Source organism: Lissotriton helveticus, chromosome 3_1 (genome assembly GCF_964261635.1).
Source record: "Lissotriton helveticus chromosome 3_1, aLisHel1.1, whole genome shotgun sequence".
Classification (NCBI taxonomy): Eukaryota; Metazoa; Chordata; class Amphibia; order Caudata; family Salamandridae; genus Lissotriton; species Lissotriton helveticus.
The window spans coordinates 1,433,604,256-1,433,748,434 of NC_136061.1; the positions used below are offsets into that span (position 1 = coordinate 1,433,604,256).

The 144,179-nt window shown below is 43.3% G+C and overlaps 1 long non-coding RNA gene across 1 annotated transcript; it reads right to left on the reverse strand.

The window, feature by feature from the left end:
- Window positions 1-4,595: 4,595 nt before the first annotated feature.
- LOC144824994 (uncharacterized) lies at window positions 4,596-94,452 on the reverse strand. The gene is made up of 5 exons (XR_013609229.1): window positions 94,338-94,452; window positions 7,547-7,609; window positions 7,291-7,435; window positions 6,890-6,953; window positions 4,596-5,460 (listed from the first exon to the last, which is right to left on the reverse strand). It is a non-coding gene; the product is annotated as an uncharacterized LOC144824994 (long non-coding RNA).
- Between the last annotated feature and the right edge of the window lie 49,727 nt (window positions 94,453-144,179).

Here is a 144,179-nt window from a genome sequence, read left to right on the forward strand (position 1 = left end):
CGCAGTAGCAAGCCGTACCATTTCTCTCACTCACTCGTACTTGACCTGGGATCAGGGAGTGAGCTGAGAAATACGCATGCAAGAGAATCGGCAAGATGATGAAATCTTGTAACATTCCAGAGTCAGTGCTGAACAGAATTGAAGAGTATGGTAGAAGCTCAATGATGCTTGATCTGTTGAAGACCCACTCAAGAATGGTTCCTGAAGTACTGAGGTCTTCTAGAATCAGTACTAAAGTGGGACAAGGCACTGGTATTTCCTTTGTTCGAGTCCTGGATGAACCTCATTTGGATCATAGGACATTGGTTGGTAGTTCACCTGTCCTGCTGAATTGGGGTTTTGTTTCTTCATGTGCGGCTTTATGTAGGACGTCCTAAGTTCATTTCGAAAGATGTCTGATATTCATGTCCAAATTAGAATGGGTCAATTTTCTGCACTTCAAACGTACAAAATTAAAATTTAGCGAAACCTAAAGCTTTATAAATTCCATGTTTTCCAGACAGTGCTGTATGTTGTACACATTTCAGCATGTTTGTCATCACGGCTTTCCCCTTTTAGATGGCAAAGAATAATGTTGTTATTTCTAAAATTCATTTTTGACCCACATACTTATAAATATTCCACTGACTCAGGTATATTCTGAGTATGCAGGCTTCTCTCTTATACATAGTTTCAATGTGACCAATATATGCCTTAGGGGAATGCCTCAGATTCACAGTTTCGAAGCCTCTGATTTATTCACAGTTTGCAGCTTCTGATATATGCACAAGTTAGAGGCTTCGAGTATTTTCATGGTATGGAAGCCTCTGATGTATGCACAGTACGCAGGCTTCTAATGTGTGGGTGGTACTTACTCTTATAACATTTTCTTTTACTAACTTTCTGAAGTTTCTAACACCTGTAAATAAAAGTGATTACTATTATCTAATTTATTTAGAATACTCAATTTGGGAACTTCAGAAAGCTTGAAATAGAAGTATTGTAGTATGTGTTGGCCCTTAGTGGTATTTGAGCTTGTGGCTTGCACATCCCAACAGTTGTCAGGGATAGGAATTATCTCACATTACATACATTTATGTCTGACCAATGTGTCTTATAAGGTAACACACTCTCTAGCAATTCACCAGGGCAGAATATCAGATGGAACTAAAAATACAATAATAGTTGATGCTTTGGTTGTGCTTTGAACACAGCTTGCTTAGAAAAATGTTTCTAAAACATTCCTACAGCTTGAAGTCCCTGGTCTACATTTGGCTATGAACCCTTTTATTTATGTTATTACTAGGGGACCATGCCCCCCAAAACCCCTATTTTCCTGCCTACGGCCCTACACACCGACACACAAACACACACACACACGTGCACACACACACACACACACATATATATATATATATATATATATATATATATATATATATATATATTTATATGTCCACAACCAACTCCAGGACACCAGCTCGTTATGCCAGAAAATGACACAGCAGTCAGAGGCTTCTGTTAATTCATTTATTAATTCAAATTTGGGCTATGACACGTTTGGGCAGAGTCCCCTGCCTTGATCACATGCTGAGCCAAAGCACAATTCGAGTTTTTAAACACACTGTTATCATCACGTAATAACATGGAAATAGACAACATACTACACAATCAGGGAAAGTTCACTTTCTATAAGCTCATACAATCAAAACAATTAATTGTTGCATTTACATCTTTATATATTTTTTGTATTTAAATTTGTTTTCTTATCTTATTTCAGTTTTTTAATTGGCTCTCCATTTCCAGTTTTCGTACGAACTTTATTGTACCACATTTGCATGCCCATTATGAGTGTGAGTCCTCCATGAAGGCACTGCATAATAATTCAGCTCAAATAAGTTAGCATCCCACAGCGTGATCAAAGCATTTTGGATCAGGTATGGCATCACTTTCAAATCCATTAGAGTGGGATAGATTGAAGGTCAGTGAATGAGCAATTCAATATTGAAAGTGCGAGTTCAGATTATTATGCTTTCCACATCAGGAGAGCATGTGCAAATGTTGCATTGTAAATATTTCGACAATAAGGTGCAAATGCAGGTGTCATGCATTCTGCTTATAAAACGCAAGTGCTTTAGATTAATACATGTCAAATTTGATGAACATTGATGTTACATTATTAACCAATTGACATTAAAGTGCAAGCACAGATTGTGCTCGTAAAGTGCAAGTGCTATAGTCTCCTAAATGCCAGATTAAATAGAACCAATTATTTTTCATATACAACCTTTTTGCCAATATAGTCTCCTCTAGGCCTTTCATACCTTTAATAAATGTCTCACAGTGGGTATATAACTATTACTATCAATGTTAAAACCATTTAAATACTTGTTTTCAAACTTCCCAAGTTTGCTACAAAAAGTGGTACTGCATTAGTGCAAATTACTGCTTTAAAGTGCATTTTTAGACAATACCTTCAGAATAGCAGCAACAGTTGAAGAACAGCAGCATACATAGTTCTCTGATAGATATATGTGCAAAATTGCATTTCAGATTCCATACACAATAAAGTGCATGTGCTCCAGTGCAAACTCTTCCATAACTGTCTATGTGCAAAACTTGGGACTCATGCTGTTAAAAACACAATATCAGACATAGTGACTCACATATAAAAATGTCAAATATCTTGGTACACCAAATTCCTTAATACACTCATTGAGGACTGACTCTTTAGTAAAAAACGGCATCTTAGGGTAGGCTCTTCTATCCAATTGGTACAAAAAGATGTCTATTCACAATATACATAATGTTAAAAAAAACATAAAAAATGAACCACAGACAAAATTTAGTTAATATCTTACCTTGTTCTAACTATTCTAATGTACCTCTTTAGCATGGAAGATGGGTTTATGGTTTCAGCACAATCTTTTGTCATTTAATCCAAATGGACATACACATCTTCATCAGAATTCAGGCCATTTGGAGTCTTGCAGTCAAACATTAATATATATCGAGACTCCAATTGCCTCAACCTGCCTTCACGATTCCCGCTCGGTCTTGTTTTGGAGAATGTACATCATTGATGTGGCGAGCAACTGGGTATGATTGATCTTTATTTCTCACTGGCCTGAGGTGCTAAAGGATCCTGGCATGGGCCATATGGATTGTGATGCCCACATATATCATAGTCAGAGGGAGCACAAGGGAACCCTACTCACTAAGGAACCAGGGTACATGCTACATATAGAAAACAATGGTTCCAGTTGTGCAATAAATGTATACTCAATAAACAATTTATAACATAATAGACAATAGCTGATGTGAAAGTATGTGGGATGTAGGAGGGAGACACAAGGCTCATGACACAACATTTCTACCATCATAATTTTGTATTGTTTCAGAAAAAATCAACATGAATATATACATTGTTCACATAGTGTTATATATAAAAGTGGAAGCGTGTCCCAAGTGTATCGTGAGAACCTAACAATTGTGCAGTGAATTAACAAGAAGTGCAAATTATGTACACGGTTTCTACAAGGGATAATATACAGGGGAAGGAAAACGACCATTAAAGCAATTAATGATAACAATGGTGTATGATCATTGAAAAGCCATTTTGTGATTGCATCCATCAGCTCGCATCTGTCTGAGGCAATTCTGAAAACATACCGTAGGTCTGTCTGTGAGAGATATTTCTTTCACGCTGCTTCTCCTCACATCAGCAGGTAATTTACTGTCTTCCAACATCACCAACATTCCCTCAACAACCTTCTTGGGCCAGCAAGTCTCCCTCTGCGAAGCAGCTCCTTGTCCACCATCCCCGTTCACCCCCACGAACAAATGTTACAGGAAAGATTTAAATATTGAGCCTAACAAATGGGCTGGTGTTGTAGTTTTTTTTAAAAGATACTTGTGAAGTTAGACAAATAAGTAAGGGTGGGCGTAGTTCGCGAAGTAGCGCTACGCGAAGCTACGCGAAGTGCACTTTGCACTACGCGAACTTTTCGTAGCACTACGCGAGCTGCGTAGTAGCATGTTCGCCCTGTGCAAGATGCGTTTTCAATGATTGCACAGTGCGGACAAGCATCCGACACTGTGCAAGCATTGAAAACGGCATCTTGCACAGTGCGAGCTATAGTTTTCTGCTGCTCGAGTAGATTATTACTCAAGCGGCAGCTTTCTCAACGCGAACAGGTAGTTTCTCATTGAGAGCAGTCGCGAGCATGCGCAATCACTCACAATGAAAAACCTGACCTCCTCGCGTGGAGAATCTCGCCGGGATGTCATTTTGCTTGCTCGCGGTCACGAACATGAGGTTCAGGACCGCGAACAAGCAAAAAATGACCGCTGCACTACGTTACGCTGCACAATGCATGTTCGCACTGTGCTACGTGCAGCTCGCGTAGTGCGAAGTTGCGAAAACTTCGCAAACTCCGCGAGCGTAGCGTAGTGCTTCGCCCAGGGTTACAAATAAGAATCTTAGTCATGTATGGATTTACATATAAAATATTTTATTAAAACAAAACTACAACAAATAAAACTATGTGTGTAAAACTTTTTATTAAAACAAAACAACAACAAATAAAACTATGTACAACGATGACACTGTTTAAAACTCAATTTGGATAAAACCGAAGTAGTTACCTTCGGCAATCTACAGCCAAAATTGGATGGGCTATGGTGGCCGGCTGTACTGGGACAGACTCCTGAACTAGTGATAAAGGCAACCTCGGAGTTCTGATAGATAACGGTCTCACTTATGCACATCAAATTAACGCTATAGTTTCAGCCTCCTTCTGTCTGCTGAAGAAACTTAAAAAGGTCTAACCATGTATTCCTCAGGATCTTAGAAAAACAGTGGTGACCACCTTGGTGTTGCCTAAGTTGGACTATTGTAACGGCTTATACCTTGGATTACAGAAACAATATCTAAAGAAGCTCCAGATGGTGCAGAATGCTGCAGCCAGGCTCCTACTGAAAATCCCTAAGTACCAATCGATTAAAGAAGAGATACGGAATCTCCACTGGTTGCCTGTGGTGCAACGTTCTAAGTTTAAGGCACTCTGCCTTGCCCATAAATCATTGAATGGGGCAGGACAGGTACCTTTGAAACATCTCTCCTCATGGTACCACCCAGGCAGTCAGTTAAGATCGACAAACGCCAGATAAATGCTGGTTCCTAAGATCCGAACTGCTAGCTGGGGAGGTCGGAGGACAGCCTTTTGTGTAGCAAAACTATGGAATGCTCTCCCTGCATCTTTGGGAGGAATGAACTCCCTCCCCTCCTTCAGAAAACAATTAAAAACCTGGCTATTCTCAAACTAGTCGCTTTGTTTCTTTTGTCGTCTTCAGGTACTACTCTGGTCCAGCTGCAAGACACCTCAGGGTATTCACGTGCTTTATAAGTTTCACTAACATTAACATAAACAACATTAACAAAGATGGCGTGTCACCCCTCGATAATTTGTGAATCACAGCCTGCAAGACAAAAAGTAAGATGAGGTGGTGCATCATGCGTCCAACAAAGGAGAGACAAAAAGAGGGAAAGAGAGGAAGAGTGAGATACAAGGGAGATAGAAAGAGAAAAACAGTGTGAGAGAGGAAAATAGAGAAAGAAAGAGTAAGATAGAGAAAGAGTGAGTGAGATACAAGGAGGGAGATACAAGGAAGAGAGAAAGAGTTTGAGAGAGAAAAGAGAGGGAGAAAGAGTGAGAGAGGAAGAGAGAGAGAGAGAGAAAGAGTGAGAGAGAGGAAGAGAGAGAGAGGAAGGGAGACAGAGTGAACTCGTGTGAGAGAGGAAGAGAGAGTTAGAGATGGAGAAAGAGTGAGAGAGAGGAAGAGAGAGAGAGAAAGAGTGAGAGAGGAAGGGAGAGAAAGAGAAAGTGAGCGAAAGAAAGAAAGAAGGAAAGAAAGAAAGAAAGAGTGAGATACAAGGAAGAGAAAAAGAGAGAAACAGTGTGAGAGCGGAAAAGAGAGAGAAACAGTGTGAGAGAGAGGAGAAGAGAGAAAGAGCAAGTGAGAGAAAGAAAGAATGAGAGCAAGAGGGAGAGACAGAGGGGCATATCATCAACAAAGTGGTGAAGAGAGGCATTAGCCATCTTGGCTTAACGGCTCTCTGCGCCACTTCGGAAACGCTAGGCTGCACCATATTACCAAGGATATGGTGCAGGCTAGCGTTTCTCCTTACGATGGCGATAAGTTTTGACAAGTTACTGCCAGCGCAGGTGTTTGCGAGAAGGGAAGGTTTGTTTATGTAGAAGAAGGAGTGCCTTCCTGCAAACACACCTTAAATGCCATTTTGTAACTTACATGTGTGCTGCATCATGCAGTACACATGTAACTTACAAATTGGCATTTTTAAAAAGAGGTTTGTTTATGTATAGGAAGGGGCATTTTCCAGTACATAAAGACACCCTGGGATTTTGCTTTTTCCATGTGTGCTGCATAAGGCAGCACACATGGAAAAAGCAAAAACGAGGAGAAATGAAGCCTTTCTCCTCGTTTCACCACCTTAAGACCAGGATGTCTCTGGTCTTAAGTTTGGCGCTGCCACCTATTATCGCCAAGCTTGATAATAGGTGTCAGCATCGAAGTGAATGGGTGTTGCGGTGTACGCCCACTGCAACACCCACTGCACGCCCCTTTCAGGATAGGTTTATAGTGAAAGGAGCCCTATTACCAAGGCAACGCTAAGGCAATTAACATGGCTTAAAGCCACATTAATTACCTTAGCGCTGCCTTGATAATAGAGCGATGCACTTATTGCCGCGTTCTCAGAAGAAAAGTGCTGATAAGGCGGCGATAAGGGGCTTGATAATATGCCCCAGAAAGAAAGAGAAAGTGTGAGAGAGAGAAAGGAAGAGATGGAGAGTGAGTGTTGACACTGGAAAAAATCTTCACAGCTTACCTTTCTGCCATTGGTGTGTGTCCAACCAGGTGCCGAGTCATAGTGTACCCTCAAGTTTAGTGATCTGAAAGATAGTATAGAATTAGTAATTGCAGAGTACATGCAACTGCACATGTGTAATTCTCGGTTTCGCGTCTGCACACCCAGGCTGCTGCACCCCATCCACTCCCACTGCACAAAGGTGTATGTGCGCTCTTTTGCGCTCAGGGTGCTGTAGCCCATTCACTCCTACTGCCCAGTGGTGACTTTCCATTCCTGCGCACCCAGACTGTTGTACCCCATTCACTCCCAATGCCCAGAGGGGTTTGCCTGCTCTTGTGCAGCCAGGCTGTTGCACACTATGCACTCTCAGTGCCCAGAGGTGACTCCTCGCTGCTGTGGAAAGAAGCCTCGCTGCTCACCTTCCGCCACCGGCGTGTGCGTATGAGGGTCCACCACATGCCAAAGCAACCTTCTCAGGTGTTGAGGATGGCCACACATCATCGCTGATTCAACAAGCATTGAGCTCTGGTGGTGTTGGGGGGATGCCAATTCATGAAACACAGCCTGTTAGAGAAAGAGGAAGATAAGATTGTGAGTCATGCATCCATCAAAGGATAGAGGAAGAGAGAGCAAGAATGAGTGAGAGTGACACTGGAGAAAATCTTTGCAGCTCACCTTTCTGTCACTGGTGGGTCTCCAACCATGTGCAGGGACATAGTGCACCCTCAAGGTCCACATCTGAAAGATAGTGGAGAATTAGTAATTGTAGGAAAGTCCAGTATGCAGGAATGAAAAGGAAGAGACGGTAATTCTCTTGATGTGGATTGATCCTCAGAACAAGTCTTTTTCGCAGCAAGTATAAAGGAAGAATGAGTGAACCCCATTAACTTCTACGTCCCAACCTTCTCACATTTAAAACATAACATTCCCAAAGCACCGCGAGGGAGCCACGAGCTGTGAGAGGAATGTCACGCTTGTGTCTGCATGCTTCGATGCTCATAACACGCCGTACCTTCTTATAAGAAAAGAGAGAAATGAAATGTTGTCAAAATGTGATGGTAAATGTAAGGGTACAAAGTATGAAAAAATATATAATCAACCACTTTGCTACAGATGTGGGACCGACTCTATAAACTGTCCTGCTATTGGACTTTTTTTTTCAAAATGCAATAAGACAGGGTCAAGCCAGGGTATATACGACTGTGTAAGCCTAAATCGCTGTGACACTTTTTTTATCCAAGCTGCTGCACCCCATCCACTCCCGCTGTCCAGAGGTATCTGCCCGCCGCTGCGCACCCTGGCCTCACTGATCACCTTTTTGCAGACTGGGCACCCTCCTCATCATGCAGCCTCGCTCTGCAAGCCAGAAGTCTCACAATTGATGCTGAGTCTTGATATCGCCATGGCAGAGGACATACTCATGCACCCATCATCACCGCAGGTTGCTCACCCGCTCAGTGCTTTCGGTGCCACTAACTCAGTGACTAGTTAGGGCATGCTCGTGGTGGTATGACTCCCTTGTGCATGACTCAGGCTTACACTGCGGTCGAGCAGGGCACAAAATGGATGAGGTGTACGGACCACCGGGACAGGCCATCACCGCAGGCTCCATACCCGCTGAGCCCTTACAATGCTCTTACCTCAGTGGACCAAAATTCAGTTTTGTGGCTGTGTGCCTGTGCCGACCCCAGTGCATCCGCTGCGAGAAACTCTAAAATGGCGTAGAGCACGTGCACCCGGTCTTTTTTATTGGCAGGGTCACGTGTCCTGTGATGCCTGTGCTGGATGGGTGTGATGGGGTATATGGCAGCCGTTAGGGAGTGGCAGTGACGTGCTGACACCTAGACCTGTGACCAGCAGATCACTATAATGAAAATGTGGGCCATGTGGTTTTGTTGTCCTTTCTTGTAAGCATAAGCGGAGTGGGCTGGCGTGGCATTTGCCAGTGCTGCGCGAGACTGTGAAGAATGACTGCAGAGCTATGGACGTGGCTTCGTCTTGAGGTATAAGAGGAATTAACTGATGCTGGTGTCAGTGTTGTAGTGCTGCCGTCAACCAGATCGAAAGCACAAATGTGTCATTCTGTGAGTGAAGTCTCACAACATGGCCAACATGGAAGGTACGGGTAATTACTAACCCTACATTCATCTATAGTTCCACACATAAAAAATGGTGGACATGACGCATTTTTGTAGACATGAATGTTTATTGCACATTCACTGGAGTGTTGTAGCTGTAGCAATACAGGGCCATAGAAAGTTCAGGTTGCAGTTTTTGGGACATGGAGGGCAGCCAATTAGAGTGAAGCTCGTGCTCGGAGTTAGACTGTACCAACATATGTACTTATGTGGTCCGTCGGCTAGACTGCCGACCTTGGTGCTGGAAAGCAGGGTTCGAGCCTTGCGGTTGTGTACACATCCTGTGATTGTAGAAAAATCACGTATTCTCTGCGTGCTTCAATGTGTAATGTTAATACAGTGCTCATGTAAAGCGCTCCAGTACCTTCGGGTGGAGTTTGCACTATATAAATATGCAACAAAAAAAAGAAAACTCTGCCAATCCCCACACACTTTTAAATTGACTATACACTCTCCTTGCAGTAATCTAATGATCCAGTCTCTACGTACATTCTATCATAAAGGGTCCATGAGTTGTGGTGCACTGAGGTAGGGGCATCAGAAGCAATCAGCGTGTACGGAGCCAGCGATGGTCCGGGCTGGCCACACTGGGAGCAATGTCTTTTGCGTGCTGGACTGCATCATCTGCAATTGCGACTCGAACAAGAGATGAAACATCGATGGAATACATTGTCGAAACATGTGGGTTTTAGAAACGTTATATTTCAAATTGTGAGCTGTGCTGTCCACCGTGTAGAGTGCCATTCAGTGTTCGTTTGGACTTGCAAGATGAATTTGGTTATTGTACTAAAGCTAGATATGATGTAAAATAAGTTCTTGAAGCAAGGATACTGAAAGGATAGTTTGTAGGTTTTGAGGGACGTTATACTTAGTTGTGTACTGCACTTTCAATTAATGAATCAAGAGTCAATTTAATTGTGAGCTCTGATGACCGCAGTGTAGGCAGGAGGAAGCGATCAGCAAGGACCCAGAGGCACGTGGCATTGAGTACAAGTGAAACACACAAGATAATGGACGGAATGTTGCACAGTGGCAATACATTAACCCCCAGTCACAGATCGGGGTTTAATCCATCATTATTTTGCTCACCAAGCCACCACAGTTCAGACATGGTCATATGCAAATCAGTCTTGACCCTTTGCCTCATGGGAATAGGTCCAGACCGAACTGCCAAGCCATGTCTTCCCTGGACTGGAATCAAGCATCTTAGGACTGGTTTCTGGCTATCAACCTTCATCAGCCAGGATAGCTTGACTCCAGTGGCGTAGTGAGCATGGGACCCACATCTGGGCATACGCTTCCCACTTAGGGTGAACAGCAAAACACACAAGATGATGGACAGAATGTTGCAAAATGGCAAAACATTAAGCCCCAGTCACAGATCTGGGTTTAATCCATCATTATTTTGCTCACCAAGCCACCAGGGTCAGACTGGCCGTAGCGGGCACTGAGGAATCCCCTGGTGCACCCCATGGCTGGGGGGCTGGTTTGGGGCCCCTGGGGGCCGCTTTTGTTACAGGGCCGTTGCTCCAAAATCGGCCCTGTAACAAAATCGGTCCAAAACCGGCCTCTACAAAGAGCTCAGCGGTACCCACAACCCCCGGGAGGGCGGAGGAGCACTTTGCCAGGGCCGGTTTTGGTTCCCAGTTCGGCCTGCAAGCCACCCCGGTTCAGACATGGCCATATGCAAATCAGTCTTGACCCTGTGCCTCATGGGAACAGTCCAGACCGAACTGCCAAGCCATGTCTTCCCTGGACCGGAATCAAGCATCCTAGGACCGGTTTCTGGCTATCAGCCAGGATAGCTTGACTCCAGTGGCGTGGTGAGCATGGGACCCACGTCTGGGCATACCCGTCCCACTTAGGGTGAACAGCAAAACACACAAGATGATGGACAGAATGTTGCACAATGGCAAAACATTCACCCCCAGTCACAGATTGGGTTTAATCCATCATGATTTTGCTCACCAAGCCACCAGGGTCGGACTGGCCGTAGCGGGCACCGGGCAATCCCCTGGTGCGCCGCACGGGTGGGGCGCCGGTTTGGGGCCCCTGGGGGCTGTTTTTGTTACAGGACCTTTGCTGCAAAATTGTCCCTGTAATAGAATCGGCCAAAAAACGGCCTCGGCTAAGAGCTCGGCAGCACCCACAATCCCCGGGAGGGGGCGGCCGAGCACTTTGCCAGGGCCGGTTTTGGTTCCCAGTCTGGCCTGCAAGCCACCACAGTTCAGACATGGCCATATGCAAATCAGTCTTGACCCTGTGCCTCATGGGAACAGTCCAGACCTAACTGTCAAGCCATGTCTTCCCTGGACCGGAATCAAGCATCCTAGGACCAGTTTCTGGCTATCAGCCTGCAGCAGCCAGGATAGCTTGACTCCAGTGGCGTAGTGAGCACGGGACCCACGTCTGGGCATACTCTTCCCACTTAGGGTGAACAGCAAAACACACAAGATGATGGACGGAATGTTTCCCAAAGGCAAAACATTCACCCCCTGTCACAGATCTGGGTTTAATCCATCATTATTTTGCTCACCAAGCCACCCTAGTTCAGACATGGCCTTATGCAAATCAGCCTTGACCCTGTGCCTCATGGGAACAGTCCAGACCGAACTGCCAAGCCATGTCTTCCTTGGACTAGAATCAAGCATCCTAGGACCGTTTCCTGGCTATCAGCCTTCATCAGCCAGGATAGCTTGACTCCAGTGGAATAGTGAGCACGGGACCCACGTCTGGGCATACCCTTCCCACTTAGGGTGAACAGCAAAACACACAAGATGATGGATGGAATGTTGCACAATGGCAAAACAATCACCCCCGGTCACAGGTCTGGGTTTAATCCATCGTTATTTTGCTCACGAAGCCACCCCAGTTCAGACATGGCCATATGCAAATCAGTCTTGACCCTGTGCCTCATGGGAACAGTCCAGACCGAACTGCCAAGCCGTGTCTTCCCTGGACCCGAATCAAGCATCCTAGGCCCCGTTTCTGGCTATCAGGCTTCATCAGCCAGGATAGCTTGACTCCAGTGGCATAGTGAGCACGGGACCCACGTCTGGACATACCCTTCCGACTTAGGGTGAACAGCAAAACTCACAAGTTGAGTAAGGGTGCACAGGCATTAGCAATTTAGTGTGTGTGTAGCCAGCGATGAAAAGTGGTGCACTGAGTTAGTGGCACGTGAAGGAACCAGCTTGTTTGGAGCCTGCGATGATGCGTGGTGCCATCAGGCTGCACTGGTAGCAATGTCTTTTGCCTACTGAATTCTGCCTTATTAAGTCCACATGGTGATGACTTATGGTGCACTGAGTTAGTGGTACCTCTGGCGCGCAACCTGTGCACACTCTGCGATGATGCGAGATCAGAGGGGGTCGCACTGGTAGCAATGTCTTTTGTATAATGAATTGTGCCTTATTAAGTCCACCTGGCATTGACTTGTGGTGCACTGAATTAGTGGTACCTCTGGTACTCAGCATGTTCACCCTCTGCGATGATGCATAGTCCGAGGGGGCTGCACTGGTAGCAATATCTTTTATCTAATGAGTTCTGCCTTATTAGGTCCACGTGGCATTGACTTGTGGTGCACTGACTTAGTGGTACCTCTGGTGCTCAGCGTGTAATAATGATAATGATAAGTGGAAGGAAGTTTCAACTTATTTGTTGGTAGAGAATTTCTTTAATTTGGGTTCTGATCAGCGTATTTGTAAATATTGTTATAACAAATTAGACGATAATAAAATGCTTGCTAGAGCTGTCCATAATAATCCAGAGTTGGTAACTATTCCTCCAGAACTGATAGATTTAAACACATCTATTCTGATTTAATGTGCGCACCCATTTCAAGCTATTGTTCGTATGGAGCCTAAAACTGGTAAATTGCCTCCTACAGATTTACAGAGAGGATTAAAAGGAAGAGTTGTATGTTTACCTCTAGATTCAAAGAAAAATATTGAAACAATTGGTGTAGAGAATGTAGAAAGTGAACCACTAGTTATTCTAGTTAATGTTGTTCCTACTAAAAGTAAGAAAATCTGTCAGGAATTAGTGGATGTCAGGAAAGTGCAAAAGGCAATGTTATATCTTATAAAAAAACAATGATTACTACAAAAATGTGTAACTGGAAGAAAAAGAAATACTTTTAAGAGATGATAGTGAAACGTCATGTGGTCAAATTGAAAAAGTGGACATGTCCAAAAGTGAAGAAATTTATAAACATTATAGTGTACATCCACTTTATTCGAAAGAATTGTTGGGGAATAATATTGAATTATTCCAAATGAAGAAAGCAAAGGGGACTCCCATGAGTGTGTGGGAAAAAAGTTTGGAAGCTTGTTGTTTTCCACAGCTGTTCCCAAATGGAAAAGGTGGACGATATGACAAAAGATCAGTGCAGATTCCTGCATCAGAATATCGGACAACAAGATTGTATGCAGAAGATCAAAGATTTATACAATGTATCCCATATATATTTCATCTTTTGTTTGAGAGTGACATATCTGGACTTTCATTTGCAGTCAACCACATGTTAAAAAACAGGAGTACATCTACAAAATGTTTCTGCAAAGGAATTCATGGATAAAGTACATCAGAGAGATGATCATTTAGAATATCAACTGATTATTTGATGGCATGTCAGTGTGGTACTAATGAGTATTGGTATCATCGTTATGGAGAACTTAAATGCATGCTAAGGAACTTAGGAACTCCTACATGGTTTGTTACCCTAACCTGTGCTGAATACGCTTGGGATGATTTACTTGAATTTCTTCGAGAAGCAAATTCAAATATAAATAATATTGAATGCAAGACATCTGGAGAATTTGGCTCTTTGGATCCTGTAAATGTATGCAGATATTTCAATCATACGTTTAAAAGTATGATGTCTTTTATCTGAAATGAAAAGAATTCTCCTCTTAGAGAAGTTGTTAATTTCTTTTGGAGAAAGGAATACCAAGCTAGAGGTGCTCCTCATATACATATACTTTTATGGATCAAGGATGCACCCACATTTGGAACTCATTCGGATGACGCTGTTTTATCTTTTATTGAAGTATATGTCACATGTGCTATACCAAAAAGAACAGAAGAAAATACCTTAAGGCAACAAGTGTTACGATTCCAAAGTCATCGATGTGGCAAATACTGTTGACTAAAGTACAAGTCTAAGGAAAAGTTTTATACCAAATGTCATTTTGGATTTCCACGTCCTGTAATATCCAAAGGAAAAGTAAACCGTTTTATGTCAGTTGTGAGACCTACCATCACTAGAAAATCTCCCAAAAATACATACAATTTGAAAAGAAGTGAAGAATCAAAATATATCAATGAATATAATCCAGTTATTCTCTCAATGTGGAATGCTAATATGGATATCCAGTATGTTGCGGATAACTCCATTGCTGTTGCCCGGTATGTGACATCTTACATAACAAAATCAGAAAAGACGGAGTTGAAAGAAATGTGGGAAGAAATTTCCCATGAGTAGAGTCTTAGTAAGAAATTGTACAGTTTCAGTTTGAAGAAGTTATCCCATCGAAAGATTGGAGCGTACAAATGCTTGGATAGGTTGTCGTCTGCAAGTTTATACTCAAAGTCTAGAAGAATCATTTGGGTGAGCCTAGGTCTTGCTACAACATAAAATCAAGTACTTAAATCTATACAAGAAACCGAATATTTAGCAGTAAGTTAACAGGAAAGTAGAGATATTGTCAAAATGAACATGTTGGACGCATACTATCCAAATAGAAGTCGTCATCTTGAAAACATTTGTCTCTATGAAGTGCTGCAATATTACACTTTTAAGAGGAATACTACAGAAAACATAAATATAGGAAAAGATGCAGTGATTGGTTCAGAAGGTTGTTTGGTTAAACAAAGCAAAGGAAATCTGATTAATCACAGAAAACTGGGTTGTGATACTCCTGATAGAAGAGAATTTTACTAATTAGCACTTTTGCAACTCTTCAAGCCTTGACGTACAGAATTGGAATTACTTGGAGATTTTCAGTGCTATTAAGATTCTTTCAATGCTTGTAAAGATATCATTGAATGCACAGTTTTTGTAACTTATTTCCAAATGTTGAATGAAGAAATTGATCAAGACGCTACTATTGCAACTGAGATTGCTAGAGACAGTTCTCAAGATAGTCAAAGTCCTGTTCCACTGAGTCAAGATCCACTAGGAGAACCAATCCTTGAAAATGAAGCAGCAATCGCCGTGAGTGAAGTGGAAACAGCAATGCACCAAGCTCAAGAAGATAATATGGAGTTAGGAAACTTGGAAGAGCAACTAAATGTTCAACAGATAGAAATATATCAGCAAGTGAGACAACAGATCGACCATGGTTTTCTTCATGAAAAGAAGGAATGCACATGGACATCATTTCAACCTATCCGAATGTATGTCAGTGGTCAAGCAGGTACAGGAAAAAGGTTCAAGTTTTGACCAGTTATCTACAGAAAACAACTGATTCACATTTGTTTTATATTGTAACTGCTCTAACTGGATTGGCAGCACACAACATTAAAGGAATTACATTACATTGTTTACTAATGCTACCTGTAGAGCATGAAAACAAATTGGAATATCACAAGCTATCTGGAGAAGCTTGTTATGAAGTTTCAAGAGTGCTAAAGAAAATTAAACTTCCGAATATTGATGAGGTGAGCATGGTCTCAAACTTAATCCTTGCCTTTGTGCATTTAAGAATGCAGTAAATTCTAAAAACAGAATACGATGTCTTATTTTGAGGAAAACATGTGATAGTTTTTGGAGATCTACTACAACTCATAAGCCATTGATAAAATAGAGCATGAAGGAATCACTATTATTTTGACGGGAAAATTTAAAACAAAATTGGATTCTTTAGAAAAATCTATATCTAAAACTGCTGATTTAGAAAAGAATTTATATCTATGTGTAAACTGTCAGGTAATTTTTGGAAGTGGAAAAAGGTTTAGTAAATGAAGCAATGGGTAAAGTTCTTGATTATGTTAATTATCAAAATAGAGATGGAATTGAATTTTTGAAAATCAAATTTTATCAAATTGAAGAAGTAAAACAAATTGGTCGTTGTTCGGTTCATTTTTTGCGTGTTAAAGATTTATATGTTCGTAGAAAACATTTCCTTCTTTCTCTGGCTGATGCGGTGACTATTCAAAAATCTCAAGGTTTAAGTGTACACAGTGCTTTGGTAAATATTGTAAGTACAGTATTTAAAGAGGGTATGGCATATGTTGCTTTGTCCCGAGTCAGAACTTTATCTGGATTGGATTTTGATTGATTTTGACGAGAGAAAGTTTAGTGCAGATGTAAATTGTGTAAGAGAGTATAATCGGTTAAGAAGATTGTATGCTCCCAATTTAGGTGAATACCCTATATATGAAAAGCATGTAGTAGGTTGAAAAAAAAGATATGAGAATATCTGTAGTGAAGTCAAAGAGAAGGAAAAATATCAAGATAATGTTGAGATTGCAAGTAAAAAGAAAAAGGCCACTATTGAAGAGATTGTAGGATATCAGTTAGAAAATAGTTCAGGTATGAACTGCTATGCTAATGTAGTGGTAAATGTTTTTTTTTCTTCTAGAAAGTCTGCAACAGCAAATTATGGAGAATCGGGAAAAAAGATTTTGTTCCTTGTTGCATTCTATTTATGAAAAATTGAGAACTGACGAAAGTAAAATACAAAGTGTTTCTGATATTCGTAATCTTCTGGATATATGTTCTGGTTCTACGCAATTTATGCAGAATGTCCAACAAGATGCTCAGGAATGTTTAGTGTATATGCTTGCAGTATTGGAAAATGAAGGAATAGAAATTGAAAATCTTTTTGGACTTCGTTATAAATGGCAACATGAATGTGAAAATTGTATGTTTACTTCTACCACTAACATAGACAATGAAAGATTCATATATTTGACAATACCAGACTGTAAAACATTGTCTTTCAACAAACTAGTTAAAGCAGCAAATCAAAACATGGAGTGTAGCCAATGCAAATCAGAAATGTTATCAACATTATTTATACAAAGATTTGGGCAATATATAATTTTAATGATACAACGTTTTACAGCTGATGGAAGAAAATTGGAAACTTTAATTAAACATTTTGTAGCAAGTCAACTATCAATATCTGGAAGAACTTTTGTAGAAGTAGCAATTATTTTCCATGATGGTCCTTCTATAACATCCGGACATTACTCTAGCTATTTAAAATGCAATAAAGGGTGGACATATTGTAATGATGCTCATTTGGTTTTTAGACATTGTTTGCCTTACGAATTACCACATTCCTAACTAATATTTTTGCCGCTCGTAGCCGCGGATTTCTGCTGGGGGTATCACGGACACAGGACACGGACTGCAAGGCCCAGGAAGCCCTCAACACTCCTCACCTGCGCCTCCTTGCCCCGCCTCCACGTGCCAGATAACGACTGGCGGCCTCCGCTTCGCGGGAGCCGCTTGTAGCCACGGATTTCTGCTGGGGGTATCACAGACACAGGACACGGACTGCAAGGTCCAGGAGGCCCTCAACACTCCTCACCTGCGCTTCCTTGCCCCGCCTCCATGCCCCAGATAACGGAGCCCGTTGGAGACCGGCGGAGGCTGGGCTGGGCCCCCTCCAACAACCCTTGTCCTCAAGAATCTGTCCCAAAATCAATGCTGAAGTAAGTGCCTTAGTGATTTAAGATTTGTTATATTTGTTTGCAAAGATGCCCGCCCAGGAGAAAAGGGGGAGGAAGGCTACAGGTGCTGGATATGTGGCCGGCACGCTGGATCAATTTATCACGAGAGCCTCATCCGTCTAAGAACATGAGATCGCTATAACTTAAAGGCGCCTCTCTAAGGACCCAATTTTTGACAAACAATCTTCCCTGGGGGGCTTAGCGAGTGCACCAACTCCCTTGAAATGTATGCAACTGGCTTCCATCATTCCGTCACCTACAATAAGTCACGATGATCGGCACATTGTGAATACTGAAACTGATTTGGGTGGGGTCCAGGTCCAGACTGCTTTATTTCCTAATGTCATAATATCGGAACCGCTTAGATGCCCTGCCACACGTGCAATGGATTCCCACAGAAACCGACTGCCACCCCCTGATCAGACGGTGAGAGCAATTCCTAAGAGGAAGCGCAGTGGCACACATCAGAAGGGGAGAAAGCCAAAAGTTCATAAGCCGAACAAAAGCAGTAATGCCACTATGTTGGACTCTTCTGTTATCCAAATAACTCAGGATAGCAGCGTAGATGATGGAACATGTAAAGAGGCGGCTCCAGCCATTAGTCTATTACACCTATTAAACCCAGAGTGCCCCAACTGGCAAAGAATTGGTGATCTCATTGCCTCGTCTTTGAAACCGTTGATAGAAAGACTTATACAAATTGAAAACAAACTGTCTAAAATTGAAGGAACAATGTTGTCTAGCATGGATACCATCAGGAACACCATAACAAACCTTGGCAGATCACATGTTGCATCGAATGAGGGACTAAGGGGCAGTAGGGGGTCTGATATAGCTAATTGTAATAAGAATGTGCAAGCAATGACCCCAAGTGCTGAGAGAGATGAAGTACGTGGAATGAATAATACATCGGAAGCTGAGCCCCCAAGTGTTGGCCATCGCGAGCGGGTTGGCGAAAATATATCCCCTGGAGCCTAAAGACCACAAAGAAAGTCTATTGCTAGCCAGGGAACTAATAGTGGGATGGCTGTAAAGAATATCCATCCTCACTTGGACCTACCTCCATACTGTGCGCCGTATGTCGTAATATTGACTGGGGCCCCAGAATTGGAACATGGGAAGATCGAAACACATGATCAACTTAAAAATAAAATGATACACTGGCTAAATATTAATAGACCCCTTCCGGGAGAAGTCCATGGCCAGATATTGTGTGTGAGGAGAGTGAGCTGAGTGGGAAATTGGCCTAAAAACCAAGTGGGGGACTGTATTGTTGTAAAGTTTAAGGACCCGAGAGCTGTGAGCTATGTATGTGTGCGGCCAACGAGACCCACAGGCACCACCATTAGGGCCCACAACCTTAGCAACTTCTACTGCCCCCTAGACCAAACGGCCAACTATGATCAACATGAGGGGAATAGGGCTAGTTATTGCAGCCCACAATTCTCTGTCCTACTCAGCAATAGATATAGTGGCCTTGATTTGGTAGACTGACTGACCCCCATGTGTACCAATGGGAATGTCTCGCCAAGACAAAGACTAATATCTAGTAAGGCTTTGGGAGGGGGGATTACCCCCCAAACTATCCTAAATGTTGAGGAGGGGTTAGTAAAGGATGACTTAATATTGTTGCCCGATCCAGTTGGGGTGGGGGAGAACTCCACTGGTATTAATGTGCACAACTGTGAATATTTTGCATGGGACCAAGGTTCTATGGGAAATAGGGAAATTTTTATCCACGGACCAGCTGAGATACATGGGATAAATTGTCAATGGGAAAAAAGCATAGATACTGGAGGTCTAAGAATTCTATCCTGGAAGATCGCAGGTTTGGTGCCCAAAATGGACCAACCCGATTGGGGGGCTTTCATTGAGGGACACGAGATCTGCCTATTCCAGGAAACGTGGGCAACTGATCCTCAACATAGAGTAGGGTTTGTGGCGTACTGTGAAGCAGCTTCTATGGGGTCTAGGGGTAGACCATCGGGAGGTCTCTGTATATGGGTGGGTACCCATCTGGGATGCAAGATAAAGCGTGTAGTCACACATTCTCCTGATATTATGTGCATCGTTTTGTCACACAGTAACCTCCCTAGATTAGCTGTCATCAATGTCTACTCCAGGCCTGCACAGTATGGTGCCACCTCCCCTACCATAGACTCCCTGGCAAACTTCCTTGGTACATTTGAGGGGGGTACCTACTTTATCATTGGGGGGGACTTCAATTGTCACTACGAGCCCCTTAGTGGTATGGCACAAGCCATAAGCAGTGATGAGGATACAGTATGGTCAATTCCCACTGCTAATATTTACCCGACCAGGGGTTGGACACCGCTGGTTTTGCAGTTAACAACTTTAACATTGACTTATTCCTTAAGGGCATGTAATGGGAGGTTTACTGGAGATAGCCCGGGTAATCCCACCTCTAAGTCAGGTGATGTAGCATCAACAATTGATTACCTAAAGCTCAGTTTGGACATCTGGCACAATGTGGTTGGCTTCAGAGTTAATCTATGCCCTGAAAGCGACCAACACCCACTTATTATGAATCTGGACTTCCAGCTGGGGGGAGTGGGTACCCATGGAGAGTCTGTGCAACGTAACAACTTGGAAGTTGCCCAAGGGGGCAGACGTATTAGATGGGCAAAAGTTAACCAGTCCCCGGAAATTTTGGCCAAGCTTTATACAAGCATTATTCCACTGCTGGAGAAGGTTAGCAGCTCAATCGAGAATGGACGGAATTTAGGCCCCACTATTAAATTTGGGGACAATACATCTGGAAATGGTCCAGATTTTAGGTGAGTTTTTTTCAGATAGCAGCACACAAAAACAGAAACCTAGTATTGACAAAAAATCCTGGTATGGTAGGGATTGCAGGGCAGCTAAAAAAGCTCTGCTGTTTGCACTCAAGGGGAACAATAAGGATTGCATTAGGGAAGCAAGGGCTGATTTTAGAAAAATAACCAAACAAGCTAAACTAGACTGGGAGGAAGACAGATGGCAGGGCATTACGACTGCTTTAGATTCCAATAATAGTAGATCTTTCTGGAAGCGCTGAGAGAAGGACCACTATTGATCCCAATATTGATGAACAATCCTGGTACCTATATTTTAAAGAATTGTATTCTGGTGCGTCTTCTCCCACGAATGATAGCAATGCATCCCGATATTGTTTTAATTTGGAATTGATACAGGAAATACCTCCATTTTCAATTGGTGAGGTATTAACCGCTCTAGCAAAGCTGCAGCCAAATAAGGCCGCCGGTTTGGATAAGAACCCAGGGGATTTGTTCAAAAACGAACAGACAATATGGGCGCCATATTTATTACTGCTTTTTAACGAGATACTCTATGGCCTTCCAGCACCGCCGACACGGGCAGGGGCGGAGATTGTCCCCATGTTTAAAAAAGGGTCACCGATTGAGCCTGCAAATTACAGGCCAATCAGTCGTATTGATGTCACGCAGAAAATCTATGGAAGGCTATTACTAGGCAGATTACAGGAGTGCATCGAAGACCGAGACATACTAACCCCACTACAAGCAGGTTTTAGATCTAAAATTTTGACTACAGATCAATTGTTCAGACTCCAGTTAATTTACTGGAAGCATGTAGTCTTGGAAGGGGGGAGTTTGTACCTTACATTTGTGGAGCTGAAGTCGGCGTTCGATATGGTGGATCGTGACCAGATGTGGAACATCCTGCTGGACATGGGAGCTCCACCATATCTTTGCCAGCAACTTAAACGCCTTCATGAAAATACATATGCAAGGGTAAGATACGGTAACAACGGTCTATTAACAGTGCCCTTCCCCGTTGGAAAGGGGGTCAGGCAAGGCTGTCTACTAGCCCGACCCTCTTTTCTTTATTTTTAAATGGTCTAATAGATCATCTGCTTGCCGTTAAGGACCTGGACACCCTGAGAATCTCATCATCAAAATTTCCCGCGCTAATGTTCGCGGACAACACCCTCCTCCTCTGTAAGTTGTCAATAGGGATGCAGAGGGTGTTGAATGAGTTTGCCCAGTTCTGTAAGAAGCGAAAATTGGTAGTCAATATCAATAAAATAAAACATATGGTCTTTAATGCCACTACCACTAACTGCCCACATCCTCTGGTGGATGATAGACCATTAGAGCAGGTTAAATTATTTGATTATCTGGGTTTGTCATTAACGATAAGATGGGATGGGGCCCCCAAATTGGGAAGGCCAATTTAAAATTAACCCAGGCTGTAGGGGGCCTAATGAAAGTCCACAAGTCTTGTGCGGCAAAGACTATAAGCCTGTTTCTTGAGACCTATAAAGTCCAAGCTAGGTCAGCCGCCTTATATGGGGCAGAGCTGTGGGGACATTGTTCCCCCCAAAGCCTAAAAAACGACAGAAAATAAGCTTTTTAGAAATATTTTAACTTTACCAGTAAGTACGCCCTTGGTCCCATTAAGAATGGATTTGGGTATTCTCCCAAAAGAGGACTTATCTTCCGCAAGACCGATGTTATATTGGCGGCGGGTGTGGAGTACACCCGAGTTGAGACACTACACAGATGAATTGAAAGTGGTACTGTCAATACTGGGGGCTGTAGGCCGCATACCCTGGCTGACTTTCGTCAGGGACTCCTTTCGCGTTATGGGTAGGGAGGACCCATGGACTACCCCTGAGGAATCATGCCCAGTTATTCCCAAAAGTCAACTAGCTAAGGCTGTGAAAGCCTACAAACTCACTAGCTTAATCCAGGGAGTAGCAACGACTAGGCTAACATATGGGTTTTCTGATTTTAAGTCGCACTATCAATTCGAATTGGTCTTAGATCAGATCCAGCCGCCCCTAGCAAGGAAGCTGTATCTGCAATTCAGATACGGGACACTCCCGCTCTATGCAGTAACTGATAAGTGGGCTGGGGTAAAAAGTCCTTATGCCCAGGATGCATGGTTGAGGAGGAAACAGTGACCCATGTAATGTTATTCTGCCCAGCGTATAAGTTGACTAGGGCAAAATGGATCATTCAACTGTGCAGAAATATGGGCATTTAAAAGGCAATAAAGGGTGGACATATTGTAATGATATTTATATATATATATATATATATTCATATATTTTAAAGAACATAATTTAGAGTATATGGAAATTATAAAGAATAGTTGACTGAATTATTGGCTTGGTTCTTTCATATTGTAGTAACAAAATTCTCTTAGAAAGAGGCATTTTATATATTTGAGATTTGCATTATATGCTATGTTATTGTTTTTATGGAATGTGCAGAAATAGTTGACTATATTGAAAATATTGTTTACACAGATTTTTTTTTTTTAAACAATCCTATTCATTGATTTTTTTTTTGCCCGCTGTTATGTGATGATTAACATTGAAATCACTATTTATAGTGAAATTCAATATATTCTGAGAACAGCAAAAAAAGCAAACTTAATATTTAATAATATCATTAAATTATGTTGTGTTTATAAAATTATAATATTATACATTATAACTGTATTTTTTCTTCTCTTTTACAGATCATAATTCTAAAGTTCGAAATTTTTAAACATTTAAATTATAAAAAACAACTGCAAAAAGGTAAGATTAAGTAATCCAAACACTATCCATGTACTACTACATTCAGCTGTGCTGTATCTATATAAACATCTGCCAGGCTACTTAGTAAGTTACTACCCATGCAGTCTAGTAATCCTCCTGTCTGTCCCATGTACTTTTCCAATCACCCATCCAGCAGTATCTACTTATCCGATTACTCAACCAATACCAAAGCACTAATAAAATCACCTTGCAGTCTGTATGCAGCACTGTAATCTTTCCAATTACTAGAGATGTACTTATGGAATGTCCTAGGTACTAAGAGAAGTATACATACAACATTCTACACACTATGCATGCAGCCTTCTAACAACATACATACTATTGGTACAGTCTAGTAAATACTAAGGTAGTACCCATGCTGTCTAGGGATTCTCTTGTCAGCCTCATGTACTTCTCTAATCACCCATCCAGCATTATGTACTTATATAACACCTTTGACAATGTCTATCCACTTATAAATTCACCAGACACCCTGTTTATAGCATTGTAATCATTCCACTTATTAGTCATGTATTTATGAAATGGCCTAGCTACTAAGACAAATATACCTACAATATTCTGTGCAGAATGTTTGTAGATGTCTAAATACAAATATATTATTGCTCCACTGCACTAAATACCCAAGTAGTACGTATGTACCCTAGGAATCTTCCTGCAAATCTCATGAACTTCTCCAATCACCCATCCAGGACGATCTACTTATCTTATGATTCCATCAATACGTAACCACTTATAAATTGAGCATAAACTCTGTTTGCAGTACTGTAATCATTCTAGTTACTAGTCATGTACTTAAGGAATGGCCTAGCCAGTAACACTAGTACAACTACAATATGCTAAGCACTATGCATGCAGACTTATAACCAGCTACATACTATTCATACACTCTTCTAAATACCCAGTTAGTACCCATGCAGTGTAGAAATCTTCCCATCAGTCTCATGCACTTTTCGAATCAGTCATCCAGCACTATCTTCTTATCCTATCACTCTTCAAATACCTAAGCACTTAAAAATTCACTATACACTCTGTTTGCAGTACTGTAATTATTCCAGTTACTAGTCATAAACGTATGGAATGGCCTAGCTAGTAACAAAAGTACAGCTACAATATTTTGTGCACTATCCAAGCAGACCTCTAACTAGCTACATATTATTGATACACTCTTCTAAATAACCAGTTAGTACTCATACAGTCTAGGAACTGTCCAGTCTGTCCAATGCACTTCTTTAATCACTTATCTACCACTACCTACTTATCCTATTGCTCTGCCAATACCTAAGGACTTTGGATATTGTTGCTGATAGAGGGACTCAAGACACTGACCTATCGCAACCATTGCCCAGTATTGGATTGAGCAGACCTATGACTGCAGACATTGATATAATTCCTGATGTAGGGTTGGAAACTTTGCCAATACCTCCCTCACCCCAAAAATCTAATCCTAAACTACCGCAGCAACAGGAGAAAGGGGGGCGAACAACTAAGAAATGTCAGAGAAAGACTAAAAATGTGTTGCCCCATTCTAGTCCCATTGAAGACACAACACTTAACAAACTGAGTTCGAAAATGGAGGAAATGTTTACTTCCATGTTAGAACCTGCCTTGGTGGCAACGGCAAAGGATATAATAGATACTTTAAATACTTGTGTTGCAGGGCTATTAAAAAGATGTGAGGCTATTGATGTCTTCATACAAGAGTATCGTGGGGCGTTTGGGACAGGGACACCACCTCTCTTAAATAATGTGGGGCAGATTCGTAGTAAGGGCCCTATAGTTACTCCAAGTAATTCACATGTTAGTGCTGTCTTACAACCCACCACAGATACTCCGGAGGTAAGACCTAAGTCTCCTGTTTACCTGGCCAATCTCGTAGTTAAAGCAAACTCGCAAATGGCGGGTTATACTGCCAAACTTAGTCATAACCGGGATTATGGTTCATGTCCTACTAAGTTAAATCTCCCTCCTAGCGCAGCTCCTCTCGTGACGGTACTAACAGGGGTTCCGCCGCTGGGGGCTGAAAAAAGGGAGACCACACAAGAGCTGATGGACAAATCTAAAAAATGGTGTAGAGAGTATTCTAGTGGGGGCACAGATATATCAAAAAACATCATCATGGCACGAAGAGTAGGATGGGTAGGCATGTCCCATAAGAACTTGGAAGGGGACTGTATTGTCCCAAATTTTGATAAAAATAACCTGGCGGACTACCTTTTATGGGATGACTTGGATTTAAAAAACTCAGGCATCAGACCACTCCCGCTGGGATATTTCTACCCTCCCCAAACTGAAAATCAATGGCATCTTGTTGTGCGGCCAAAGAAACCGTACACGCAAGGAAGAAATGTTTCCCTGCACCAACAGAGCTCCTCTGGGGTGCAGTCCACACCGCCGTTGCCTGACAGACAACTTGATCAAGCCCTGCCATTGGTCAATCGATATAGTCCTTTAACAACAATGGAGGAGAATGACTGACTAGTACATAACTCAGGGACTGATGTTCAGCCCCCGCACCCTACTTGTAGGATCATGACCTGGAACATCGCTGGCATCAAGGCTAAAGCAGGAAATGAAATGTGGATCAACTCATTAAAAACTTTTGATATCATAGCCCTCCAAGAGACTTGGGACCTGATAAACAGCTTCTCCCTGGATTGTTATAGACATTTTTGTATCCCAGCAACCACTAGTATGGCAGGTAGAGCCAAAGGAGGTTTACTTAGTTTATTTAAACTTGACTTGAAGGGTATGCTAACCCAGTGCAACTCAGGATGCCCAAACTGCCTAATAGTGGAACTATCCTCCCCCAATACTTCCAAAATTTTATTTATCAATTTCTATAATTCGTGTGGCAATGAGAGCACTAATTTTAATCTGGATTTATTGGAGAAATTTTTGTCAGTGTATAGTACTACTGTAAATGCCTTTGAAATAATATTTATGGGGGACTTTAACATTCACCCTTGCAAACAACCATGTGCCAATATAGAAGAGGAGGGCCCCCTATATTCTCTACCCATACATCTTGAACACTCAAAACGGGGGAGACCCTTGAAAACTTTTTGGCGACATGGAATCTCTATGAGTCAGGTTGCGGCGAATGTGGTTCTAGGACCCCCACATTTAAAGGAACAGACGACGGTACAATTATTGATTATATTTTTTTGTCTTCTTTTATTTTATCCATGGTTTTATGGTATAAGACTGAGGTCTCGGTTTTTAGTGACCAAAATCCTGTTCTAATAGAGATGATAATCAACAACAAAATGGATTCAGGGAGGGTCCAAGGGATATAAGGTTTAAAGACCCGTACCTGGTTATTATCCCCAGCAACTTCTATATGTATAACACAGACAACACAGAGGGTCTATCAGCTTAATTATATAGCTGGACTGTCAGTCCGAATCACCAGGATCTCGGGGTGTATAAATCACATGAAGACAGCATAATTCAATATACGGTGAACACCATGTGTATAGGAAAAGCCAACACAGCGCAGATTATTCATACATGGCTGACAAATCCAGAACAATTAGTAAAGGGTTTCCATCAAATAGACTCAGTGATCAGTCCTATCATTTGGCCAAACCCAAGTGCATGTCAGTCTGGTCCCCTGATCATTGGGACAGCAAACACCGCACCATCTGCGCTGTGTTGGCTTTTCCTATACACATGGTGTTCACCGTATATTGAATTATGCTGTCTTCATGTGATTTATACACCCCGAGATCCTGGTGACTCGGACTGACAGTCCAGCTAAATAATTAAGCTGATAGACCCTCTGTGTTTTCTGTACTAATAGAGATGATGTCTGGGGACCTGTTGAGCTTCAAAACTGTGATACATAAGGGCGGCTTGAATGTGATTGTTAAAGATCAAGGACGTAGGCTAAAATGGTCAAAAATAGTCCCTGAAACTTTCTTGCAGGAAGTACTAAACAGGGTTGAAGATGATGTGGCCATATGCCTATAGAAGCAAGCTCAAAGTAAACATGTGGTTATTGCTTTTGATAACATTTGTAGACAAATAAACCATAGTCTACTTGTAGGAACCAGACAGACTAGATATAATGGTAAGAGATGGTTCAATAAAAGTCGTTCAAGGGCACACGCAGCTTTATTCAAAGCCCTGAAGGCCACGCCAAAAGATCGAGCACTAATAGCTAGCACAAGAATTGCTTATAAAAAAGCCATTGAAGAAAGGAAAAAAGAGCTGAAAGAAGAGGCCTGGACACAATTACTTGCCCCTGAGGTTTTAAAAAACAGTGGTCAGTTCTGGAAAATTATAAATCAACCACAGTTCTCGGCTGATGAGAATGCGTCCCTCAAGTCCAATATACCAGATGAGAGTTGGATAGCGCTTTTTGGGAAAATATATTGCACCCCAGGCTCTGAGAATCACACGACTATTGATCTTCCCAGAATTGAGGGTTCCCCTGCGACCTTTGAGGTCATAGAAGTAGAAAGAGCGATAGAACAGACTTTAAAAAATAAGGCACCAGGCCCGATGGGGTCCCTGACGATATATTTAAATGCGCACCGAAATTCTGGTCCAAGATCCTGTGTAGTGTTTTTAATGCTTTGAACCAAAATAACATACCGTTATCCTGGAAGAAATCCATTATAATCCCGGTCTGTAAAAAGGGAGATAGGCAGGACCCCTCCTGTTATAGGCCTATCTCCCTAATAGACTCATCGGTCAAAATCCTGGGACGGGTTATTCTGCACAAAATAAAGGATTGGCTTGACGATAGAGGGGTCCTGTCGAATGTACAATATGGCTTTAGATCCAAAAGGAGCACACTAGACCAATGCCTTAACCTACAATTACTACTAGATAAATACACCAAGGCAAAGGAGGGGTCAATGTACCTGGGGTTCATGGACCTCTCCTCGGCATTTGATCTTGTAAATCAGACAAAGTTATGGCAAATCCTGTTAAATATGGGTTTTGACCAGGCTCTGGTTAACCTCTTGGTGGATTTACATTCTGGCCTACTGGCTTCGGTACGGGTCACTGCTGAGGGGCGCTGTTCCAGTCATTTTAACACAACACCCGCTCCATCCACAGACACGCCATCGAACTTTGGAACCTGCTCGACACAACCTCACCAGACGTCGCCTTCCTCACAGAAACCTGGATGAACGCCTCCTCAGCACCCGACATCGCCATCGCCATCCCAGACGGATACAAGATCATCCGGAGAGACCGCGTCAACCAGACTGGAGGAGGCATCCTCATCACGACCGACTCCAACGACACCTTTGCGCCGCCGAGTATCTCCACTTCCAGATACACACCGACCCAAAGACGACCCTCAGAGGCACCCTCGTCTACAGACCCCCGGGACCACGTACTCAATTCAGCGAAGACATCACGGACTTCATCAGCCCGCACGCCCTCCGCTCCGCTGACTACATCCTCCTAGGGGACCTCAACTTCCACCTGGAGAACAACAAGGACCGCAACACCGCCGCCCTGCTGGACAACCTCGCCAACCTCGGACTCAAGCAACTGGTCAACACCCCCGCCCACTACGCCGGCCACACACTTGACCCTGTCTTCTCAGCCAGCAAGCACATCACCTTCAGCCACTCAACCAGACTTCACTGGACTGACCACAGCTGCGTCCACTTCAGCTTCAGAAGAACCACGACCCACCGCCACACGCAACAGGCTCCTTTGCAGGAGCTGGAGCAAGATCACCGCTGAGCAGCTCACCACCTCCCTCAGCCAGAACCCGCCCGCCAGCACAACGAACCCCAACGAAGCAGCACGCAACCTCACGCAGTGGCTGACCGCCTGCGCCGACGACCTCGCGCCACTAAAGAACCCTCCCAGCAGACCCAGAAGCAAGAAAGCCTCCTGGTTCACCGACGAACTCAAGGACTCCAAGAAGAACTGCCGCACCCTTGAGAAAGCCTGGCTCCTCGACCAGACCACAGACAACATGACCGCCCTCAAAGATGCCACCCGCAAGCACCACCAGCTCATCCGCACCACCAAGAAGAAATCACTGAAGGAACGACTGGACAACAATGCCCACAACAGCAAGGAACTCTTCAGCATCGTCAAGGAGTTCTCCAACCCCAGCACCGGCAACAATGACATCACTCCTTCACAAGATCTCTGCGACTCTCTCGCCACGTACTTCCACCGCAAGGTCGCCGACATCCACAACAGCTTCGGCGCACCATCCACGCACCCAACCGTCGAACCAACGCCCCCCACCGCCACCCTCCGCACCTGGACCACGATGACCACCGAAGACACAGCCCGCACGATGAACACCATCCACTCCGGATCTCCAACCGACCCCGGCCCCCACCACGTCTTCAACAAGGCCGACTCCATCATTGCACCCCAACTCCGGAACGTCATCAACTCCTCCTTCAACACCGCCACCTTCCCGGAGAGCTGGAAGCATGCCGAGCTTAACGCCCTACTGAAGAAACCAACAGCGGACCCCACCGACCTCAAGAACTTCCGCCCCATCTCGCTCCTCCCTTTTCCTACCAAAGTCATCGAGAAGACTGTCAATAGACAGCTTGCAGCCTTCTTTGAGACGAACGGATCCCTCAACCCCTCGCAGTCCGGCTTCCGAGCCAACCACAGCACCGAGACCGCCCTCATCGCAGCCACCGACGACATCCGAGCCCTGCTTGACAACGGGGAAACAGCGGCCCTCATCCTCCTGGACCTCTCTGCAGCGTTCGACACCGTCTGCCACCGCACCCTAGTTCAACGCCTCAGCAACACCGGTATCCAAGAAAAGGCACTGGAGTGGATCATCTCGTTCCTCGCCGGAAGAACACAAAGAGTCCGCCTCCCCCCGTTCCGATCCGAGGCCACCGAAGTCATCTGCGGCGTACCGCAAGGATCATCACTCAGCCCCACCCTCTTCAACGTCTACATGAGACCTCTTGCAGCCATCGCACGCCAACACAACCTCAACATCATCTCCTACGCCGACGACACCCAACTGATCCTCTCCCTCACCAGAGACCCCGCCACCGCCAGAACAAGCCTACACGAAGGGATGAAAGACGTCGCCGAGTGGATGAAGAACAGCCGCCTGAAACTGAACTCAGACAAGACGGAAGTCCTCATCCTGGGACCATCGCCCTCCGCCTGGGACGACTCCTGGTGGCCTCCCACCCTGGGCACCGCTCCCAAGCCAACAGACCACGCACGCAACCTAGGCTTCATCCTGGACTCTTCCCTCTCGATGACCAGACAAGTCAACGCCGTCTCCTCATCGTGCTTCAACACTCTGCGTATGCTCTGAAAGATCTTCCGATGGATCCCGACCGAAACCAGGAAGACGGTCACCCAGGCACTCGTCACCAGCCGACTGGACTACGGGAACACCCTCTACGCGGGAACCACAGCCAAACTACAGAAAAGACTCCAGCGCATACAGAACGCCTCCGCCCGACTCATCTTGGACATCCCCCGACACAGCCACATCTCCGGCCATCTGAGGGACCTGCACTGGCTCCCCGTCAGCAAAAGGATCACATTCAGGCTCCTTACCCACGCACACAAGTCTCTCCATGACTTGGGCCCCAAGTACCTCAACGACCGCCTAACCTTCTACACGCCCACCTGCCAGCTACGTTCTACGAGCCTCGCCGCCGTACCACGCATCCGAAGAGCCACCGCCGGAGGAAGATCCTTCTCCTACCTGGCAGCCAAGACATGGGACTCCCTCCCCATCCACCTCCGGCTGACACAGGAACATCTCGCCTTCAGGAAACAACCCAAGACCTGGCTGTTCGAGCAGTAGCGGAACCCTCCCCCAAGCGCCTTGAGACCCTTCCGGGTGAGTAGCGCGCTATTCAAATGCTATGATTGATTGATTGATTGAGAGAGGGGTCAGGCAAGGGTGCATCCTGGCCCCCCTCCTTTTTACGGTATATATCAATGCCTTGGAGTCGGCGCTGAAGGAGGTAACACACGACACACCGCGTATAGGGGAACTGGGTATTCCAGTTCTCCTTTACGCGCACGATGCTGTTCTTCTTTCACGTACGGGGGTTGGATTACAACGGCTGCTAGATGCCTTTGGGAATTTTATGAGGTCCCTGGATCTTAAAATTAACGCAAAAAAGTCACAAATTATGATCATGGGGAGGAGTTCCAGGAAGAAACAAGTTAAAACCTTTTTTTGTTGCGAGGAAGAACTTAGCAGAGTGCCCACATTTCCATATTTGGGGATTATCTTTGACGAGAGAGGGAACTGGGGCCCGCAACTTAAAAAAAGAAATATGGCTTTTGCACGAACAACTTCGGCACTTCTGGGCTTCACAAAAAAACTAGGGGAAGGCCAATAGAGGCCATAATGAAGATGTACAAAGCCAAATGCCTTGCAGTCACCACATATGGTAGTTCAATATGGGGCTACAGTGCCCTAGATCGTATGCAGGTGACCGAGAATATATTTATGAGATCTATCCTAACAGTGCCACAGTCCACTCCCACATACACCATCCATTCTGAGTTGGGGGTAGGCTTCATTTCTGACATGATAAAATGGCTCCTTTAATATTCTGGATGAAGACCTGGTTGAATCAGGAAATCTCCTTGAACCACATTATCATGAAAGATTGTCTCCTATTAGAAAATGTTAGTAAGATCCGGTTGCTGACATATATTAAAAATAGTTTTTATAAACTAGGGAGACCGGAGCTTTTCTCCTCACCAGAGTTAATAACACCTAATGATATTACACAAATTAAGGGTGCTATGTCACAGATGTTGGCACTGGAGAGAGAGGACTTAGAACTAAGAAAACCCACTGTAAGGGCTAACCTCATTGTAGTTAACTCATCAGGATCCGAACTTTACCGTAATATGGTGAATCGTCCCTATCATAGGCATCTCTTAACACGCTTTCGTCTTAATTTTATCCACCTGAACCTAGGCTACTTCCCTAATTGGAGTACCCCGGAAAATGCTATGCCATGTAACTGTGACAGCTTTTCCATTCAGAACACAAAGCATTTTCTGATGTTCTGTGGACATTATACGGAATTAAGGATGACATTTTTGGTTCCTATACATAAAGAGGCAGGCTTCCTGCAAGTTAAGCCTGCTCTCTTGTACTTACAATTACAAAATAGCCACCGTATTATTTTTCATGTTGCCAGTTTCTTAGTGGGTGCTGCCTGGATCAGGAAAAGGATTAATTGTACCTAAATGAATTTGGATGTTGTTAATTAGAATGATGTTATTTCACCCTGTAAAACTGATAGCGAAGGTAACTAAATGGGTTGATGGTTTTTTTATACTCTGTTTTTATGAAATTTTATGAAATTTTTAGAAAATTTTTAATGTTTACAAATTTTCTATCCTATTCGTGTAAATAATGTGTATTTTGTATTGTACCGTTGCCTTTTTATGATATTGATTTATCGAAATAAAGTATTTTGACTGATTGACTGACTAAGGACTTATAAATTAACTGTGCACTCTGTTTGCAGCACTGTCATCATTCTAGTTAATAGTGATGTGCTCATAGAATGACCCAGGCACCAACACAAGTAGACGTACAATATTCTGTGCACAATCCCTACAAACCTCTAAGCAGATACATACTATTGGTACACTCCACTCCACTAAATACTTAAGTAGTACTCATGCATCCTGTCAGTCCCATCCAGTTCGTCATTCACCCATCCAGCACTATGTTCTTATTGTATCACTCTTCCAATACCTAAGCACTTATGGGGCAGATTTACAAGCCCCCTGCGCCACCTGTACATCATTTTTTGTAACGTAGTGATGGCGTTCAAACGCAGCACTTTGTGTTCGAAGGTGTGTTCCATGGGTGTTGCTGTGTCTGTTCCCACACAAGACCCATGGAATAACACATCTCAAGGTTTACGAAAAAGTGTAAATCTGTAGATACGTGTGAATGGTGCGACACCCTAGAGGTGGTGTAGCTAGGCACAACAAGGAGAAATGTTTTTATTTCTCCTCGTTTTTTCCTCTTTCCCTGCATGTTGCATTCCACAGCACACATTAAAGGAGGAAAATGCCTTTAGTGATTGTTTTTGTGCAGGAAGGTGTCCCTTCCTGCAAAAAAAAATCTCCCCATGACACAGATATCCTTGCACCATGGTGCAAGGGTGCCTGCATCACTGCATCGTTGCAGTTTGAGTGCTAGTGCAGAGGGAAGCACAGAATTGCGACATATTCATGTAAATATGTCACATCCCTCTGCTTCGGTAGTGCTGCAGCAATGTGCAGCCAAAGGACTTGCAATGTCACGTTGCAGCACTTCCTCGTAGAGCTGCCCCTATAAATTCACCATACAGTACTAATGCATTCTTTCAGTCAATAATGCTCTACACATAACTTCAACCAAACTTTCCGACATTACCATGCAATTATAGTTCTTTTTTTAACCAGATACTGTAGTTCTGATAAGAACTTTTTTTTCCTTCTTTTTTGTTTTCTATTTTTTTGTAGTTTCTTAAACACTTTTGTGCTTTTTTTGGTGTTTTTTAAAAAGTAAACAACAAAGGAACTAAGTAAACAGTTGGCTTTTGGAATTCAACATCATTCTGAAAACATAAAAATGAAAAAAATTAGCATTTGTGGTTCCGTTGAGCTGCACAAATAGCATCCACTGACTGTTCACCATAACAGATAATGGTTTTGCACTTAGTGCAGTGCTGCTGCAGAAAAGCAAATTCTGGGCGAATGTCTACTGGTGGTGCTGAAGTGGACGCTCCGGAGGTTCTAGCAATGGCTGGTGGTGGATTTTTTGCTGCACGCCTCATTTCTTCTCGTGCCAGATTCTTCTGGTGAATTGTCTGCAGATGTTTATACATGCAGATAATCAATTGTAGAGGGAGAAGGAAAGCGTGATCCATTTAGCTTCCTTGTTTATCAGGATCAAATAATCAAAATGAGGATGATCACTTGTCCTGCTTTAACCTGGGTATGCAGGTAGCGTACTGATATGTCCCAATTAAAAAACCCTTATGCACGTGTCAGATCTAAGATGGGAGCGGTATATCTTGATTCTCCACTTCTTAGGCACGTGTGTGCATAATCATCGGGTTAGTGGGTATGCATCCTCCAGCCGGAAGGTTACCCCTGGTTACCGCAGTAGTGATCAGTGAAGGGTTGGGTATGTCAAGATGTTTAAAATAGGCTTGTACAACCAGATAAGTGTATTTTAATAAGTCTGGGTTCGAGTCTTGTTTTAAAAAATAGAGGCGTATGTACTGAGATGAATAAAGTATGTCACACACTGATGATCATTATTTAAAAAAAGAAGAGGTCGACATGTTTCAGACCTTGTTCGCTTGGTAGGGTTGGATGGGCTTCCTTCAGGACCAAGTGAAGTGAGTGTAGAGACCAAGGGCGTCTCTGTGCATGTGAATTCCTTCCAACAGGACTGTGTGTTCGTGTGAAGGAATGAGAGAATGAATATGTTAATACTCAGTGATGTCATGAGTGATGTCACTGACCATGTCATGAGTGATGTAATATGTGACGTCATCAGCAGTGCATTGCACGCGCAAGTTATAGTGAGTCCAACTAACTATCACGTGGGAATTTCATTGGTTTTATGCGAGTAAAATGTCCAGCTAACTGTAACTGGTGTCAAACCTATGGTTTTTTCAGTGAATTTTATAGGTTTTTTAAATGCTAATTCCTAACTATAACTGGTGTGAAACCTATGGTTTTTTCAGTGAATTTCATAGGTTTTTTAATAGCAAATCTCTATAGGTATGAAATGTAATATTTTTTATAATGAATTTTATATTTTATAATTATGTAATACTATATTTTTTTATGTTTATTTATTCATTTATTTTTTTGCCCTGGAGCGCTCCCAGGGCGCGTACCGATGCGCTCACCGGTGAGCGCATTGTTACGGCGTGCCCCGGGGCGCGTACCGGTGAGCGTCCCGTTAGCGCTATTGCCGCGAACGAAAACAACATCGTGACGTATCGCGTAGCCGCGTGATGCTCATATGACGCACGGCGTAAGCGCACCCGAAAGCACCCAAGCGCATACGATCGCGCAACGTAAGCGCCGCCGGGCGCGCCCCCGGGCACGAACCGGGGCGCGTAGCGTAAGGGCGTCCGGTCATGTGATCTGAAAATAACACTTTTCATTAGTTCAGATCAGTTTTGGTTTCCAAATGATGCAAGCCCGGATCATGTGACTTGAAAATAACACTTTTCATTGGTTCAGAACAGTTTTGTTTTCCAAATGATGAAAGCCCCCACCTTTTTTCCTCATTCTCACTTTGTTATTTGAGTGAGGAAGACCTGCTTTTTCCTTACAGAGATGGCTAAAGTCATATCAGCAGCTGGAGCATCTGCCCCACCACCACCACCACCACCATCAAAAGGACCACCAGAAGATCACATTGGTGGTCAAGAAGAAGAGGAGGAGGAGGAGGAAGAGAGAAGGCAGTTCCTGCCAGAAGATAATCCCCCATACAAACCAAAAGAGCCCTTCATATGGGAGTTTTACAAAATCCCAAGGGGTTTCAAAAAAGTTAATGCTGCAAAGGTGACTTGTCTCATCTGTGGTGCTGTGCTATCCAATGGGAACCCTAAAAAAACATATTCCTTTGGGAATCATACTATGATTTGGCACATGATGCGTTTGCACCCTAACAACTATTCTGCAGCAGAGGTAAGGGACCTCTGCAGAAACCTACCCCAATCATCATCCAGACCCTCAACATCTAAAGAACCCACTCCATCGGGCCAGAGGCAAGTGAGGTGATTCCAAATATACAAACAAAGTTTGGGGGATACAAAATTTTTGTATATATTGTAACAAAACAATTAGTTATGGTCAGCAAAGCATTATACTAATTAATGTTGCTATGGATAACCACAAATGCCGGAGGAAACCATCATTTTTCCAGATTTTTTTGTGCTCCAGTTGAGCTGTTTTCAATTCCTTGTTTTTGTTTCTCCCCATAAAAAATACAAAAGAAATATAAAACTGTTCAGAAAAGCCCAAAAAAGTAAAAATAATTCAAAAAAACAATAAAAAAATATAAAACAACAAAAAGAATAAAAAACAGTTCTTTTTAGAACTACCTCTAATTTATTTTAAAAAAAACATTTTTAAAAAACTGTCATTCTTTTTTCTCCAGGGTACGCGTACCGGTACGTGCACCGGGGCGCGTACCGTTGCGCGCACCAAAAAAAAAAGAAAAAAAAAGAATGAAGGAGTGAGCATGAGGGAAAGGGACAGAGAGAGTGATGTTAAGAGAAAGAGAGCTAGAGGGAGCAACACAAAGGGACTGTGTATTAGATAGTAAAACAATGAGGGAGGATTAGAAAAAAGCAGTGACTGTAAGTAAAGAGGGATGAAAGACGGTGGATAAAAATGAATAAGGGTAAGACATGGGGAGTGAGAGAGAGAAAGGAGAGAGAGAGTAAAGGAAGGAGTGACTGAAAGGGAGTGAGTGAAGCAGCAAAGAAAGGTAAGTGAAGGAGTGTGGGTGAGTTGTAGGGAGTGAGCATGACGAAAGAGTACTGACAGAATGAGGGGACAAAGACAGCGACGGTAAGAGAGACAGACTGAGGGAACGTAAGTGAGGAACTGTGAGGACAGACGGATTAAGAGAAGGAGAGACAGGAGTGAAGTAAATGATTAAGGGAAAGGGAATGAGTGAGGGAGCAAAGGAAGGGAACAGAGGTTAAGGGAAGTAAAGAAGGGGGACTGAAAGAAGTTGAATGTGGAAGGGGACTTAGGGAAAGGGGAGTAAACATGGAGGATAAGAATAAGTGAAGGAAGCAGAGTAAGAAAACAGGAGTGAGGTAGGCTGAGAGAATAATAGTTTGGTTAAAGCAAAGGGTGATGACAAACTACATTTTTTTAGTCACACTTACCATATAATTAATGTAACTTTAATTAAATTTTTTTAATACACTTTGTATATGTGAAAGAGAGAAGAAATAATAAGTTATAATTAGTAAAATATATATTTTAAAATAAAAGATACAAATGAAGAGGTTAAAAATCATAACAGTGTATTAAGAAATAAAGTACGAGTGAAAGACACAGAAAGGGAAATAAAGTGATGTAGAAGGACAAAAAGAGGGTAAAAGAAATAGAAGGAGAGGAAATTACTAAGAGTAAGGCATATAGATTCACTGACAGAGAGGACGATAAGAAGAGAGAAATGAACTGAAGGTAAGAAATATACTAAAAGAATGTGAGTTAGCAAAAGTAAATCAGGAAACAGGAGTAAGTAAAAAGACAATGACTGAGAGGGAAAGGAGTCTAATTAAGGATGCATTTAGAAGAATGAGGAATGGAAGATAAATGAGAGTAAGTGAAGCAGAGTCATAGAGTGAAGGGATGAAGGGAGAGAGGATAATATAGAAGGATTGAGGGAAAAGGAGTGAGGAATTTAGTACACAGAGAGACTAGGGGAAGGACTGAGTGAAGTGGAGTACAATGAGTGAAGAAAGGAAAATGAGTAAGGGAGCAAAAGAAAGAAAGAGAGGAGAAGAAGACTAAAGCAGTGGTACTGAGAGAAAGTGATTGGATGATGAAAGTAAAGAGAAGAACATTGAAAGATAGGAAATGAGGGGTAGTAATGGAACTGGACTAAAAGAAATGGGGTGAAGAACAATGAGAGAGGAGCAGTGAAGTTGTTTTTAAGAGAAATGATAGAAGGTAGATAAACACAAGTGAACATAACACAAGGAGAGTGAGGGACTGAGGACATAGAGGTAGCGAACGGAAAATAGAGAGAAGAGGTAAAAAAAAAGGAGCAAACAAAGATAAGCGAGGGAGAGTGGGTGAGTTATAGTGACAGAGTGTGACAATACTGTTGAGTGAGTAAAGAGGAATTACTAAAAGAGCAAAAGAGGAAAAGACGGAAAAGGGAAGTAAAACAGAGAGACTGAAATCTGAAAAGTGGTGCAAGGGAGAGAGGGGATGCAGACAGTTGAAATGGAAATGAGGGGTTGTTGTGAAAGAAGTTGAGTAAATGAATGGGTGTGAAACAGAATGAGAGAAAGGCAGTGTGAGTGAGTAAAGAGAGCTGAAAGAGAGAGGAAAAAGGAAAATGAGTGTGAGACAATGGGAATACAATATAAATTACACAATACAAACTATAGAATAATTTGTACAACATGTTAGATAGTTTATTTTTGCTGTTCTGAGAACATATTGAATTTCACTAAAAACAGTGAGTTCAAACTATTCATCATATAACAGCGGGGAAAAAAAACACAATCAAAAAGATTGTGTTTAAAAAAAAAACTTATAAACTTACATATCACATATGTACACTAATCTTTGATTCACTTACTTTTCCTTTAGGCCAAATAGTACATCATGAAGGTCCTTTTCGTTGTAAGGTACTCTGCTGTTCTCTAAAAATTCCATTTCATTGACTCTCTAGAAGAAAAGCTCCAAGAACATCTGAAATATGTTTCAATGTTTTCATATACTCCTTGTGTTCAGTCATGACTCTTTGCTCATTCCTTCACCTTTCCTTAAGGCCAAATAGTGTCAGATGTATCTGTATATTTTCAAATTACTTAAAACGAACTCTTAAATTACCGTTTTCCCGACGTTCTGAAAGAAATGCTCAAACAACATTTTCACAATATTTAAATATTCATAATTCCATATCTGGCTCTCTCATGTTGAACATTTCCTATAATACTGATATCACTTAGTATGCGATCCACTTACCATACCTATATGAGAACTATAATTTTTATATTATCTTCATCACTTTTACTCACAATATAATTTTAAACAGCAGACTAACTTTTATTAACTGCTCCCGTCTTCATAAGCCAATTACCTTTACTTAAATTTTGGTTGTAAAAACACTAGGTATGAATTTTTTAAGTCAAAAGGCAAACGTTGTTTGAAAGTCAAATGAGTATCATTACAGTTAGTCCAACCTTTTCGACATTTTAAATAGCATGTGTAATGCCCTGATGTTGTTGATGGACCGTCATGATAAATAATAGCTACAGTTGCAAAAGTTCTTCCTGAAATTGATAACTGAGAAGCCCCGAAATTTTTAATAGAAGTTGTCAATTTAGTTCCATCAGGTCTACATCGTTGGAACATTAAAATGACATACTGACCATAATTTTGTATAAATAATGTGGACAGCATTGCAGACTTACATTGGGTACACACCATATTGTGATCCGCTGCTTTAACTAGATTATTAAAAGGCACTGATTTGCAGTCTGGTAAAGTCAAATATATAAATCTTTCGGTGTCTATTGTAGTACTACTTGATAAACTACAGTTGTCACAGTCATGCTGCCATTGATAAGAAAGGCTAAAAAGATTTTTTATATCTACACCTTCATCTTCCAATACATCAAACATATACATTAAAAATTCCTGACAATCGTGCTGAATATTCTGTGAAAATTGATTTTGACCAGAACATATGTCTAGAAGATTTCGAATTTCTGAAACACTTTCTATTTTTCCTCTATCAATGCTACATTTCTCAAACACAGAATTCAATAAACAGCAGAATGTTGTATCCTGATTTTCAACAATCTGTTCTTGTAAATTTTGAAGAAAAAAAACAACATTAACCACTACATTAGCATAGCAGTTGACACCAGAACTGTTTTCAAACTGAAATCCAACAACATCTTCAGCAGAATCCTTTTTCTTTCTGCTTACAATTACAGTTTCATCTACTTTTTGTCTTTTTGCTACTTCCTCACTGCAATTATTCTCATTACTTCTTTTTCTGCCTACCACACGATTTTCAAACAGAGGATATTGAGGCAAACGTGGAGCATACTCTCTTCTTAACCTATTGTATTCTTTAACACAATCTAGATCAGCACAAATCTTTGTTTCATCACACTCAATCAAATACAATCCTGATAAAGTTCTGACTCGTGATAATGCCACATATGCCATACCCTCTTTAAACACAGAACTTCCAATGTTCACCAAAGCACTATCTACACTTAAACCTTGAGATTTATGAATTGTCACCGCATATGCCAAACAAACAGGAAACTGTTTTCGGCGAACATATAAGTCTTTCACAAGCAAAAATCTAGCTGAACAACGACAAATTTTTTCTATTTCTTCAATGCCATCAAATTTGATTTTAAAAATTTCAATTCCATCTCTATTTTTGTAAATGTCAAAATCAACAACATGACCCATTGCTCCATTTACCAGACCTCTTTCAAAATTTAAATTCCTTCTCAAAATGATACGACAATTTAAAAATACATTCAGAGTCTTTTCAAAACCAGCAGTTTTAGATATACTCTTCCCTAATGAATACAATTTTTATTTCAAATTTTCAGACAAAATAATTGTTGCTCCCATATGCTCTATTTTATCTATAGCTTCCAGTTTCACAATCTCTTCATTTTCTAACTTTAACATTTTGTGGTTGAAGATGGAACATTCTTGCAGAGTTGGCATCAAACATATCCCAGATTTGGTCTCAGTAATTTTCTTAAAAATATTCTCTGGAAGAATGTTTTCCTTTGGATACAAATTTGAAATTAATCGTGCATGTAATGCTTCTTTCCCATGCTCACTTACTTTTCCGATTCTTACATCTTGTAGAATATTTTTATAATCTTCATCCTTTGCCTGTCGCATATTTTGAAGCAGTTCTGCATATTTGAAATGTAACTATATATTAATGTTTCCAATGCTTCCTAGGCACTTCCTGGTATCTTCATGCGTGAGCATTTTAAACACTGGTTGTCCTTTCACTGGAGTCAACTGCAGTAGATCTCCAAAAACAATAATGTGTTTTCCTCCTAATAAGACATCATAGTCTGTTCTAAGAATTTCTTGCATTCTCAAATGCGCAAAAGCAAGCATTAGATTTGAGACCATGCTTACGTCATCAATGATAAGAAGTTTCATTTTCTTCAGGACTCTGGAAATTTCAGAACAAGCATCTCCAGATAGCTTGTGGTATTGTAATTTGTTATCATGCTCAACTGGTAGCATCAGTAAACGATGTAAAGTAATCCCTTTAACATTATGTGCTGCCAGCCCAGTTGGAGCGGTAACAACACAGGACAGCGGTGACTCCGTCCTTTTCTGCAGGTAAGTTGCAATTGCTTTAATCAGAAAACTTTTTCTAGTTCCCGCTTCTCCACTCACGTACAGTCGCACAGGCTTAAATTATGTACATGAGCACTCTTTTTTCTCATGACTGAATCCATGTTCAACCTGTTCTGTGACTTCGTCATATATCTGTTTCTGCTCAAGGTTTAGTTGTTTCACCAAATCTTCTAAGTTAACTACATCATCTTGAGCTTGTTCCATGGCTCTTTCCAACTCATCCATGGCAGTGGCAGCTTCATTTTGGATAATTGGTCCTCCTAGTGGATCCTGACTCAATGAAGCAGAACTCTGACTGTCTTGAGAACTGTCTCTAGCAATCTCTGCAGCAATTGTGGCTTCTTGTTCTATTTCTTCGTTCAACATTTGCAGATAATTTGGAAAATCAGGACATTCTATGGTATCCTTGGTTTCATTAAAAGAATCTTCGTAACAGAGAAAATCTCCAAGTAGTTCCTCTTCTGTACGCCATGGCTTAAAGAGTTGCAAAAGAGCTAAATAGTAAAATTCCCTTTTCTCTGGATTTTTGCAACTCAATTTTCGATGATTAATCAAATGGCCTTTTCTCTGCTTCACTAGACATCCTTCACACCCAATGATAGCATATATTCCATTATTGATATCTTCTCTGATGGTCCTCTTATAAATATAGTTTTGCAGAACTTCATACAAACAACTGGTCTCAAGATGACTACTTCTATTTGGATAGTATGTATCCAACATGTTTGTCTTCAAAATATCTGTACTGTTTGGTTCTTTCTCCGCCAAATACTCAATTTCTTGTACAGATTTCAAAACTCGGTTTCGTGTTGCAGCAAGACCTAGACTCACCCAAATAATTTTTCTAGACTTGGCGTAGAGACTTGCTGATGATAACCGATCAGAACATTCATATGCTCCAATTTCTCGATGCGACAACATCTTCAAACTGAAACTGTATAATTTTTTACTTATACTCTTTTCATGTGAAATGTCCTCCCACATTTCCTTCAGTTCTGTCTTTTCTTTTTTTGTGATGTAAGACGTCACATATCGAGCCACAGCAATAGAGTTGTCAGCAACGAACTGAATATCCATGTTAGCATTCCACATGGACAAAATCACTGGGTTGTAGTTGTTGATGTACTTGGACTCTTCGTTTCTTTTTAAATTGTATGTATTTTTTGGTGATTTCCTGGTAACAGTATGTCGCAGAGAAGACATCAAATTATTTACTCTTCCTTTAGAAATCACTGGTCGTGGAAATGTGAAACAACATTTTGTGTAGAACTTGTCCTTGTTTCTGAATTTTCGATGACAGTACTTTCCACAACGATGTGATTGAAAGCGTAAAACTTGTTGCCTTAAACTGTTTTCTTCGGTAGTTTTCAGAACAGCACATGTTGAATACTCTTCAATGAAACTCATCACTGTGTCATCCGAATCTGTTCCAAATTTGGATGCATCTTTAATCCATAACAACATATGTATGTGAGGAGCACCTCTCGCTTGATACTCCTTTCTCCAAAAGAAATCCAAAACCTCTCCAAGGGGAGGATTTTTTTTGTTGGTAATGAAAGACATCATAGCTTCAAATCTATGATTGAAATATCTGCATACATTCACTGGATCCAAAGAACACAGTTCTCCAGGTGTTTTGAATTCTATATTTTGAATGTTTGCATTTGCCTCTCGTAGAAATTGAAGTAAGTCGTCCCATGCATACTCAGCACAGCTAAGAGTGAGGAACCATGTAGGAGTTCCTAAGTTTCTTAGCATACATTTCAATTCTCCATGACGACGGTACCAATACTCGTTTGTACCACGCTGACATGCCATGAGATTGATTAGATGAGATTCCAAAATATTGTCTTGCAGATTGACTTTCTCCATAAAGTCCCTCGCCGAAACATTTTGCAGATGTGCTCCACTTTTCAGTATATGGTTTACTGCATAAGAAAGCCCAGACAAGTCACTTTCATACAGTAGATGAAACAAATATGGGATGCATTGACGAAACCTTGGATCTTCAGCATATAATCTTAAAGTCCGGTATTCAGATGCTGGAATTTGAAGTGGTCGATCGTCATATCATCCACCTCTACCTGTTGGAAATAGCTGTGGAAAACAACAAGCTTCCAAACTTTCTTCCCATACACTAATGGGACTTCCTTTTGCTGCTTTCATTTGAAACAAGTCAATTGCATTCCCCATTACTTCTTTGGAATGCAAAGGATGAACAGTATAATGTTCATATATTTCTTCACTTCTAGACACATCAACTTTTTCAATTTGGCAGGCTGAACAATCACTGTCTTCTTCTGCAGCTGTTTCGTCTGCTCCAACACATACATCTTTGTAGTACTCATTATTTTTGACCAAATACAACGTTGCCTTTTTGACTTTCCTAACATCCACTAAATCTTGCCAGATTTTCTTACTCTTTGTCGGAACCCCATTAACTAGAACAACTAGAGGTTCCTCTTCCACTTTCTCTACACCAATTGTATCAATATTTTTCTTGAAATCTAGAGGCAAATAAACAACTCTTCCCTTTAATCCTCTCTGTAAATCCGAAGAAGTCAATTTCCCTATCTTAGGCTCCATGCGAACAATAGCCTGAAAAGGATGGACACATTGAATCAGAATAGATTCATATGTATTAAAATCCATCAATTCAGGAGGAATGTCTACAACTCAAGATTATTGTGAACAGCTCTAGCAGGCATTCTGTTTTCATTTAATTTATTATAACAATATTTACAAATACGTTGATCAGAACTCAAATCAAAAGAATTCTCCACCAACAAAAAAGTTGCAAAATTCTTCCATTCAGTATTATTTTCCATTTCACTTTCTGCATATAAATCAACTAACCTAGTCTGAATCTTATAATGAGTTCATCGACAACACACACAAGTAAAATTAGGCCTTTCACTTGATTTCACCTTAAACTTGGTGATTTCCTGGTCAAACTTTTCTGTACTTGAAATGTGTACATTGTCTTCCACATTACCTTCTATTACTGTGTCAATTTCTACACTGTCCTCTTTTTCACCAAAGTAACAAATCTCAATATCTTCACAAATCTTCTTCACCTCTCATTCAGTTCCATGCAAAAGAGCACTGTTTAACTGTTTAAGCTTAAGTGCTGGACTTTTTGCATAATATAACATTCTCACTAATTTCCTCATTTTGTTATGATGCACTGCTAACATCCTAAAATTATGAAAAACACTCTGACATACTTTTCTAGAAAGACAAGCCAGTGAATGCACTTGCAAACCTGTGTTTTCTCTCACTCTGCAAGGATCTAAGTCTTGCAACATCTTCATTTTCTGTTTTAGACTTTTCTAACTATATGTACGTAAGAAATTACGAAGCAAATCGATTGATTCCTGTCGCACACTACAAATACTACTACACTTCCAAGTGTACACTGGACCCTTAGTACGTCTCCCTAAAACGTCATCAGTTAACACCTCTTCTGCATTTCTAGACACAAGTTTCTCTTTTTCAATCGGACAACCGTCTTTCACCTCATATGCTCGACCACTGGTGTCAACTGCATGCACCAAATCATTCTACTGGAAGTAACTCCCCTCATTAAAAAATTGCTCACAACTTGAACTATGCATCCATTCTCCAGAAAAACTTTACAAAAATTAGTCCGATTAATTACTCTTTTGCATCTACTCTTTGATTTGAAAACATCAATTGTCTTGTTAAGTGTCCTAATTCTATTGATTACTAAAATAAATAATTTTTTCTTAAGTTCAAAAGCCTGATCAACAATCTTCTCTACACTTTTCTTTTTCTTATAAAAAGCAGCTCTCTGTTTACCTTTTTAAATATTTTTTAACAAATTTAAAATCACCCTATTGCGAAACATTAGTTTACGAATGTCCCTAAATTGGTTTTGCCGTCTATTCCTATATATATTATTCTCTTCTGCTCCAGTAGTAACATTTTTGGGGGGGCCTCTCCTTGCTTTTCAAATTTGCTCTCTCCTTCTGTATATTCCGATCCTCATCAACATTTATTTTTGATCTACATATGTTCCAAAAGAAAGACTTAGTTGTCTTACCAGGAGCTATTTTCCTGTTTTTTGAAGTATTTGTTGTAGACGAGTGCTTTAATTCCGTTGCTGTTTTTGATTTTTTCCGCTTGGCATCTTTCCTTCTCCTCTGCCTTGACGGCAGATTTCCTTACTATTGAAATCTTGTTTTCAATCTGTGGTAAACAAAAAAAATAAAACACATTATACACCACTATTACCAAACAACAAAGCAATGACAAAAAGCAAATGATATAAATACTAGTTTACAACATATCTAAGTTTATACCACAGCAACTATGTAACTAGGAGTAAGATAGAGAAAAAGAGCTAGAGGGTGTAACACAAAGAGACAGAGAGAGTCAGACAAAGAAACAAGTAGAGGGTATAAAACATAGAGAAGGAGTAAGACAGAGAGAGTGTATAATATGTTGTAAGACAGAGAAAGGATGTAATAGGGAGAGGGAGTAAGTCAAAGAAAGGGAGAAAGGGAGTAAGTCAGAAAAGGGATGTAACAGGGTGGAAGATAGGGAAAGGGTGTAAGAGGATGTAAGACAAAGAGAGGGTATTAGAACGGGAGAGGATATAAAAGAGACTAAAACACAGAGAGGCTGTAAAAGGGAGAGAGAGATAGTAACTTTGAGAGAGGGTGTAAGAGGAAGTAAATCAGAGAGAGGATGTCACAAGGAGTAAATCAGACAGAGGGTGTAACACAAAGAGAGGAAGAGGATAAAAAAGTCATAAAGAGGGAGAGAGGGTATAAAACAGACAAAAGGTGTAATAGGGAGTAAGTCTGGGAGAGAATGTTACAAAGAGAAAGGTTGTAAGACGGAGTAAATCAGGAAGAGGATGTAAGAGAAAGTATGACTTACAAATTGCTGTAAAAAAGAGAGAGAGGGAATAAATTAGAGACAGGGTGTAAGAGAAAGTAAGTCAAAGAAAGAGTGTAAGAGAGTGTAACACAGAGTCAGGATGTAATAAGGAATAAGGTGTTAGAAGGGGACAGGTGGAAAAATAGAGTAAGTCAGGAAGAGAATATAATAGAGACTAATACATTGTTGATAATGCTTGGTAAAGAAATGTTGGTGCATAAAGTAATTGTATTTTGTAAATGAGTGAGATTTCAGTAGTGTAATGCTTATACATATGACCTGTGCTCTAATTTGTAAATGTTATTTAAAAAAAGATTTCGGGCACATGAATTGGTTTTACATTATTGACAAGGAATAGATAGTATCTGCATGATTAAAAAAATATATTAGCACATTTCACAATCATGTCACCTGTGTTTCCTCAGATTAGTAAACAGATTGTGCAGATGAGGTGAGGCCTGTCCAAGGGTGCAGAGGAGATAAGTCCTGTGTCCAACAGTGCTGTGGACAGGACTTACCTCCTCTGCACCCTGGACAAGCCTCACCTCATCTGCACAATATGCTTACAAATCGAATGCTTGTACATAGGACGAGCGCTCTGTTTCTTGAATGTTATTGGAAAAACGATTTTGGGGCAAATGAATAGCTTTTACATTTTTGAGAAGGAATAAATAGTGTCCGCAAGATTAAGTAGATATATTTGAACCTTTCACAATCATGTCACCTGTGTTTTCTCAGATTAGTAAGTACATTGTGCACATGAGGTGAGGCCTGACCAGGGGTGCAGAGGAGGTAAGGCCTGTGTCGAAGAGTGCATTGGACAGGACTCACCTCCTCTGACCCTTGAACAATCCTCACCTCCTCCGTGCACCCTGGACAGGCCTCAATGTATTGGGTATAATTGATGGTAACAGGATGCAGATAAGGTGAGGCCTAAGCAGGAGTGCAGATGAGGTGAAGCCTGTCCAGGGGAGCAGAGGTGTTGAGGCCTGTGTCTAAGAGGGCAGTGGAATGGACTTCATGAAGCCTCTTCCCCACTGCACTCTTAGACACAGGCCTCACCTCCTTTGCACCCCTGGACAGGCTTCTCTCCCACTACACTCTTGAACACAGGCCTCACCTCCTCTGCACCCCTGGACAATCCTCACCTGATCTGCAACCCTGAACAAACTTCACCTCATCTGCACCCCTAGACAGGCCTCAGCTTATCTATACCCCTGGACACGCCTCACCTCATCTGCACCCTGTTACCATCAATTATACCCAATACATTGAGGCCTGTCCAAGGGGCACAGAGGAGATGAGTCTTGTCCAAGAGTCAGAGTAATGATGTCCAGGCTGGTTCCGCAGGAGCGTCAGGAATCCGAAGAATATTCCACAGCCTTCCCCTACGGCCTTACGACTCTATCAAACACTAGAGTACGAATGGCTCGCCAGGGGAAAACAGGGAGACAAAACAAGGAAAGGTAGGGGACAAAAGACAAGATCTTGATGGGGTTCTTCAGAATGGATGGATGGCAACTCAGAATGGACACTTGGCAACAGATGGGCTGTAAGAAAAGGAAACATACAATCTCTCTAGATTGAACACAATCCTTACATATACCCTGTCTATTTATGTGTACGACTACTACATACCACTTTTGTTTTGTCTATGTCGTAGAACTGGTATGTGAGAAAATGGTAGGATTTCGTCTTGAGCTGTTACAAAGAAAATAACAATAAGCACGGTTTTTCTCTCTTCTTACACATAAACATATAATATCTGACTTGTTGACTTCTCACTTTGTATATGGTAGAAGACTACTGGACAACATCCCCTATTCTGTTAACACCGAGCTGCTGCCAACACCAATGAACGTTGCCTGAAGATCTACGAGATAAAACATACACTTAGATTTTCTATTGTACTCATAACATTGATCAATATATATATATGTAGGCAGCGCAGAGCGCTGTTACCGTGATTCTACGTCATGAAGGTTGTAATCTGCGCCCCACTCTGGTCCACGCAAGAACCCCAGAACACATGTGAGGCTTGTCAAAGAATAAGAAAAAATGATGATGTGCTCGAATGGGGTATTGGCATAGCGTGAAGGAATGCCAAGTAGGGAAATGTGGTGCCCAGCCGAATGGCGGAGAACAGGCCCGGCCACCGGGCGGAGCACATAGATTAAGGAGGACGGATCCGGAGCAGGGAGGAACTCTAACTAACTAAGTGGTCCCAGTGTATCCCGCCGGACGGGGGAGACCAGGCCCGGCCATTGGGCGGAACAACTCAGGAAGGAAGAAAGGACGGAGCAGTGAGCCCGGCCGGGCGGCGGAGACCAAGCCCGGCCGCCGGGCGGAGCCACTATGGAATGAAGAAGGAACGGAGTGATGAGCCCGGCCGAGCGGCGGAGACCAAGCCCGACCGCCGGGCGGAGCAACAAGGGGGGACAAGGACAGAAGTTGAGCCCAGCCGGATGGCGGGGAAAGACCCGGCCGCCGGGCGGGACTATACAAATCGGTGAGCAATCTCGTGGTTAGGCAAAAGCAACGAGACACCCGAGGACTCCTGGGAAATGGACTTCAGGAATCTCCGTGAAACAGAGGGGGGAGATGAAGACCGGAGCTCGCACAAGAGCGCGAGGGCTGGAGAATCTCCTACCCAGTAACCGGAAACAGAACTGCTAAACAGGAAGACAGGCAACTGGATACAGGACGGAACACTGGAAACCAAGGAGCTAGACGCAAGAACGTAAAGCATCGCTCCAGAAGTGAGGAGGTCTTAAATAGTGTTCACAATTAAAGGGGCAGTGTGTGGATAACCTCGAGGCATGACACAGAGGACGTGAGTCCTCTACACTGCACTCATGGACACAGGCCTCATCTCCTTTGCACCCCTGCACATGCCTCACCTCATCTGCACAATCTACTTCCTAATCTGAGAAAACACAGGTGACATGATTGTGAAAGGTTCAAATATATCTATTTAATCTTGCAGACACTATTTATTCCTTCTCAAAAATGTAAAAGCCATTCATTTGCCCCCAAATCGTTTTTTAAATAAAATTTTAGAAACAAAGCGCAGGTCATATGTACAAGCATTCCAGGTCACTACAGAAACTTCACTATTTCACAAAATACATTTCCTCTCTCTTGCAAAGATTCCTAGCAAGCATTATCAAAAAACATGACACAAAACAACAGCAAAGAAGCTCAATGTGCTTCCTAATCTGAGGTAACACAGGTGACATGATTGTGAAAGGTTCAAATATATTTATTTAATCATGCAGACACTATTTATTCCTTCTCAAAAATGTAAAAGCCATTCATTTGCCCCAAAATCGTTTTTTAAATAACATTTAAGAAACAGTGCGCAGATCCTATGTACAAGCATTCATTTTCACTAGTGAAACCTCACTATTTCACAAAATACAAATCCTCTATCTTGCAAATGTTAATACCAAGCATTATAAAAAAACATGACACAAACCAACAGCAAAAAAGCTCAACGTGCTTCCTAATCTGAGGTAACACAGGTGACATGATTTTGAATGGTTCAAATATATTTATTTAATCATGCAGACACTATTTATTCCTTCTCAAAAATGTAAAAGCCATTCATTTGCCCCAAAATCGTTTTTTAAATAACATTTAAGAAACAGTGCGCAGATCCTATGTACAAGCATTAATTTTCTCTAGTGAAACCTCACTATTTCACAAAATACAAATCCTCTATCTTGCAAATGTTGATACGAAGCATTATCAAAAAACAGGACACAAACCAACAGCAAAGAAGCTCAACCTGCTTCCTAATCTGAGGTAACACAGGTGACATGATTGTGAATGGTTCAAATATATTTATTTAATCATGCAGACACTATTTATTCCTTCTCAAAAATGTAAAAGCCATTCATTTGCCCCAAAATCGTTTTTTAAATAACATTTTAGAAACAAAGCGCATGTCATATGTACAAGCATTCCAGGTCACTACTGAAACTTCACATTTTTACAAAATACAATTCCTCTTTCCAGCAACAACTTTTTATCAAGCATGTTCAAAAAACATGAAGAAAGTCACATTAAAAAACACATTTTGCTTCCAAATCTTCTCCATAGAGTATACAAGTCTCTATCTATATTAAATGAATCATTACTCACCTTTACAAATGCTTTGGGAGATTGAGAACAGTGTCAGACACACACACCAATATTTCTTTAACAGAGCAAACGGTATGTACTCCAGGCACTGCAACCATGAATGGCACCGAAAACCTCTAATTCTACACATATATCCCTCATGTTAACCAATTAAAACTCTTCCCTCTCTATTTTCAAACCAACACCCTTCCCCCCCTCAGCCCTTTCTACCTGTTACCATAGCAACTCCCTCCTCACTGAGCTCTCAGGTTTAAAAGTTTATTCTACAATGTTGGAAATGAACACAGCAAGGATGTTTGACCTCTCAATACACCAGCTTATCCGGTGCTATGTTTCTTTAAATGACTTTTTCTTAACCATTTAAATTACTTCTTTCACAGAACAGAAGCATGCACCCTAACTTTCAGTTCTCAACTATCTGAATCCACCAATCATTGCTTGTGATTCAAGAGCACTGAAACTCCACAGTTTTTTTTTGTGCAAACTCCTACTGTTCCAACTGCCATTTCATTCCTACACTTCATCTGACTGCACCAGAACCTCCTCTCACCATGTATTCTGTCTGGATTATTGGACATAGCTACATCCACTGGGCTCAAAGTTATGCAGCTATCAGAAATTTTCACAACCTTGATTTACCAAATGTAGACATCAAGTGGATTGGCCAGAGATGATTGAAATGTTCTCAATTGATACCATTGGTGAAAACCTTTTACCATCTGCCACACCCTGACCTCATAATTTTGCACTGTGGTGGAAATGACCTAGGCACTTTGACTGGGGTAGGTCTGGAAATGCTTTTAAAGGACACCTTTGGGCAATTGATGACACTTTTTCCACAAACTGCCTTGGTATATTCCAATATATGCCAAAGACAGAAATGGAAGTGGTCCAACCAATTTTGTCCACAATTTGAGAAAGCACGGAAACATGTGAATAAATCTGTTTCTGCTTACATGAGAGACTATGGAATGGGTTCAATATACAACAATAACTTGCGTTAAAACATGCAAGATATCTACAGAGGAGATGGTGTGCACTTCTCAGATGAGGGGACTAGAATATTCCTCCTGAATTTAAGACTGTGCATTGGAACCTACTTGTAGGTACCTAAATCATCCACAGAACCCAAAAGCTCTTTTCAGGGCTACCCTACCTCTGATCACTCAAAATGATTATTTTACTCTAAATTTTTTCACTGTTTTTCACCAAAGTACGCTCCCCGGTACGCTCCCCGGTACGCGAACCAGGCGCTCCCCCCGCGAAAAATTATTATTTTTTTTTTTGTGGCCTATATGGGCTTCCTAAGCCCCCCTCAGAAAACCTAGGGGGACAGGGGCTGTCTACCGTGCCCCCTTTTACCTATTCCCAACGTTGTTTGTCCTCCATCTTGTGTCTCAAATCTACCGAAACACAAGATGGAGGACTCTCGTAGCGCTGCAGGTACGCGTACCGGGGCGCGCACCGGTGAGCACTCCCACAATTTTTTAAAAGTTAATTTACATAAAAACCACTGGAGAGATTTTCACCAAATATAGAATAGGCCCTACTACATACCAGTCCCTACCATTTTCCCAAATTTGATGAAATACCATTGAGCCATTTGGGCTGTGGCCCTGTCTAAATATCCTGAGGTAAATTACATGACAAAAACACATATGAAGTGTTAGAATTTACAACCAATTAAAATGTTACTTTCATTTTCTACTTTTATTTCCTGACATTTGATTGGTTATGTACATGAATATAAATGAAAAATGAGAGGGAAACACAGCCATTTTGACTACAACTACCTGAGGTACATCTTTAAAGGATTTTCCCATTTATCTTCATCACCTTTATATAAGGTAAGTTGTTAATTTGTAAGGGGCACTTTAAGTTAATTTGTAAAAACGTTTTCCGATAGTTATTTACTGTCCCTCTGTTATAGTTATAGATTAAGATAGACTTCTCTGTTATAGTTATAGATTAAGTTAGGCTTCTCTGGTATAATTATGAATTTACTTAGGCTTCCTCACATAGACTTTTTTATATTTCTACTTCCTGCCTGATACCATACACTGCCCAAAGATAACTTCACTGTTAAAAACTCAGAAGTACCTCTCTGAACTTAAACCCAACAGTGCCCTAACTCTACTGATATAGTTATTTTTTATGCAATTTACAGCAAGAAAATGGAAGGAGAACAAGAAATCATCAATATTTCTTTCGAAATTAGCGATGAGGAGATTGTTCAAGAAGATTTTGTTGACGAGGATTTTATGGATGAGTCTCTGGACCAACAATTTATTGACTGTTTACAAGATATTGAATCATGCAATTTTGAAGAGATTCCAGATCATCTGATGCTGGAAGTTTTATTAAACTATGAAAATTCAACCAATACATTTTTATTTAATAATTAAAAATTGTTTGAGACATTATTCATTTTTATATGTAATTCATGAAGTAGTACCAAAATGATTATAATATAAAGTCAGACTTACAGTATACTGTGCAACTTTTTTGTGTTACATAGTAAGTTTACTCATAGTTACTTCCTTTCTCCCACTATATTATCTCCAATGTGTATTTGACATCTCTTTTTCATCTCCTGCCTCCTTTCTCTCACTGTCTGTCTCTAATGCACCATATCACCGCCAATTTTGTGTAGATTCAGAAGAGAGTAAAATGTAATACTTGAAAACATCACAAGGGAGCAGGGTAGACTACCCATGATCCCCTAGGCCTTCTCAGGGAGTGCTTAAGGGATCTGTTTCTGCTTTCCTGACAGACTATGGTATGGATTCCATATACCACAATAACTTCTGTAACAACATGCAAGATATCTACAGAGGAGACGGTGTACATTGAATTTAAGACTCTGCATGGGTACCTACATGTTGGTACTTAAATCACCCACACAACACAACAACTCTATTCAGAGCTACCCTACCTCTAAGCACTTTAAATTATTATTTTACTGTTTCATTTGGTTGTCCCCATGGTACGTCCCCGATACGCTCCCCGGTGCGCGTACTGGGCGCTGCCCCCGCGAAAATCGAATTTTTTTTTTAAAAATGTTGCCCCGCTGGGCCCTTTTATGGCCCCACATCAAACCTAGGGGGTCAGGGGGGGTCTACCCTGCCCCCTTTTGGTCATTTCCCCCTTTGTTTTTGCCACCTCTTGTGTCTCGATCCTACCGAGACACAAGATGGCAGCCGCTCTGGACTGTTTGGAATGTTGACAGACACCCGAGAGCCAATCAGCTTTCCGCTCGCGAACTCGCGTTACGCGCCGGGTGCGCTCCCTGGTGCGCGTACCGGGGCGCGCTTATAGATATATATATTTTTTTAACCTAAATTACTCACAATCCACTGGAGCACATATCTTGAGACAGAGCAAAGGCACATTGGGCTACCAGTCCCTACAATTTTGCCAAGTTTGGTGGAAATCCATTCAGCCGTTCGGGCTAAAAGTGAGCCCAACCGCCCTGGGAAATTAACATGGAGAAAACACGTTTTGGGACCCCCTTTTATCTCGGCCCCCGCTTGACGAATCCCCCCCAGCCTTTCAGGGAAGGAGCAGAGCGGAGCGGGCCATCTTCTTTGAGAAATTTGCGAAGATTCGTCTACCGGCGCCAAAGTTATTCCCAATAGAATGTTGCGGATTTCCTATGGAAAACAATCCTAACTATAACTACCTACTGGCGACCGCCAGTAGGTTAAATATATATATATATATATATATATATATATATATATATATATATATATATATATATATATATATATATATATATATATATATATATATATATATATCCAAGACAAGCTCCACAACACCTCCGGCAAGCATCCAGCAAAACCAGCGAGAAAGGAGATGGACCGCAGGATCAGGTGCAAAGATTTATTCAGCACAGGAAAAACAGCTACGCGTTTCAGGCTACACGAGCCCTTGTTCACGCTGTAAGTCATTAACGTTTTTGTTGCTTTTTTTATATATGTGTGTGCGAGTGCTCGCCCTGGACAGTGACATCACATATCACGTGGTCATGAAAAGAGAAAACATACTGATCACAGTGTGTTTTCACATATATTAGTCGTCAGTCATGATAACAAAATTATAACAGCGTAAATGCGCAATGTGGTACATATAAATGAATTAACAATAGTATAATATTACTGGATAAATCCATATATACACACATAAGATATACAGTTCCAACATATTTGTATAGGTGCAAGATATTTCCACAAAAATGCAGAATCTGATGCAAGTATTAAGATCGCTGGTAACGTGATGTTGATGGATAAATACAATCAATCGTCTCATGATCACAATATATCAATGTACATGCAACATAGATTTCTTCAACACCTGGTTGCTAGGGATCTTAACTGACAGTATATTTTTTACATGACCACGATAAAATGTAAACATTTAAAGTGCAAAGCAGCAAAAATTTTAAAGTGCAGATAGTTGTGCAAAGTTAGAGTGCGAAGAAGGCATTTGTATATAAAGTGCAAGTGTCTGATTGATATAAGAAGCGTATCAATATTGTTAACACAAATCCGTTACAGAGCCCTGTAACGTATGTTATATTCATATAAATTACCTTCTAAAATTCATCAATACAGAAAAAATCATACTTGAGGAAATAAATAAGGAAATATTGGCTGAAAGAAACTGAGGGAAACAAAAAATGGGAATATAACAACATTAAATGCATATATACTAATAACATTATAATTTATTTTTCTGGTGATGTTTCTTAAAATTAATTCATAAAAATATATACGTTTTTTCTCTCTTCTCTTCTTTCACATGATAAGACAAAGATGATGTATCGATTTAATACTACATATACATTAATTGATGTCAATTAAATGTATCAAAAAAGTACCAGAATAGTATAAAAATAATAACCTCAGATTTCCAAGTTCATATTGAGCAATATAGATACATAATTAAGTATAGGAAATGCTGCTAGTGTGTTACCCTGTATAATCCTCCCATTGTGTAAACTCCAATATTAGGGAACCTATGTATTAAAGATTTTTTTATATAGTCTAGTATAAATGGGGGATGCAATAAATAACCTGATATATAGAATATATAAAAGACAGGCTACTAGCATAGCTCAAGGGTTTATATAAAGCTGTGCATTTGCTCAATATTGTTCAATCCATTGGGCCACTTACTGTCGAACTCTAAAATCATCTTAGTTTCTAATTGTCTCAGTAAGCGCTCACGATTGCCTCCTCTTTTAAGTTTTGGAATGGCTCCCACCACATAATATCTGAGACAGTCCAAGTCCTGATTTTGGACATCTTTGAAGTGGCGAGCCACCGGGTAGGCCTGATCATTGTGGAGTATTGCCCTTAGGTGTTGCAGTATTCTCACGTGCACGTGTAGCTTTGTACTTCCTAGATAATTTAAGCCACAGGTGCACGTGAGAACATATACCGCAAATTCTGTTTTGCAATTGAAATTGCCTCTAATGGGCTTTTCATTTGCACCAAATGGAGAGGAGTAAGTAGCTTTATTGATGCCAAACTTACACGCACGACAGCTAGTGCATTTCTTAAAACCCCTATTAGATTGTAGCCAGGACAATTTTTGTTTTGTTTCCGGTGCTGCCTTGTCCAAGGTAGACCGCATATTTCTGGCTCGTCTGAAAGTGATATTAGGAGTGTTCGGACGTTTGCCACTAAGGACTGTGTCAGTTAACACAATCGGCCAATTGTTATTAATAATGGCTCTTAGTTTCCTATCCTCACTGCTAAACGTTGTAATGATTCGTGGACATATGTTGGTATTGGCTGTTGTTAGTGTTGCTACAGAGGTCACATTGCTAAATTGTGTTTCCACATTATTTACAAGGGTCTTTTTAAATAAACTTTCCCTGGGTCTTAATCTAGCTTTTTGAATAGCTTTTTGCAGAATAGAATCAGTGTACCCACGTATTTTAAAACATTTGATCATTTCTTCCACACATCGATCAAAATCATAAGGTGAACTACAAATTCTTTTCAGTCTCAAAATTTCGCCGTAAGGGATGCTAGATATTAGGTGTCTCGGGTGCATGCTGGAGGCATGCAGCGTAGCGTTCCAGGCGGTGGATTTTCTATGTAGAGTCGATTTAATGGTCTCATTCTCTATGTATGTTTCAACATCCAAAAATTCTATTTTACTCTAATTTATATGGAATGTGAAATGTAAGTTTAAGGAGTTTAGGTTGATGTCTTCTACAAACTTGATGGCCTGCTGCTCATCACCCTTCCACAAGGTAAATACATCATCTATGTAACGTAAGTAACAGCAGATACGGTTATCAACCCAATGTTTGTGTTCCATCAATAGGACCTGTTTCTCCCACCAGCCAACGTGTAACTACGCATAACTGGGGGAGAAACAGGACCCCATTGCTACTCCTCTAAGTTGTCTAAATAGATCAGAACCAAATGCAAAGAAATTGTTGTTCAGGCACCAGTCAATTAAAAGAATAATCATTTTGTTATGCTCATAGTATTAAATACTCCTGCTAGATAGATAGTATTTGATAGCTTCTAGCCCTTGTGAGTGATTGATACTCATATAGAGTGATTCCAAGTCTAACGTTATTAACAACATATTAGTACTCCACGGTAAAGTTTGGAATTTAACTTAAAAAATCACTCGTGTCGCGTACATAAATAGGCAAACTTTTGACAAAGTCCTGTAGGAAACAATCTATATATTGTCCTACGTGCTCTCCCATGCTGTTGATGGCAGAGATGATTGGTCTGCCTGGGACAGGATTTGTAAGCTTATAAACCTTAGGAATTAAGTATAGGGAAGGCAATACAGGAAATTCGATATTCATACATTTATACTCTTCCAGAGAGATTAGACCTTCCCTGCGCCATTGACCCAGCATTTTTTGCAATTTTTCTTTGGCTCTTGTATATTCCTTTTGGTTAGTCTTTTCGTAGCAGTAAGTATCACTCAGTTGTCTGTTAGCCTCCAAAATGTCTATATATAATAGAGTTTACACTTACCTGTAAAATGCTTATATTTTCAAACTTTACTTTAGTCACGCACATGCCTTTACCAATTATGCTATTACAAAAAAATTTGTTGTAAAGGCATGCGCTGTAAAGGCATATGGGGTAAAAGTTTGAGATGTAATGGTAACGCATTGTAACAGCACTTGCGTTATTATGACTGCGTTGTAATGGCATGCATTGTGGTGTCATATATTCGCCATGGACCCTTGCTCTATACCTATGAGGGTGGCACAGGTACCTCTGAGGCAGTATCACCACAGACATATGTCATGGTACACTAACACATCCAATATCTTAATGTCCATCTTATGATTCAAAAACACATGAACAAACAGACTTGTAGGCATGTCATTGGTAAAAACATTATTAATGAAGATGTAGGTCTGTCACATAAGGCATATGCTGCAACTGTCATACTCTATTGTGTTTACATGGTGATTGCAACCTGGGTACCACTGACATACATGTTAATATTTTATAGCATTTGTTTTGTCACACTTCTACATGGATCTGTTTTCTGGGAACATATAGACTGGCATTTATGGGAGTTTGGCTAAGGGAGGGCAGGAAGGCAACTTGCTCTGCTACTTTACAACAAAGTGAAAGGGCAGGAATGCACTGTATCCATGATATACAGTGAATTCCTGTACTTTCATCATGTCCTGGTGCCATTTTGACAGCCTTGTGACAACATAGACACTCTTGCAGCATAGTCTCATGGTGCCTCTGTTGTATGCAGGATTGTTTTTGTGCATGAAGGGACACCTTCCTGCACAGAAATAATCCTAAGTGGCATTTTCCTCTTTCTATGTGTGCTACAGGATTCAGCATACATAGAAAGCAAAAACAAACGAGGACAAAAAATACATTTCTCCTTGTTCTGCCTCACCTTGGGAGATTTGGTGCTTCCCCAGGTTTATATGATTTAGTAAACAAAGGGCAGCATCAAAATCCATGCATGTTGCATAGAAAAACAGACTGCAACACCCATGGAGACCCTCCCGGGCACAGATTAAGGTGATTCAGCTAATTGTGCTGTGTTGCCTTACTAAACATTTATGAGATCACACAAAACTACACTGGATGGCTTTGCATGGCTTCAGAAAGTTAATTAAGAACCCTGTGTCACCCAGGTGCCACTTTACATGGTACAAACGTGACTCTGGGATATCAAAACATAATCCCCATAGTGTGTAACAGAGCAGGTATGTTTGACAGCCATCTTGGTCAGTGAAACTTATATATGTCATCTAGAGATCCCAAAAACCTGCTGCATGTCTGCACTTTTGAGGTTGATTTTAGTAAGGACTTATGCTTAGGATCACAATGCGTGTGAATCTGACTCCAATAGACTTCCCCGCACATACTTTTTAACAATGGTTGTGGGGAATAAATACACATCATCTGGCCCAGCTTCCTGCACTATTTGGGACTTTAGAAACTGATCCCTTCACAGACATGCTAAGCAAAACATATTTCACGGTACCATGACATACTTTGGTTCAGTATCTTATAGTTTGTGCTAATTGTTCTTCCAGGTAATGTGTCTGTATGGAACACCTGCAGTGCATGTGCCAGATGATGCTCACTTTGCCCAAAGCTACATGACTGTAGATGTGCTACTCTAGGTGCATCTTAAAAGTTGTGTACTTACTGTGGGTCTGCATCCAGTCTCAAAATTCTTTGACCATGAGCAGTCCTAAACAAACTTTGGGCCGGATCTGTACATAATCACAGACTGACAGCTCAATGTTGGTAGGTGAGTGTTAACTCCCACCGTACATCACAATTGGTCAGTTCCCCAAAGATCATACACAGGCAACAAAATGGTACATACATTTACTCATCCCTCATACTGGTAGCATTGGGGTCCGGGAAAGTTTGTACCTCTCCCCATGAGAATGGAAGATGGACACCTAGGAGACATGTAAGCAGCAATTGCATTGTATACATAGCTTTTACACAAGTTAACTTTTTCATTGACTAAACTATAGTATCTCTGTACACAGCCACACTAAAACACATGGCAATATGTCCAGCTCATTGCACGTATCTAACCAGTTTGCAGCCCTGAGCAGGTTGGATGGCGGAATTTGTGTGTCAAGGATGTGATTTATTGTGTGATGGGGATGTGCAAATACCTTATGACTCCCCAGGGGTAGCACACATAGAAGAAATGCCTTGATTTCTCTTCATTGTATCCTCCGTCCATATGTGCTGCATTCCACAGCACACAAAGTGAGAGGAGAAAGGTTCACAGGATAGTGTTTGTGCATGTGGTTGCCCCTTCTAGCACAAACACAATTCTGCATGCAACCGAGGCACCCTTGCACCATGGTGGAAGGGTACCTAAACTGGCACCATGTTGCCAAAACAGCACAAGCATAGGAAGAGATGACAGGAATTCACTATATTGTATAAATACAGTGCATTCCTGCACTTTCACATTGACTGCTCAGACCCTATGCCAAAGTCCCATAAATGAGGGTCTAATATCCCTTATTTTACATGATCCCCTCATATATTTTTTTAATGTGATACATATAGCACATCCCAATATAATAGTAACACACAAGTGAAGCACAAATCATGTTTATGTTTAGCATTCCGGTTGAAGTTACACCACAATATACAGAAAGAACATAAATACATTGCAAGCACAATAAGTTGATGGATGGACCGCTGATACTTTTCAGACACTCACCTCCAGTCACTTTTAGATCTGGGTTGAATCCATCATTGTTATTTTGCTCATTTCATCACCCCAGTTCAGACCCAGCCATATGCAAATCAGTCTTGACCCTGTTCCTCATGGGAACTGTCCAGCCCAAACTGCAAAGCCATGTCTTACCTGGATCCAAAACTAATCTTCTGGAACCAGTATCAGAACAACAACCCTCATCAGCCAGGCTAGCTTGAATCCAGTAGCAAAGTGAGCAAGAGACCAAGGTCTGGGCATACTCTGCCAACTTAGGGCGACCAACGCAAGCACAATAAGATGATGGATGGAGCTCTGAAACTTTTCAGACACTCACCCCCAATCAATATTTTTTCTGGGTTAAATCCATCATCATTCTTAAGCTCACTTCACCACCCCAGTACATGCATACCGACAGCTCCACCGATCTTCAGTCCCAGATAGTCAATGACATCAGTCTCCCTTGAAAAAACATCAGCCCATCTGTGCTTCAATTGGTGGATTGTGCGCCCAACCTTGAAAGACTGCTTATGGTATCAGTGTACCTGCCCCGTTGGTCCTTCTTGTCTTTAGTTGGGTACCCTTGTCTCACCTGGCCACCAGCCGCAAGAATCGAGGGAGGCTGTGTAATATGAGCCAAATCAGGCCTCCCAGCTGTGGCTCTGTAAAATTATGCCCCCTCCCAGACATGATTTCACGCCTACCAAAAAAAGCTAACTTACCCACCTAAATACTAGCCCCCTACTTACTATACCTACTCCAAAAGATAAAACCCAACTAGACGTACACCAGACAGTACAATGACAAAAGATAAGATAAAAAGATGACACAGGACAATACGTGATTGGGACAGGAACAATAATGGACAAAACACACACTCACACTAGCAAAACTCACAGTATGCTGTCAGACACTCAAAACAACCTCTTACACCAAGCACAGACTAATAGAGAGTAAGTGTGAGTGAAAGTAACTTTGCACTTTCTAGTCTGCAGCCTGCTGCACACAATGCATAATTTCCTGCTTGTATCCCACCTGTTAAAGACGTATCTGTACTAAAATAGCCAATGTGTGAATAATGCACAACTCATTAGTCACAAAGCTTATTGAACACATTAAAGCGGTGTACAGCTTACTATCCATGCAACAGGGGCAATTGAATGTGCAAATGGATCAATGCTTGGGTTATAAACTACACAACTGGCCTATTATCTGCAATACACTGTAGTTAATTGTGCAATGCAGGTAAAGACATCTTGGCTCACTTTCCTTGCACTTCTTCTCTTACCTGACAGCTTTGATATCTTTGGATGTCTACATTTTCAGTGGTAAAAGTGCACCTATGTGAGATGATTATCCTTCATTGTGGTGAAATAATCAGTGACAATATATTGATCAGGATTACACATACATATAGTGATATTTAGACACATTCATACGTTCTTATTCCTTTTTTCAGTTTGCAGTATGCTTGGGTGAATGTAGGTAGCTGCAGTAGTATATATTTAATTGGTGAAACATGTTGCTTTGCAATGCCTACGTCCTACACTACTATATTCACCATTAAGCCCATTATCTGACAATACAATTTTCCTGAATTCCTGTCATAAGATGTGTTACAAATGCAGTATGCACTTAGGGATGCAAAGGGACTGGTAGGTTAGCTAGTCTACAGTGTATGTGGGATCCTGCTTAGCATGTACCTAGATAGATGTGCTATGTATGGTGTTAGGCTAATATGACACCTGTTAATGTTGGCCAAACTTCATTTACCACACTAAACTAGCCAACTTCCACCATGGAATGTTGTGGTACAGATACACCAGCTGTCTGAGCTTTGTGTCTGACACAATATGTGTCTCACATGCCCAATGCACATTAGACTATGTCTTTGCTCAATCTGTTCTAAGACAAGTGCGAAGAAACCAGAGTATCACTATACATAGTTTGCCAGTGCACTGCATTGCATTACTCAGCGCATGAGAGGGTTCCCCTGAGCTTTGCATGTGGGTAGGCATTTACCATCAAATGGCATTCATTCAAAGATGATATCAGACAAACATGCTAAGCGTCAGTGAAAACTAACTTCATGGGAGAGATATGGCATCTAGTTAGGACGTGACATATTATCTTTACTTCGACTGTCTTCGGGTGCTCTGTACAGCAGCAAACATGGAGCACTAGGGCTAGCAGCATTTTTGGGTTTACAGTAAGACCTACCATCACAGTCACATCCATTCCTGCATGTAACAGCTGCATCCTTGCCCCGAGCGGCAAGTGTGCCTGCAATGGGCCTAGGTGGCCAATCCAGCACCGGCAAAGGTCAAGATTCAACATTTTCAAGTGTTATGTTAGATACTGTACTTATCTTGCTATGTGCATGCAAACACTGATGTGGCATAGGCAGACTATCTGTGTAGCACTGTGTGGCTATTCCCAATATATGCCCCCTGTTTACAATCAGAGGACAACATGTAAGCTATACTGAGATTTACATATGAAAACAGGAAATATACATGATGAAGTGCCTGACATTCAGTCATTGCACACTGTTTGGTACTATACTCACTTTGGCCTATGGCAGAGGGTTTGTAGTTAAACACACTGTAGCAACACACACAATCTCTGCATGTGCAGACTGTTACACATTTCAATATTTTAGTTGTGAATGTCTTGCACAGGCACATGAGTGCCGCACATGGTGTTATCATGCCCACATAAATCATTATATAAATGAGAGGAACCGGGAGCTTTTGATGAGATCCAGCACACGTACTCCCCTTCTGTAATAGTTAAATACAGGGGTGTGCAGTTCCTAAAACTAGGGCAGGTGATCAGGTCAGTGGGATAGCCTCCAATTGGAGTAAGTAACCTCACACACCCCGAGAGATGTCATGCTTCATAATCTGGGCGTACTCCTTGTCGGGCCGGCGCTGCAATGCCTGACAAGCACCCACAAAAGGGCTCTTTGGCAGAGTACTTTTCTTATTTAAGCCATTGGGTGAGTGAGGATATATAGGCTGTGATAAGTAGTGTAGTGGAGTGATGGAGGTCATTAAAAAGGTTTCGTGAAGCTTGGTTATACTAAACTTTGATGATGGGGCTCACTAACCTAAATAAAATCAGTGTAACTCAAGTGTTATGCAATGGTCCTATAGAGCATACAAGATGTGAAAATACTTGGTCAAGATGTTTCTTGCCTTGTCCTGCCCCTAAGGGATCTAATGGCAATTAATCAGGACTGATGGAGAAAAAGTTTCTTTGTATCTTACTCTACTGCATGGCTTGTTCTTCAAGCAGTACAATTAGAACGAGTGTTCGGCACTGCTATGTTTAACAAGGTTTGGATTTAACTTGTTACTAGGAACAACCACAAAGAAAAGAAAATGTGGTGTAATAAAAGTTAACAGCATAGCACATAGGACAGACAGGTATTACTTGTTAAAAGAAAGTATTTTGTCAAACACAGCAGCACCCTCATCTTGATATGGTTAAGGTCATTCGCTGAACATATGGGCACCCTGCTGAAATTTGTGGCCATTAATATAAGTGAATTTTTGGCCCGTAATATGGAGGCTTGCCAAGGAGACTAAATATTATTTGTCTAGGCAATGTTAATTATATTATCTTTACAATGTCATTATTGTTGCCAACACCTTTATTGTGCCCAGGGATTTATGAGTTAACTCAAGAATATTACCGTAAAAACAGACAGTGAAATCATCATGTTGCAATAAATTCTTTTTTTACCAAAATCAAGTATAAAACTCAGCGAAGTTTGGTGGGTCTAAGGCATGTGGGATCAATTCAGAGCGAGTCGCTCACTCACGACCTAGATATGGATAAGCAAAGCGGGAGCATATTTAAAGGAATCAAACAGTAGCTTACAGCTGGATCTCATATGCGGTCCCCGCGAGCAATACTCACTGGTTGTGGTGTGGTGAGTAGCCCTTCACCTACCCCGACTCATACTCAAATTAGGGAGTCTCTGAGCACACTTGTTTAGCCACCCAATGTGGGAGATGGAAAAGTACCCTTTGGCATATTATTATACAGTATAATGAAAATTTTAGTTAATTATTAAATTTTGCCTAAGTAGGGTGAAGTGTGATAAAATACTCATCTCTTATCTATATTTTGAGAACAGGAAGTCGTAGTTGTTCCATAGGCTAGTGGCATATTAAGGGCTATCCAAGATGTGTAATAGTGTATTCATTGGGAGATAAGGTATGTCAAACTTCCTTCTCTCAATATTTAAGAAGTACAGTCCGAGAAATCATAGTGAATTCATTAGGAGGTAACTTCTGATAATCCTCCTTTTTACAATGTTTCTTATGTTGTACAGTCTGAGATGTCATAATTGGTCATAGAGGTCAAGTCATTGTGGTGTACGGTCGCCTGTTTAGTTCACCGCACGGGATCTCCTCATTTAATCCTTTGGTATGTGTAGACAACCTAAAAATCTATATTTGCTCTTTCCTGAAGAGTGCTTCTTTTGCAGGTAAGACTCAAGGACAGTCCATCTCAGGTCATTCAATGTGTGACCTAGTGTAGTGTAATGGAAGCACATTTTGGTGTTTGTTTTCTTGCACCTGATATTACTTCTGTGCTCTGTCAACCTTATTTTGACGGTTCGAGTGGTCATGCCTACATATTGTAGTTGGCACTGGCATGTAATTAGATAAATACAGGTGCGTGTATTGCAATGTTTATGTCTTTGCTGCGACCATGTCAGTGTTTTTGTTAGTTGGACAGTTCTTGTTGCACTTTCAAAGGGCATATAGTGCCCTGGCCAGAGGGATGTTGTCCTACTGCTGGGGGTAGGTCCCAGAGTACTCTCTGTTGGGGGGGCCCCCCTTGGTTTTGGTCAGGTGTTTATCAACATGTCTTTGAGATTGGCTGTCCTTTTGAAGGCAAACCTCGGGGGACTGAATGTTAAATTTCCCATCTGTAGGATTTTTACCAGCTTTTTAATCAAAGTGGATTCTGGGGGATATGTTGTGATGCATGTCAATTCATTGGTTGTAGGTTTAGCTTGTGATTCTAGAAGAGCTTCCTCGTTGTTGTTACAGGCTCGTTTTTGTGCAGTTCTTATGTTTTTTATGGGGTACTCTCGTCTAGCCAGGTGTTCTGCTAGATCATTTGATGGAGTCACAAAGTCATTGAAGTTGCTATATTTGCATTGGGTTCTCAAAAACTCCCCAAGGGGAGGAGGAGATACGCGCGGATCCAAGATGGACGCGTGAGCGGAGGGTTCCCGAGACCCCTTCCGCCACCCCTATCTATCCTGACACAGATCCTGATTTAGACGACGGGTGCTTCTCATTGATGCCCTGCTGATATCGAAAGCTTTTTCCAGAATTCGATTTGGCCGCCGGGAACTGGACTTGTTGCACCCCATAATCTGAGGCCTACGGCAGTGGCCAGCCAGGGGCTCGAGTTCCCGAGGTGCCCAGGTGGCAATCGAACAACAACGGCTGGAGAGACGCCTCCGCTGCCCCTGTGGTACTTTCGGTTTCGGTTTCGATTTTGGTCATTGTTGGTGCCGACTCATTGCTGTTAGATATTGCTGCCCTGCTCTAGTCGCAGACTCTCATTCGGCTGTCGTTCCTCGACCTCTTGATTTCTTCAGTTTGCCGTAGGGGGAATCATTCTGACTAGATCTCGGAAGACCCTTTGGAGCTCGTCGACCATTATGACGGGCAGGACGGACCCCGAGAGGCGCCACGCCAGAGGCACGAATTGAGGGGGAGCCTCTCAGACCCAGACTATAGACCGCTTTACTCGCCCGAAGGGATCCCCGGGGGGATCGAGCAAGTCCCCCGGAGAGGCTGGTGACGGTACCCCTGTAAATGAGGAGCTGACTTTGGCAGATGTTATGGGCGCCATTGCCAATATCCAGACTGCGATGGGGCAGCAATATGAAACTCTTGCTACTAAGTTGGATACGGTTGCGATTGAGGTCAACCTTATCAGGACAGACCTGGGGAAAACTAACGAACGGGTCAAATCTTTGGATGTGAAGACGGCGAGCTTAATTACGGATGTCTCAGATCTTCAGACCGAGGTCCGTGATCTTCGCATGGCCAGGGACTCGTTTGCCCGTCGGCTGGATGATTTCGAGAGCCGGGCCAGACGAAATAATGTCCGCATCGTGGGCGTTCCGGAGATTTCCACGGAAGTACCGACGGATCTTCTGGTTGAGGACCTTATCCAGAACTATTTGTCACCAAAGGGTCTTAGTAGTCTTTTCGCAGTGGAGCGCGCTCATCGGATTCCAGGCGGGAAGCCTAAGCTTGGGGCCGCTCCGAGGCCTATCATAGCCAGGATCTTTAATTACCGGGACAGAGACGCTATCCTGCAGGCCTCCCGTGTCAATGGTCCCACTAAGTTTGAAAATGTTTCGATCAGCTTCTATCCGGACTTCACCCAGGCTGTGCAGAAGCAATGCATGGCCTTTACGGGGGTGAAACGACGCCTTAGAGACATGGACCTGAAATATGCCATGCTTTTCCCGGCTCGCCTGCGGATTGAGCATAACGAACGTACATTTTTCTTTGATCGCCCTGAGGCGGCCAGTGACTGGCTGGACACTTTGCCGATGCAGCATACCAGCTCGGAGAATATGAGAGGTGCCGAGGGCGGCCTGGAAGACCTGGAGTAGTGAGTCGGTGCCGATGAGCCATTATTGGACGCTTTGCAGTGGCTCTGTGATAGCGATGTTTATACACAACGGATACCCGGGGGTGGTTGGACTCGGGACTCTTCCTCCTCAGGGGACACTTTTCTCTCTTCTTGTAGGTTAGTTTAATGGGGCGACAGGCACACTGCAAGTTGGGGTGGCTTTCTGGTCTACCGCAGGGGTGCAGAGAGGGGGGTTGTGTGTTGAGGGTTCTTTGGGGAGTGGTGGGGGGGTCTTTTCTTGTTTGTTTATTTCGAGGCTCTGATTTGGTCGCTCTTTTATCCTTTGTGCTTGCTCTGTGGCGAGGGGGACTGTTGTTTTTTGTCAGGGATGGGGGTAGGGGGCTGCGGGTGCTGAGCTGGAACGGTAATGGTCTCGGGGATCGAATTAGACGGGGGATAGTTTTGCAGTACTTGAAGCGGCACGCCCCGGATATTGTTCTACTACAAGAAACGCATTTGGTGGGCAATACGTGCCGTGCGCTGAATAGAAGAGGCTACCGTTTGGTGGCCCACTCTGGCTTCACCACTGGGTCGAGGGGGGCGGGTATCTTGGTTAGGAACTCCCTCCCCCTCGAGGTAGATGACGAGGTGCTGGATGATAGGGGTCGCTATGCTGCTGTCGTGGGTCGATGGGAGGGGAAGACGATTTCCATTTTGTCTGCATATGTTCCCCCTGGTCTACAGTCTACCACATTTTCGGATTTGGGTGGGGTAATCCTGGGGCTCCACGATGGTTTGCTAGTAGTGGGTGGAGATTTTAACTTGGTGGTCAGTGGAGAGGAGGATCGTCACCCTTGTAGAACCCTCCCCACGTCGCAGTTATGGTTGGGCCGTTTCATGGATACACTGGGATTAGCGTATTGTTGGAGACAACTTCACCCTGGCCAGCTCCAGTACACCTTTTTCTCGGGGCCCATGGTAGTCTGTCGCGACTCGATTATATTCTTATTCCGGCGGCACAGATGGTCTCCGTGAGGGAAATTAGACATCTTGCGAGGGGGATTTTAGATCATTCCCCACTATGGCTCACCATTGATGTGCGGCTAGAGTCCGGGGGTCGTGTTGCTCCTATCAATCCGTGGCATCTTCGTAACCCCAACATTAACAAGGAAGTGGTTAAATGTATGGATTATTACTTTGCTGAGAATGAAGGGTCAGTATCCTCCCCTGTTACTCTGTGGGAGGCGTGTAAAACTGTGGTCCGGGGTCAAACACTCTCTTTGATTGCCAGCGAAAGGGGGCGCAGAACTAAAGAAGTGGTACGGCTTGAAAACGATATCTCTGAATTGGAAGAACAGATGGAATCTGTGATTACGCCTGCTAGCCTACACTCCTTGGCGCTTAAACAGTTTGAATACAGGGCTCTGGTGACTGATGCGGCTAAAGCGATGAATCGTGAACAGCAGGGACGCTTGTATGATTTGGGTGATAAGGCGGGGAAATTGCTTGCTTGGCTTGATAAGCGGGATAGAGTGAATCGTGTTGTGCCTGTTATTGAGCGAGGGGATGGTGTGCGAGTTGTGGACCCGGTCGAGATCGTTGAGGTCTTTGCCCAGCATTTTCGGAAGGTGTACTCGCCGGTCTCGGACAGACCTGAGGAGGACTCGCACCTGTTGCTCCGCGATATCGCGTTGCCTAGCCTCTCGGATTCGGACAGAGAGCTTATGGAGGCGGATTTTTCCACTGATGAAGTAGCGCTCGCTATCCGTGCACTTCGTTCTGGTAAGGCTTCGGGCCCGAATGGTTTACCAGTAGAGCTGTATAAGTTGTGTCCTGATAAGATGGAGCCGTACCTTCGTCGGGCATTTTTGGCGTCGCGAGATCTCGGGCTTCTTCCCCGAGATCAAAGACTGGCGTCCATTGTGGTCATCCCCAAAGACGGAAAGCCCCGGGAACATTGTTCGTCATATCGGCCGATCTCACTTCTGAATGTGGAGCCTAAGGTTCTTGCTAAAATTTTGGCGAACCGCGTGATCACGGTGATCGGCGAACTTGTGCACCCTGATCAATCTGGGTTTATCCCCCACCGTAACACTGCCCTCAATCTTCGCTGTCTGCACGGTGTTTTGGCAAGGGCGGGGTCTCTTGCGGAACCGGCCGTTTTGGTTTCCCTTGACGCCTCGATGGCCTTCGACACGGTAGAATGGCCTTATTTGTGGGCTGCCCTCGCTAAATTTGGCTTTGGTCCTAAGTTCATTGGATGGGTTCAACTGTTTTATGAACAACCGCTTGCGCAGGTGGTGGTTAACGGAAGGGCCCTGGATCCCTTTGTCCTCGGACGTGGCACAAGACAGGGTTGCCCTTTGTCGCCTCTCCTTTTTGCGCTTGCTCTTGAACCCCTTGCCGCGTGGCTCCGCTGGGAGACCTCGCTCCAGGGCATACGGTGGTCTCCTACCTTTGAGGATCGGGTATCACTTTATGCTGATGATATTCTATTGTACCTCACTTCTCCCCGTAAGTCACTGGGAGTCCTGTTTGATGTCCTGAGCTCTTTCGGGAAGAATTCTGGTTTGGTTATTAACTGGACTAAATCCTGTATTTACCCGCTTGCGGGTGGACAAGCTTCTCTGCCTCGCTTCTGCCCTATACCTGTTTCCAGTGGTGGTTTCAAATACTTGGGGATCTACATCTCTATGGACCCTAAGGTCCGATTTGAGCGAAATCTACTGCCTCCGCTTGCCCGACTTCGGTCGGATTTGGTGGCAAGGTGTGGACTGCCTCTTTCCCCCCTGGGGAGGGCGGCCCTGTTTAAAATTATGTCTCTTCCCCGATTCTTATACGCACTCCAGAACACGCTGGACTTGGTTCCGGCTGGCTATTTTAGTGAAATTGAGGGCCTCCAGAGGAAATTGATTTGGGGCGGGAGACCGCGTATAGCGCTGGCGAAATTGACTTTGCCCTGGTATGATGGTGGGATAGCTTTACCGGATGTCAAACGTTATTATTGGGCATCCCAGTTGAGTGCTATTAATCACGCCATGTATGGCCCTGTCCCTAATCCCGCTTATGATATGGATAAGTGGCAACTCCCGGGGGGCGATTATAATAGAGCGCTCTATTCCACGAGTGACCGGAGGTGTTTGACAGGCCCCACTGCAGTGGCACTGCGTGTCTGGGGTAGTGCAACATCGACCACGGGTTGGACTGATAAACTCACTAGGGCGACTCCTCTCTATGCAGCTGAGAGATTGGGTGGTCTGTGGTCCTCGAAGGGATTCGATAGGTGGGACCTTATCGGTATCAGCAAAGTGGGTGATCTTTGGGTCACCAATAGAGTCAAAACTTTTGCCGAGTTACAAAGGGAATATAAGCTGAGTGATAGGGAATATTTTCGATACCTTCAGATCCGCCATGCGCTCGATTCCGTTTTCCCTGCTGGCACCTCGATCCCTGAGTCTTCTCCCTTGGAGAATAGAGTGCTTGATGGGCATGTCCCCAACAGCACCATCTCCTTCATATACAAGAAACGTATTAATGTCCGTTCGGACCTTCTTATACAGCTGCGTGAGGCATGGACTGGTGACGGGCTGGAGCTAGATGATGAAGACGGGCAGGCTGCGGTTTCTTCCCCAAAGGAAGTTGCTATTCCGGCGCGTCTCCGACTGGTGCAGCTAAAGATTCTTCATCGCACCTATGTCACGGGTCCACGATTGATGCATATGGGTTACTCGTTGGATGGGTTATGTCGGCGTGGATGTGGTTTGTTTGCTACTTTCCTCCATATTATATGGGAGTGCCCGGCGGTGGTGGTTTTTTGGACTCGAGTGCATGAGGTGATGGGAGAGGTGACGGGCGTCGGGCTACTTCCTGAGGCCCGGCGCTGCTTGTTGAATATTTGGGAACCGAATGACTGCACAGTTGCCCAGACTCAGTGGGTCACACTGGGAAATATTATTGCCAAAAGAGATATCGCTCAACTCTGGGGATCTCCTAGGGCGCCACTGGTCTCGACCTGGGAGGAGAACATGGACTGGTGCATGTTTAGGGAAAAAATAGTATACGTCTCCCGGGGTAGGGCTAAGAAGTGGGGTAGGATTTGGGATCCGTGGAATTCGTATCGTGGTGGGATTTGTGACCCTCCTTTTGTAGAGTCCCATGATGATACAGGTTCTCCCTGATTGTGCGTTCCAGTAATTTTGAATTTTTGTTCAATGTAAAGTATTGCTCGCTCTTGGTCCCCACACCCCACCTCCATGATTTCCTGATGCTTGCTTTTCGTTGTCCCCCTCATATTACACGTAGCAGCCCTTATATTGGTAAATTTGCCTTGTTTCTTTTTCTTTTGGGTTTTCTTTTTTGTTCTTTGTGTGTTATAAAATGGAAACCTTTTATTCCTCCTCATTTACCAAATGCTCCTAACCACGTCATGCTTTTCCGCTGCCGGACCCTCGGGTTGTCGGCTGATGAGCTGTGTACTGCTTTATTTTTACTGTTTCGTATTGCTGGCCGGCCTTGGTGGTTGTAGGCCTGTATATGTCCTTATTTTGCAAATAAAGGTTTTAAAAAAAAACACAAAAAAAAAACTCCCCAAGGGTGACAATGTAATCCATTTGAGGTCTCTCAGTGTTTATTTCTTTGATGAGGTTCAGGACGTCACTTGTAACCTGGATAAAAGAAGGAGTGTCTTTTACCAGAAGTTTGAAAAATAATCACAGAATTTTGAGAGAGGTTCCAGTAGGGACCCCATCCCAGAAACTATGGGCCTTCCAGGTGAAGGTAGGATCCCCTTATGTATTGTGGGCAAGATGTAGGAATAGGGAAGTCTAGCATTGTCATGTATAAGAAAGTCTGCCTCGTGTTTTGTAACCCATCCTTGATTCAGTGCTGCTGTAACTAAGTTGGTGATCAGTGTAGTTAAACGGGGAGTTGGGTCTTCCAATATTCGTCTCCAGTAACAATTGTATTGCGATTGGCGGAGGCACTCATTCCTATAGTCGGTAGATGACATGGTAATTATCGCACCCCATTTTGTTATTGTTGTTAATTGAGATTTATATAGCGCTCAGCCTCCTTAATCACAATCGAGGGGTCCTTAGCCAAAATACGAATCGCTTCCATATTTAGGTTGGAGACATTATGAAAGGGCCTGTGGGTCTTATTGCTGTTTATTTCTTAAAGTACCTCTAGTTCAAAAGTAATTACTTTGTTGGGTACCATGCCTGAATTAAGTGTAAATATAGATAAGAGATGAGCGTTTTATCACACTTCAAAAAAACATAGGCAAAATTAAATAATTCATATTAATTTTCATGATACTGTATAATAACATGCCCAAGTGCACATTTTCATTTCCCACATTGGGTGGCTAAACAAGTGTACTCAGAGACTCCCTAATTTGAGTATGAGTCACTTTTTGATCAGCCTGACGCTACTGGGCTTCTCCCGACCCACTCAATATGGCTGCTGTAGTTCTTGTTCTAGTCTTCCTCTAAGCTTACAGGAATTACGAGAACATTTACAAAAACAGATCTCTGGCTCGCCTCATTACTGGAGATAGAGCCGGGGTAGGTGAAGGGCTACTCACCATGCCACAACCAGTGAGTATTGCTCGCGGGGACCGCATACGAGATCCAGCTGTAAGCTACTGTTTGATTCCTTTAAATATACTCCAGCTTTACTTATCCATATCTAGGTCATGAGTGAGCGACTCACTCTGAAATATTCCCGTATGTCTTAGACCCACCACATATGGGTGAGTTTTCTACTTGATTTTGGTAAAAAAAATGTATTGCCTGATGATGATTTGAGTGTCGGATTTTACGGAAATATTCTTGAGTTAACTTGTAAATCCCTGAGCACAATGAAGGTGTTGGCAACAGTAAAGACACTGTAAAGCTAATGTAATACACATTGCTTAGACAAAAAATATTGAGCCTCCTTGGCAAGCCCCCGTACTATGGGACATAGATTCACTCATATTAACGGCCACAAAATTTAGCTTGCGTCCTATGTTCAGCGACTGCCCTTTACCATATCAAGATGAGGGTGCTGCTGTGTAAGACAAAAATCATTCTTTTAACAAGCAATACCTGTCTGTCCTATGTGCTATGCTGTTACATTTTATTCCCCCCACCTTTTCTTCTCTTTCAGGTCATTCCTAGAAACAAGGTAAATCAAAACCTTGTTAAACATAGCAGGACTGGAAACTCGTTCTAATTGTACTACTTGAAGAACCAGCCATGCAATAGTGTAAGATACAAATAAACATGTTCTCTCTCAGTCCTGATGAATTGCCATTAGACCCCTTAGGGGCTGGACGAGGCAAGAAACATGTTGACCAAGTATTTTCATATCACGTATGCTCTATAGGAACATTACATTCCACTTGAGCTACACTGATTTTATTTAGGTTAGTGAGCCCCACTAACAAAGTTTAGTATAACAAAGCTTCACCACACCTTTTTAATCACTTCCCTCACCCCACTCCACTACTTGTCACAGCCACATACCCTCACTCACCCAACGGCATAAATACGAAAATAATTTTGCCAAAGAGCCCCTTCGTGGGTGCCCATTGGGCATTGCAGTGCTGGTCCGATGAGGACCATGCCCAGATGATGAAGCACGACACCTCTCGGGTGTGGGAGGACACTTACTCCAGTTGGAGGCTATCCCACTGACCTGATAACCTTTCCCAGTTTTAGGAACTGCACACATAAATCATTAAGCATGATGCAGATCAGGGGTGAGAGTGTCACACGGCAACAGATCTTTTGAATAGGCGAGTAAACCATCGGTCACCATTGCAGTGAGATATGGTTAAATGGTCCATTGTACTTGTGATGTTCAATTAACAATATGTTACCATTCACACATGATCTATATCTTACTCCTGTCAACATTGGTAGCACTACATAGACTCTAAGGGCAGGTCAATGTGTGTGCCTCATGGTCCAAGGATACTGCATTCCCTGACACAGACATATGTAATGGCACACACTCAACTTACATTTTACCTTTGGGTAGATAGTATATTTGTGGTCCTCTCAACTATGCAGTTGTCCACTCAGGTCAGAGGTACACAACTGTTGCCATGATAAGGTTCCTTTTTGCCCAAAGCACTCCATCTAACCGGGTGCAATGAGTTTTGTGTAAGAACTTGCAATTTTGTCTGACTTTTGATCCACGTGAAATCACACCCTTGATACCTCAGTATCCTTTAGGTGTTCAGATATTTGCACGTAACCTGTCCAAGTTTTCTAGTGCTCTAGACATTTATACACTGTACAATGTCATCTGATCATGTTGTATTTTTAACCTGTTTGGTGCTCATCGCATTGCTGAGCAATGCATAGCACGAGTGTATTTAATCGACTCTAACATGATGAGGTATATGTGACACTGTAGGCAGGGAATACTTCTCATGAGCTTTGTTTTGGGGCAAGCCACACATGCATGTGTGCATTCATTCCTAGTGACTGCTTTTACATGTTTGAATGACAGTGGGCCTTTGTCTATGGCAAATGTCACTCATCATATCTGATGGTATCTGCAGCAACTTGAGTTCCAGCAAAACGCTGTTAATCAGGATGGGAGAATTGGTGAGGCACACTGCAATGTGAGGTTATTCTCAGGTATGGTAGTTTGTGGTTTGTATTCCTAACTTCATTGGGTAGTATATTTTGTACACTTTGCTGTTGCACAACACAGCAAGACAGCTAGCTGTGCAGCTCTCCACAGCTGAAGTGCAAGGGGACAGTAATGATTCATTTTTATCTTGGAATATGGCATGGTTGGGCTGTCCCTTTCATGTAGTACATACTGCTTTATGTACCAGTTCAGAATATGTACAAATGAAAGAGGTGAGGCATGGCACAATGTTGGTCAACAGGTCGGATGATATCATAGATATATTTTGAGGCCTACATCTAGTTGATGAGATGTGGGTAAGTTAATACTTACTGAAACTGTGAATTACACATCAACACAAATGATGGATGCAAGATTTTATTTACATGTTGAACGTTCCTATTTTGTTGCAACATTCTGTCTGTCAAATTACACATGTAAATCTAGTGAAGAAACTTTGCACACTGTAGGTGTGTCGCCTATTCCCAGCCACTGTGTTTTGTATCCCTCCTCCATCCTCATCCTCTATTCGATCCTGCTCATCACGATCCATGTCCCATGAGACATTTGTCTGAAAACAGTTGTTGGGGAGAATGGCAATAAAACTAGTTTGATCATGCAGCCCATGAGGGGGGCGAATATAGCAATCTCCCCTTGACATGTTCAAACATCTGACCCCGGGACTTCAGCACTCCAAGGCTTCTATCAACAATTTTCCGGCTCTTGGTCACTTTCTTCTTATATTGTAGGTCTACATCAGTGTGGAGAGGAGCTATAGTGATCATGACCTATGGCTGGAGAGAATATTCTTGGCCAGCTGAAAGTTAAACAGGCATTACAACAGTCAATGCCTTTGCTCTCTGTTACAGTTACATTTATTCCCATGTGTGGTATGTGTACTAAATGACTCACACAATTTTCTAAAGGTGATTCGCCAAATGTGCTACTTATACAGTTGGCCACAGATTTACACATCTCTTCCAGTAACAAGGCCTGATACATCGGACAATTCTACATCCTCACTTTCAAAGTTCACCAGCTGTTTACTATGATGGGTATTTAAAAATCATCCTAATCACTCAATGTTAAGTGCACTCAGTAACTGTGTGAAGTGACAGTTTAGGGATTAGATATTTATTATTGTATAATGGGATTGTTAACCTGAGTAACCTGTGGTGCCCTGTCCAGGTTGGAATCTAATCTATGATTGACGGATGACATGTTTGGCTGCTTTGTGTTAGACTTAGTAGGTTTTTTTTTTTTTGATTCTTATACCTAGTACATTACATTAAATACATTGATTCATAAAGAAGCATTTCTGCTCTAGAAAAAGAAAATCAATAGTGAAATTAATTAAATAAATTTCGAGGGATCATAAAAAAAGAAATACATTTCCTAGTTACTTAGTGTGAAGAAAAGAAAAAAGAGTAAAATACACTTTGGAGGATACATTCATATATATACACCAACATATTAATAGCCATTCAGGGGGTTTCTCTCCATATAGCAAGGGGAGCCCAAACAAAAAGGCCCCATTCCCTCATCTTTCTTCCCCTTCTTTTATAAAGAGCAGCTTCGATATTATGAATGCCTAGTAGCCTGGCTAGCCACATCTGAAAAGTAGACTTAGTAGGTTTCTATGTGCTGGATACATATGGTTTTAATTTGGGCTAGTCTACAGAACAGGTCAGCCATCACATTGGTTACATCAGCCAATGCATTGGTCAAACTACATGGATATGTGAACATAGACTGCCAGTTGTGTTGAGATGTGTTTTTACTGTTGTTGTCACAGTGTTATCCAGTATTGACATTTACACATGTCTGGGGCCTACACTGATATGGCATGCAACACATGACCTTTCCACATACTTCTTTCTGTGTTGCACCAATAACTTTGATCAACATAGATCTAGATAGTCATTTGTGACACACTTGCTCATGTCCACTGTACTTGTTCTCACACCAGTGACCTTGTTAACCTTTGAGTGATACCAATAGTTGATATGCCATTGAGGAGACACTTGATCTCAGACGTATCTCTTGTGTTTCATTTATACTCCTGTTGGCTTTTCTGTCATGCCACATGTTATCATTAGTTATTCGTTACCCAGTCTAGTTGATCTGGTTCCATCCATCCAAACAGTGCACTGACGCATTGCTACTCACCGATGTTCTGTCACTTCTGCCATTGACTGATTAGTAAGTGCATGACACTGTTGAACTTTGTTTTGTACACGTTGCAGTGTGTTGCTCTCACTATGTGCATATTACACTGTGGCCCTGATAGTTGGGGAAGTGGCACTGTGTAATGAAGCAACTCACCTGTCAACACTGTACTGCATCACAGAGTTAGGGCAATAATGCATAGTATTAGAGCCATATCACACTCTCCTCACATTTCTGACTACACTGGCCCACAATGTGCTGCCTAACACTAACATAAGCAACCTTTCACCATGGAGCAAGGGTGCCTGCTTTGGCACTAGACAGCCAAAATGGTGCCAGTGCAGTGATAAAGGAGAGATATGCACTGTATTGCATTAATACGGTGCATTCCTGGCCTTTCACTTAGGCTTAGGACAGCAAAGGAAGCTGACTTGCTGTGCTGCCTTACACCGAAATGCCAAATATAAGGGCCTGCTAGTGCTGCTCTAAATATATATATGTGCCACAAAATCCAGCACACACAGGTAGTGGAAGGGACTTGAGTGACTTCAGTTGTTTTCCTTGTCACACAACACCTGGAGAGAACATTTTAGTTGTTACATTTAAAAGTTTACCTGGGTTGAGATACATGTCATGCCTCATGAACCATGGGAGTTCCATGGAGACACGCCCACAATGCCCACAGGAACCCCTTCCTTGCACACTGTAATGGTACACTACATTTTGCCTGGCGTTGCATTGTACAATACCTTTATGATATTCATACGCACAGAAAGTGACTTTGCATGCCTTAACATGTGTGAATTGGGGATTTGCTTTACACATGTACCATAATTCATGGTGAATGTATGAGGCTGGCCGCTCATACATAGCACATCACCCTATCTCCATAAACAGACACAGAGAGGGCTAATTTATAATACATGTTTTACTGCTAGTTGGCCTGCAATGGACTTCGATTTGCTTACCAACAATTAGGCAATTTCCATATCACCCACTCACGAAGTGCTTGTTGATGATGCAGTGCCTGAAGATGTAGGCATCACTCACATTCCCTGGGTATTTTGTCAGCATATTGGTGAATATCCCCTGATGATCCATGATGGCTGGGACCTTGATGGAGTAGGTGTGCAAAGCATGGCTCCTAGCACATGTGGGAATCCAGCAATGGCACAGAGAACGTGTCCAGCTTCTGTTGTGTCTTGGGGAAGAGGAGGTACTGGGGTGTTAGGTGGGTGATGGCATCCAGGACAGTGGGTAGGAAGGTGGAAAATGATGGCTGCAATATTTCAGCCACTCTGACTGTTGTGATCTGGAATTAGCTATTTAACGGATAGATGCACAGCGGTGCTAATTGAAAAGGTTGAAATAAGGGTCAAAAGTCTCTGATTCCTTTGTAGGTGCACAACAAGGTGGCGTCGAGGGCCCAACGACGTCAGACAAGATGCTTAAAACGTGAGGCTAGAGGATCTCTAGTCTCATCCCTTCGTTGGCACACAAATAGTTGTCCCTCCTTAGATCAAGAAAGTGACTTTCATTCAATGTTCGTTGAAGTTTATGTTTATTTCATAATAAAGTTTGTTTTTCAAAACTTGTTTGTAATTATTTTGTGTTCATTTGCAACATTGCAATCTTAAGCACTGTCTTTTAGGCGTGTCCAATGCATTTCGGGCATTATTGATATGCCCTTCATCAGGGAATTGACACTGAAAATAATGATATGAGCATACATTAGAATGATTGTAAATAATGTATCAAAAACCATACTAAATCAAACATTACACAAGGCATGCTGATCGCTATGTACTGTTGGTTCAGGGAGAAAATAAAGCTATAAACAAATGAGCATTCTTTTATCAGTGCGTGACGAAAATCATGCTGTGTGTCTACCTATACACATGAAGGTTGAAAACGGCGTGTCACTTACGTGCTTCTTGTAAGCAGTTGAGTGGAGATCTAAAAGGGAAAGGGTGCACGAACTAATGTTACAATCTGTGGTTTAAAGGGCCGCGTTTTGCCGTGTAGAATATGTTGGGGAGGTGAAAGACTGACCTGTGAGAATTCGTCAATGTGCGTTGGTCCGATGCTTGTCTCCGAAGAAACGCCGGCGGGAAACCTTCGTTTGCCGCGTTTACTAAATTCAAATGGGGGAGTGTCACAGGTATGGTGACAAGCTAATGAACAAGGTAAAAAGACTGAATGTGACGGTGGTACTCAGGCTAATCGTGTCGGAGTGTGTGATTGCTGACTATAATCTCAATAAGTATGTTAACGGTGAAGAAATGGTGATAAAATATATTAGGTAGTGGTTTAGGAAAACGGTGAAATACCGGGTATTTTACAAAAAGAAAAAATGAAAAAATAAACCATAAGAAACTAAGCCTGCCGTGGGATCGAACCCAGGTCTATGGGGTTGTAAGCACGGAGATCTAGCCAGATGGCTGAGTGGAGGTGTGATGAAAGCATGCTATTTTGAACAGTGTCAATGTTCTTGTGAAAGGGAATACACACAATAACATCACAATTGGTGTTCAGAGCAATTCAATCATAAATAACAAGAAAGTTCAATTCTATCATTGAGGCCCATTGGCTTCTGGGTCGATAATTTATAAATCCAGTAGTTCTCTCTTCTAAGAAGAAATTTGTTGTCGTCTCTTCCTTCTTGCTTTGTGACAATCTCGAGGATGATGTATTTGATTTGCGATACATTATGTTGAGCTTCAACAAAATGCGATGATAAGGCTGACTTGGAATTTTTGAGTCTGATGTTGGACTTGTGTTCCGTGAGTCGTACCTTAATCCGGCGCTCGGTCTTACCGATGTATAGCTTCCCACACGGACATTTGATTCCGTATATTAGGTTGCTGGAGTCACAGGTGGCATTCACATGTAGTTTAATGGAATGGCCGTATCTAGGGTGTTGGATTGTGTTACCTCTGATAATGTTGTTACAATTGCCACAATTTAAACAGGGTTTAGTTCCATGAAATACAGTGCTCTCTTTGGGTTTAAATTGTACAATTTCACCTAAGTTTTTGGCCCTGGTATAGGCAAATATCGGTGGTTGATTAAATGAGTTCCCAAAATCTGGTTCCATGTTAAGAATTGACCAATGTTTCATAATGCTTTGTTTGAATTTCCTGCTTGATGTTGAATATTTAGAAACTACAACCGTCCGTGTTTGTTCAGGCTTTATGGTTGGTGTTAGTAATTTGTCTCTGTCAATCTCAACAATCCTAGTTCTGGTGTCTACTACAAGGAGTTTGGGGTAACCTCTGTTGGTGAACTTGTTAGACATTTCATTGAGTCTCAATTTAAGGGTGGTTGAATCTGACGAAATCCTTTTAACCCTCGCCATCTGAGAGTATGGTAAGTTCCGTATCAGATTAGGTTCATGGAAGCTGGAATGTAGTAACATGTTATTCCTGTCTGTGGGTTTAACATACAAATCAGTGATAAAACCATGTGGAGTTGCAGTGATTTTCACATCAAGAAAGTTAACAGAGGTGTCTGAAATCTCCCAGGTCAGTTGAAGCCGTTGATCAATGGTATTAAATTTATTGAGTTCCATTCTTAGTGACTCTTCCGTGCCGGTCCAGACGATGAAATAATCATCTATGTATCGAGTTATCATTTTGAGGTCTTTAGTCCAGTCGTTGTTGTTGAGGATGTGTTGTGTTTCGTACCATTGCATAAAAATGTTCGCATACATGATCTGGAATTAACCAGATGTTAGTATGTGATGGACAGCCATCAGCTTGACCTGCAGAGGGATATTGTGGGCCTGACAGTTGGTAGCTAGAGCCTTGGTGCTTTCTGGTTCGGCAGTTCTTAGCTAGTTGGTAGCTATAGACTTGGTGCTAGCTGGTTCAGTAGCTCTTGTATGGACTCCTTCCTGTGTTGGTAGTATTCAATGAGCTCATCCTCCCTGAGGCCAATAAGGGAAGTTTGCTGACAAAAAATGCACTCTCTTCTCCTGTGCTCCCTACGTGGTGGGGGTCTCCTCATAACTCCTGGATGCAAAATGAGCACCTCCATGGTATATTTGCAAAAGTGTTCTGTGTGGCTTGTATTTATGTACCAGAGCCAATGCATCATTTCTTATGCTGGGGTTGCTGATGCGCCGGAATGCATTTCAGGCTCTGTGTCACGGTTGACGACAATGTGTTACACATTAAAAAAAACATAAACATCAGTATGTTAGTTTTACAGTGGATTTTACGAGGGAACACACACCTTGAATATAATATTCTCTGTGTGACGCAGCCAGTTCTGGTGCAGAGAAATTCTGACAGAGGCCTACCAAAACCGACAGATTTGGCCACATGCATCAGTTTGTAAATATTGAGTACTTCCTACACCACCGTCACATAAAAGAGTGTGATGCAACAGTGGCACAGGTCTCTCATAAATAAGCCCCGAAGGGGACCATTCACAAAGGTAAATTTGCACTTGTATATTTACTGATACACCAATCCACTCCTACACTGAGGTGTAAATCTTTTGAAATAACTCACACCTTCACTAGTACTTTTATTTTTCTTACAATTTAGTACATGTAATTAAACAGTATAGGCCTAAGTATGATGCCGAACAGAGAGTCTACTTTAAGACTCTGTTCGACACACAAGATCCTGTACGGCCTGGGTCTGCAAATTTAGAGCAATCTGTGTCCTCTGTATGTCCCGGCTCGAGCCTTGCACTCTGCTAACCTGCATTTGGCCTGTGTCCCACAGGTGCACAGGACAAGAGCAGGGGGGGGCGCTCGTTCAGGGCACTGGCACCTGCCCTTTGAAATTCTATTCCTCTTACTGCCCGTAGAATGCAATACCATTGGGCTTTCAGGAAAATGATCAAGACGTGGCTTTTCTCCAAACACTGGCTTCCTCGCCTTTCCGCTCTGTTGGATTTAGTGCTGGGACGTCCTGTTGCTGGGCAGCTCTTATATGCGCTGTACAAGTGCATATTACATAACTTAACATCCGCCCAAAACCATTGCAGTTTAGGCACTGCCCGACCTCCGGTCAGCAGTCCAACACCGCGAATACAATGTGACAACACATGGTGTGGTCACATATTCCCACTTGCCTACAGGAGCTTGTGCTACTGCTACACACCGGCCGTAGCACAAGCTCCCATAGACGAATGGGAGAATCTGTTCATCCCTGCACCGGAGGCTGCAGGGTGAAGGGGCCCAACTCAGGGCCCCCAATGTCGCTTTCCGACCGGCTTCCCATGTCGGAAAGCCGGACATGAAAGCCTGTTGGAAACCGACATCGAAATCCCTACAGCAGAAACGCCGTCAAAAGTGATTTACGTGCCGATCTCTGACTGGCCGACGTGCTCCTTGAGCCGGTCGGAATCCAGCCGGTATGACCGGCCGGTTTCACTTTCCCACGCCTGTATCCTAATGTAGCGGTCGAAACTGAAACCACAATGAGGCTTGGAAAGACTCCGCCCACATGGTAATGAGGGCCTAAGTGCTTAATTAGTGTAGATTTATAAAAAAAATTGACAATAGTTAAAAAAAGAATTTGTGTTTTTAATAAATAAGTTTTAAACTAATCAAATATTTAGTTATTCATTTTGTCAAATGTGCTCATTTATTTTTTATCATGAACGTTAAAAATACATACATGGAAAAAACATCAAACAATATATTAAAACTATAACAAAGATCAAACTCAATAGTTTGTTATAGTCTTACATTATGTTAAGACATAGCAAAAGCTAAGGTAACCAGTAGAAACTGAAGGTGTTTACTTGAAAAAAAATGTTTATTAGGGATAAACATTCTCGAATACACACCAGATGTCTTACCCTCTTTGTCAATCAGTTTTCCATTTGCAGTTATATAATTCATTCTATAAATGAAAACATGAAAAAAAAATTGAATGCCATTGCCATACTGTTTGTCAGGGTCGGGATTTACCCTAGCTGCTGCCAAACAAGTTCTGCAATTGATGGAGAAAACAAAATTTAGCTTAAGACTGCAATTGGATTTTACAGATCATTTCTTAGTTATTAACAAAAGAACATATATTGGAGCACCCTCCTTTAAAAGTGCCCCCTTGCCAAATCTGCAAAATGTTTAAATACCAATAGGATACTAAACATGCTAAGCATCTGGTACTCTGACTCAACCATAGCTACACTGGTGGTATCACAGCCAGTGTAAGATTGAGAAAATAAATTATGGGTAACTGTATAGCATGAGCCCATATTGCTATTGAGGGGGTGCTAATGATATTTACAAACCGTGCCCCATTGGTAGATTTAAACTTCAATAAAAAAGACTAAGTCAAACGTTTAGAAATGTGACTAAAATGACCCACTTGATGTATCCAACCTTCTGTCCATTGTGGTCAGGCTGAAATACCAATTATATTCTAGTCAACAGTGTACGGTAATTTCTGATTGGCACTTCACATTTTCTCTGCACTTTATGCCCTCAAACTCAAAAAATCATATCTGTGGTTGCCTTAATTGGATTTTAATCATTTCTGTGCCATTTTTCTAATTACAATGTTCTATATTTTTAGAAATTGGTTGTGGGTTTTTTATTGTGTTATGTTTTGGCTTTTCAATTGTTTTGGTTCTGCCAAACACTTTATACATTTTTCCTCAAGTTGCACCTACCTGCACAGTGCCATTGTTACAAACGGTGGAGCTTAGATTTATTTTATTGACTTTGCGTATATCCCACTTTTTTACTGGAACCAAGAAGGGGATATTATTGTACCAAGTACCCATGAGAAGCACTGGTGATAATGTGACAGCCAATGGATCCATGATTATCAGTAGCTAAAGCTTATTAAATAGGCCTATATATATTTATCTACATTATCTAAAAAAACAACATACATTCGACCTCTTATTTCCTTAAATTTCAATACCCAAATGGTATCATGCATGGACAGTATGTGTGGAAAACACTTTGGTAGTCGGATAGCATTCAACCTCAACATTTTCAGGAATTCAACACTGAAAAGTAGCTTCATCTTTTTCACTGCTTAATTGTAGGAAAGTGCCTCTTTTGACATGGTTAGCCTCCACTTTTTTCTTGATGCCTGGTGTGATTTCAAAATGTAAGTGCACTGGGTCCCTGCTAACCAGGTTCCCAGTGCCAGATCGCTTTCCTAAAACTGTACCACAATTGGCAACACTTCAGCAACCCCTATATTTATTTATTTAAAGAGTTTTATATAGCGCTGGCTAGACCCGGAGGTATCAGAGCGCTTTACATGAGAATCAATAATGTTACAGAAAAAGTTCTCAATTACACAATAAATCCCCAAAAAATAGGCAATACAATTAGGAGAGGAGAGAAAGGAGAGAGAGAAGTGGTGGAAGGGCCGAGGGAGGTGAGAAAGGGAGGATAAGGGAAGAGACAATATGGAGAGACGAAAAGAAGTCTGTCTAAAGACCGACTGGGTAGGTGATGACCAAGGAGGGAATCCACGGCCCATCTCCCCTATAGCTAAACCAGGTAGCTCCATCTGGCATCAGACAAAAATGTTCAGTCTCAATACATTGAGAGAGGGGAGAAGGAGACACATAAATAGAGGGAGGATGCGGGAGGAGACGACAGGAGGGGCGAAAGGAAGTGCAACAATGTGGTTTAACAGTATAACAGAAAAAGATCAACAATTACACATTACATCAAACAATCAGCAACACATTAGGAGAGGAGAGAAAGGGGAGAGAAAGGAGAGAAAAGAAGTGGGGGTTAGGTGAGGTGAGAAAGTGATGATAAGGGAAGAGACAATCATAGAGACGAGAGGAAGTCTGTCTAAAGACCGACTGAGTGGGTGACGACCAAGGAGGGAATCCACGGTCCATCTCCCCTAAAGCTAAACCAGGTAGCTCCATCGGGCATCAGACAAAGTAGTTTGGAAATATTTTTAGTTTTCTAAATATTTTATATAGGATTCACAGTAGTGTGAGGCAGTACCAACATATGTATTATATGACTTATAGCAAACCCCGTAGCCAAACCCAATAAAATATTTATGTATGCTTTGTGCCTTTTAAGGAAAGAATTTGTACTAGCGTGTGTATCTGTTTTGTAGACCTTAGGAGAGCTAGTGTTTATCGACTCACAAACTGAAATCCAGGAAAAAGGATCCAGGTAACTGAAATCCAGGTAAAGGATTTTGGTATTCAAATAATATGTGGGGCAGAGCCACAATTCGGTGGCTACTCCTACACAAATACTCCAAATATTGTGTCCTGAACTGTCGATCATGAAATATATTTTCCATAATTGATCAAGTATAGCACTTAAAGTTTACTTGCCAATCCTTTGCAAGATTGGGTACAGTACCAAAAAGGAAGATTATCTTTTAATAAAGTCATGAACAATCTCTTTAAAATAAATTTGCTCTATTCCTGAATCGCACTTTTAAATTGATCCAATGAGTGAGGCAGCGCCATACAAGGTGCAATGAATGACCGGAAGAGTAGGCCCAAACTTGATATCCCAATGGACAAATTAGTAATTAAAAGCTATGTGCGGAGGGAGTGGCCAGCAGGCATAAATCCCTAGTAAATGGAACCCCTGGTACCTAGGTCATTGTGACTGAAGAGGGTCCTCTGGGGCTGTAACATTTATGCCACCCCTGAGACCCCTCACCAAGATTATGCAAACTGCAATTGCAGTCTGTGTCTTGGTACAGGGATAACCGAAGAGTTGACTTGGCATACAGTCCTGTGTGCCATGCCCCCAAACACTGCATGTGGTATAGGTAAGTCACCCCCACTACAGTCCTTACAGTCCTAAGGCAGGGTGCTCTATCTCCCATGTGTGGACATACCTGCATGAGCAGATATGATAATTCAATATCTAAGCCATTCTTGGATATTGTAAGTGCACAGGGAGGCCATAAAGAGTACATGTACTGGATACTTGTCATTAAGAGTTTCCTAGATCCATGATTGCTTCACTGTACCCTAAATGTTTGGTACCAAACATCTTGTCTTAATAAATCCTCACTGATGCTCATGTTAAATGTATCAATAAGTGCACACAAGAGACCCCATTAGAGGGTCCCCATACCAACTACCAAGCACTAGTGTGGTCTTTGACTGTTCATAGCCAACCTGACACCACAGGACATGTTTTTGACCTCATGGGGTGAGATTGCACGTGCTCATAGGCCCAACACAAAGTGTGTTCTGGGCAGAGATGTATCCTATCTCATCCAGACCTGAATGGTCTTCCAGAGCAGGAAGCTTCAAAGGTGGTGCCGCCTTTAAAATGCAAACAAGGCTTCCCCAGAATATGTGGGATGCCAACCCATCTGTCCTGCTCAACATTTGGCATGAGGGCAGGCAGGAAAATCAGTTACATGAGGAGGAGTGGCCACACTCAGCCAGCTCCACCCCTAAGGTGTGGCAGGCTATGTAGGCACACGTTTGAAAATCCACCGTCTTGAGATGGTAGGAAAATAACCTAACAGGGTGAGGGCAGTGCCCTTTTACACAGAACATGATCACTTAAAGGGTGTAGACACCCAAAAGGAAGGTAGCCCAATGGCTACTACCTGTCTACCCCTTAACACCCCTATAGTTATTACTTAGGTGACATCCATGGACCTTGAATTTTAGATTCGACAGACAGAATGAAGAAATGGACCAAGAAGAGCTGGTTGCTCATGAAGTAAAGCCCTGCTGCTGGGAAATTGGCGCCAAACCCAGCCTGTTGCCTTAATGACCCCCATTGCCTTGCCTTGCCACTGTGAGAACTCCAAGAACAATGGAGCGCCTCCAGTTTCAACAAATTGCCAAAAAACCTCCCTTGAGAAAGAGACTCTGCTCCCCTGCAACAGCAGGCACTGAACTATGGACTCCAGACATATCGACTTGCTGCTCCCGGTGACTTTGATACAGCACCTGTACCGAAAGTGGTACACCAGCTCCAAAGGGTCAGATGTACCCCCACCAAGATGGAGGATACCACGACCTACCGGAGCTGTGGCTCACTAGTTCCTGGGATACCACACCCCCTGCAACCTGCACCAAATCGAAGAGTCCTCTCCGGACTCCAACTTCCCAGAAAGCAAGCATCTGTCTAGGAACATTCAGACCCCTGAGACCCACCTCTTGAGTCGCCCATCTGTGCCAAAATCTCCTCTTCAAGTTGCTTGCTTCTGAACCCGATGACATATTGATGCATGCTACTTAGCTGACCTATCTGCTGTGAACACGGTCCAACCAGCCCCTTTATTGATGATCCAGATATGCCCCCATGGTCCTGAGGCCCTTGTGGCCTGCTTTCTTGAGTGGGCCCCCTCAGAATTAACTTGAAGTCCCTTTGTGCAGTGTGTTTTCAAATGGCCCCCCTCCTGAATACGGGCCTCTACCAAGAATCGCTGGTGGAACATTAGACCTGGTCCTGCTAACTACTGTGATCCGAGAGGTGAACCTTAAAAGTCTACCATACGATTTTATAAGCATTTTTGTATTTTTCCCCATTGATTTCAAGGGTACGTAATTGAGCACAAATGTGATTGATTTTGCAAAATCTAGAAGATCGATACCTTTAAAAGTACTTATTGTAGAACGAAGGTCTTGGTCTGAAAAATGATATAAATATCAATATTATTTTTGCAAATTGTTCTTGGATTTATTATTGAGTGTATGTCTCATTTACTGCCTCTGTGAGTCTAACAAATGCTTAGCACTACCCTCTGATAAGCCTAACTGCACACCCACACTACCACAAATATAATGTTAGAATTATCTATTTTTACCTCTGTAAACCACATTACTCTCTGCACAGTGTACCTTCCTTTTAGTACACTATATAGAGAACCAGCTTCCTATATTGGTGGATCAGTGGTGATACCACTCTGTCAATAAGTGACCACATGAGTACATATACAAATTGTATTTAGGATAGTTGTATATTGCTCAATTGGTCTAATTTTTCTAACTTTCTAAAATCAACTGATAGGGCCTTGGCTAATTATTGAAACTCAGTGGTTAGAAATGTAAAAGTCTGTTACTGTAGTTAGGACAAAGTACGTGTGTGTATGTTTTTCTTAGTATTCAAAAAAGTCCCAACTTTAGTCAAAAAATGGGGGATACCAATAACCAAGCTCAGAAGGCTGTTAGCAGAGTTTGAGAGAGATAATCCAGACCCAGTAGCTCAGTCTGAAGACAATGAGACTACAAATGAAAATCCTACTGAGGAAGTGACTGAGTCCCTCCACTTAGAAATGGATGAGGAGCCCTCAGATGGGGAACTCATACTGGAAAGGTTGGCAAAGAGAATGAACTTAGAAGCTCAACTCTTGGACGTAGAAAGACAAAGAAAAGAGATGGACCCAAAGGTATTGTCCCTGAATATTCACAAGGTCATGACATGATTTAGGAATGTATAACAATGTCGATGTGAGGCGGCGACCCGGGGACCCCTACCCCGAAAACGCTCTCCTCCACCTGCATTACCTTCCGCTCCGCCGGGACTGCCTCCCCGCGGACACTTCCCGATGACAGCAACAGGAGAAGGCGTACCTCCCGTGACCAACGGAATCCCGCCCTCCTCTCTTTTACAGGAGCCAATCAGAGGCCTACAACCAGAGGAAGGACAACCCTCTGACCCCGGAAGTACCACCCCCGTGGCAGCGTCAGAACAGGGAAAAGCCGAGACCTGGGACCAGAACAACGTTGGAGTATCGTGGCAGGACACTCGAACTGGAGCCGTGGAAGGAGAAGAGGAGACCGGAGAAGACGTGTGGACGGAGGACTGGTGGAGACCCGAGGAGGTGGCTGGAGAGCGGCCGTGACTCAGCGGAGAGTCACGGCGGACACTGTGAGTACCCGTAATCCCCCTCAGAGCTCGCTAGGTGCTCCCGTTAGTTCCTGTGTACATATCTCCCTTCTAGGCACGTATATAGTTATAAGAGCACTGTAGAGACTGTAAAGCACCCTCACTTTGTAACATATCCCCCCCTTTCACACCCTTACCTGACACGCTCTCACCTTGCCCCTCCCTCTCGATTCCTCCCATCCTCACGGTCACTCCTTTCTCTCCCACACACCCGGGTGACGGTGGTAGGGTTCGCCTGAGAACCCCGGCGGGACTAACAGGTCTCTCGTTTCTCTCACTTACCTCCGAGGTTACTCCCCGACGTTGGACCCGCCTGAAGACCCGGCAGCCAAGAACCGGAGCCAAGCCTGACGCAGAACCCGGACCATCAAACACAGACTTTGTGCTCACGTTACCGGTCTTAATTCCTTGCCAGAAACATTAATAAAAACCGGCATAGCCCACTATATCCGGCCTCCTTGCCTGCTTTTCCGACCTGCGGTCCGCTCACCCTCACAGTCACTATCAGCGAAGACAATTTCAATGTACGCTACAAAAACTGTACGCACAATGTTAAGACTGTCGATAGAAATTAAACAAGTGACTGCCATATTATTTTTAAGAGTTCCAGTGAACTCGCAGCATTGCTGTCAGATATACCTAAGGTGACCTCCCCATCAACCCGATCTTTTCGCAGCCTTTGACACGGTCGATCATTCCATCCTGATCGACCGTGTCAAAAAGTCCGGAATTTCCAGGAACGCCATCTCCCTTCTCTCCTCCTTCTTAGCTCACCGGGAACAATACGTTTCCATGGGTGGCTACTCCTCCTGCTCCTTCTCTCTTCCCTGTGGTGTCCCCCAGGGATCCTCGATGAGTCCAACGCTTTTTAACATTCATGTAGCGGACTTAGCGAGGATCATCAAAGCTCTTTGCCTAGCAGTTACATCTTATGCTGACGATACCCAGTTTGTCCTGGCTATTAATAACAACGGACTCGAAGTAGCCAACAACGTTCAATGGGGAATGACTGCCATTAGTAACTGGATGAGTAAAAACTGTTTAAAGCTCAATTCAGACAAAACTGAAGTCATGATATTTGGTAAGCTCACTCCTAGTTGGTCCTCCACTTGGTGGCCTCAAGACCTTGGACCCCCTCCTGTCCCTGTCACCAAGGTCAGGAACCTAGGAGCGATCTTCGATAACAAACTTTCTTACATACACCAAGCAATTTCCGTTGTTTCGGCTTCTTTCTTCACCTTAAAAATGATTCAAAAACTACAACCTTACCTCCCTGTAAATACCACAAATACCTTGATTTCCACTTTACTTAGGTCTCGAGTTGACAATTGCAATGCTCTTATGCTTAATGCACAGGAACAGGTGTTAAACAAACTCCAGCTGATACAAAACGCAGCTGCCAGACTTGCCACCGGAACACCTAAATTTAAACCCATTTCGAATGTCATCCGAAAACTTCACTGGCTTCCTGTGAGGCAAAGAATTACATTTAAGGCTCTGTGCATAGCCTTCAAATCCATCCACGAAAAGGGTCCAAACTTTTTAAAACACGCCCTCTGCCCCTATAGACCAAGTCGCACCCTTAGATCCGCCAAGGCAAATCTCTTGCAGATAGCCAAAACTAGGAAAGCTACATGGGGAGACAGATCCTTTTCAATTGCTACGGCCAAACTATGGAATGCCCTTCCTAATCAACTTAAGACTTCTCCCACACTAACTCTTTTTAGGAAACACCTAAAAACCTGGCTATTTAACCAATAATCCATGCTAATTTTACTCATAACTCTAACTCTCCTATGATCTTCTGTCTAGCGCCAAGACACCCTCGGGTAATCGCGCGCTCAACAAGTTGTATAAATAAATAAACCTGGAGCCAGAGATACATGGTCAGGCAGGTCCGGCGACCCACACTCTCCCCTATCAACTAACAGGTCACAGGTGGAGTCGCTCCAAAAGACAAACGCAAGCCAAGGAAAACCCTGATCTACCCCACAGATAGATATTTGCACCTCAAATAGGTCTGAGTAAATTGCCCCAGTAAAACACATGTGGCCAACCACTCGTGTACCCAAATATACCACAAAGCTAGTTAACACATGTAGATAGGGACACTCAGCCAATCAGGACACGACATGCACACCACACGTAGAGATCACCTGTTCCTCCTGCCAGACATCTGGACTCATACACACTGGCCCACATTTGCTCTTCGCAAGGTCGAGAGCCATCTGTGTCCTTATAAGATGCCCCAACTTGTTAGAATAGGACTGAGACGACTTTAGGAATGCAGTAATAACTCTATAATGACGTCATTATACCTCACAGATGTATATAATACCAGCCAAAACTTTATACACTGAGAGACTTTCCCAGCTGCTGTGTTTAAATAAACCAACTTGTTCCTGTTTTCCCAAACACCTCTTGTCTTTTAATTTCTTTAAGGTCAATTTATATCCAAGCAACACCAGGGTTAAGTAATAGGAATCTATTTATTTTATTTAAACAACTTGTAAAGTGCAAATACCTGTAGGTGTCTCGGCACTATGTGCTGTAAAAGGTATGGCGTAAAGCTGGAAAAAAAGCTTATTACTTGAAAAGCCAAGTTTTTATTTGTTTACTGAATGATAGCAGAGTGGGACTAGCCTTGGTCTGCGAGGGAAGAGAATTCCACAGTTTAGCCGTGGCAACTATGAAACTTCCGTCACCCCAGTTGGTTCTTTTAGTTCTAGGGATGACAAGAAGATAGGCACCTGCTGAGCAAAGAGATCTGATGGGCGTGTATGCCAGAAAACATTTCTTCAAGGATTCAGGTCCTGTATTGTGAATGGCCTTGTAGGCGATACAGAGAGCTTTAAATTTCATTCTGCTTCTATGGGCAGCCAATGGGGCAGTCGCACTAAATTAGAGCTGGACTTGAACTTGAAAGGACCCAACAGTATTCTAGCAGCTGCGTTCTGCACCAACTGCAGCTTACTAAGGACCATTTCCTGTGCATTAATTAGAAGGCTATTGCAGTAGTCAACTTTAGACATGACCAGAGCGGAAATTAATTTTTCCTGGTACCAGCCAGGATAAAAGGCAACAATGTCTGTATTATTCCTAAGACATAAAAGGATGAAGAGACCACTGCATTAGCATGATGTTTAAAAGATAATTTATCATCAAAAATGACACCTAAGTTTCTGACTTTCTTGACCAGGATTGGGGGTGATCCAAATGTATCTGGCCACCAGCCCGAAGACCACCCCGGGGATACATTTCGAAAGACCAATACTTCTGACTTGGCTGAGTTTATCTTAAGCCAGTGACTTGACATCCAGGTACTGATGGCTAACCTGCCATCATGAAAGCTAGCTGAAACTGCGTCCCCGTTTTTATGCACCAATTGAGTGTCATGTGCATATGAGGTGAGACCCTGCCCAAACGATTTGATTACTCATGCTAAGTCGGTGACGTAAATGTTAAAAAGTGTCAGACTTAGCGAGGATCCTTGCGGAACTCCACAAGAGAGTGAAAAAACTGGGGAATTAAATTCACCCAGGCTAACCAACTGGGTGCGTTTAGATAGAAATGAAACAGAAGGGCTTTGGCCTTGTGTCCAATACCTGAGGCAGAGACACGATTGATCAGCGTAGCATGATCAACCTTGTCAAATGCTGCCAATAGATCCAATAGAACCAGTACAGCTGCACCTCCTTTGTCTAACACAAACCTAATTTCATTAGACGCTTTAATGAGTGCGGTTTCTGTACTATGGCCTTTCCTAAAGCCAAACTGGGTGTCATCCAACAGCTTATTTTCCTCAATAAATTGACCCAGCTGTATGTTCATATTTTTTTCAATGAGATTGGCTGGCAAAGGGTGACGCGCAATTGGTCGATTGTTATTGGTCTCTCCTGGATCCAAATAAGGATTTTTTAACAACTGAAAATAGAGGCCTTTTTCCATTGGGAAGAATAGGTGCCTAAGCTGAACATAGAGTTGTGAAGGGGAACATCCTTTACAACGCAACTTTTTCAACGCAGTACCTTTACCACGCAGGTAATACAACGCAAGTCGTTACAACGACTTGCGCTGGGGGGTGCTGTAGGATAGGAAATAGTTTAATTTACTATACAAAACCTTCCCTACTATCCACGGGGACTGGAGTTGGAATAGTAAATTAAACTATTCCACTATCCAGCGCCCCCCAACGCAAGTCGTTGTAACGACTTGCGTTGTAAAACCTGCATGGTAAAGACATGAGTTGTGAAAGCATGCGTTGTAACAACATACATCCATTGTGAATATTGGCCAGGTGTGTACCTATGAGGTCTGGGATCAATTTCAGAACTGAGGGGGGAAAGCGTCAACCGGTGAACCTGATTTGACTGAATTAACCAGGTCAGTTATCTGTTCCACTGAGACTGGCCTAAATTCCATGAAGTCGGAGCTGTCCCGTCCCTTGCTATTTAAATCCAACTGATTTCTGCCCACAGTGGAGGTATTAAAGTTCAATTAAATTTGCCCCACCTTATCCTGAAAGCTGCGGGCTAACGAATCACAAAGTGCTTGGGGTGCTACCTTGTCAAAGCTGTCTGCTGGCCCTGCCAATTTAGAAACCACCTGAAACAGTTGTTTGGAGGAGTCTTGTGCGGTTTCTATTTTCCTAGAATAGTAGTTACTCTTTTCTGTTAGTGTGATTTGTTTATAGTTTGCCAGGGTCAACTTGTAGAGAGATTTTTCCTTGATGTTATAATCTAGGCGCCAGCGCCTCTCTTGTCTCCTACACTTTTGCTTCTCCAACAACAGTGCCTCAGAGAACCATGGGGCAGAGAGAGCCTTCCTGGTTTTGGAAACCGTTTTATACAGTACTAGTTTAGCAAAAGCGTTTTGGAGCCAGTCCGTATAGTTTGTAGTGGCCAGTTCTGGGTCTGGAACATCTTCTGGCTGGGTATCAATTATATGCTGTTTGAGAAGAGCCTGATCTATACCACTCCAAGCCTTAAACAGTTTGGGGGGATTGAGCTGGAGTGTAAGGGAGTAGGTTGCAGAATACTAATATCAAATAGTACTGCATGGTGATCAGACCGCGTCAGAGGGAGGATCTAATTTACAGAGATCTACTCATTGTTCGTAAAAAGACCATCCAGTGTGTGCCCAGCCAAATGAATAGGGCCACTGACTCTTTAAAAGAGTCCTAACACCTCAAGGTCTGAGGTAAGGGATATAGAGTCCTTATCTTCGGTGGCTTCCAAATGAAAATTAAAATCCCTTAAAGAATAGTAAAACTAGATTCACCAGCGGCGGGTTCCAGTAAGTTTCCTAATAAGGATAAAAAGTCTCCCCTATGGCCCGGTGGGCAGCATAGGGGGGTCCCCTTAAATGATTGATGATTGGAGAGCATTATGTTGAAATTAAATGCCTCACATACCATGGAGGGAACCATATCTATCTTTACCTGTAGATCGTTTTGGTGTATAAGAGCCAAACCTATCCCACTTTTCTTTAATCTGTTGTATCTGTAGGCAGAGAAGCCGTCAAGTGTAACAATACAGAAGTCTGGGCCTGCTGAGGGGCCAGCCAATGCTTCCGAAATGAATAGGAGATCAAGATGATAATTATCTAAAAACTCAGCTATTTTGTATTTGTGCTTTGGGAGAGAAAGTGCAGTGATCAGAGCCGAATTAACGTTGTCCCTTTCCTTTTGCTTTTTAGGCTGTGTGTTACTGAACACAGTTTCAGCCATGATTTGTTTTATCCAGTCTTGGGCTGTCAGTCTGAAACCACAGGTGGAGCAAGAAACTATGACCCTATTGGGGAGCTTCGCAGGATTAAGACCAGCACAGATGTGCTTGCACTGTTTACGACCATTATTAAAAGCACTTAGTTCCTTGCTGATATAGGAAGCTACGCTTTGCCGCTTACTTGGTAGGCGTGGTCCAGGGGTCCTGATGCTGGGCGCTGACCAGGGGCAGATGCGCTTGCCAATGGCATGCCTTTGGGGTGCCGGCAGCATGCCCGCTGCACATGTCGGCTGCGCGACGGCTCCATGCTGTGTATTTATCGAGGAAGTGGAAGTGCCCAGCAGAGCCCAACAACTAGCCTGCCAACCTCCCTAATTTCCAGAAATCGAGAATGAATAAAAGAAAAGTTACGGCCGTCTTCCCTCCCTCCACTCAATTAGCACCTTAGAGCGGCGGTGGACCGGGGAGTAGGAAAACAGTCATAATGCCAGGTGAGTAGACATGTTAAAAAACGGTCAGATAGCAACCCATTTTTAAAGTATAAAACAGCATGTTTTAAGAACAATAAAATCAAAAGTAGCATTGAATATAATAGGCAATTTAACAAACAGCGCTAACCTTCCAGCACACTGCGCGACAGCATCAGGCTGTGTAGTTATCGAGAAGGAGGCTGAAGAGCACGTCAGAGCCCAACAACTAGTGTGTCAACCTCCCTTACTTCCGGAAATGGAGGGCGAGTAAAAGAAAAGTTACTGCCATCTTCCCTCCCTCCACTCAATCAGCACCTTAGAGCTGCAGTGGACCGGGGAGTAGGAGAATAGTTGTAATGCCAGGTGAGTAGACACGTTAAAAAACAGTCAGATAGCAACCCTTTTTAAAAGAATAAGAAAACACGTTTTAAGAACAATAAAATTAAAAGTTCATTTTAGCAGTAAATTACTTTAGGAAAAGTAGCATCGAACATAATAGGCAATTTAACAAACAGCTCTAACCTTCCAGCACCTCTACACACATTAACAGTCACAGATGCAACCAAAGACTGTGGGAAACGTGCGATGTGGCAAGTATTTATGCAGTCAAACCTTTGGAAAGAAGTGGAAAAGTGGGAGATCCCATGGGGGGGCAGAAGTTGAGGTAAAATTTTACAACACCAACAAAGTTTGAGGGATATTCTCAAGAACGTGCGCTAATTATCGCCAAAATCGGTTAACGCAATATTTCATATCGCCATCTATTGCGGGAAAATAACTCTGTGTCAACGTCGTATTCTCAAACCAGCGGCGACATGCTATAGTTTCCTGACAACATGTCAAATGTCCGTGATAAAAGACCCTGGACGGCGATAAAAATCTAAACGCCAACGTGAAAAAAATTTGCGATGGGCACAACTGCGATAAAGAAATCCAGTAAGAAGCAGCGCCAGCCTGCAAGCCCACAAGTCAGGCGGCCAAAATCACTATAGAAGCGGCAACCAAAAACACAAACAAGACCCAAACAACTGCGAAGCACCATGGAGGTAGCCGGAGTGAGTACAGAGGACAACCAGACCCTCACAAGCCCCACAGAGGATCAGCCTGGGACCATCATTGGGGAGATGGTGGCAGGAGTTGGGGGACTGGACACTGCACAACATGACCTGAGGGAACAGCAACAGGTTGAGTAACGACCAGGGACTGGGGAGATGGGGGGAGATTAGCACAATGGCACACATGCACAAGTAAGTATAGCATATCTGCGGACAAACCATGCCCAAGAGTCACAAATCTGACCAAGAGACCAATTTACGCAAGTCTGCAACATCTCTGCACTGTAAAAGCACAGATGTGAAAGTCACACTACCTGAAAGGGATAAGGGCCAGCCAACAAACATCTGTTATTCAGCGCCAAGATACCCGTAGTGGTGAACGTGCGCTTTACAAATACACATGCTATGTTATGTTATGTTATTAACAATGTGGTACAAACTGCAACACTTTCACAGCAAAACAGAGGACACAAGTGCTGCTGCTTGTGTGTTGAAAATGGCCATTCGCATTTGGCATAGCAGCAAACTGTGAGATGACAATGTACAAGTACCACCTCACATCCCTAATGGTGCTTCAAATAGGCGTCTCCTCATAAACAGTCACAATGTACATTGCCATGAAGTCTGACAGTAAACTTGTACAATGCGTGAACATACATGTGTACACAATGTAAATCTGTATTTCCCCTTCACATTGCAGAGGGAGAAACAATACCTCCTGCAGAGCAGACCCAACAACTCAGCACTGATGATAAAGAAGATCTCCCCAACATCCACACCGACGAACTCTAACAGCTCTGGGACTGCTCCGGCAACCCACCTCCAATAACAGGGCAGCCCATCTGCATCCATGAGAGCCGACTTCCTGCACAGACCACACAGCAGGAAGCAGCCACCACCATGGCTGTCTCCCAGGACCCCCACGACCAATACATGACTTTCCAACGGCGTGTGATATGGTGCCAGGATGAGATGTCTGACCAGCTGCGGGTGGGGTTCGACCTCATGGCAGCCAAACTAGATGCCATACTTGGGTGTCTAAGTCCCATCAAGGACCATTCACAGTCCCTAACGGGCACCCACTGTCCGCTCCTTGCTCTGCAACAAGCCGTGGCTGACATCACTGGAGTCATGACTCTGAGTCAAGAACAACTGTCTATTCAGAGTGGCTCCAGCGATTTCACTGTGAGTTGGGACACATACGGAGAATGATGGAGAGCTTGGAGCGGGTGCAGGCAAAAAGAATGTTTGCCGTGGCTGCACATAACATTATTTGAGGAATCAGTAGTGTTTGATGATTGAAGGGTGTGTTAGTAACACACAGACTTACATGAACATTGAAACACGGCTTGATCGGCAAATGGCAGAATTGTAATGAATTGCCTTGCATTCACAGATGAACAAATAGCTTTAATTCTATCCGGTCCCTCCTTATTGCCAGATGCTCCATTGACAACTGATAGCACAACAAGAGAGGAATGGGACAAGCTAAGCAACCTCAAAAAAACGTCAGATACAGGTGGCCCTTCATGGGGCACTCATGACTGAGTACTTGCGAGCAGGTGCTTCCCCCCGAATCTAATAGTGAGACTAGAACCCAAGATTTTTCTTGAGGCCAAACAATTTCGGGGTGGATTGGAGTTTTATAGCGAATAAATGCACCAGAGATTGGTTGATTTTGATCATAAACACCGCTAAGCGATTAAGCAAGGAATTTTTAAGGGAGATTCTGGACTTAGAGGAAACTCTGAAGAGTAATACAGCACTTACGGATGCTAAGGAACAGCTTTATGGAAACAACAGTAGTCCCATGCTTATGTGATACACCACACCAAATAAATATAGACGAAATCACTTCTATATTTTCAGAAGGACATGTCCAGCCGGACAGAGGTCTTCCAGGTTTACTTAATAAACACAATTCTCCAAGGAATAAAATGTCAAGAATACCTTCCACAATGCCCCTGTGTGGTGCACAAGCCTGTGCCCGACACTAACGGGGTGAACACAAGTGAAAATAGTAGAAAGGTTCAAGGCAAAACAAACGTTTTTCTGTTTACATATAAATTTGTACAGAAAATATCAAGCTGCACCATTACATAAAATCAAACAATCAGATTTGTATCGGGTGCACAAGCAAGTCGACGGCGTTTCGGTTTCATCAAGAAATCATAGAAACCATCATCAGGACAATTTAAATACTTTGCCTTTACATTAAACCTCAATTTTGCCTACGAGAAGAAAAATAAAAGTACTTTAGTAACAGAGAACATACAAGAATAAGTGATGTGACTCTTCGTGCACAGTGCACATGCTGACTCGTCAGGGAGTGATATTTATTCATAACCTGGTTGTTGAAGCAGTGACATAACTCACAAGTCTAAGGAACAGCTAGCACGGATTCAGGGGGACTTTTCAGATTATAAGACCCATATGGTCAACCAAAAAATCAAGGGGTTAAAGAAAAATTTAGATCGCTATTCACAATCATGGGCGTTTCCTTACACTGAGGATGAATATTAAGATACCCCTGTAGAACAGCCACGTTTCCAGAATTACCAGAGAAGGGGGCAGAGTTTTCAAAAAGGGGGCCAAAGAGGTAACAGGTGGACACCAAACAATTGGCGGTTTGATAATACAAGCAGTGAAGAAGAGGAAGTGTCTAATCGCACATCAGTATCCAATCAGAACAGGGTCAACTTTGCACCTGAGAATAGATCTGATGAGATTTTGGGGGTTCTCTTGCGGGCTTTTTAGGACAAACCCAGAGAGGTGCTTGAGGGGGAGGGGGTCAGGCCCAGGGCGGACGAGGCAGGTTCAGGGCCCAATAAACATGGCAGACGCATTCTCCACGCATCACACGGAGCAGAGGCAGAACCTTCCATAGCTAAGTGATGGGACTACACTACAATCCATTAACAGGGGCGACATTGTGGTTAACCTTTCCTTGTATGAATTGACATCTACCGAGCAGAGGGTCTTAAACAATGGACTGGGTTTTGTTCCGACACAACACCTTTCTATGTAGAATTGAGTTGTTGGAAATGATGAGGAAGATTAAGCTGCATACATTTTTTGTAGATAAAGAGAAACTGTTGCCGTCCATTTTTGATACCAACTTGCATCACCCCTCTACCTTTTGTCCTCCCACCTCTTCACTTGGCCCTGAGGTGGCAGTGTTTGAACAACGGGTCCTACATGAGATTGAGACTCTTGAGCAAAACCATGAGCAACACTCTGCACATAATATGAGTAAGGCAGGTTGGCTTGCTGTTAGATCCTTGCAAGAGAACAATGCTATTACCATCAAGCAAGCCGATAAAGGCGGAGCTGTTGTCGTGCTCAATACTTGTGACTATGAAACAGAGATAATGAGACTGCTTGAGGTCCGCACAAACTACCATCCTTTGATGCGAGACCCCACTCCAGAACTTCTTGACATTATTAAGAGTATGGTTGCTGAAGCTGTGGCTAAAAAATGGATAACTTCTAAGGAGGCAGATTTTATCATCTATATTAAACCACAGGTCCTTGCTTTTTACATCTTGCCCAAAATCCATAAGCCACAGCGTCCGCCCCCTGGACGCCTGATTGTATCGGGCATCCAGTTGTTGTAGACGAATCTAGGATTCTAATTAAATATTCTCGATTCATGCCCTTATGTGGTTATATTAAATCATATCCTTCTATAGGCATAAGAATCATACCCATATTGAGACATAGCCAATGCAGTCCAAATACGGCAAGGCTACTCCCATAGACTCCTAGAAAGCACAACGTGTTCTTAAACAAACCAAGCCTCCAGCAGCCCGGGAATTCCCCCTGCTTCTGTATTGATTTGTCCTAGAACTCTCGGAGTCCTGAAAGAACTGCGAGTTATTAGTTACGCCTTTTTTCCACCCTTACATCAAACTCGGCATCTTCCAGGTATAAATATACCAGCATCTGCCCTAGCAAAACACACAGTGGTTTGGAGCAGATCGACTATCTACTTGCCCGACGCCCTGCTGTAGCAAGTGCCGAAGGAAGCCGACCCTCCTGCTGACGCACTGAGAGAGACGCTGTCTTTTCTCCTGCCAAGAAATCCAGCTCCAGTGTTTCCCTGTCACCCTTGCGGGTTGCTGGGATATTGAGTCTTGAGAGAGAGATACAAGACCTCCTTCATTCTATAACCAAGGTACAGAGCTGATTAGACCCTTAGAGAATTTTTGACTCAGATTCTTGGCAGAAAACTATCTAAACTCAAACCACATCTCACTTAGTCCTTCCCATGTACTAGGCTTAGGTTAGGTACACCGGGGTAGGCGTATCTTAGAAGCACCAGTTGAGTACTGTTAGACATGATTTTATCATTGTATGTATTTTAACCATTTTAAACACTGTATGGCTTAAAAACCATACTATGCTTTTACAGTACTATTTCATAGTACTCCTATTACTGTACGAACTTTACTTTATGACAAGTATTGCAATTGCAGCAATTCACTTCTCTTGCATGAATAACCTCTTTTATTGAAAATGCCCGTCTCTCTGTTTCTCTGCACTTCTGGTGAAACTAAGCATGCACGATTGACTGAGTAAAATAGCTATCTATTGTTTTCGCGACTCTGGAGGTATACTCCTTATTCTGGAGGGAGCAAAGTTGTCATGTTTATGCGGTTGTCAGAAACTAATCCCTTCTTGTGTACTCGGGAAAGTTTCTAGTGACCTCTGAGCTAGCTGGCATTCATAATTAAGTCTAACATATTCAATAGAGACCTAATCGACCTAAGTCCTACGTCTAAACTATCGTTTATGTTATTCCAATGCGCAGAGCCTATTCGGAATATAGGAACTACACTACGCAGTCGGTTCTGGAACCATTGTCGCAGTTGGCCGATTTCTTCTTGAGGGAAGCGGTGATCTCCCAAAGGTCGTATGTACACCAGTATCCCCCAAGATGCCACGCTGGTGGCAGCAGCGCGAGCCTTGGGGGCTCTTGAATGGTTCTACGACACGCCCCAGACCATTGTCATGCAGTGTATTGAGTTGGCACTCACTAGGAATTTCTTTGAGTACAAAGGCCAACTTTATCTGGAAACATCAGGGACCTCGATGGGGGCCACATTCGATCCAAGTCTGGCCTGCATTTATGTGGGCCAGTTTGAGGAGAATGTGGTCCTCCATCCTTCCAACCAGTACCATAGACATGTCTCCTTATGGAGAAGGTATATAGATGAAGTCCTCTGTATCTGGACAGGTACAGAGGACCTTTTTTTAATGACATTTTTGTAGTGGTTGAACCAAGCAGATGACAGTTTGCGGTTCACGTGGACCATTAGTAATACATCAGCAGTATACCTCGATGTGGACATTTCTGTTGTGGATCATAAATTGGCCACTAATGTACATCATAAAAGCACTGACAGAAATTCGCTCCTCCATTACTGTTCATTCCATCCCAGGGCACTAAGGGATAATCTCCCTGTTGGCCAGCTTTTGAGGTGCTGGCAGAATTGTTCTACTACTGATGTATTTTTGGAACAATCAAAGGAGCTGGTGATGAAACTCAGAAAAAGAGAATATCCCATGAAGTTAATCAAGCAGGCCCGTAAGCGTGCACTGAATACTCCACGGGAAGCCCTCCTTGAGAGAAATGTCAGGGAAAGACAAGCTTGTCTTCCAGTAGTGACTATCTTTGATCCCTTGTCCTCCAAAATGAGGCAGATCATTTGGAAACATTGGTCGATCTTGGATACGGCTACCAGCAATATGCCAGTCCCACGGTTTGCATTCAAAAGGGCGCCCAATTTAAGAGACAAATTGGTTCATACTCGTAGTCCTCTGTTGACACAGAAAGGGACTCTGCCTACAGGACATTATCCGTGTGGAGGTTGCTCTATTTGCGGTCTAACAGCAGATGCAAAATGTGTTGTATTACATGATGGGAGAACGTGGTTTTTAAACCGTTTCAGTAATTATAATACATCACATGTGATTTACAGGCATACGTGCAGTTGTGGTCTGTATTATATTGGACTGACCTATCTGAAAGTTAAGATCTGTATACAAGAACACCTCAGCACAATCAAGGCTAAGAAACTTACTACACGTTTGGTGCAACACTGCACTGAGAAAGGACACGATCATAGATATTTGAAATGGACGGTCCTAGAGAAGGTGGTGGGTGACACACACAATCTGGAAGCCATTTTAGTAAGAAAAGAGGCCAAATGGATTTTTTTTGAGAAGGCAGATCGTGAGGGACTAAATGAATGGACTGAATGGAACAAAGTTAGCAGACAGTAAATGGGCGGGGTTTCTGTACCAGGATTGTATGAGTAATAATAGTCCCTGATCTGCATTATAATCCCTGTTCTTTACTTAAGACCTTTACCCTCCCTAACTATCTGGTTCTGTGAATTCGTTGTCATTCTTAAATTTTGTGATAAAGCCTTAGATACATCTGATCTGTGAGATGACAGTATATGATTATCCGTGTTGGATTTGCTGCTTGGCCTTTGCCCCCTTCCTCTGGTGCTGCCATAGCATGATGAGCTGGGTTTCTGATGGAGATGTGATCAGGTGATTGCCTCCTTTCTGTGTAGGCATGTGTGTGCTTCTGCAATTTATGGTACAAAAGGGGGTGGTGATGGACGGAGCATCTGAATCAATCAAACACTCACACCCAGTCAAAAGATCTGGGTTTAATCCAACACCGTTCTTTAGCCCACTCTGCCACCCCAGTTCAGACATGGCTATATGCAAATCAGTCTGACCCTGTGCCTCATGGGAACAGTCGAGCCCGAACTGCCAAGCCATGTCTTCCCTGGACCGGAAACAAGCTTCCGAGGACCGGTTTCTGGCATTCCAGCCGTCTACAGCCCGGCTTGCTTGAATCCATTGGCAAAGTGAGTAAGGAACTCACGTCTGAGCATACCCTGCCATACTTATGGCGGCCAAAAGCGGTACAAAAGGGGGTCAGACTGATTTGCATATAGCCATGTCTGAAATGGGGTGGCTGAGTGGGCTAAAGAATGGTGATGGATTGAACCCAGATCAGTTGACTGGGGGTGAGTGTTTGATTTGCTCAAACGTTCCGTCCATCATCCCCTTTTCTTTTAAACGCAACAAAGAGAGAGTGGCCGATGATGAGAAGTGGGTAAACTGGTAATTGTTAGCCAGGAACCCCCTCGGGTGGTGTTACCGTGAGGTACTCTCTCTTTGCTCACTTTCCCCTTGTTTGAGTGAGAGATGACCTGTTGTGATGTTTTTACAGGCAGAACATACACCATGACCTAAGGGATCAGTGTTAATTAACACACCCAGGGAATTTATAAAAATCATTTGGTATCATATCCTCAATGTGGGTCTATCCATGTAAGTGTAAATAATAGGTAAGGCTCTATATTGTTGTTATTTGGGTGAGTGGGGGGCGGCCTTACCTTATTTTTCCCCCCTGATACTCCTATTGATTGACTGCCATGGCTGCACACCAGCGAGATGTAGCTGTGATCTTCCATGCACAGCAGATCCTCATCTTGGCAGATTTGCTACCTCCATCCCCTGATGTGTCACTGCCACACGGTGATGCCGACAAAACACCACCACCCGCATGTGAAGCACCTGACACATCAGAGGATGAAGATGATGATGAATCTGGGTTTGTGGTCAGAATGAAGTGGTAACATTAATCTACCCGATACAGGTTCAGCTTGGTTCTGCCATCTGCATCATACCCTGGAAAAGCACCTCCCACTGCCCTCCTATACACTGAGCGACACTCACCTTGGACCACAACATGGACTGCCATATTTGGTTTGGTTACCAATGACACAGCAATCACACTGGGGACTATAGTCTTCCACTCCCTATGAACTTGTCAATTCTGAAAGGACTCTGGCTTCCCCTCCACGGGCCAACAATGTAAAGTGGGGTTTGCATGGCCCTGTACTGGTCCAGCTTCAACACACCACTGAATGTGAATAAAACATTCCAATTCACACAGATGTGTCATGGCCATGATCAATCAAGAATGAAAGTATGGATGAATGTAGGGACAGTGATTCCACAAAAAGGTACCAGTTAGGCATTGAGACCCACATTGTCATTCAAATCAACACTCATCACAGTTGAATACAAGTGAACGTGCGTAGACTTTATCAGCATATGCGTGTCAATACGGGCAAGATAAGTGCCACAGCATGCCTACCAATGCAGCAGTATGTTGGAATGTGGAATGTTTCCAAGCTCTGCTGTCCACTCCAGGGAAGTACCTCACCTTTCACATGTGTGTGTTAAGCCGCGTTGTTGCCGCTCATGTATTCGGAGTCCAGGTGAATGCAGCCATGTCCACTTTTGTCGTGGCATATGTGACCAGATCTCCAAGATGCAACAAGGTGTCGTGACATGTGCAATGTTTTCCAATCTGTTGTGGCTGCAGGTATGTAGTTACTCATCCATGAAAGCGATTGCAGCTTTGTAGGCTAACATTTCCAACAGGAGGTCGTTGTCGACTTCATCAAACAGGACGGTGAGGTGATCCATTAGCAGGTTTGGACAGTTGTGCTGCATCCACCCCCTTACACCAATTAGCACTACTGCCCAATAGGGGAGTGGTTAAATGTAGTCACTGCACACGAGGATTTGTGCAATCTCACAGGTCCAGCTGCTAGCAAGTATGCCAAGTATCAAGGCATCCCATAAATGGGTATCACAGTGACAATCCTGGTCGTGGGCCAACAAGGGGTGCACACACATGTCAAAATCCAGTTCAGCTACAGTCCTGTTGGATAAGCAGACATCCAAGGACCACTTGAATATGCTTGATCGTCAATGCAACACAGGCTGAATACAGGTGACGTTGGCAAGTCAAAAGCTTAGCCGGTAACTGATCCACAGCACTGCCAATGGCAGTGCGCCAAGTAAATGCAACATTAGTGTACGGTACAGTGAAGTCAAGTCAATTTTTATTGTTTAAAATTATAAAAAATTATTACAAAATGCATTTAGATCATCATAGGACATAAAACACGTATTAAAATATTGGCAAATAGAACTGTTTATCAAATGACAAAGTAAATGTCATATATTTCAGTTTGGTGGTGTGATTCCATGTTCAGCTTGCTGCAAGAGAGATTGAGCTTTCATCATATATTTGACCCCCCTGCAGGCCAACATAGGACATGATCCTTCTAGCCATCGAATTACAGCTTGCCTACAAGTCCGAATGTTCAATTTGTTAAAAATGTTCTTTAATAGCCGTCTCCTCAAATCCTTAAGCGCCGGGCAAACACATAGTAAGTGTGTTAATGTTTCATTTTGGTATCCACATAAACGACAATGGGGGTCAGTGTGACAATTTTTCCAGGATGGTAACAAATCCTTTGAAAACTGTAGTCCTAGTCGATGTTTTATGTATCTTTGTTTTAGGGAACTATTAAAGTGGCTTTCTAGGTAGGTCTGTGGTTTTATCCCGGAATATGAATTATCACAGTCCACCCGTGTCGTCTTTTTGCGGTATTTATTTTGACCTCCAGGTAGGATTCCCATTTGACGGCGTTGTTTGCAATTTTGTCAAAAGTATGTCTATCTGGCCTCGTGTCCCAAGTTTCTTCAATTCCTATACAGTTCAGGGATTGAGACAGATAGCCTCCCCAACTGTTTGGAACGTGCTGTTTCTGCTGGGTGTCAATTTCTTTCCAGCACAGGTTGTCCAATGAATTGTCTTCCGACATGCGTATTTTATGGCAGAGTTTCACAAAGGTTCCCATACTGCGAAACTTCTGATTTAGAAGGCCAAATTCTAGACGAACCTGCGCCGGTGCCGACGATTTTGGGAGGTTTAAAACTGCCTTGTATACTTTTGTTTGTAAGCTGTTTAACAGCCCTGCTTCTTTGCCACACCAGGTGGCCAGTGCGTATGACAAGGACGGTAGGGTTTGTGCTTTTATCACTTTCAGCAGGTGTGTATAATTTGGACAACTTCGTTTTTTTGTAATTGCCGGCATGCGTAGATCAGAGACTGTGCTTTAGCTTTTAGATCGATTTTATGTCCTTTATTCGTCGGCCCTCGCCCCAATTTCAAACCTAAGTACTTGTATGATGTTTCCTCCTTTATTGGGGAACTATTTGCATACCATTTGAATGTTGGCTTTTTTGGATCCACAATGCGGACAACTTTAGTTTTGTCTTTATTCAGTTCCAAACATTCGTGTTCCAAATAAGTTGTCAAATTGTTGATCGATCTTTGCAGGCCTATTGGTGTTTGACTCAGAACAACAATGTCATCTGCATACTGCAGGAAAGGGATAGGAATTTTTGACATGTGGGGTGGGTGGCATTCCCCGACCTCCATGTGGCTAACAATATCTGCCATGTACAGGTTGAATAAACTTGGGGCCAGTACACAGCCTTGTTTTAAGCCCTGTTGTGTTCTTATTTCGGCCGTTACGCTGCTACCGTCTCCCAGTTTTACTCGAGCCCAGGTGTTGCTGTACAAGACTAAAATAGCCTCCAATAGCTTCTTCGGGATACCCCATGATCTTAGATTTTCCCATAGCCGGGTTCTGTTCACTTTGTCAAAGGCTGCTCGCAGGTCTATAAAGCAAACATACAGTCTCGTCTTCCTTTTTTGCAGCTTTTTCTTTCAAGAGCGCCAGGGTTATCAAGTTTGTTAGTGTACCCGTCCTTGGCCGGAAACCAGTTTGGAACATTGGTATTATGTTCGTATCTTCCATCCAGTCCTGAAGAAGTGATAGTAGGCATGATCAGTATAATTTTGCCTCAACATCCATTAGCGATATCAGCCTGTAGTTCCCCGGCTCGTTGTGATCACCTTGTTTGAAAATGGGGTGAATTATGCTCCCATTCCAGGATCTTGGCAGTTTATTCTGATCGTAAATTGAATTAAAGAGTGGTGTTAAGTATTCTGCCCAGAATTCAGGTGAATGTTTAAAGATAGAGTTTGGAAGCCCATTTGGACCCGCTGCACCCTCTTTTTTCAGGCGATTTATTATGGCTTTAAGCTGGTCTGTTGTTACTAGGGTGTTGGGCACAGCGTTCACTAGTTTTTCTGATTTGCTAGACAGTGTGTTTTCAGGTTTGTTCTCGTTTCCACTACCCAATGATTGCTTCAGCTTTTCTTCTGGTGGATTATCTCCTTTTCCTAGGATAGTTTCTGCATGTTCGGAGTTTCTAGTGCATACTTTGCACTCCGGTTTACAGTGCCTTTTTTCACCATCCATCCTGTCGATAAACATGTTTTCAACATGCTGGGTCCATGTACTTTCTCCGATACCTGCCTCCTGTCTTAGGGTGTTCCCCCTTGTCAGTTTGTTGATAATACCCCAAAATGTTCTGGCGTTTTTGTGTTTACCAGCGATTAATAAGTTTGTCCACATTTCCTCTTGGTACAATGTTTTTGCGCTACTTAGCATGATCTTATACCTTTTTCGCATGACTTTCAATTTAGATTTATTTGATTTTATTCCAATTTATATCAATAATGCCTGCTTGCGGACTTCTCGTGCGATTTTTCTTTTTTCTTCCCTCAGGGTGATTGTATACCAAGGCTTTTTCCCAGTATTGAATCTTCTTGAATTTTGATTTGTAATTGGGGGATTTCTTGTTACTGCTTCACATAGATGTTCCCATGTTTTTACCGGATTTTCTTTTTCTTCCGATGTTAGACTAAGCATTTCATTTTTGAATGTGTCCATTGTTGGTTTTATGTCCTTTCCTCCCCATTTCAGTTTGCGTAGATTGAATTTTTCGGTATGCTGGATGACAGTGTTTTGTTTTTCCGTCTTGGTGACCAACATTTTCATTTTAGTAATTAGAGGGAAATGATCACTTTCCGCGCGTTGCACCACTGAAAATGCACTCATCATTGATATCAGGCTGTTGCTCAGTATTGTGAAGTCTATTGTTGACTTTTGGTTACCGCTTAAAAAAGTTATAGTTATACCACTATCCCCACTATCTTTCTTATTTAGGATAAAAAGGCCCAGTTCTGCAAGAGCTTGAGTTATTTTGTCATCTTTTGCTAGATTGCTATTAAAATCACCTGATATAATCATGGAGTGCGACTCGTGAGTTATTTGCAAGGCCCTGATCAAGGTTAGTAGTGTAATCAGTTTTTCATTTTTCTCCTTCTTTTCCGGGTGAACATAAACGTTGAGCAATAGTAGATTGCAAGAACCTGAACCAGGGACCAACTTCTCCGTAAGTTTTATTACTTGTATCCAGTTTACCACAGTGTCTACTTCTTCCGTATGCCATCTGTATTGTTGAGCGATATACGTTGATAAGCCTCCTCTAGGGTGACCAAAGTTAGAGAGTTTTTCGGCGAGGACGTGAAACTCGATAAAGCCCGGGATGGGGATTTGGCGCAGGTTCCAGGTTTCTTGTAGCAGTATTAAGTCATGTTGATCCAAGAAGTTTGCGGTTTCGTGGTCATGCCACATACTATTAAAACCGTGAACGTTCCAGGAACAGAGGCTGATCGTGTGTGGGTTTGCAGCAATGGATTCCTTTTGTTTATCAGCTATTATCCGTGGATGTAATATTGTATCTTCTTTTAAATGACTCGACATGTTAGGAACATTTATTGCTCAAAGCCGATGCCACCCAGGACCAATCAGTTATCTGTTCCTGAGCGCCTCCTTGCGCCACTGCATTTTCGTGTCTAGTTTGTGTTATGTTTTTGTGCGGAGATACCGCACACGCTCCTTTTAGACATGATTTTTGGGTGTTCCCCTCTGCCTTTTTCTTTTTACCTATGGTTAAGGTTTTTAAAAGTGGAAATGGATATTTTTTCCATTCGTCTCGCCTCAGTGCTATGCCCCAGGCTTCAAAAGACAAACTCATTTCAAGTATTCTATCAACTATGTCTTTGGATGACCAGGTGGTTAAGGACTCTTCTACCTCTGACATATTTTTTGTGCACCTAAATTCTACAGACAAAAGATCTTGGGATTCTATGTCGTTCAGTTCTGGGATTTCTCTTAATAGCCGCATTATATTACCTCTATTCAGAAAGTCTTGGGGCCCTGATGTCTGGTATTCCGGTATAAATGCCAGTTTATTGTTTGTTTCTACTTGTGATTGTGAGCTCGTTTTAGCTTGTGTATCTTCTTCTAAATTTGTATTTTGTGTTGTTTCCCCATTTACGGTTATTCTTCTCCCTTGACTCAGAGTTTTTATTATTAGTTCTTCATATGAACCGTCTGTTATTTTAGGGTAGGTGATTGGTTCATTAATCCTGTCCGTATTTTTGTCGATGTTTGAGTTTTGTAGTATGTGAGTACACCTTGTTTGTTTGTTTGCTTGATAAATACTGCAGGTTCGTCCATCTTCGTTTGAATTAATTTTTATTGGTGTTCTTTTATTTACCTTTTCAACTGCTCTTATTATGGATTGACTTTGGTTATATGTATCTATTATATTTTATTTGGTATCCACGAAGATTGGACCATTTTGGTACCTTGTTTCCTGGTTTGCTGGTTTGACTTGGAGTGATTGCGTTTCGTCTATCTGGTGGATCATTACTATCTGATTTATACTGGCTTCTTTAGTTAAGACCCTTTCGTCAGTCTCATCTTGAATCTTATCTTTATTCTGAGTTCTTGGGATTTTTTTTTGTTTCTTTATCTGACTATTTGGTTGTATAATCCCTTGTATCTGTTTTGGTTTTGAGGAGGTTTGGAGGGGTGGGATTCTATAATCAGGCTGGTCCCATTCACAGCATTTGACTGGGTTGATTGGTCCGGGGGCGTGTCAATATGTTTTGAGACAGTTACTTCAGAAGCTGGTTTCTCTTTCCTAATAGCGGTATGATGAAAGATAGGATAGGTATGAATATCTGTTGAAGGTTGGAATTTAAGTTGAACCCTCCCTTTCCTTGCGCGCTTTCTTTGTCTTTTTGTTAACTTGACTTTAGTATGGATTATTGCGTGTGGTGCTTCCTCTCTTTGACCTGCTTCATTATCAGATTTTTCTTTACATAGCTTGCTTATTTCTTCCTCTACATAGCTGTTTCGGGTAGAATCTCTTACTATGTGTTGGCTTCCAATTTCAACATCAGATTTTATTGCCTCAGTATTGCTCATAGTTTTGGTGTTATGTTTTGTATCCATTGATGATTGAACCGCCCTTAGTATGTCATTTAATATTACTGGTAAATTTGACATATTATCCACTAGTTTGCCACATACACAGCTTGGCTGGATAGTCTCTGTGCGAAATCCTTTTTCAACCCTCCCTAGAAGCAGGGTTGCCATGTGGTCCAACCTGGTGTTTATGCCTGCAATATGGCCCGCTATGAGATTTATTAAGTCGATTTGAACGTCCATTTTATCCGACTGGAAGTTCAGTGCTTTGATTGCCTGGTCTAGGGTGTTTAATAATGTTTTGCTCCATGGGGACTCATCTTCTTCTTTGGGCGGTGTTTCCTGGACATCTAATTCTTCGTCTGTCCTGCTCATTGAAGATATCGTAATTGGAGATTCCTGGTTTAAGTTGTTGTTTGTCCATCCTTTAGTTTTGTTTTGACCTTTGTCCCGTTCGTCGGAGTTGACACTTGGATGCAATGGTGTAGATTCCAGTCTTCCGTTACACCCTGGCCCGTTTTCCTCATGTTCTTGTGATCTATAATTGGCATGCGGACCTTGGCTGGGCTTTAGGTGTGCTTGTAACTGAGATTGGGTGATTTTTTCCATTCCTGTTTGTATGCCCAAGCTTATGTCATCAGGTAGGGAGAAGGAGGTTGGCCATGAGTCATCCTGTGCGGCAATTTGCCCCGCCACCGATTTATTCCTTGGTGTTGCTTCTTCCACCTTGCCCTTGTCCATGGACTTTATTTCCTTATCTCTTTCATGAGATTGGGAGTTGTTCTTATTTATTTGGGCTATTACCACAATGGAATTGCCACAGACAATGTTACATTTTTGCTTGACAAAAGACTGAGAGATTTGTTTCTGGTCAGGTGGATTATTAATTGGACTACTCTCACTATGAGTGTCCTGTGAATCCTTATTCTTCTCCTTTATACTATTTGATTGTAGCTGCACATTCTCTTTTACACATGGTGCCGGTGTGATTGGGCTTGATTGGAGGGCTTGTTCCTGCGTTTGCCCGTAAGTTGACGTCATGGGGTCCTTTAGAAAAAAGAATTTTTGGATCCCTATATTACTTTGTTTTGAACTAGGGGTTGTTAGCTCAGGTGCCGACACTAGTCTCTCTCTTTGTTGTGCTATCCTCTTCGTTTTTCTACTTGACTTTTTTTGAGCCCTGGTTCCTGTCTTCTTTGTCTTTTCTTGACCTTGCACTTGTATTGAGACGCACTTTTCCAGATCTCATTTTTTAAGTCTATTTAATAGGATTAAACCTGGCAGCCTGGTGTCCTGGTGTCCTGGTGTCCTGGTATCCTGGTGTCCGTTGTGCCACCTCTACCACTTCTCCTCCAAATCCCACTCCACCTACACTCCCCCTCCTCCCAAGCCTGTCTGCCCCTCTAATAGGAATAGCTGCCGTCAGGGAGGATAGCGAGATGCGGTTGCGGTTTGCGGAGTCTAGCGAGGTGTAGCGTGAGAGGTGTGGTAACTGCTGGCTTTGAAAGTCACTTTTGGAAGTCAGTTTTACCAGGTATTTGGTAAAGCCAGGTGGAGCCCTGTGTCTGGAGTTAGTCCGCCAATAGTCTGCCAAGAGTCTGCCAAGAGTCTACCGTGAATGATAAGTAGTGTCAGGAGGATATTACCATTACTTACGTGTTTTGCCCGAAGGGGCGGTTTGATAATGCTTAGTATAGTGCTTAAAATGCGAACAGTAAAAAATCATATAATGCTTGTTGACACGATAAAAATACGTTTAGGTTGTTTGCCAGTAATGCCGCCAGTGCGGGTGCCTCCCACCCACGCGGGCTTGCTGCAGCTGTGTCAATAAACAATTGCCAAATCTTTCGTTTTTTGCTGATGACTTTTTGCTTGGTTGGCTGCTGACTCTATTATTGTTTCACTGAGTTTTTTAGCTCCCTGCTGCACTCTGCTGGTCACAGGCAGCAATGCTCATTGAGTCGAAAGATAAAAGGATCAAAAAGTTGGTGGAGGATCAGCTCGCACTCCAGTCAGCTTGCGTGGGATCCGTGATACAACAAGCTCTCCCCCGCCCCCCCTTCCTCATTTGTTGCAGGCAGGCAGGGGAAGTATGTCCAAATATGACCAAAAACGGCCATGTACAGAGGCCGAGGTCGAGCTGGGGGCAGAGATGGCAGAGATGGGGGGTTCCTGAAAACGCTGGTGCTGGTGCTGTGAGCCTCACCTCGTCTCACCGCTTCACCACCGCCGCTTTGCCTCGCCATCTCCCACAGTCTGTCCAATGATCACTGCAGTCCCTGCAGTCCCTCGGTTAGCACCGCTTGCATCCAAGGTCCCGTTCCTTTACCGGCGAGCAGCTTGGGACCAACGGCACTGCAGTGAGTGGTGACGGAATGGGGACGGTGCTCCGTGTGCTCCGTGTGCTCCATGTGCTCTGAACGGGATCGCAGCTCTGGCACTGCTCCGCTCTCTCTCTGCTCACACTCTGCCTGCTAGCGCCCTCCAAGAGTTTTGGTGTGTCAGTAAGTAGTGAGTGAACGGTACAGTTCCGCGTGACAGGGGTTGTGCATGTGTCCGGGATGTTCGGCCATTGCGTTAGTGGCTCTTGTTAAAGCGCCACTATTCTGACCTGCGCCAGTTCTGTGGATGAAATGCCACATCTCGGATCAATGAGTTGTTTTAGTGTACACCGGTTGTGCGCCTGGGATGTTGTGGGAGTAAATGTGAAGGCCATTCCATGCAAGATACCTTTGAGCAAGGACTCTTGTGTGTGGGGTGTGTATATGTTGGTCTCTCGTCGTGCTGTGCCAAGTGTGGAAGTTGGCATCAGTTTCTATAGTATCTGTCAGGGGTTGCTAGGCACATGCAATTCTGAGGTCAGAGGTGCAGTTGTGCTTCCGCCTGATAGTTCAGACAGAGGAGCTTTCATCCCTAGTGTAAGTTTGTAATTTGCTTGCATTCATGTTGGGGTGGGATGAATGCGACTTTGGGATTCATTTTAAACATGTCTTGCATGTGGAATATGAGCGGCATCACTGTGTGTTACATTGCCTCACAGCTGCTCCTCCCTACCCCTGAACCCATTTACTTATGTGCGCTGCTCGATTGCATCACTTGCACTCCTACAGCACAGTATTGTCTTGCCTGTCTGCTTACGTCCACAAGCCTGACAACGACACTATGATGTTGGCCATTGAAGGTAATGGGCCACAAGAGTGTAGGCCTATGGTAAGGATAGGGCAGCCACAGATGTAGAATACATGCCTGGCTGAACTGGCACTGCTAATGTGGCTAGACATTTGGCTCCTGCTGCGGCAATACAGATATACACAGCACTTGGCATGTATGATCCTACAGCCCAAGCGATCTTGCACTCCTTCATTACTCCATTCGTGTGAGCACGTCCTCAGGGTGTATGCTACATTGCAATATTGTCGCTTACAAGGGGGGATGACTTAGCTACAGGTCCAAGCTCTTACCCACTGCCTGAGGTGATATGGTTGTGTCCGCTGTCCTCAGCACAATGTAATGTGGTAGGGCCCGGGGCCAACATTCATACATAATGACCACACGGACACACTTGGATAGATAGTGGAACTGGCTATGCGCACGTGCACCTGGACCCTTTTTATTACCAGGATCACATATCCAGTGATGCCTGTGCTGGATGGGTGTGGGGTGAGTGTGAGCGAGCCCTCAGGGAGTGGTTGGTGCTGTCAACAACTTGGACAGTGATCACTATACAAGCGGAAACAGAAACACCAACATAATACAAAGAACAGCGAAGCATCCTGGAGGTAGCCGGAGCAAGTACAGAGGTCCCCCAATATTCAATCAGAAGAGAATATGACTTGTGGTGCACTGAGTTAGAGGCACCAGAGCTGAGCGTGCTCATGTGAAGAAATTGTCACTGATTGTGTCCCTTTGGGATATTCCTGCTGCAGCTGCAGTGGGGTGTGTTACACCTCCCTCATCTCCCATCATCATCGTCCCAGCTATTCCACTCAGTCTCAGGTGACATTGGTGTGTTCGCAGTCCGCAGCACGTAACTCAATCATAAGGGGGCCATGAGTTGTGCTACACAGAGTTAGTGGCATCTGTGGCACTCAGCGTGTGTGCAGCCTGCGATGAGGCGTGGTCCAGCCGCGCCGCACTGGTAGCAATGTATGTTGCCTACTGGACTGCGTCATCTGCAATCGCGACTCGATCTGAATTGTGAGCCCTGCTGTCCACAGTTTAGGTCGAAGGCAGTGGTCAGCACAGACATAACTCTGCGGTGCTGTGCTGCTGGAGGCCTCTGTCGCGGATGCCAGCGATCGGCTGAGGAGGCCTTCGGTCACGGCAGTGGCCTCATGGCAGAGTGAGGGGCGCCGCCCTGGCAGATGCCTTGCCCATCCCGGAAGTGAACCATGCTCAGAGCCTGGGCCTATTTATTCAAACTCCTACGCTGGACTGGGGTACGCCAGACCTGCCCACTCCGCCTATGCTTACAGGGGCGATGACACACCTACACGACCGAGGTCTTCCCCAATGCCTGAGGTAATATGGTTGCCTCCACTGTCCATAACACTACAAACATCAGCAGTATATGTCCACATGGACAGGTCTGTGCTCTGCATACTGAGGTCTGTCCAGCACTTCACCGCCACACTTGGCCTTGTGTGCATTCTTATTCATGGGTGACTTGCCTCCTTCACACATACTTGGTTTCCACCTCTCCCCACATTCTGCTATTGAGTGGCTGAGGGACAATGCCATGTGGTGTCCTGTTCTACGCTGCCTCTGTGGTGGTCAGGGAGGTGGTTGTCTGGGGGGTGGCATGGGGTTGGTGGCGGTGGGTGTTGTGGACCTCCTGGGTCTCCGAGCTGCATGATCGGGTGTCTCCATGACATGTGTTGGTCTTCAGGTGTGGCTCTGGGCTGAGCTCCCTTTCTTACTGCAGGTAGTCGTCCTGCTTTACACCAGTAAAAGGCAGGTGTTAAATCCCTGCTGCTAACGTGCCTTATTGCCTGTTTTTGGATCGCATCGCAGATCTGACTGGTCGTTGAGAATATCGCAAAGTGGTGTTTTTGTGAGTTTTTGCACGGGAACGCCTACTCTGCATATCATTAGCGTTAGTTGTCACTCTCACCAGTGGCGATGTTTTTTGCGGAAGCTTTTGCGGGAAAACTGGCGATATCTGCAGTTTGCACCAGCTTAAGAATGGGTCATTAACTCTTTTGCCACTTTTGCTGCGCTAAAGTGCTGATCACAATCCCAATTTCATTTCCCACAAGGAGTGCCAACATAAAACTGCTCCTAAATTGGCTGATGGGGACGTACATTTAGATTGGAAAGGAGAAAAAAAATTGAATTTATCAATGAGTGTAGTGGAAGGGCTTTCGAGGTAAATAATAGCTAAAGTATGTTCAAATGCCCATTTGACATAGCCCGCATTCTGTGCATTTTCAGCTATGGACAAAGTGCAAAATGACAACTAGGCAAAGTATGAGTATGCGTGGAAATCAAAAATTATAAGAGTTTTCTTAGCATACACCTGGAGATTTTGGAAAGTCTCACCATAGAATAAATGTCAAAAAATGTTCCTTATGTGTGCGCCGCAAAATCATAATTTTTGGAGAATTGCTTCACAGTGTGCTACCACTAATGGATGTCATCTAATTTAAGAGCCTAAGTCTTAACATCCTTACTAATGTGGCCGTACTGGAAATAAATAAATGCCCAACTCTTTATTAAGACACAAAACACGTCTCTGCAAATTAGCAAAAGTTTGCTACCATTATGAAATGTTCTCTTCTGACAACTTATCTATTTTTATTCTCATCGCAAAGTGCAGCGATATCTACTTCAATGGGAGCCCCATTAACTAGGAGTCAAATAATGCAAAAGAAATAACATTGATAGAAAAAACTATTATAGAATCATATGTTATTAACCTTTCAGCTTCGGAATTTAAAAAGACATTTGCGTGTTCGTATTTCTTTTTTGATTATAGGTAATTCTGATAGCAACTCTTCATTAGAAACACATACAATGGTCGTTGCCAAGTAACCGCATGCCCTTATAACAAGATCTGTAGCATGGTAGAGACTTGAGATATTGAAGGTCAGAGGCTAATAGATATAACTATGTACATCTATTGATAGTTTAAACCCATTACAAACAAGTGGGTTGTTTATGATGGTAAAGTTGCTGAACTAAATCGGAATATAACCGGGTAACGAGCTTCAAGAGTACATGGCTCACAAAAGATGCGTTTATACGGCCCATCGCAATTCTAGAGAAACACCACAAGAAACCGAGCCAGAGTTTTCATCTAGGCAACCTCTAAAGATAGGTCCCGTGATATAAACTCAAATACATCAGTGAATAGAGCCGTAAATGGGGAGATAAAAAAATCTGGGGAGCATAATATCAACCGCATGCGTTGAATATCGCAAATCGCAATTTTAATTATAGCCGTTTATCGCTGGATTATATTGCTGTGTTAGTGGCGTGTTAGTGGCGTATTAGCAACGCTTTGCTCACAGGCGATGTACAAACCAGCGATAAACGGCGATAATCATCATTAGCATGTGAAATCAAGCGATGATTTCACAGCGCTAATGAAAAGCTTGTTAATATTGGAATGTGGACTTAACCTGTCAATCCTCCTCCCATACTAAACATGCTTTAGTCATGTTTTGACCAGATGTTAGGATCCGGCGATAACCGCGGTTAGCGGGACTTTTAATATCGCTTCGCAAGACCGGGGCCGCCTTGTTAGTACAGCGCTGTTGTGTTAGCGCCCTCTTTCATGTTGTATTTTTGAAGGAATGCCTACTTTGCATCTTATTAGCGATGTTTATCACTTGCATGAGATGCGTTACAAAATCGGCTGCTAACATGCGCTAATGCAGGTTAGCGAGGCCTTGTAAATAGGACGATAGAAATATCACTGCTTTAGCGGCAAAAAGTGCAGCTAAAGTGTCAATACTGCCCTTGATAATATGCCCCTGGGCCTTTCAACTAAGTAGCAACAAAACCTGGAAAAGTCAATTTCAGAGAACGCAAATGTCCCCCTCTAAAATATATTAATACTCCTACAGAAAGAATGATACAGTCCACCAATGCCATAACCCTTCAACCAATACATTATTAAGGCTTCATTTTTTTTCTAGAACATAAAAGAACACTGCTAGATTGACATACTTAGAGTGGTCTTACCCCAACCTTTTTCCTACCTACATTCCTCCACTTTTCTGAACTCTTTGTTGCTGGTTTTAGGACTCTGAGCAATTTATCACTGCTAACCAGTGCTAAAGTGCATGTAATCTCTCCCTTAAACATGTTATGATTGACTTACACCTGTTTGGTATATTTTGTTTTACGCATAAATCCTTTGAACAGGGGTATGCAATATAACCAGGGCCAGTGAAGTACATGTTAGCAGTGGCCCTGCAGCACTGATTGTGCCACTCACACAAGGAATCTATCAAACCTGTATCAGGCCTGCCATTGCAGGCCCTGTGTGTGCAGTTTACTGCCACTTCGACTTGGCATTTAAATATCCTCGCCAAGCATTAAACTCCCCCTTTATTACATATGGGTTGCCCCTAGGGAAGGCCCTTGGTAATCCAAAGGGCAGAGAGCTATGTAAATAAAAGTTTGGATATGTACTTTTATGTTTTACATGTCCCGGTAGTGACAAACTGCCTATTTCGTTTTTTACCACCATCAGGCGTCCTCTTCTCATAGAGTAGCATTTGGAATTCCTTCATACACTTTTAAACTGGCATTCCTGATCAGAAACGAGGAAATTTTTTATGTTTCATATGTTTGAAATGGTCTTGATGAATCTTTACTGTTTTAGAAATGCCACTTTTAGAAAGTCGACATTTCTCTGCCCATGGCTCTTTTGTGCTGTCTTTAATTCATGTCTGGTTTGGGTGAGTGGACATTTTTTTGCCCTTAGCTCTTTTGTACTGTCTTCAATACACGTCTAGTTTGGGTGACGGCTACGCTTTGTGCATTCCTATGTTCAGCCATAAACAAAGGAATGTGAGACTCATCTGCATTCTGAGCACTTCTCTGCATTCATCTGCATTCTGATGGGTCTTCCTGGGCAGGAAGGAATCGGAAGGGCTGACACTTACACTTCCTTAGATAGTGTCCTGTCCACCCACACAAAGCACTGGTTTACCCGCCATGGTAAGCCTGGAAGACAGGACTGGGCCTAAAGGAACTGTGTGCACTTCAGAGGCCAGCCTTTGATGTCAACTCCACCTCTTAGGCACTTTTGGGAACAAGTACTGGGTCCCTGACCCACACAAATCAGATACTTCTGGGCCTACACCTGAACCTCTGTCACAAGAACTGCTGTGCTGCTCAAAGGACCCTTAAGATCTGCATTTCTGTTTGTTGCCCTGCTACCTACTGCTCTCTGATTCTGCTGAAGGAGCACTGGACTTTGCCTTCTTTCAAATGATCTACAAGGGCTTGTTTGGTTGCCTCCTGTCGCTTGTGACTCACTGATATCAAAGTCTCAAACCCTGCTACTGTGCCTGTCTCACTGGAAGTGGTGAAGATACCCGCAACACAGAACTGGCGTATTGACCCTGTGTGGGTCCGGTAGCCTGCCGGTGCTCCATCGCTGTCTGCTCGAACTTTGACTTTATCCCAGTCTAGCATGAACTAAAGTAACATTTTTAGCACTACTTGCTTCTAAGCACTTTATTGCATCTATTTCTTTAAAATTCAATATCTCAACTACTTTACATTTCAATATTCTGTCATTTTGCTCTTGCTTCATTTATAAAGTCATACTTTATTTTTTTATATTGTTGTGGAGTCCTTTTTTGGTGTTTTCAGTGAGTTACTGCATGAGTTATTGCACAAATACCTTACACATTGTCTTCTAAGTTAGGCCTGCCTGCTCTGTGTCAAGCTACCAAAGAATAAGCCCAGGATAATGTAGGATTGTGTTGTGATTTGCCCTGACTAGGATTGTGGTCCATACTTGGACAGGATGCATACCTCTACCAAATAGAGATCGTACTTCTAACATTGGTGATCAGCAGTGTTTGTGCAGTGCCATACAATAGCTATTTTTACACTACCCATTCACAGCCAAGACCATTTCAAAACGTTCTTATATTTTCCCTGATTTGCATCTTTGATCTGTCCTCTACATCATGTCTCTGATTGGTTCTGCAAGTGTAGCCATTGAGCGTGAGCTGGCCAAGCTGGAAGATTATACAGTGGTTCAGGTGAAAGGCTTCTGCAAGGAGATGGGGGTGCCTGCCCCAAAAGTCACTAAGAAAATGGAGTTTCAGAAGCCCGAGGGCCTGGGCAGAGTCCCGCTCTCAAGAGAATGATGCATTTAGCCTGATATTGGCTCGTCTAGCTTCCTGCAGCAGTTAATTGGGAAACCCAAGGATTACAGCCTCCTCGGAGAGCAGAGCGCAGTGTCTCCTCCCATGGCTTATCCCTTGAGGAGCTGAGGGGAAGAATTTAAGCTGAAGATGGTAAAGCTAAAATTAGACACTGAGGAGAAAAAAGCTGAGAGGGAAGCCAAACTGTCTGAGGCTGATAGAGTCTTAGCAGGCAACAACCTTTGTTGGCTCATGAACTGAGTCTAAAGGAGCTGGAGATCAAAGCCAGGCAGTCTAATTCCAGCAGTGATGGTGTCGGGAGACTGGGTTTGAGCCAAGATTCCACAGGAGCGAAGATGATAGCACCCCAAACTTCTAGAAATCAGCACTCAGGAGGCACTTGAAAAACACTCACAGGGGGCTGTTCCCCAAAAGTATGGGGGAACATTCCAAGTAGTGTCCACCACTCTCCCCATACATAGGTGGTCGTGCTGCTGGTAATGGTCTGGCAGCATAGCAGGTACTGTAAATAAGACAATACATATAATAAACAAGAAAGTCTTATAAGTGATTTAAAAAAAAAACCCTTAAAGTATACTCAGCCTCCGTGCTCTACTTACCCCAAGGTAGAGTTCAAAGGTCCTTGAAACAGGAAGCCCCAGAAGGGAATATACCATTGAGCGAATTCCTTGAAAAGTGTAACAAAAGGCTGCCCGACAACAATAACGAAAATAAAGGACTCAGAGAAGCTCTGGCCAGCTCCTGCGTAAGAAACTACAGAAGCGGAGCAGAAACTAACCCAGGAGGTGTGCTGTCCGGCCTCACAGTAACATGAAGCGGAACAACAACACACTCTGACATGTAAAGGAAATAAGGACAAAAAGGTGCAGGAGGTGAATAGTTATCAAGAATGAATAAGTGCCTTCCGGCTCCGAGGAGAGCCAGAAGTGGAACCACAAATTCTTCTGGGTAAGAAAAAGGGATAAGTGCTGGCCCGCCCTGAAGGGAGACATGGAGCGGAGCAGCCGCTTACTCCAGGGATAGTGAAAGAACAATGACGTCCAACTCCGGAGGGGAACGAGGAGCGGACAGCCTCTGTCTCTAGTGCGGAAAGAAAATAGTGCTGTCCGGCTCCGAGGGGGAGCGAAGAACGGGACAGCCTCTGACTCTAGGTCGGAGAGAAATCAGTGCCGTCAGACTCCGAGGGGGAGCGAGGAGCAGGACAGTCACTTACGAGTGAATTGGTGAGAACAGGAACGTCAAGCTCCGAAGGAAAAGATGAGCTGCGACGGAATTGCGGGTGAGAACAACCAACTCGCCCTAGCAGAAAGACGCTAGAAACGCCCGGAATCAAAGATGGGGGCGTAGTCACTACGTGACCAGTAAGTCAAGCAACGGCTTATGTTGAGGACCTCCCTTTAAGCTAGTAGGGACCGTCTCTAAAGTTCACACTTCAAAGGAAGCACTCTGAGCTTAGGGACCGTTTCTAAGGTTTTCACTACACTGGAGGGACACAGAGCTGAGTACACGACAAGTTTCCCTTGGCTCTTTGCCTATTCCTAATAGGTCCCCCGCCCAAAGGCACTCTCACTGGCCCGGGTTTAGTTGGGTGAAGAATATGAAATCTCTTAATCGATCTAGGGGCATGGATATTTTCTGCAGGTTCCCAGGATCTATCTTCAGGGGGATAGCCTACCCAATCCACAAAATATTGTAATTTGCGTCTATGTCTTTGGGAGTCTAATATTTCCTTCACTTAAAATTCTTCATCCCCATCTATAATTACAGGAGGAGGTGGTTTTTCAGATTTTTGTGGGGGGGTGTGTTTCTTGAGTAGGGAACAATGGAAAACGGGATGAATTTTCAGTTGTTTGGATAATTGTAACTTTAAAGTAACTGGAGTTATAACTTTCTGTATGGTGTAAGGACCTATGAATCTTGGCTGTAATTTTTTAGGGCCTCTCAGTCTTAGATTTCTTGTAGATAACCAAACTTTTTCTCTAACTGTGTACATGGGTTCCAGAGTGTGATGTTTATTTGCTTGTTTTTTCATTGCTGCCTTAGCCTTGCATATTTCTCCTTTAGCCTGTTCCCATCCTGTCTTTATGTTATCATGATGTTCTTTTAGTGCAGGGATGCTTTCTAACTCTGTGGGGAATGATATGGGTAGAAATCTTGGATGTTGTGCATAATTAAAAAAAAGGAGAAACCTCTGTAGAGGAGTGTGTGGTGTTGTTATAAGCGAATTCTGCTAAGGGCAAGACTTGTACCCAAGTGGTTGTGAGACTGGCTAGTAAACAACGTAGATACTGCTCAAGGGTTTGATTAGTTCTTTCTGTCTGACCATCTGTCTGGGGATGATAGGCTGTTGAGAGTCTATGGTCTATACCAAGAGCCGAACATATACCGTGCTATGTTGTTGACAATGGTATAAACCAGTTCTTTAGAGGATGGCACCTTCTTTAATGGAATAAAATGTGCCATCTTGGATAACATGTCCACAACCACATATATGGTATTATACCCTTAACAACGGGGCAGGTCAGTAATAAGAATTTGTGATCAATACCCTTCATTTTTTAGAACTAATGAGTCTGGACAACAGTTACAGTACTACAGGATGTCTATGGTTGTTGTGAAAGGGAATGTATGTTGAGTGAGTACGTATGTGGCAGTGTGGTTGGTTCTCTACCTGGTCTTTTGAATTTCTGTATTTTGTGTGAATTTGGATAATTAATGACAAACAATTACGGATTGACTATATTGTAAGAAATCCTTCTGTGAATAATGATGAATTTTATAATCACTGTATTTATACACAAAAAATGAGATAAAAAAAAGTTTTGATATGAAAAAATGAAATAAAATAACTTAAAATTTAAATACAATTGTACATGCATTTTGTATATGCCCTGGTTTTTTGTGAGGTATCAGCCGTGTAAAAAGCATTTATAGGTCATGAGGGAGCATTCTGGTTCCTTGCAGTAATAAAGTCCATACTAATGGAATGCCAAGGTGCTGGAGGAATAGCTAGAGTTTTTAACAATCCTGTGGGTGCACAATGTGACACTTTTTGTCTAGCATGGATCATGCTTGTAACAATAGCAGATATGTCTTTGGACATGTTCTCCCACCAAAACCATCTTTGACAGGTGCTAATGGTCTTAGCACTTCCTGGGTGTCCCGCAAGAGGACTATTGTGACACCATTCAATCAATTGTTGTTGTAAGGAGCGAGTAGGGATGTACAACTTATTCCTATGGTAGTATAAGTCATCCTTACTTGTGTTCAATGGGTCCTTTATCCATTCGTCAAGAGGAATCTTAACATATTGATCTCTCAAGTGGTCCAGGAAACTTATACTCTCATGTTCCTCTACCCCTATGATCTTATGTGTGGGAATAATGGGGAGACAATCTTCTCGTAGCTCAGATGTTTGATACCCAAGACGTGATAAGGCATCTGCTTTGCCATGTTGTGCTCCAGGGCGATATGTAATACTAAAGTCATACTCACTAAAAAATGATAGCCGTCACATTTGTCTAGGGTTAAGAGCCTTGGCGGATTTAAAGAACTGGAGGTTCTTATGAACAGAATAGATAGTGATTACGTGTGGAGATCCCAATAAATAATGCCTCCATTCATGGAAGGCTAACTTAATAGCCAACAACTCTCTTTCCCCTATGGTATAGTTCTGTTCAGCAGGAAGCAAGGTCTTAGAAAAGTATGCCACTGGATGTAAATGTCCAGTGCTCTTATCTCTCTACGATAAAACTCCCCCCACAGCATATTGTGAAGCATCTGTTTCCACAAAATAAAGTTGAGTGTTATCTGCATGTTTGATTATGGGGGCTGAGGTGAATTTGCTATTTAGAGCACAAAAAGCCTGTTCTGCTTCTGCTGTCTAGTTGAATGCTACTCCCTTTTTTAGCAGTCTAGTTAAAGGAGTGATCAAGTCGGAGAAGTGATCGATGAATCTCCTATACAAATTTGCAAACCAAATAAATGATTGAATTACCCTAACTGAACTGGGACTAGGCCAATGAATCAATGCTTTCATTTTCTGGGGATCCATTTGGATACCCTCAGGAGAGATTACAAACCCTAAAAATTCTACTTCAGTAGTATGGAAAGTAGTTTTGTCCAACTTAGTAAACAATTGGTGTTCTTGCAACTTGTTCAGTATTTTCTTTACGTGTATTACATGTTAATGCTCAGACTGAGAATAAATCAGGATGTCATCTATATATACTATTACAAAGATGTCCAGGTATTCTCTCAAAATGTTGTTAACGAAATACTGGAAGGCAGCTGGAGCATTGCAAAGGCCAAATGGCATTACGCAGTATTCGTATATCCCAAATTTGGTGCGAAATGCTGTTTTCCATTGATCCCCTTCTTTAACCCTAATGAGAGGATATGCTCCTCTGAGATCTATCTTGGTAAATATCTTTGCTCCTCTGACTTGATCTAACAGCACAGAGATAAGAGGAAGGGGGTATTTATTCTTCATGGTGATTTTATTTAATGCACGGTAATCCAAGCACGTTCTCAGACCTCCTTCCCGTTTAGGTATGAAAAACAGAGGCAAGGAGACAGGAGAAGTAGAATGTCTTATGAAACCTTTCTGCAACATCTCGTCTAGATAGGTTTTTAAATATTCGGTTTCGGAGGGGGTGAGTGCATATTTTCTACTGTTAAGTAATTCCGCACCAGGTACCAAATCTATGCGGCAATCATAGCTGCGATGAGGAGGCAGCTTAGTGGCTTATGTTTAATTGAAGACGGATTGGAATTCTGCATAAATATCAGGAACGCAGGAAGCTGCAGCTATGGTTTGAACAGTACAACATAAGGGACTAATGCCTTCACTGGCTTCCTGGTAACAATGAAGCATGCAATAAGGTGATTTTAAGGTTACTGTTTGAGCTGCCCAGTATTTAGAGGATTATGTAGTAGTAGCCAAGGGACCCCCAAAATAGCTCCAAAGTTAGGAGCGTCAATAAGATCAAAGGTCAGGCTTTCGGAATGACTATTACTACATACAAGAATCAGTGGAGGAATTTGATAAGCTATTAACCCAGAGGACAACTCAGTGCCGTCCACTGCTCTCACTGGTTCTGGATGAGCTTTGGGTAAGAAAGGAACTCCAATCCGTTTAGCTAACTGAATGTCAAAGAAATTACCTGTTGCCCCAGAATAGACATATTATGTCTACTCTGAGCTGATGTTATCAAAGTAATACACGAGGTAAAATGCTTTACTAATCTAGGTGTAGTGTTCTTGGCGTTTGAGGTCTGCTTAACCATTGTGCTTGAAGAATCGACCTCAGCTTTCTCCACGTTCTCTAGTTTTCCTGTATGCGGGAACTGCCCAAGCTACTGGCCACATTTTTAGATGGGGTACGAGGACGAACAGGACATTCTTTAGCACAATGGGCTCCTTTCTCACAGTATAGGCAAAGATTATTCTTACGCCTTTTGTCCTTTTTGTCTGAAGACAAAGAAACTCTTAACCCACCGATTTGCATGGGTTCGAGGTTATCCTTACTTTCTTTCTTTTCAAGTCGTGGCATCAGATATCCAGGGGAATTGATTTGTGATTTTTCACCTCTTCTTTCTTGCAACCTATGATCTAGTTTTACTGTTAATTCAATAAAAGAAGGACAATCCTCTAGAGGATTCACAATTTGGGATAAGAAATCTTTTAACTCATCAAATAGTCCTCAATAGAACAAAGACGTTCTTTTATCTTCTGGCCAGTGTGTCTCCGCAAGGAATCTGTTAAAACTTGTGATGTAGGAGAGCCAGTCTTTAGACCCTTGTTTAAGATTAAGAAAGGTGTTATCACTGGCCTGTATATACGTATGCTTAGCAAAGAGACTTTTCATCTTTTCTTGAAACATAGAAAAATTATATAGCATAGGATCATTATTTTCTACTAACGGTGCTGCCCATTCCGCTGCATTACCCGCCAGATATGATATTACAAAGGCTACTTTGGCAGCATCATCCTGGAATGCTGCTGCCTTACACAAGAAATGCAATTGACATCTGGTTCATAAAGATATTGAATTTTGAACTATCTCCCGTAAACCTCTCCGGCATGGCAAGTGGAACAGGTGTGGGGGTATGTACTGTAACCTGCACAGGAGGTATGTCACTATCTTCTTTAGAGGAGGATGGCCCAGACTGGGAGGTCGGTACTGTGAAATGAGCGGGATGGATGTAATTTTTTCGTGTCTTGGGTATAGTACCTGGTCCTTTACTCTCTATTGATCCTTGGGATTTCAATTGAAATACTTCTGCCTGTTATCTTTGATTCTCTATTCTTAACCTCCCAACTTCGGATTGCAGATCAACCAATGCTATGGCTAATTCTTCTCCTGAGGGATTTTGTAAGGCAGAATGCAGGGTTTGCTATAATGGTATGCCTGTATCATCTGGATTCATTTTTGCTCGGGTGGAGAATAATTTGTGGACTTGGCTTTCTGTCAGGAGACAGTGTTTGCGCAAAGATTTCGCAGGAGCGAAGATGATAGCACCCCGAACTTCTAGAAAACAGCACTCAGGAGGCACTTGAAAAGCACTCACAGGGGGCTGTTCCCCAAAAGTATGGGGGAATATTCCAAGGAGTGTCCTCCACTCTCCCCATACGTAGGTGGCCGTGCTGCTGTTAATGGTCTGGCAGTATAGCAGGTACTGTAAATAAGACAATACATATAATAAACAAGAAAGTCTTATAAGTGATTTCTAAAAAAAAAAAACTTGAAGTATACTTAGCCTCCGTGCTCCACTTACCCCAAGGTAGCGTTCAAAGGTCCTTAAAAACAGGAGGCCCTAGAAGGGAATTCACCATTGATCGAATTCCTTGAATGAGTATGATTCCACAAGGAGGGCATGGGCCGTGAAGGGGGCATTCATACTGCAGTCATACCAGAACAGACAAGAAAGGTAGCGAGAAGAGGAGGAGGGCAGAAGAACAGAAAGTGTAACAAAAGGCTGCCCGACAACAATATCGAAATGAAAGGACTCAGAGAAGCTTTGGCCGGCTTTTGCGTAAGAAACTACAGAAGCGGAGCAGAAACTAACCCTTGAGGTGTGCCGTCCGGCCTCACAGTAACATGAAGCGGAACAACAACACACTCTATTTTATTTTATTTATTTTATTTTTGTGTTTTATAGAGCGTGAACGTGACTCATGAGGGTATCAGAGCGCTTTACAAGGTATACATTGTTGAAAAAACAAAATGAATAAGGTGCAGGGACAAACAAGAACAACAAGTATGGTTACAGTCATGGTCAGAGTCAGAAGCAAAAACAAGGTTCCAAATGTTCTCGTCGAGGGCAGTTGGTGATTAGGGAGGCGGTAGTCATGGAGTAGCCCGCTCAATGGGGTGGTTGAGGGCAGGCCTTAGGCGAGGAATTTACCCATGGGGAAGGTTTTGGTCTCATTTTTTAAGCGTGCTAGAAGAGGGATTTTCCTGATGGAGGGTGGAAGAGAGTTCCAAATTCTTGGTGCTACTCCGGTGAACGCCCTGTTGTAGGTTCTTTTTTTTTTTTAAAGGTGGCAGGTTGGAGCAGGAGGTTTCTGGCGGACCTGGAGTTCCTGCTTCCCCCGGATATCACTAGTTTCTGTGCCAAATAAGCAGGGGAGTTTGTGTATAGGGCCTTGTGTATAGTGCAGGCCAATTTCAACTTAATTCTGCATTCCAGGTGGAGCCAGTTCAGCGCCTTCATGTGTGGAGAGATGTGGTCAAACTTCCTGGTACCTGTGAGTAGTCTGGCAGCCGCGTTGAGGCAGGCTTTTAGAGGCGCTAAGGAGGTCTTAGGTAATCCTGTGAGAGTGGAACAGCCGTATTCCAGTCTGGAGATGACAAGTGCTTGAAGTGCCATTTTTAAGTCTGGTGCATCAATGAAAGGTTTCAGCTTCCAGAGGTAGCTCAAGTGGAACCTGGCTGCTTTGGCCATCGAGTTAATGTGTTCTCTCATATTGAGGTTACTGTCGAGGATAATGCCAAGGGATTTGGCATAGTCCACAACGGTTGGTGGGCAGTTCAGGGCTGTGATGGCCTTAATCCAGGTCTGAGTCTCTGGGTTGGCTTTTGATGGGGAGATTAGGAGAAATTCAGTTTTCTTTGCATTCAGTTTGAGTTGGTTATTGGCTAGCCATTGGACAGTTAATTTCAGGGTCTCGTTTCGGGAGACGATCTCATTGAGCGAGGAGATGTTGATGTATAATTGGGTGTCGTCCGCATACATGTGGTAGGAGCTGTTGGCGGAACGGAGAACTTCAGTGAGTGGCTCTAGGTAAAGGTTAAAGAGGGTGGGGGAGAGGGTTGAACCTTGGGGGACTCCGACAGTGACCGGGGTGGGAGCTGATAGTTTGCCGTTGATGAGGAATCTCTGAGAGCGGTTGTGGAGGAAGGACCTGAACCATTCTAGTACTAGGGAGGACTTGGCCGGCTTTCAAAGGGTCCGGGATCAATCCCTGCTTGAGAGAGGCAATGATAATTGTAGTCCAGCAAGGAATGATGGATTGGGAGGCAGCGGCGAGGCAGTTGGAGGGTAGCGGGTCATTGAAGTGGTTGTTTGGTTTTAGGGTAGAGAGGATTTTTGAGATGGAGTTTTCGTTATAGTATTCAAAGTCAGTCCAGCGGGCTTTGTTTTTAGGAGAGGCCGGGATGGAAGGAGCAGAAGGGTGAGACAGAGCAGGTGGGGGTTGGGGGCAGGTGGTGGCACTGAGTTCAATTCCTAATGTCGTGATTTTATCAGCGAAAAAGGAGGAGAATTCATCTGACGATATTAGCGATTTGGGGGATTCTTTTGGTGTTTTAGCCAGTTTATTAGATTGGAATTCGACCATTTTAAAGAGCTTGTAAAGGAAATATGGACAAAAAGGTGCAGGAGGTAAATAGTTAACAAAGATGAAGAAGTGCGGTCCGGCTCCGGGGAGAGCAAGAAGCAGAACCACAACTTCCTCTGGGCAAGAAAAGGGATAAGTGCTGGCCGGCCCCGAAGGGAGACACGGAGCGGAGCAGCCGCTTACTCCAGGGATAGTGAAAGAACAATGACGTCCAACTCCAGAGAGGAACAAGGAGCGGACAGCCTCTGTCTCTAGGTTGGAAAGAAATCAGTGCCGTCCGGCTCCGAGGGGGAGCGAAGAGCAGGACAGCCTCTGACTCTAGGTCGGAGAGAAATCAGTGCCGTCAGGCTCCGAGGGGGAGCGAGGAGCAGGACAGTCACTTACGAGTGAATTGGTGAGAACAGGACTGTCCAGCTCCGAAGGAAGAGAAGAGTTCCGACGGAATTGCGGGTGAGAACAACCAACTCGCTCTAGCAGAAAGATGCCAGAAAAGCCGGGAATCAAAGATGGGGGTGTGGTCACTACATGAACAGTAAGTCAAGCAACGGCTTATGTTGAGGACATCCCTTTAAGCTAGTAGGGACCGTCTCTAAAGTTCACAATTCAAAGGAAGCACTCTGAGCTTAGGGACTGTTTCTAAGGTGTTCACTACACTAGAGGGACACAGAGCTTAGTATACGACAAGGTTCCCTTGGATCTTTGCCTATTCCTAACAGATGGTGGCAGCACAAATACCGTACCTGATGATGCTCAAAAGTTCTGTATATCCAAGTATTTGGTACCCAATTATGTGTTAGGGGATGGCATTGATAAACGGTTTGCTGCTTATGAGATTGCACTCAATGTACACAGGGATCCTGAGGAACACATGGGCGGTGGTCTGTGAAAACACACGCCTACACTTGGGAGGGACACACTACTGACATTAGAGGTTTGTGGCAAAACCAAGTGCACTCCTGTAAAAGCAATTTTGATTGCCAAATGTGGGCTGACTAAAGGAAAGGATCATCAAAGATTCAGGGACAGCCACAAGCTCCCCAACCAGCCTCCAGTTAGGCACTGAATGGCTGAGTGAGGGGCATCAACATTAGTGATTATAAGGTGTTGTATTATTTAATCATGAAAGAGCACATGCTCAGTATTTGTTTTACAGAGTTGTGCCAGCACCTAGCTGACAGTAAGCTGGCTGACCCCAGGAAGCTTGCTGATGAGGCTAACCTCTGTGCTAACACTAGAGTGTCCAAAAATGGTATATGGGGGGACTACCACAAAGGTGGTCAGGATTCCCAACAGAAGAAAGAGGGGAGAGAAAAACTTAAAAACAAGGCCCACAATATAATATTTCCCAAGGGAATAGTGCTAATCAGTTCTAGTCTGATTCTAAAGAGAAGGGTTTCTTTGACCTTAAGACAGGAGATTTGGACCCCAATGTACAGAGTGCTACAAGTATGGGCATATAAAGTACGACTCCAAATGTCCCTAGAAGGCACAGCCACCCTTTGGTGGCAAGTGTAGTGCTTGTGGAATAGCTAGTCTCAGTTAGTTTTGGGGAACAGACATAGATGACACCAGTTTCTCTACGGGATAGAAAAATGGTGCCAAAAGCCCACATGCCTTCCAATAATTCCATATATAGGCAATGGGTCCCCATTAATGGGTAGAGGCTCTGCAAAACACGGGAGCCAGCATGATAACTGTCAGGTGCCAATTGGTGTCAGCAGAGCAGATCTCACCGAACATATTCCACCAGGTCGTAGTTGCCGACAATCAAAAGAGCTGTCTTCCAATGGCTCTGGTTCCCTTTGAGTGGGGTGTTGTCAGGTTCTCTGAATGTTGGTGTGAGCCCTGCCATGCCTGTAGATTGTCTGTTAGGCAGCAACCTGGAGCATACTGCCTTGACGGAGGTAGAGCTCAGGTCTCACTTGGAGATGATGGGATTGCCTGAGTGGGTCTCATGGCTGTCCAGAAAAAGAGTCAAGGAAGCCTGGAGCCTGGAAAACTGGCCCAGACAGCTGCTACAGAGAGGGGCAAGGGTTGTGTTTCCCATGGTGTAAATTCACAGTGTCCCTGAGGAGGAGGCCCCCGAGCCTACTGGGGAATACATTGCCACCCTAGGTGAACTACCTGAGCTTGCCAGCTTGCAAGATGAGGGTGGACCCAGCAGGTTGGAATTCTGACAAGCGCAGAAAGAATATCCAAATCTTGAGAGTTTGAGATGCCAGGCCTCAGCCCATGCTGCAGGTGATGCCTCTGAGGATCACCTGATCTACTGAAAGAAAGATCTCCTTTATAGTGAGCCTAAGGTTCCTGGTGCTGGGGCAGCCTATGTGCTGGGGGTCCCCCAGTGTTACTGATTCTTCCTGCTAGGTTTGGCTCATGACATCACCCTGGAAGGGCATTTGGGGCAAGACAAGACCTATTTTAGGTTTGTGTCACACTTTTATTGGACCCGAATGAAGACAGCCTCAAATACATTCTGCAGGATCTGTCCCACCTACCAGACCAGTGGGAAATCAGGGAAAAAGTGCAAAACTCCCCTGTTCCCACTTCCCGTTGGTGCATCTCATTTGAAAAGTGGGTATCTACGTCATTGGACCCTGGACCCCAAGACAGCCCTATGCAACAGGTTTGTCCCGGTCTTGATGGACCATGCCACCAGCTACCCAGAGGCCATCTCTCTGAGGACAGTGACTCTACTTGTGGTGGCGAGAGCTCTGATGGGGATCTTGACATGAGTTAGGTTCCCCAAAGAGGCAGTGTCAAATAAAGCCACTAAGGTACAACAAGACCTTGAAGGGCATGATTATGGGAGGGGTAGGAGACAAATTCCGCTCCACCGGCAGAGTTCACTGAGATTTGTCCACTCCGCACTCTGCATGGAGTGCAGAATTCCAAAAAACCTCTCACTCACCTCGCCAAGGCTAAGTTGCAGAGCGAGGAAAAACATACGCTAGACCACTTCCCATAGAGATTTCTCAATGCAGGCAGTAATGGCAGGTAGCTATCGCACGCATTGAGAAAGCAGACATTCGAGTAGAACGTCTACACAAGCAGCAGAAAGAAGCAGTGCCCTCTTGCATTGTGTGTGGTGCCATTCATGCTGATTTTACAGTGCAGGACAACCTCCTTGTGCTAAAAACTTGTCACACTCTGCGGCTTGCAGAACTCTGTGGAGTGTGGCATCTGTGGAGCAAGGTAGTTTTTTTGGCACTTCATGGAGTTCCACGTAGCAGAAGTCCGCCCAGGCCTAATTATGGTCTTGTCTGTGCCTATGAGGTGAAAGTCTGATGTCCTCTTGCCATGCCTTCTCTTTGCCTACAGGGAGGTGCACAGAAATGAATATGGTTCAGCCCTTTTGTACTCCTCTTTGGATACCCTGTTAGGGGACCTATAAGGTTTGTAAAGAAGGGGTGGGATCAAGCTCCCAGTAAGCCCCCCAAGGATGTGGTCAGCTGCATGCTTGCCCTCTGAAGCATGATGCACTGCTTCTGTAGGAAGGCTAAAAGTAACCTGTAGGCCAGACTAGAGGTGATGAAACTCTGGTAAGACAAGAGCATCGCGTGACACCTCTGGACTCCAGCACTTGTGAGGGCAATTCATCAGTTCTTCTGATGCTACTTGTGACCAGGAAAGGTACTATGTTCACCTGGGCCTGCGTGGGCGCTGTAGCCAGCTGCCTCTCCGTCGCTTTCAGCCTGAATTTTGACTTTGCCCGGTCTAGAGTGACCTAAAATACCCTTTTTTGTGCTTCTTGTTGTGCAAGGAGGCAATGTACAAACAAATATTAGTTTTAACATTTCAGGTGGTCAAGAAAACTTTTTCCACATGGAGATAGCCCTTTCCTACACCATGAGAAATTATGTCTGTGTGCAATTCAAAACCTACCACAAAATTTAACACCCCCCTGCTCTTCTACGAAATAAGTCTCTTGTGCAGAAAGAGTACTGCAATGCATTTGTTGAAAACGACAAACCTTTACGTTTTTAGGATCATACCTTCCATGAATGACCCCAAACCCACCCTGGTTTTAGATTTATTCCAGAGGACAATCTGCAAACCTAGAGGCTTGTCATTGGAGTAAATACTAGAGTGAATACTACTGTGATCAAAATGTCAACTAATCATGTTTCTCTATATAAAGATCATGGAATGTTGTCTCGCTATTCAGTTTTTTGTTATGTAAGATGCATTTACTTGACAAAAAAAAAAACTTTTCACTGGAGCAGTAACAAAACTATCCTAGGGGGAGTGTTCACCAGCATTTTCCAAGCCGGCATTTGCCTTGCAGTTAACATTCTTGGTGAGGCTGGGGTGAGACTCCAACCCCCAGCCATCTCTAAGCAAGGCGGGGCCTGAGGCAGCAACAAGCTCAAAAACGCTCTGAGAATCCTGTTGTGTGGGAGTGTTCACTGGCTGTTTCCAGGCCTTTATTTGCCCTGTAGGGAACTACTTTCTAGGCAAGACTGGGGTGGGGCCAAGGTGCATATTAGTAAGGGCAATTACGCCGCTTTAACTGCACTTTCTGCTGCTAAAGCAGCGCTATTTCTATCGCCCAATCAACAAGCTGTTGCTAACAGCTGTTAGCGACAGCTTACTGCCAATAGCGCCCGTTTCCGTACTGCTTTGCATGTCAGCAATAAACACCACTAATGACATGAAAAGTGGGCGTTCCCAACATCAAAGCAGTCAGTAACTCACTTTCCCCCTATTACCAAGTCCCCCAGAGCGAAACAATTACTCGCGCTAACTGCGAATATCGCCTGAAAGTTATACCTGCTAAAATCCCTACTGAGGCATGCATATAATGGGAGATGGAGTATGGGGTTACAGCCACATGGCTGTATCAGCAAGCATTTCACCGTATTGCCAGGATGTTCGCTAGTTTTTCAGCAATGTCTGGCTGTTCTTCACACTATCTCTGAAATATTTAACGCCATAGCGCTAATTGTTGCTGATACAACATGAGCGTGGCTAAATATTCCAGCGATAGCCAGTGATACAACTATTCGTGCTAAGCTCAATCTGGAATGTTTTTCACAGTTTGTTGGTAATATGGCCCTATGTTCCCCAGCTGTCTTGGAGGGGATGTGGGGTCCGAGGCAGTGCTGTGCTCAAAAGCGCTCTGAGGATCCTGAAGCGTGGGAGTGCTTGCCAGCGTTTTCCCAGCCTGGATTGGTCCAGCAGTGACATTTCTTGTGGAGGCTGGGGTGGGCAAGGCAGGACCTGAAACAATGAAACGCTTAAAAGCGATCTGAGGATTGCACACTGAGGGATGCATGTGGGAAGACCTGGCCAAGACTGCGGCTGGACTTGGCTGGGACCACTCTCTTTCACGACTGCTACTAGGTGAGCTCTCCTTCAAAACACACAAGCGATGAGTAAACATAACGCCACTAGGTCTGCCTACGCATCATGTCCAATAACCATGATAGACTGTATGCTAGAAAGGGCTGTGGGGGTGATTTCAAATATGCATTAACCGAACAAAGAGTATCCCTAGAGCGACAGCCATAATGAGATGCAGCAAGCGGATACACTAATACAGATGCCAGTGACCTGGTGTCAGCAGGAGTAGGGGGCTGACAGAACCTCACAGTTCTCACAGTGACTGTAACAGACCTGCGGACTACTTTGATAATACTTTGGGATTGCCAAATTCAGAGACTATTCATTCACTACAAGAATCAGCTGGCAAATAAAAAAAATCAACAGCCATAGACTCAGTTGCTAAGCGGAAACAAAATGTACAGCTTTTGTCCTGGAATCAACTAGCTAAGATTGGTGCTCAATCGAATGTGGGTCTGTCATGTCACATGGCTCTGTGTGAAAAATGCCTTGATATTTTGCAGCACCAGCTGAAACCCATTGTTGACTATTTGGATCGCAGAGAAACCTATCTGGCAGGTCTGCCCATGAACTAAACAAACCTCATTGGTATAAATTGCCCCCCTACCAGATATAATTACTATATTTGCCATTGACCTAGGAATGCTGCTGCCTCAGATATAGCCGTGCAGAGTGCGGACATGCTAGCTAGTCCTCGTGTGCATTCAGCTGCTAACATAGTTGGCGGCACACTCTCCTCTGGCGCTAACAATGACTTAACTTGTGGCTCAAGGGTAGTGAGTGACACAGATGGTCGAACACCTAGAAACAACTCAAGGATTGACAACACTCCTAATAATGTGATACTAAACCTACCCTTTAAACTTGTCCACATGTGTTGGTGCTGGCTGGTGTACCTCCTTTAAGAACTAATGAATCGGAAACATGGGATCAACTGCGCAACAGGAACACACACTGGCTCTGTAAATATTAAACTACAATGCAAGGGAACTAAATGAAATCATATTGTTACGCAGAGTGGACTTTATAGGGCCCTCAAGTAAAAGGTTAGAAGGCGACAGCCGCAGCCCGTGGAGGAAGTTGTCAGTAACATTGAGGATAAGGTTTAAGGTGAATAAAATGGTTAGTAGTTTGCAGCCTTACTCAGGTAATCTTAGACTAAAGGAGAAACCCCAAGATCCAGCCCAGTTTCAGGAAACAATAATAAAACAGATTCAGGTGCTGGTCATGAATTGCTTGAAGGATGAGGCAGCCCATGTTCAGGTAGTTAGCTTTTCTACTGCCCTTTGTTCAAATATTTTATAAAAGCTCTCATAAAATCCCCTAGATCTGCACATACATAACCGAGATGGTTCAACCATGATTGTGAAGCTATTCAGGTGCAGGGAAATAGATTTTGTAGAAAATCCCTCTGCCCCCTTATCATCCTCTCATTGTATCTGTCACTAGGAGTTGGGTTTGACTTACTTGGGCAATCGTATTAGTGTACGTCATCCGCTGTTATGGTTAGCGGTTTGGAGAAGCGCGGTGGCGTGTTTAACAATAGATATTATTAATTATTGCCTTGCATGTGATAAAGGTCTCTCCATTCCCTAAATAGCTTACTTAAGGGAATCTTTCAAGAGTTTGGATTGCCCCATGCATTTTCTGAGCCTATCTCTGGCAGTAGCAGAAAAAAAGCATCTGCAATCACTACTACTAAGCCAAGCCTGATCCCTCAGGCTTGTCGCAGAAAAGATTAAGCCGCTTGTTGCATCCTGCCTGAGCTTCAGCTCTGTTAGTCCATCAACAAATTGTCTCTTTAATGCACGGGGATGCTGGTATCGCTGCTTGTTATTTCGATTCAGGGCAACACAACTAAATACTTACGGGAATATTCTCAAGAACGTGTGAACAGAACCGCAAAATTAGCTTAACGCAACTCTTCATATTGCAGTCTATTGAGGGAAAACAATGCCGTGTTAACTCAGAATTCACAACACGGAGGAACTATGTGATAGTCCCACAATAACGTGTCAAATGTCCGTGATAAAGTCAATGCGATGCCGCAAAAATGTGAAACCCAAATGCAAAAAATGTCGCAATAAGGCCAATTGCAATACAAAAATCAGCAAAATCCAGCAATAGGCCTGCAATTCCCATGTGTCAGGCATGAAAAATCGCAATAAAAGAAGAACAAAAACAGACAAACAAATGCCAAACAACAGCGAAGCACAATGGATGTTGCTGGAGCAAGTACGGAGAAGAACCAGAACCCCACAAGCCCTCCGGAGGACCAGCCTGGGACCTTGGGGTCAGGGAAGGGCAAGGAGAGGAAGAGTGGGAAGAAGTGCTTCAGTCCGCAGGGAAACAGGATCCTGATAATGGAGGTGGTAGAACACCTTCAACAACTGTTTGTCACCTCCACTGTGTCATGGACTATGGCGGTCCATTGTGGACAAGGTGAATGCATTCAGAGTGCTGAAGACGACAATGGAAGAGGTCAAGAGGCGCTGGAAGGATGTCAAGCACAAAACCAAGCTGAAACTTGCCAACAACCGGAAGGCAGCAATGCAGACTGGAGGTAGTAGTCCTGCACCACAGGAGGAGCTGGACGAGATGGAGGAAATGCTGTCCACAGTCATCAGTGGGGAGACGATGGCAGGAGTTGGGGGACCGGACACTGCTCAACATGACCGGATACAACAGCACCAGGATGAGTAACAACCAAGGACTGGGGGGGTGGCGGGGGGAGATGGGCACAATGGCACACATGCACAATTAAGTACAGCATATCTGCAGACAAACCATGCCCCAGACCCCCAACTCCCACCAAGAGACCAATGTACCCAAGTATGCAACTTCTCAGCACCGTATAATCAAAGAAGTCAAAGGTACAGAGCATGTAAGGGAAAAGAGGCAGCAAAATCAGAGCTGCAGGGATAACTCATCCAAAATGCAGCACACACACACATAACATGAAGGGCACATCAACATTGACAACCATGTGGTACAAACTGCAACACTTCCACAACGGAACACAGGACACAAAAGGTGCTGCTTGTGTGTAGAACTGGCCAATCACATTAGGCATTATAGGGAAATGTGAGTTGATAATGTACAAGTACAAACACACATCCATCATGTTTTTGAAATGTCCTCTGTCCCTCATCAAATAGGCAGTTCCCCCCAAACAGCCACAATGTACACAGTCATTCAGTCCGAATGAAAACATTTACAATGCAACAACATACATGTGAACACATTGCTAGGGACAATCAACACCTCCTGCAGAGCTGCCCAAACCTCCATTCTCTGATGACGAAGAGACCACCACAGCTTCGACTCCGACGCCCTCCAACAGCTTGTGGAGAGCCTCTGTACCCCTCCTCCAGGAGCAGGGAAGCCCAGCTGCTATGAGGAGAACCCACCCCGTACACAGACCACGTAGCAGGCAGTACCCACCACCACGGCTACCTCCCAGCCCCCACGAAGAACATCTGGCCTTCCAACGCTGTGTGTGGGGTGCCAGGTGAATCTGGCTGAACAGGTGCAGGTGGGCTTTGACCGCATGGCTGCCAAACCAGATGCCCTAATGGACACCCACAGTCTGCTCCATGCTCTCCAACGGACAATGGCTGGCATCACCTGAGCCCTGACTCAAAGACTAGAACAACTGTCCAGTCAGAGTGGCTCTAGTGATGTCACCCGGGTGTTGGAACACATATAGAGGTCAATGGAGACCATAGAGCAGACGCAGGCGGAAAGAGCGGCTGCCACGGCTGCACACTAGCGAGAGGTAGCTTGTTTCCTCAATGACCTCACGAGGATGTATGACATTACAACGCATGCTTTTACCACACATGCCTTTACAACGCGGTATTTACAACGCATGCCTTTACAACGCATAGCGCTTTGGGGTGCTGGATAGTGAATAATTTAATTTACTATTCCAACTCCAGTCCCTGTGGATAGTAGGGAAGGTGTTGTATAGTAAATTAAATCTATTCCCTACACTAGAGCGCCCCCAGCGCAATGCGTTGTAATGGTTTGCGTTGTAAAAGTTGCGTCGTAAAGGCACTGCGTGGTAAAAGTTGCGTTGTAAAGGATGTTTCCCCTTCACGACCATTCTCATGGCATTGCTGCCACAAGGCCTGACGCTGATGCATGCTGCTGCTACCACTACATCCATATTTCCGCCCCCTGAAGTGTCAGGGCCCCACAGTGCCGCAGACATTCCACCTCTGGCCACCTGTGTGCCACTGCCACACAGTGCTGGAGATAGAACATCACCACCCACACGTGAGGCACATGAAACTGCAGAGGAGGAAGATGTGGATGAATCTGCCATCGTGGTAAGAAGGATGTAGTAGCATGCATCTCCGTCATAGGGCCTGTTTCTGCTTGGTTCTGCCCTCTAAATCATCACCTTCCACTGTTCCCTGATACACTCTGCAACACTCACCTTGGCCCGCGACATGGACTGCCATATCCTGTTTGATCATCAGTGACACAGCAATCAGACAGTGGACTGAACTCTTCCTCTTCCTTTGGACTTGTCATTCCCTGAAGGGTGCTGGGTGGCCCGCCATGGGCCAACATTGTAAAGTGGGGTTTGCATGGCCCTGTACTGCTCCAGCTGCAACACTCCAATGAATGTGCATTAAACATACATAATCTTACAGATGTGTCATGTCTCTGGTCTTCCAAGTGTGGAAGTATGGATGAATGTAGGCTCAGTGATTACCCCTTATGTCTATGTTGCTCATGTTGTGGGACTTGGGTCACAGGGTGACACGTTGCGTTCCGGGTGGTGCAGACACAACAGCAGAGACAAATGAATTAGTTACTTCCTTGTCCAGCTCAGTACAGAACCACGCCCAGAGCCCCGGGGTCATTGTTCACACCCTTACGCTGAACTGGCATACGCCATGCCAGCCCAATCCGGTTACGCTCACATGGGGGGATGACAACGCTACATATGTCAGGTCTTCCCGGTAGTGATCTGCTTGTCACAGGTCTAGTTGTCAGCATGCCATAGCCACTACCTCATGGCTGCTCTACACCCACACCACACCTAGCCAGCCCACACGTCACAAGACATGTGACCCTGCCAATAAAAAGGGCCGGGCACACGTGGTGGACACCATTTCCACTCTCTATCTGGGTGCATCTGTGTGGTGTACATGTAGGCATGGGGGCTTAGGGCCCTGCAACATCACATTCCCTAGGACCGGAGGTGACATGCTGTTGTCTGCACCACGATACCCAATCATACAGGGTTCATAACTTTTGGGGCACAGACTTGGTGGCACCGGATACACTGCAGTTAGCACAGGCACACCGCCACGGGATGGTGACTTTCGGTGCACTGAGGTAGGGGCACCTAAAGTGCTGGGCGGGTGTGCAGCCTGCGATGATACCCCATCCTGGCGGTCCGGACTGGTGTTGATTGATGTGATCCCTGCTAGACCGCAGTGTAGGCCTGAGCCAGCGGGCAGTGCATGCCCACCGCCACATGGCATTGCCTCGTGGGTCACAGAGTTAGTGACACCTCAAGGGCTGAGCAAGTGTGCAACCTGTGATGATGCCCTGTGCACTGGTATGTCCTCTGCCATAGCGAAATCAAGACCCAGAATCAAATGTGAGACCTGGTGGCCCGCAGAGCGGGACAGCATGATGTGGAGGGTCCCATGTTTGTGGGCCCCGGGTCGGTGCTTGCACCGGCACGTGGTGGGCCCTCTTTGTGACAAGCCGGTGGCAGAAGGTGAGCAGTGGGTCCTGGGTTTGCAGGGGCGGGCATGCACCGCTGGGCGGCGGGAGGGGCTGGGGTGCAGCTGCCTGAGTGCACAGGGACGGCATGCACCGCTGGGAGGCAGGACGGGCTGGGGTGCAGCTGCCTGGGTGCGCTTGGGCGGGCATGCACCGCTGGGCGGTGGGAGGGGCTAGGGTGCAGCTGACTGGGTGTGCAAGGGTGGACATGCGATGATGTTGTGTGCAGTTTTATGTACTTTGCCATTCATGTATCTGGAATCTGTTTCAGATGACGGATCTGTTTAGGATGTGGGACCTGGTGAACTGCACTACATACCGGCACGTGGTTGGAGACACACCGGTGTCAGCAGTTGAGCAGTGAGGCCTGGGTGCGCAGTGTCAGCAGTCTCTCTCCCTGTCCCTCTCTTCTTTTATTTGTGTCTCTCTCCCCCTCTCTTTCTGTCTTTCTCTCTCTTTCTCTCTCTTTCCGTCTTTTTCTCTATCCTCCTCTCTTCCCGTCTTTCTCTCTCTCCCCTCTCTTTCCGTCTCTCTCCCTCACTCCCTCTTTTTCTCTCTCTCTGTATCCCTCTCCCTTTCTCCCTTTCTCTGTCCTTTGATGAGTGCAAGACACACCTTCTCATCTGGATTTTTGTCTTGCAGGCTGTGACCTACAGGTTGTCCTGAGTAGAGCCGCCATGTGTCTTCATTTCTGTTCGTGTTTCTTTGAATACATTTTCGTTTGTTAATTCGAAGGTGAATGTGTGATGCTCATTTTTGTGATGACACATGCATGTCATCAAATGTGATTGTGCGACGTCAGGCGTATTATTTTGTACATGATTTTATGTAGATGATGTCCGGAGGATGAGGGGTGCCCGGGGAGGGCGCTTCTGGGGGTGGTGGCGGTGGGTGTTGTGGTCCTGTTGGTGCTCCCAGCTGCATGATCAGTGGCTCCATGGCATCTGTTGCCTTTCGGGTGTGGCTCTGGGCTGGGCTCCCTTTTCTGGTGCAGGCTGTCATCCGACTTTACACCAGGTCAGAGCAGGTGTTAGTTTCCTAATGCGCCTTATCGCTTGTGTTGGGTTCTTATCGCCGATCTGGCTGGTCGTTGAGAATGTTGCGGAGTGGTTTTGTCGCGGCTTTTGGCACGGGAACGTCTACTCTGCATCTCATTAGCGATAGTTGCCGGGGTCATCTGTGGTGATGTTTTTTTGCGGCTGCTATCGCAGGTTAACTGGCGATATGGGCTATTAGCACCAGCTTGTGAATGGTAGATACATTTATCGCGACTTTGGCTGCGATAAAGTGCCGATAACTCGGTGATAGTTCCTTGAGAATATGCCCCTGAATGTGTTTTCCCTTGGGTTATCAAAAGAATCTGAGCACTATTCCCTGCGCATGTGAGGGCAGATCTGGCAAATTATGTTTAATTTTACCTTTTCTGTAAATGTTACTCAATGTACAGTAAACAACTTTTAATCCCACTTATGAAACTGTGGAGATTCAGGCATTCAATTTTCGGCAGCAATTGATTGACGCTATAATGTGGGCTCCTTTTTGAGAGCTGCTGTGAGGTCCCGAAGCACAATGCACTTTGACTAATGTATACCTTTTTAACTGTATTTATTGAAATGTAATGCTCCATCACTTTATGAGAGTTTTTGCTTGTGCATTTTTAACCATATTTAATGTATTTTGTATTGCTGGGCCTTATTTGTGGGCTTTTATGGATGATATCGGCACCCAAATAAAGTTATTGAATCTTAAATCTACTCTAGAAATTCTTCAGAACAATTAAAATCATGATACCTTATATCCAGCATCCTGTACATTGTATTATCTTGAATGATCTCATTTGGTAGTGTGAGCAAAATCCAAACAGACAATGGTAGCTGTTAAGATCAAACTTATTTTAAACGTGTGTTTATTTATTTTATATAACTTGTTATGTGTATGGTAGCACACACCCTCTGATGTAATCCTTTCAAGGCACAATCTAGCCAGAGGTTCTTAATCTGTGGTTTACAACGCCTACTGAGGGGGCGAGGGTGGGGGGATATTTAAAGCAAAATGTAATAGTGAAATTTTTTTAAATGCTCTCTAAATTTGAAATCATTTTAAATTGGAGTCTTAAAATCAAGGTGGTACCCTTAGGTTTTTTAATTGGAGTTGCACATATACATCACTCACACAATCTAGCATGGCGATTGATGGCCTCAGTTGAAACACTGGTATACTCTGACAAAAAGAGTGTATGCACTGTGAGCAAAAGAATACTAAGTAACGTGTTAAAGTCTAGCATATTACTTTGTCTTTTTTTCCAGAAAAAAAACAAACACTGAAAAGGCTGCCATGTTGCTGTTAAAATTACAATTTCGATTTTAGTATATTTTTGTACGTGACTTAAATAAAATATTTTTAAACTTTTGCATTTGTTAAATTTATACATATATCTGTATTGCTGTGCAATGTTTTGAGGTTCAAGTAGTGCACATTGCATAGGCTAGCCGACTAGCTCTTGTGGCTTCTTGTAGTTATTTAATGAGCGTCCAATGAAGTCAAAAGGTTAAGAACAGCTGGTGTATGCCATCTAGTAGGTACTGATACACTATAACCATATGATGGCATTAAAAAGGTTAATGGAAGATTTATCAAACCTTGGCCTGATTTCGATAAACGGCCGGTCCCTGGGGGACAGACCCTAGGCGGCAACTTTCCATAATACCATGGCCAGCTCGGCGATTGACTACACCTTCCTGTCTTTTTCAATGTTCACATTAGTACAAGCCTTTAGAATTGGCACATTCAACTGCAGCGACCATCTCCCGCAAGAACTGACACTGAGGGCTCAAGGAACAGCTCTGACATTTCCCACCAATGGCCCAAAGCTATCGGCAACTACAAAATGTAAAAGAATTAAGTGTAACATCAGTGAACCGGAGCGACTAGCGAAAGACGCGAAGCTGTGCTGGGAAAGTGCTGCAGAACTAAATGCTGGTAACATTACTGCCTGGGAGTCTTTCTTGAAATCTTATGCCCTCCCGAATTCCAAGTCTAAATTGCCTCAAGAAATCGATGTACAGACATGTCATAAAACATCGGTCCGGCCCATCAGCGACTCAAAAAAACATCCTCAGACTCTTTTATCTTACGATTTAGGGGCAATAAAAACGGCCATAAATAGAACACTCCCCGAGCTGCGGAAAGCCGGGAGTGATAACGCCCTAATTACCAAACTGAGAGGATTAAAGTGTCAAAAGAACAAAATCCTGTGGCGAATCAAGCAGGAGTCCACTGAACAAATCTAGGCGAAACTGCTCTATGATTCAAAAAACAACAACAGCGCAAGATTCTGGAACACCATCAATAAAATAGAGAATCCGAATGCCCATGGCGTGAACTCTGAGGACACCTCTGAGGACACCTGGGCAAATTTTCCGTTTTAAACACTTTAACATTAAACATTTAACATTAAACATTTTAAACACTTTAACGATGAGGGCTCATGCAAAAACCAACAAAGACCCAAATTTTGTCAAGCCACCCAGACGGTTTCTAAACCCTTCATTGAGGAGTTCAACTTCCCAGGTTCAATAGTCCAGCTGAAGGGTAGAATCACGAAAGGCCGGAAGGAGGGAGCTCCAGGCCCAAATGGAATTCCACCTATCCTCTATAAGCAAGATCCAACTTATTGGGCCGACCAACTGCTCCCCGTTTTTGTAGAAATCTGGAGGGCCGAACAACTCCCATCCTCCTGGAGGGGTTCAATAATAGCCCCAATTTACAAAAAGGGTAATAAGAACGAGGCAAAGAACTATAGGCTCATAGCCCTTATATATATAGACGCTAAATATTTTTCGGGGCTCCTCTTGGAGGAATTAACCGCATGGGCGTCACGCAAAAAATTAATCCCAATTAATCAAACCGGTTTTCAAAAAAATATGGGGACCACGACAAACATTTTAGCCCTTTCCCTGATGACAGATGCTACTATAAAACACAAAAAACCACTATATGTGTGTTACATCGATTTTTCCGCTGCATTTGACAGCATTGACAGAGGAAAACTGTGGTCAAAACTTTCAAGGTGGGGAATTGACCCCAAACTGCTGAAACTTCTGATGTTATTACATACAGATACCTGAATCCAAGTAAAATTGGGGGCCGGTAATTGTCTGTCAAAAGAAATACCAACCACAAAAGGGTTGAAACAGGGGTGCGTTCTCGCACCGACCCTGTTCAACCTTTTTATGTCCGACCTCTCCAAAGATCTGGATAACTGTAACCACCATGCCCCAAAGTTAGGGGGTTTTAAGCTGTCCAACATACTATACGCAGACGACCTGTTACTAATCAGCCAAACACCAGTCGGCCTGCAACACCTCATTAACACCACAAGCAAATTTGCCGAAAAGAACGTGCTAAGCGTAAACACAGAAAAATCAAAGGTGATGGTACTAAATCAAAAATCAAAAAGGCATGCTTTCCAATGGTCTCTCCAAGACAAAAAAATGGAAATAGTCCAAGAATATAAGTATCTGGGCATAATTTTTGACTCAAATGGCGACTTCAAGCAACAACAAACATCAATAAGGAACAGAGGGATTTCATTGGTCATTGCATTAAAAAACATCAAAAATAAAATAGCGGGCCCAAATTTAATCCCCTTGCTAGACATATTTCGTGCGAAACTGCTGCCGTCAATTACATATGGCAGTGAATGTATGAGAGGGAAGGATGAGACCATCTTAGACAACGTGGTCAGTAAAACACTGCGAATATTATTCGCGCTTCCTCCATACATTTCCCCAGCACAGCTAAGGCTCGAGTTTGGCCTACAGAAGCAGCAAATCGCACGCAAAGGTGCATATGTAAAATGCTGGCACAAAGTAAAGAATGCGGAAACTGACTCTCTGAATGCCCATTTTTGGAAAGAACTGGAAACAAACAAGGACTCCCTTGCAACGGTCTACCTCCAAGCAGCCATAAATTCCCGTGCGCTAAGAGATCTTTGGGACTCGAGTTGTACACACAACTGCTTTAAGCGTCTTGTTAATAAATCAGTGAAAATAATTTCCTTGGATGAGGACAAAACAGCGCTAACCAAGAGGTCTCATGGGTGGTTTGTG